We start from the raw sequence: 144179 nt of genomic DNA, 5'->3' as shown, positions 1-144179 counted from the left end.
GTTCAATGTTACAACCTGAGCAGAAATCAAGAATCAGATGCTCAACCAATTGAGCCACGCTGGTGCCCCCTGGCTTCTTTATTTCTGTTAAATATAGTAACTCTTTCACTATATAATAGTATGTATCTTTGAACAGGATGCCGTTGATTCACAGTCTGAGGGGCTGGATCTTTGAGAATACTTTTACCCCTGGACAGGCTGATGACAGGCTCCACTGACTCATTAATCCCTTCTGTTTCCAGTGACGATTGTTTGTCTGCTTTGATATGAGAAATAAACTGAGGTCCTTGGAATTAAACATTTTTATCTTAGTACACTGTACAGGTTCATAAGGGGCAACAGTCAGGACCTTAGATCCAACAGCCTCATATTTTATCCCACTGAACGGACTGATCTAGGCCCCAACCACACTTTCATATTAATGTAGTACCTGACTCTTTTAAATGCCTAAGACCAAAATATCTGTATTCTTGTTGTGTAAATGATTCAACAAATACTTTGCGCAAAAGATACTGGTCTGAGCAACACAGTAGGTCCCGAGCCTCTAGATGGGAAGTCTTTACGACAGGCCTGTTGCTGCCCTGACCCCACACTGTGTAGTCAGAATAACCTTTCCCAGTATTTCTACAATTATCGTAGTCTTTACATCTGGCTTTAGGCATAGGAGAGTATAAATGAAACAGAGGAAATGAGGCTCGACAACGGGGTATTTCAAAGTGCAGTACTTGGACCACCCATCCATATCATCAGTTTTCTCATCTGTAGAATGGAGACCTTAAGAAGAGTACCTACTCTGGGGGTGCCTGGGTGGCTCAGTTGTTAAGCATCTGACTTTGGCTCAGGTCATGATCTCACAGTTTGTGAGTTTGAGCCCCATGTCAGGCTCTGTGCTGACAGCTTGGAGCCTGGAGCCTGCTTGGAATTCTGTGTGTGTGTCTCTCTCTCTGCCCCTCCCTGCTCGCATGCCCTCTCTCTCTCTCTCTCTCTCTCTCTCTCTCTCGCTCTTGCTCTCTCTCTTTCCTTCAAAATAAATAAACATTAAAAAAAAAAAAGAAGAGTATCTACTCTGCACATCTCATAGAAATGCTTTGAATATCAAATGGGATAATATATACAAGAATGCTCTCAGGGTAAAGGGCTCTCTCTAGCCAAGCTAATTGTTTCACAATGGAAAAGGAAGGTCATGGGGGAAAATCACATGTATCCTTCTCCAAATAGAAAAAGTCCTTCGTCAAGGGTTTGGAACATGTGAAGGGACAGCTAGATAATACATGTTAAATGACATATAACAGAGGACTCCCAAAGACATCACCAGAGATTTTCTCCTTTACATTTGAAAGTAAACTGAAAATGAGAAGCCCCTCGCCTCAAGGTCACCCCCTGATACTGGCAAATACACCTGACTGGGGGGAAAAAGGAACACGTGGCCTCTGATCTGTATGTGGCCTTTGATCTACACAGCTTTGTGAGCCCTGGAGAGACCCCCAAGCCCCAGGGCACGGTGAGCTCAGGGAAGGTCTGAGTGTCCCATCTGCTCATCCCAGCCCCATCTTTCCAGGAAAAAGAGCTGAAATCACTTCCTCCCCGGCGCATGCGTTAGAATCCAGGCAGTGTTTTTATTCAGCAATGCAGAGTTCCAGGCCCCATCTGCACATATTAAAAACAGCTATGTGGCCGTTGGCAGTTACTGAACTTTTCTTCTTGACTATCTTCGTCCGAAAAATGAAGGTAACAGTCGGATCTGTTAGGGGTTTACTTAAGGATTAAATGGATTTCTTCTTCTTTGTCTTCTTCAAGTTATTATTTGTATAAAGCTCCTTATGAGCTATTAAATTTTAAAAATGGCTTGAAAATATCTCATTATCATTTATTTTATTTAAATTTTGAAAAGCAGAGACCTTCCTTTTTCATTATCTGCATACATACAACATGGAGACTCTTGGTTTGTCTTTCTCTGTCTAGGATTTTAAATCTTAAGTTACAAATCACAGGACCATCTTAAAAGCTGTTTTAAGACAATTCATAGTCAAGTTGTAGTTCCCTGGAGACTAGCAGCCCTTCTCCCTCAGATGCGCTGTACTTCTCTGGGTAATCACAGGTCAGGCTGTGCAATTTGACCTGTGCAGGGCTGGAATGTATTCCTGAGAAGTAATAGGTAATTTGACCTAATTTGGCTTGAGCCTCTCATGAGTTGAGATGAGATTACCAATTGAGTACAATTATGGAGGGTGATTTGGTGCTTCTGACCTACAGTCAGCTGGAGATTCACGTTGGATCATCTCACCTATGAAATTTCCCTGAGGTCGTCCAGATGATGATTTTAAATGCTAATTACAACATGTAGTCAATGCTCTGATAAAATTGAGAGCGTTTTGATTTATGATGGATATTAAGTAAGAGCAAGAACAAAACCCAGTAGATTTAAAGGGTTTAAACACACTCAGAAGGTTTGGGCCCAAAAAGAAAACTGTAAAGTCCTTTCTTTTCAATTGTATTTATTTCAGCTCAGAAACATTTTCTCCTTAATATTACCAATGATGCTACAGTAGAAATTGACCTAATTCTGTCCAAATCTACAGCCTTTTTTTTTTTTCTAGGAAAAAAAAAATCCATCTTCTTTGACAGACAGAGGCAGGGCTGGCTCCTATACAGAAGCTTTGAGCGTTTAGGGAGGTTCAATGCTGGGCTAAATAGAATTTGAAAGGCAGGGCCAGTCTCTGGATAGCTCTTCCTGGATCTCTGTAGCTGAAAGCACATCAAAGGGGACCCAGGGATAGACACTGAGCATTTCCAGCCTGAGATTCACCCTACCCTAAATCTGACCCTTTAGATCATATATATTCAAGTATCAGAGATGCCGCACATCTCCGTGACATGAACCTGGACACGAGTGTCAAGCCAAATGGAGTTCAGAAAAAGCTCTGACCTTCGTTTGTCCTGTAAATGTGGTCACTCACTTAACCACTGGAACTTTCAGCTTTTGTAAACATGGTGATTAAAGCATTAATTCCTCATGCAACCGTTCTAAGCACCGAGTTAGGTGCACTCCCTCTGTGAGTTCTCCCTGAGTGCAAAGAAAACCTTTCTTCTTTTAATACGATTCAAGAGACCTGGGTTTGAGTTTTGGCTTTGCCATTTTGTACTCTTGAGCAATAACCTTTCAACCTCTAGGCTTCATTTTGCTTGTCTTCAGATGGGATGGGAAAGCTACGTTAGGACTTTTCAAAGGATTTTTAGTTTTAAGGAACTGTCGTATTCCACAAAACTATCTCAAGGGGTGTGACTCAGATTTTTCGTTCAAAATATATTTTTAAAACTGCAATAGAGAAAGATCCATGCAGTCTATGACTCTAAATAATTGGCTTTCATTTTTTTTTCAAAATTAAAAAAGGGTAATGTCTATTTATTTTTGAGGGAGAGAGACAGAGCATGAGCAGAGATGAGGGGCAGAGAGAGGGAGACACAGAATCTGGAGGAGGCTCTAGGCTCTGAGCGGTCAGCACAGAGCCCGATGTGGGGCTCCAAACCACAAACCACAAGATCATGACCTGAGCCGAAGTCCGAGGCTTAACTGACAGAGCCACTCAGGAGCCCCTCAGTAATTGGTTTTCTTCAGTTCAATAAAATAAAAACAAATGCACGTGTTCTTTAGCATTCCTTTGACGTGCTAGGTGGCTTGGTATACCGGAAGACATTTGAAATTTGGCCTCTTCAGCAGCTCTCCCAGATGTAAAACAAATGCTCCGTCGGACTGCTTTGGCTGGTCGTTTCGCTGTTTAGTCGTATGGAATATACGCGACATGGTAAGTAATGCAGCAGCCCCCTCACAATTAGAAAGCTGAGATAAATGTGGATGTTGGATGTTCTTTCTGCATTACTAAAAAAACAATAATCATCGTATGAAGCCCAGGGTTCGATCCTCGTCACCTCCACCAAGAAAATAAAAGTAAAAATAATAAGCTGGTAATGACGGCACCATCACTGTTCCATAGAAACCCCTGTCTGAGCTCCAAAACTGGAATTCGTTTTAAAAAAATCTCTGGCCCAGAGTTTCTGGGTGATAGGGATTATTGTCATGTTCCACATGCATGTGAAGAACAAAGAGTATAGATGGCTACACACTCTGTTTCAGAAACATTTAGTTGTTCCCAGCCAGTTGCTTACCTAGTACAAGAGGAAAAAAGGGGGGCACCTGGGTGGCTCAGTCGGTTAAGCGTCCGACTTCGGCTCAGGTCATGATCTCGCGGACCATGGGTTTGAGCCCCGAGTCGGGCTCTGTGCTGACAGCTCAGAGCCTGGAGCCTGTTTCGGATTCTGTGTCTCCCTCTTTCTCTGACCCTCCCCTGTTCATGCTCTCTCTCTCTCTCTCTCTGTCTCAAAAATAAATAAAATGTTAAAAAAAATTTAAAAAAAAAAAAAGGAAAAAAGGGTTGCCATTGTTTTTTTAGCGGAAATTCTTTAAGAATGAAGTTAGTCTTTCTCTTAGGGACTATCTTCATAAATCAATCTGTGGGTTGAGTCCCTATGGAAAACATTTTTCTTTTATGAACTTTTTTCTGCATCTTTGTGTTTGAAGACAAATGTGATTGATTTTACAAGACCGATTGATCAGATTAGTTTATTGGATTAGTCTTTTAAGATCACTATGATTTATTTCTTTTCCATGAAGTACTTATGTAAGTATCTTATTGTTGCTTATCCTTGTACAATTTTGGAAGATGGTTAGTATACAAGTCAACATTTAATTATGATCTTGGGTGAAGGCCATATAAATTATATGAGAAAGACCCCATTAATTCTTACACTTAATAGAGCACATCGTGGACCTTGTAAAGTAGTGGAGGCTTAACCAGAAACAAGGTGAATTGTGTCATGTATTGGCCTATTCAAAAAACTTAAATGCGTGAGGGGGTATTGAATTCCCCAATTTAAAGGTAATATGCATTTCCCCCCCCATTGCTTAGGTGTACGTTTAAGCCAGCAAAATTCTCCAGTGAACTAAAAGGAAATAATTTGAATAAAAACTCTGGTTCAAAGGTCAAGGAAATCAAATTTAGTTTCAACCAGACACTCGTTAAGATCAAGCTAGTTACAGTGTATGTTATGAAGGAATTGTCCATATTGTGTTCAAAAGGTAAGGGTTAAGAATCTTAAGTTTTGCATTTCTCTGGCAAGAAAGTTCCCTTCCAAGGTTTAAGTTTGGCTTTTTAAAACATTTTGAGGACGCATCGTGTACCGATACAAGGATCGCTGGTCCTAAGCATTAGCTTCAAAGAGGCAGAAACCAAGTCTGTCTTGTTCCCTGCTCTATTTTCTCTGCTGACCCAACCCTTAGGACCCATAACCGCCTGTTGAGTAAAGGGGGAGAGATGGCTGAGCGGAGTGGGAAGGCCGTGCATTTTGGAGAGAGAAGAGCTGTATAAAAACTCTGGCTCTACGAGTAGCGGTTCTTTGACTCGAAGCAAATGGCTTTTGTAAGTTCATGTCATTTATTTGTAAAATGAGGATGATAATCGCTATTTCTGAAGACTGTTGAGCATGGAACCCGATAGCCACAGCAAAGATGCTTGCCAAGGCCTGGCAAGTGCCAGATGCTCAACTGGTGCTAGCTTCACCGTTCCCAGAATGTTCTCCGGGTAATGGAGTTGCCGTCATTTATCATGTTTTCTGGTTTCCTAGCGCCTTTTGTATTTTTAAATTATAAAAATGAACTCGTCACATTTTCCAGGCCAAACAGGTCAAATTCTCTCCCTTCATTTTCAAGTCTGCTGACAATGCATGTCTACTAATGTGATAATACGATAATAATGTATAGTTAAATACCAGGTACTCCTCATTCCACAAGCTTTCACGTTTCCCTAAAATGTGCGGATCATCTGAAAGTTAGGTATTCAAAGCAGTCAATGTTTCCAAAGATATAATGAACACACTCTGTATCAAAATCTAGCAAATCTAGAACGCTCTCATCATGAAGCTTGTGATTTAAGATTGAACAGCTGCGGAGACAACACTCAGCGTTCTCTGCTTCTGTGGATATGGTGAGAGCTGGGAATAGGGAAAAAATGAAGGACAGGCACATTACAAAGCAAAATGAATTAGAATAATTGGTTTTGCCAAAAATGCTACAGGAGAGTGCCATTCTCTCCCCATTTTCTTCTACATGAGACCCTGCCAGGAAGTTTCCTCTATGAGACATCTAAGACCACAAGAGCCTCCGTTGCTGAAAATATTTCCAACAATGGCGAACAGAGCAACTCTACCAGAATCTCCAACTCGAGCTCCATAAAGCCCAGCATGGCCTAATGATGAAAACAACATTGTTTTAAAGACAAATGACTTACTTGAGGTAACCATCTGTCTCAGTTTGCCCAGGACCATCTTGGTGTTAACACTGAATATCCCACATGTTTAGGCAAACCAGACTGTTGGACACTGCCCTCCATGTGTTTCTGCCTAGACCTGCCTTTCAACACGACCTTAGAATATTGGGTCTACCCCTTCCCAACCATGCTTGTCCTGGGACTGATACCTTCACGTACGCATAAATGGATTGGAGCAGATAAATACACACAGGACGGCACGTTCGTGGCGTGAATTTTGATAGCATAATAGAAGAAAGGGATTTATTTGGAATTTTAGAAAATCAGACACTTGCTTATAGGGGAATGGTCTGACCTGGGCCCCATTTTCTTCTCATAGGAAGCATACTTCAGGAACACATTGGAGAACCAAAGATAGATATTTCTGTACATCCGCGTGCCCGTATGACACTTTATCTAAAACGCACTTTTACATCAGAGGTACACAATAAAGACATCATTTTACAAATGTGATATTTAAAGTACATTACTATAAAAGCTTTAAAATGTAATGTCTGATCCTGAGCTCTGGCCACATTTTCTGACTAAACATGTTGCTTATTGCCACTTAAATGATTTAGTGGCAACGCCTTTGTCTTCTTGGATGAAATCTGTGTACAATTTCCTGGCAAAGAGGATAGAATTAGCATGAAGATGGATCTTTGATCAAAAAACATCTGGAGAAATTGCAGAGACTGGTGAGTAAACAAGCAAGGCTATTCTCAGATGTGGAGTCAAGGAACTAACGAATCAGATTTTTTAGTTGCCACGATGATCAGACCTCATCCTGTGAAAGGGTTTAGGTGAATGTTAACAAACAGGGCCCAGTGTTAGTTTCACACTATTCTTTTCTGAAGATTGCCTTTATTCTCATATGCTTGCAATTTTATTTTATGTACTACCACTCAAGAATGTTAACGGACTCTCATTACTGGAACCACATTTTGGAGCTGTGATTTAACATGTAGCACTGGGCTGAAGAAATTTGATTATAAGGTAGCCAAGAATTACTCAATCAATTATGCTTCAACTGTGTGCAGTATGAAGCTCCAAATTACACACAATGCATACCAATCACTTCCAGTAAGCTACTACAAAATATAAATATTAATGATTTTGGTGGAAGGTTACCCACTTTCATATGGTGGGACCCTCTCGAAGAATACACAAATTTATATATGTCATGCTCTTTAGTGGTGTTGTCTTTCTGAAAGAGGAGGATTTATACAAGATGACAGGGCTCTGGGACTTTTCTGACTCAAATGCCAGTGGTATAAAACTCCCATTTGGAAAGAAAATGTTAGCTACCATGCAATATTCATTTTGCACTTTCCAAAATGCTGGAAAATCTGTGCAACATACTAGCAGCACAGGAAGTAATGGGAGGCAAATTTTACAAAGCAGAAAGACCACACATGAAATAGACTATGAGATAATCATTCACTTGTTTATTCATTTCAAAAGCATATAAAGCATCTATTAAGTGTTTGGCACAGTACAACACACTAGGATGACCAGAAAATATTTTTGCTCTAAACAGCTTGTGTTCTAACAGAGGAGATGGATTTTTTTAACAATAAATGATAAAAAAGAAGCAAATTATTTTCTATGAGAGTTCAGATATTAAGAAGAAATTGTTCCTTCCTTCCTCCCAAACTCTCATCTTCCTTCCTTCCTTCCTTCCTTCCTTCCTTCCTTCCTTCCTTCCTTCCTTCCTTCTTTCCTTCTTTTTTTTTTTTTTCTTTTTCACATTCAGGGTTTCAGGGAAGGTTTACTATAAAGAGTTTCAGTTCTATGATGGTAAGACAATGTTATATATAGGTTAAAACATTCAGAATAAAAAAGATATACTATGAAAATAAGTCTGAAGTTTCTTTCCCTAGAAGCACCTCTCTTTGCCAGATTTTTGTGTATCCCATCAGATATTCAATGCATGGGCAAACATTTGCACACATTCCCTCTTTTTCTTTTTATGTATAGAAAACCATCATATATACATGGTTTTGCCCTTGATTTTGAAAAACATAGTATATTTTAAAACTTTAAGTATATTTAATTAATGTAATTTTAGTACAGAGAAATTAGTCTTTTTGCCATATGTGCTGCAAATATTTTCCCAGTTTATCATCTGTCTTTTGACTTTGTTTAGGTATTTTTACAATGCAGAATTTAAAATATTTTACTTGGTTGAACTTATCAATTTTTAAATTGACTTTTGCATTTTTCAGTCTTTTTTGTAAAGCTCTCTCAAATCAAGAGTGAAAAATAGATCCTCCCATGTGCTCTTCAAATGCTTTTATGTTCCACTTTTTTTTTTTCAAGTTAAACATTTCCTCCGTCTAGAATTTATTTGGATGTAAGCCTTCAATTTAATCCAATGGCTAGCCACTGGACCCAATGCCAATTACGGACTGACGTCTCTTCCCCTCCCTGAAATGAAGTGCGAGAATAATAGTTTGGGATTTTCAGAGAAGGAAAGGACAAAACTTCAGGCAGAGAGAATAATGTGACCTGAGGAAGTCTGTATCAGCCTTCTGACTCTTCAGTATACACTATATACACTAGATACCCTGCTCTATCTCAACTTTTTCAAGAGAAACTGCCTCTGGAAATAGCGACCACGACCACCACTCCTGCCACCACAGCTCTGACTCCATTGTCCCTATCTTCCAGACACGGGGCAAACATTTTTCAGGCATTATCACACTCAGTCCTCACATCAGCTCAGTTGCGTAACTGCCTCTAATGTCAAGGTAAGGAACCCAAGAGAATGAAACGTTCAGTAACTTTCCCATGACCACACATCCAGTAGGTACTGTCATGTGAGCCTGAGCTAACCAGGTAGTTTGATACCAGATTCTGTGCTCTTAAACCCGAGAATGTAAACACATTTCTGTGGCCTCACTTGACCGGAAACCCAGGTTTCCCCTGAGAACGTTTGCTTCCAGTATGTCCTTTTAAGTGATGATTGCTCGTTTTCCGAATAACAAATGGAGGAGGATGGGATTCATGACTGGGGGCTGAGAGACCATTTTGAAGGTTGTTTCAGGAGTTAAGAAGGTAACGTTCAATGTCTGAATTAGACTGAAGTAATTGTGAGGAGAGGAGAAGACACATTTCTGAAATATGTAGGATAAAATGGCCAGATTAATGGTTAACTGGAGAACAAAGCTTGGGAAATCACAGTAAATAGGTGTAAGCTGAAATTTGGGAAGTGAGTGAGAGAGAATGAAGTGTGAGAAGAGCAGCAGGACAAAGACTGAACCTTGGTGAACATGAGCATTCAAAACATGAGTGGATCCTTTCAAAATGGACAGAGAGAAAAATAGAAGAAACTGGAGACTCTAGTATCAAGAAAAGTAGAGACCCATGGAAACAAACACAACCAAATTCAACTGTCAAAATGGAAAACAGCCTTTGGGTGCGCTTATGAGGTCATTGATGATTTCGTTAAGAATACTTTCAATAGAGTGGAGCGGAGCACAAATTATAGGCAGGGAGTTGAACTATCTATGAAAAATAATGTTGAGGTGACAGTACGGATTACTCTTTCAAGATGTCTGAGAGACAAACAATTGAATGGTAACTCAAGGAGAATGTGAGATCTGGAGCTTTTCTTAGGGTATGAGAGACTGGAGCGTGGGTTTTGCCTGAAAGGAAGGAGCTTGCATAGAGATAGCTGAAAGAGAGAATCTGCAATCATAGAAGACAGAAGAGAAGAGGCCCAAAAATGCATTTGGTATGGGGAGACTGACTTCCTCCTTTAAGATGGAAGGAAATGATATACTGTTGGGTTCAAGGTAGATGAATTTGCACACAGGGCAATTAGTGACTTGGGGGAGATTGGAGGAAGTCACCCCTAATGGCCTTGATGTTCTGTTTCTCACCACCACATTGTTAATTTGTTGTTGTATTGTGATTCTGTTTTTTAAGTATCCTTCCTCAATGTGGGTTGCTTTAAAACAGAGTTGGGTCACATACCTCTCCCTTTGTAGTTGGCCTGGTGTGGCTGACTTGTTCCTGGTGAGTAGAAAGTGGCGGCAGGTCGTGCTGTACTCTGAGGCCAAGTTGTACATGGAGTTCAGCTTCCACCCGGTTCAGTGTTTCTTTGGACGGTTACTCTCGGAACCCAGCTTTCATGCCCTGCAGAAGCTCAGGCCACATAAAGAGGTGATGTCGAGTGTTCCAGCTGATAGCCTCAGCTGTGGCCCCAATTGTTAGCCAGTGTCAACTCCCAAGCGTGAGTAAGGAAGCCATTTAGTTGACGTTACCTCCGGCCACCACCCGACTGCAACCACATTAGCGACCCTAACTGAGAAGCATCTAGCTGAGCCCAGTCAACCCCATAACTATTATAGAAAATAATAATAAATGATTATTGTTGTTTTACAGCATTGCAGTTTGGGGTGGTTTGTTCTATAGCTATAATCAGACGGCTCAACAATTGCATTAAGCTTCGCAGCTGTATTGTCAATGGTTATTTAGAGGTAGCATATTTTATTGATTTATTTGATTAATCATGTACCCCATGTTACCCTTTCCTTTGTGTTCTTGTTTTCGTTCTGATGAACTACGTACTGAAGTTTTTTTTTCCTCCCAGAATGAACTGTGCATCCCTGCGTACCTGAAAACTACTTGAGAGAAAGGTTTGGCCTTGTATAAAATCCTAGACTCAGAATTATCTTCTCTCTTCTTTTTTTTTTCTAGCATACAGTTTGGCAAATGAGAGTTTTGATTCCTGTGTTATCCTTACTCTGGAGTAGTTGCTGTGTTTCCTTTTTTTTTTTTTTTTTTTTTTAAGGTTTGGTGTTCAGAACCTTCATCAGGACACATACAGATATTCCTTCGGTTTGGCATGCTCTCCTCCCAGATCTTTCCATGGCTAACACTTTCTTACTGTTCAGAATTTATAGTAAATATCACCTCCTCGGAGATACCTATACTGACATCCCGATATAAAGTAGTTTCACCCGGTCATTGTTTATCTCATTAACCATATTTTTTTTAAAAAGCGTGTTTAAAGTTTTTACTCATTTTTGCGACACAGAGAGAGACAGAGTGCTAGCAGGGGAGGGGCAGAGGGAGAAGGAGACACGGAATCTGAAACAGGCCTCAGGTTCCAAGCTGTCAGCACGGAGCCTGACACGGGGCTCGAACCTACAAACCCTGAGATCATGACCTGAGCTAAAGTCAGATGCTCAACCGACTGAGCCACCCAGGTGCCCCACGAATTTGGTGTCTTTTAAATCTCTCTGAATTACTAAAAAAATTTAAGCTCTGTTTTCTGTATATGTCTGTGACTTCAAATTGTCTTTAGCTTTTTCTTTCATATTCTCTTTCTTGGAGGTCTGATGGACTTTGGTTTTTGTATGTGTGTGAGTTAGAAGGTAAAGGAATCTGTTGATTAGTTTAGTTGACTGGACTGTGTTTCCTCCAAAGCTGTGTGACTCGGTCCCCAAAGCAGATCTTTCACTGAGACGAATCCTTGCCACCACCTTGCTCTTTGCACGTGGTGCTTCTGAGGTTTCAGTTGCCGAGAAGCTTTGTTGGGACAAATGGGTTCTACACAGATAGGAGTATTCTATGACCTATTTGTGCCATGGTTTTGTTCTGCCTAATAAATCTAATTCCATCTACTTTACCTCATACCCTCAAATGCCCTTGGTCTGCAAATGACAATGATCTGTATTAGTAGATACAGATACAGAGGTGTACATATAGATACATAGGGAGATGTCCGTTAAAATTTTAAAAACATATTTAAACATATTTTCTATCAACATCAATAATACATTAAACTCGGTGACTTTCTTCCCAAATAAGACAGGGATGTGAGTCTGTTTTAATATTTTTCAGCACTGTGATGAATTCTTTCTCTTATGTATCTTTTCTGTCATTTTGATGGCATGTTGGGAAGGAGGGTAGGGAAAGCATTGCCAAGCCGACCATCCTTATCTGACTACAGCTTCCAGACTTGCACTCATATTCTCGATTTCCTCAGCCTTCATGTTTCCTAAACTTATTTCAATCTGGTTTCTATCTCCAGTGGTCTACTCCCAGCCCCGTGGACCGATTAATCATCAAAATCTGTGTCTATCTGCTATTCTCCAAGTCATGCTTTTCCTACTTTCAAACCCTTCTCTCTCTAGGGTTTTCTGGCACTATTTTCTTTTGATTTTTTTCCCCTGGCCTTTCTTTCTCTATTTTACTGACTCCCCTTGTCCACTACTTAAGTCTTTGATGAAGTTAAGCCATAGAACCAGTCCACATCCCTCTGCCGATGAGTCATGCAACCCACTCACCCTCAACTCTCCTCACTGATCTGCATACAAACCCTGCCCGTTCAGGGTGGTATCTTATAGTCCCCCAAGCCTGTTGTGTGCATTCCAGACTCCACACTGGCTTATATTTTGCATCCTACATGAAATACTTGCCATCTTGACTACCATTCATAATCTTATCTGTCCTTCAAACAGGAGCCCAATTCTCCATCCTCCAGGAAGCAGTTCCTGGCAAACCCAAAGCAGTTTCTTTGAATTCTTTTAGCTTCTCTAGATGAATAGTATTATTATTATTATCATTATTATTATTTACCATAAACACCCATGTATCATTAATTACCTCTAAATTTATATTTCACTTCCTTGGTTAATTTCTTTAAGAACACAGCTTGTGATTTATACAGTATTTAAAATTCTCTTCCCCCATACGCCATCTAATAATTTGAACATAGAACATTGCCATTGAAACAATAAACAAGAAATCAATCGGCCTATAACTAGGACTAATTACTTCTTGGCAAGAACAAAAGAAGTGAAAATTTTAGAGTTTTGAGGATTGGGTCCACCTTTAATACCTGCAGGTGAAAAGTGTTAATAGCATTTTAATAATGACCTAATAGGGAAAGCACATTAGCCTAGTTAACAGGGTTTTAAACAGCATCTGGGTAGTTTTCTGTCTTCTGGCTTTTTTTCTTGTTTTGTTTTTTTTAGGTTCTCACTTTACTATGGGGCATTAGGGTATCAGAAAAACCCTTCTGCTTATTTGACACAGCTGGTTTCAAGAGCAATACCTATGACCCAGACTTAATGAGGATTTCATAGCTTCATAAAATTGTATCGAAAAGGAAAACACCTGTTAGGTCAGCTACCTCAGATAAGGATGTTTCCACGCACACTCTCTAGGAGATAAAGTGCTACGAGAACTCGTTGATTCTGGGCATGATGTGTAAAAGAATCAGGATTTTTTAAATTCCTTTAAAACAAAATTTTGATTTCTCCACTTATAAAACAACGAATCCTTCGCGAGATAGGCTTGTATCTTTAAACTCTCATTTATCTATTTTCTAATATATCTTTCCAGAACTTAAAAATATGAAAATTATGTTTCTATATTATCAGGTTAGATATTAAATGAGGGCAAGTTCATATAATTTCTATGAAATATCTTTGAAAAAAGCGAAATTATATCGTTGTTGAGCTGAACTCTATTTTTCAGGTTTTCTAAGGTTCTATGGTCCGGGCATTAGAAAAGTCTGGTCGGATTTCTGGTTTGCAAGCTGGACACACGTGGCTAAAAGTGCCTATTGGACTTTAGGCAAAAAAATACAAATTTTCAGAGGAAACTGTCACACAAATAGGCATTTTCAAAACAACTTTTTCTACTTAAGAAGTTTTCCGTTTTCATATTGTAGAATTGCTAAAAAACGCCAGTTGTTTTCAGTGGAAGAATATTTGTGTCAGGGTCTTCCTGGAATTTGCGTAATGGTATTTGCTCTTGTTTATGTTCTTGAAATCTACAAACACTCATTGCCAAGAGTAAAAGCTTTAAAGAAGTTATCACAAGTTCTTGGAAGCACTGTGTTATTTTTTTCTACAATTATAACAGCCCAGAAACGACATTCACTCGCAAGATGATATTGTTGTGAGATACAGTGAAATATCACCACGCAAATATTTGTTGCTGCCTCAGTTCTTTGGAATGAGGTGTGTGTAACCTAAGCCCCTTTCAAGCTGAAGTTTAGTTAGCAATATTAATACTGAAACCTCAGTTTCATCTTGTGTTATCAGGGGACAAAGAGTTCCATATATGCTTTAGTTGTCTGAAAAATTCTGGTAAGGCCTTAAGCACCAAAATTGCCTTCAGGAATTTTCACTAAATTCTCTATAAATATTACACATATTCATGGTTTTCACTCATCAGAAAACACTGAACAAAATTTAAATTCATTTTTCATAATCCATCGATGTAAGCAAGAGTTTGGGCAATCAGAATGTTCATCATCTAAAATAGGTGGGCAAATGATGCCCCAGGGCCAAATCTGACCCCTTGTGTGTTTTGGTAAATAAAGTTTTATTGGAACAGAGCCAAGTCCATTCATTTACATGTTGTCTATGACAGTCTGCCCTCTAGCCCAGCAAAGTTAAATAGTTGTGACAGAGATGTATGTCTCCTAAATCCCAAAACATTTACTATCTGGATAGTTATAAAAATGTTTGCAAGCCATGACCTAAAATATTGATTCTCGTCTACTGTTTGCTGGAATATTAGATGGTCCCTGGAAGTCATTTTTGGTAATTTCCTTTCCCATACTCCCAATTATAGTTAAAAAAAAAAACGTTTCTAAATGTCTCTTGTTTCCTTTAAATATTAATTTCTTTCTTCCCAATCCTTAATGTCTTTTTTTGTAGTTTTATTTTTTATTTTTTTAAATTTATATCCAAATTAGTTAGCATTTAGTGCAACAATGATTTCAGGATTCCTTAATGCCCCTTACCCACTTAGCCCACCCCCCCCCACAACCCCTCCAGCAACCCTGTTTGTTCTCCATATTTATGAGTCTCTTCTGTTTTTTCCGCCTCCCTGTTTTTATATTATTTTTGTTTCCCTTCCCTTATGTTCATCTGTTTTTTTAATGTTTATTTTTGAGAGAGACAGAGACAGAGAGACAGAGCTGGAGCAGGGAAGGAGCAGAGAGACAGAAACACGGAATTCCAAACAGGATCCAGGCTCTGAGCTGTGAGCACAGAGCCCGAGGCGGGGTTCGACCTCACGAGCAGTGAGATCATGACCTGAGCTGAAGTGAGATGCTTAACACACTGAGCCACCAGGTGCCCCTACTTTCTAAATATGTGCCTTCTAAGTGCTTTTTGAATTTTTCCACTTCTGTCCATTTCCACTTTGAGCCTTCCGGTACATTCCATCCTCGTCTTCAACTACACTACTGTGGTAGCCGTCTCATTGATTTTCCTTCAGCCAATCCTGCCCCAACTAAATCCAATCTTTACACTGTAAAGTGTAAAGATTTACCAGAGTGATGTGTATAAAATACTAGTTTATCTCACTCCTATACTGAAAACTCTTCAATAGCTTCCTTGTGTTTGTTAAGATAAAAACAGTATTGATAACATCCTGCATCTATTAGTCACATATCCTTCGGTACAATCTAGCACCAGCCTTTTTAGCTCATCTCATTTTACTACTCTACTTACAGTGGACTTCTTTCATTTCTTCAGTCTCCCCCTACCTCAGGGCCTTTGCACAAATTATATCCTCACAAGTTACAAACATCTTTATGACTCTCATCCACACTTCTATCTTCTAAAACTTTAGTTACCTTCTATACGTCCTTCAATCTCAGATGAAATTCTCTTTCCTCACGGAGGCTTTCTAAAAAATGTTTTTAACATTTTCATAAACCCCATAATTTTCTTTCCTCTTATTTATCAAAATGTCAATTGTTTTTCTTTCTTTCTTTTTTTTTTTTTTTTTTTTTTTTTGGCATAGCACTTACATTAGAATATGCTTCCTACCTTAGCCTATAAACTTCAGAATGGCCCATAAACCAGAGCCTGGCACATGGTAGAGAGCCTGATAAATATCTGATGACTTAATTCAGGGTAAGTAGTGCCCTCTGCAGTTGCTTCAGAGCCTTTGCCCCACACAGCAGGCTCTTTTAATTTGCTTGACTCCTTTCCATCAATTGTGTCTTTCTTGCTGAGGCCTGGGGAAACTGGCATTTAAATTTGGTATCTCCAGGAAGAATAAATAGGGAAGGTTAATAATTACCTGAGAGGCACTTCTGTGAGTTAAACCCGTGAACATTAGCGGGTTTATTTGTATCTTCTTTAGGAGTTATTCACAGAACATTTTTACCCGCAGCTTCTCCAGTGATTTCTTTACTGCTGAGTATTCTGGATAAGGAACATCCAGGTAAATCATGTGCTACTTTAATATTATGCCATACATCACCCTTTGCCTCCCTGACCAAAAAGCAAACGTAGAGATTTCTCATGTTTTTTCAAACTATCCATGAAAGAAAGAAGCCCACCCATAGACCAACTTGCAAAGGCATATGCATTTCTGAGATACTACATTGACCTTCACAGTCACACCAGTGCTTCTCTAACAGATGATGGAGTCAAAACATGTGTCTTTGTAGACCCTTGAAAATTAGAAGGGCAAAGAACACAGATTTTCTGTTATGCTCTCATCTTACCATGGAAATAGAAAAACCAGAATGATAAAGCTTAGAAAGAATCAGAAGAGGCCATTTAATGAATCTTTCTACCTTGAGGCATTTGTACTTCAATCCACAGTTCAAAGAGACAGGAAGTGAGGAAGGAAGGAAGGAAGGAAGGGGAAGGGAGGAGAAGGAAGGAAGGGGAAGGAAGGAAGGAAGGAAGGAAGGAAGGAAGGAAGGAAGGGGAAGGAAGAAAGAGAAAGGAAGGAGAAGGAAGGAAGGAAGGAAGGAAGGAAGGAAGGAAGGAAGGAAGGAAGGGGAAGCGAGGAGAAGGAAGGAAGGGGAAGGAAGGCAGGCAGGAAGGAAGGAAGGAAGGAAGGAAGGAAGGAAGGAAGGAAGGGGAAGGAAGAAAGAGGAAGGGGAAAGAAGGAAGGAAGGAAGGGGAAGGAAGAAAGAGAAAGGAAGGGGAAGGAAGGAAGGAAGGGAGGAAGGAAGGAAGGGAGGAGAAGGAAGGAAGGAAGGGGAAGGAAGGAGAATGCTAGAGGATTATCAGGCTGAGGTAAGAGAGTTAAAGAAAATAAAACTGTGCTCTGGGCAAAGAATATATATATCCAAAATGAAAATGCTCTTTTCATTTTACCCATGTTCACTGTATCTCCAGATATGTTTCATAAGCAGAATATCATCTAATAAAAATTCTTAATCAAATATTCATTGTCTACAAAAAAAAAAAAAAAAAAAATGGCCTAACTCTCAGACACATACAAGAGCCTGTCCCATTTTCAAGATTTTTATCCTTCAATAGCCAGGACTTTACAACGTCCCTTGATAATCCATCTTACAGAATATCACCCCCCAAAGCTCCAGCTCTCTCCCTTATGTTCAACATAATCTCTCGGGTTATCATTTAATCCCCTCCCTCTACGGTCAGCAAGGAGGAGAGCAGCTGGCACAACCACACTCCTTCCTGGTAACCATCCACATAATTACAGACCGTCAGTCACCAATCCTTAGCTTTTCTTGTCTACACAAGATCAGCTCATAATGTTTTTTTAAACCTTTCCCTACAGGGCATATGTTCTGTTCTTTGATATTTTTTATAGACCCTGCTTGTCTACGATTTCTATTTTTAGCATAATTTGATATATCTTAATGTTTCTTACTGCTCAATAAGCAATGTTATGGGAAACAAGCCTCCTGTACATTAAAAAAAAATGACTGAAATTTTCAAATAACAGATACTAGATATAAAATTCCTATTCAGGGTTACTGGTTCTAAAAGGCAACTTAATTGCATTGGTAACTAAGGCAGAACCAAAGAGAATGCAGCCTCATTTTGACAAGTGACTGCCGGTTTGTGTAAAAATTTAATTCACCGTGATCGTTACCCAGCACTAATAGTGAAGTCATGTGAAAGAAGGTGGAGAGGATGATTGTAGTCCAGCCTTTTGGGAGATGTGGGGAGAAGAGAGAGATTTGAACCTTGAGAGAGAGAGAGAGAAGGGCGAGGGGATCACTGTAGAGTGAAGAAGCTTGAGCAGAGTTTGTGGGGAAAGAACAGGTAGGAAATAAGAAATAAAGGAGAGAGAAAAAAAGAGTAATAAAGGAGAGAATGCAAGAAAGTGGGGAACTTTCTTGCATGAAATGCAAGATGAAATGAGCTCCTAAAAGAGATAGGGAAGGGTGGAGTGAGGTGCAAAGGTGGAATTTGATGGGTCCAGACTTCTTTTTAATGAGCAAAATTCCGCGGTTGCTCTGTGTAACACTATTCCGTTTCTCATTTTATCCTCTGATGTTCATGTAGAATGAGAATTTCTTAGCAATCTTTGGGAATAAAAACAACTCCTTATTTTTTCTTTTTGAAGTTATGATTGACAACACTCTTCCAACAATGTCTCTTAGGTAATATTTGGACCAGACATAGACTCTTTTCCCTTCTTGAATCCCTTGGATAGCTTAGGCTTTAATTAACCACATTCTATTTTAGTTTAATCTTGGGTATTTTATTTTACTTCTCCCCAGTTTCATTGAGAAATAATTTTCATCCATTGCTGTATAAGGTTAAGACATCCAGCAGTATGGCTTGATTGTGAAGTGATTACCACAATAGGCTTAGCTAGCATCTATCTTCTCACACAGATACAATAAAAAGAAAAGAAAGAGAGGGAAAGAATTTTTTTTCTCTTATGCTCAGAACTCTTAGGATTTGCTTTCTTAACAACTTCCTTCTACATCATACAGCAGTGTTAGCTCTAGTCATCATGTTGTACATTACATCCCTAGTACGTATTTACAACCAAAAGTTTATGCTTCCTGACCACCTTCCTCCAGCTCCCCCACCCATCACCTGCTACCCCTGCTAACCACAAGTCTGATCTCTTTTTCTATGAGTTTGTTTGTTTGTTTTTTCAGATTCTACATATAAGTAAGATCATTTAGTATTTGTCTTTGACGTATTTCCCATAGCATAACGCCTTCAAGATCCATCCATGTTGTCACAGATTAAACCACTTTTATTTTATTTTATTTTATTTTATTTTACTTTGTTTTATTTTTTCTCTAATTTTATGTTTAATGTCTACTAAGCAGGAAGTGGAATTTATTTTAATTTTTTTTTAATGTTTATTGATTTTTGACAGAAAGAGAGACAGAGCATGAGCGGGGGGGGGGGGGGGGCTGGGGGTGGAGGGGGTGGCGGGGGCAGAGAGAGAGAGACACACACACAGAATCCGAAGCAGGCTCCGGGCTTCTAACTGTCAGCCCAGAGCCTGATGCAGGCTCGAACGAACAGAACGCGAGATCATGACCTAAGCTGAAGTCGGACACTCAACCGACTGAGCCACCCAGGTGCGCCAGAAGCGAAACTTATTTAAATGTAAGATGTAACAAAATGAAATTAAATGAGGCCAAAAAAGTCTGTTCCTTTCTGGATATAATAAGTTTATGAGAAACTAGAATATCATCTGTTTCATTAAAAATAAAGAGGCGTCCATCTCTGTGTCCTGTACACTCACCTTGACCTTCTACTCTCTGACCCCTAAGCCAAGGATGTTGGCTTTTTTAATTTTAATTTTTAATTAAAGAATAATTGACATACAATATTATTTTCATTTCAGGTGTACAAAATTGTGATTTGATATTTATATATATTTGAAATGGTCATCACAATAAATCTAGTTACCGTCTGTCACCATACAATATTATTGACTCTATACCCTACGCTGTGCATTTCATGCCGTCTTACTTATTTTATACCTGAAGATTATACCTCTTAATCCTTTTCATCTATTTTGTCCATCCCCCAAGGCCCCTCCCCTCTGATAACCATCAGATTGTTCTCGGCATCTATGAGTCTCTTTCTATTTTGTTTCGTTTGTTCTTTTGTTTTTTAGATTCACTATAAGTGAAACCCTATAGTATTTGTCTTTCTCTATCTGACTTGCTTCGCTTAGCATAATTTTCTCTAGGTCTTTCCATATTGTTGCAAATGTCCAGATTTCGTTCTTTTTTATGGCTGAGAAATATATAAATGTTATATATTATATATACATCTTTATCCATTCATCCATTGATGGCCACTTGCATATCTTGGGTATTGTAACAAATGTTGCAATCAACATAGGAGTACATGCGTCCTTTTGAATCAGTGTTTTTGTTTTCTTCAGACGAATACATACAAATAGAATTGCTGGATTGTATGGTGGTTTTTTTAAATTTTTTGAGGAAACTCCATACTGTTTTCCATAGTGGCTGCACCAGTCTATATTCCCAACACTGCGTGAGGGTGACCTTTCCTCCACATCGCTGCCAATACTTATTATTTCTTTTCTTTTTGAAACTAGCCATTCAGAGGTGTGAGGTGATAATCTCACTGAGGTCTTGATTTGCATTTCCCTGATAATTAGTGATGTTGAACATCTTTTCTTATGCGTCTTGGTCATTTGTATGTCTTCTTTGGAAAAATGTCCTCAGGTCCTCTGTCCATTTTGCAATCAAATCATTTCTATGTTGAACCGAATGAATTCTTTACATATTTTGTGTGTTAACACTTTATTGACTTGCAGGATACCTGGGTAGCTCAGTTGGTTAAGCCTCTGACTTGATTGTGGCTCAGGTCATGATCTCACAATTCGTGAGATAAATCCCCACTTATGCACTGACAGTGTGGAGCCTGCTTGGGATTCTCTCTCTCCCTGTCTCTCTGCTCCTCTCCCATGTGAGCATGTGTGTGCTCTCTCTCTCTCAAAATAAATAAATAAGCATTTTTTTAAATTATAAAGACAATATAACATTTGAAAATATCTTCTCTCATTCAGTAGGTTTCCTTTTTTTGTTGATGATTTCTTTTGTTGTGCAAAAGCTTTTTAGTTTGATATAGTGCCATTTATTTATTTTTGCGTTTATTTCCCTCACCTGAGGAGACAGAACCAAATGAATATTGTGAAGACTGATGTCAAAGAACTTGCTGCCTATGTTGTTTTCAGAGTTTTATGGTTTCAGATCTCATATTTATTTTTTTTTTTTTAAATTTTTTTTTTTCAATGGTTTTTATTTATTTTTGGGACAGAGAGAGACAGAGCATGAACGGGGAAGGGGCAGAGAGAGAGGGAGACACACAGAATTGGAAACAGGCTCCAGGCTCCGAGCCATCAGCCCAGAGCCCGACGCGGGGCTCGAACTCACAGACCGCGAGATCGTGACCTGGCTGAAGTCGGACGCTTAACCGACTGCGCCACCCAGGCGCCCCATCTCATATTTATTTTTTATTATTATTTTTTAATTTTTAAAAGTTTGTTTATTTTGAGAGAGAGAGAGAGAAAGAGAGAGAGAGAGAGAGAGAGAGAGAGAGAGAGAGAGAGAGAGTAGGGGACGGGCAGAGAGAGGGAGAGAGAATCCCAAGCAGGCTCGATGGAGGGCTTGAACTCACGAACTGTGAGATCATGACCTGAGCTGAAACCAAGAGTTCGATGTTCAACCAACTGAGCCACCCAGGTGTGCCAATTTATTATTATTATTTTCTAAAGATTTAATTTTTTTAAGTAATCTCCACACCCAACGTGGAACTTGAACTCACAATCCTGAGATCAAGAGTTGCATGCTGTACTGACTGAGCCAGCCAGGAGCCCCTCAGGTCTTACATTTAAGTCTTTAATTCATTTTGAGTATATTTTTGTGTATGGTGTAAGATAAGTGATCCAGTTTCACTCTTTTGCAGCTGTGTGTCTGGTTTCCCCAATACCCTTTATTGAGGAAACTGTCTTTTCCCCATTATGTATTCTTGGCTCCTTTGTCTTATAAACACACTTTTTGTTTTATTTCTGAGTTTTGTCCGCTCCATGTTTAAATCTTTGAATTACTGTCACTGTATGAGCTCTAAGTTTTAAAATGTAAATGGTTCTAATTAGCTTACAACTGTGACTTTTCCCTTTCTGACATTTACAGTGTTTGTCATGATGTGTCTTTTTATACCTTGCATATCTTTGCCATCCCTGACCTTCTTCATTAAGGCAGCCAGGTACCCCATAAGCCCACCAAAATACCAGGGAACACTCCCCGATTCCTCCCATTTTTAGTTTTCCCAAAATGTAACCAACTTGGCGAACAATGGCTTTCAGTGGCCTATTCCCTCAGGGCTTCTGTTTTACGGGTGTTACCAAAGCAGAGGATGCTATTTGGAGTAGACTAAAAAGAAATCCATTTTCTTAAGCTGGATTTTAATTAGTCAAATGGGACATGTTAATGTTTTTCATGTGAGAGCTGAGGCGAAAGGGACTCAAACATGGAGGCACGTAGCGAGCATAGAATCCAACTGAGATTCTCTCAGACTTCTCTAGAAACGCGGCACGGCGTACCCCTGAATTTCCAATTTAGTTTCAGCAAAACTGCTATAAAAGAAAGAAAAAATTGTGAGAGGCTAAATGTCATCCAGGAATCTGGTAGGATATGTGCCACAAAGTTGCTAAAGGCTCAAGCACCAGGCTTATAGCGTTTCTTTGCAGTACAGTTGCTTATCAATGAAGCGTGCATGCAGTCTAATTAACATAATTGGAACTACTATAATTATGCTATCATTTTGTTTACTTTAGCACATTCTGTTGAGGTATATGGGTAGCAATATTTGCTATTGAAATATTGCCCCCTTGCTGCACGCAGGTTGTTTAATCATCCTGTTTACGCTGCCTTCCTCGTGGTGCCACCCTCACTCAAAGTGGAGGAAAGTGTTAAGTCCTTGTAGCCAGGAAAGTAGCAGAAGAGAAAGCAAGGAACCTAATTAGGAACCCAGAGCCCCAGAGCTCCAAGGGTGGCAAGTTTTGCAAAAGCACTGTGGGAAAAGAGCACTCCCTAGTCCAGAGCATTCAATCTAATAAAATGATGAAGGAAATTGATTTCCAACGCAACGCATTCATCATTCGTGGGGCGGCCCTCTGTTTTCAGCAGTTGAAACAAGTTATATCTCATTTTGGAAAACTCCGAGTAAAGTCATAAAGGCTCGGTGGGATTTGCTCTAAATATCCGTGCCGGTACCAAAAGTTTTTATTTGCTTTGACCTTTTAAATGAGGCTGCAGTTCGGATGGGAAAATGATCATTCTTGCTGCTCAACATTCTTGATCCGACTTCTTGTTTTGAGAGGCACTGAGGAATTTTTTTTTTTTTTTTTTCCTGAGCTTTCAGCAGAACCACACAGGAGATAAGAACTTTACAGGCCAGTAGGACCTTGTACGATCACTCCTCTCCAGCATCTTCAGAGGGAGGCAGGGGGCAGCGGGCTCGATTTTCAGAATCCGTTTGCGTGGCTGTTCTGTGGCATAGAAGAGGTTACACAGGTGTTTCAGGCCTTTGAAGTTTTCCTTTTGCTCACGTTGTTTCCAAAGAGAAGGTGTGGGCTAACGCATTCCCCATGGTTCCTACTGGAGGCGTCAAGCCAAGGCCAGCAGATGTTGGTGTCACATTCACAGCCAATGAGTGTAATATCTGGTTTTTCATAACTACTCTTCCAAAGAGCATAAACAGAACACAGCATAAAGATCAATAAAACAGGAGGAGACTTGCTCCGTGCCCTCTCATCCCGCCGAGTTCTCCAAATGACTCCACATCTTTCTGCCTACCTTTCCTGAGTTCCCTGTTAGACACCACAAGTCACGGCAAACGCTGCTAATGTGCACTCCTCCTTAAAGGTACATCCCGTGTTCTTTGCCAAGGTTCAAGACGTGGCTCTTAGTCATCTACCAGATGTTTTTTGTTTGCTAGCTGTTATTTAAAATAGCTTGTAGGGTTTTCTTATTTCGTTCGGATCTCACTCCATTTGGAGATCTTTAAGCGCACGCAACACATGTGATCCTGAAGTAGAGACACAGAAGCAGTAATCAGGACTGGGAAAGCGTTTTGTGCTAGCCACACAAAACCAGTCGACTGAATGAACATGTTGAATACCGTTTCGTACTCATCTTAAGTAATGAATGAAACAGGAATGTTTTAATGGAGGGTGAGGGCAGTGAATGCTGTCAGCGTCCTCTGGTCAAGAGCCCCTTTTCCTGGCCAGTGTACCTACCCCCAAGCCTCTGTCAGTGGTGGTGGTTAATGGCCTGTAGCTGGTTGTGTCTCCAGAGAATCTCCCCAAGCTTATCAAAACAGAAGCGTTCTCCCTAAAGGTTCCTCTGATGCACAGACACTCACATGCATGCCAGGGCAGTCCACTGCCAATAACTGAATAATATATGCGTATATAGGGCCCATCTGCTTGACCGTGGTGCGATCCATGCCCCAGAGCTCCCTGAGGGATCAGTTTACAGATGGACCCCAACGGGACCCACATTTTTACACAGATCTTTCCCCCCCATCCTGCCTCCCTCCTCGTCCCTCTCTAAAAAGCACTCCTTGATCCTTGATACAGCTTATATTCTAACGGGGAAAGGCAATAAGCAAATGAAAATGAGACTTCCTCAGAAAGTGAGAAGAGCTATGAAATTAGACAGTAACCATCTAGAGGACGTTGTCCAAATAAAGTGGAACCCAGAAAGCAGGAATACCTGAATAATTTTGCACCGGTAGGTGTTACGTAGTATATACTCTGAAGAGAGAACAGAAGTGGCAAAGACGATAAATACACAGAGCTGGAGACACAATCTGACGCTGAGCAGAAATTCTATTTTTTTAATGGATGAATAATAAACAAAAATGAGTTGAAGACTCTCACAGTTAACTTGGGAGGCGCTAATGCTGGTCATTGGGAACCCAGGCTCCTCAGCAGACATTTGGGTTAAATCTGGTTGATTGTATTCTCTGATGGTTTGACCTTAGACAAGTCACTGAACTTTGCTTTTTAGTTTTCACATCCATAAAATGGGGATAATAATAGTACCTATTCATGAAGTTGTTATAAGCATTAAATGAGTTCATGAATGTAAATTTTAGAATAGTACATAATACAAAGTAACTACTCAAAGAAAGTTCCCATTTATCAATATCATACATGTCTGCAGGAACAACACTGTCTTTATCAACAACCATTGTAAGTGTGGGATGTGGGAAATTGCAAAGATTCCAAAATGACAAGGTATACTTATCTGTTCTGAATCTTGGGGAAACTCACTAAGGTTGGATACAATGGGTTCAGAAAGCAGTTCCAGGCTTCACAGAAAAAAGCAGAATTTTGGTCTTTTATTCAACAAACATTATATACCAGGAACTATTCTGGAAACTATAGCAGTGAACTGACCAGATTCCAGCATTAGTATAGCTTGTATTCTAACAATGGACAAAGGCAATAAGCAAATGAAAATAAGACTTCCTCAGATAGTGATAAGAGCTATGAACTTAGACAGTTCTAGAGTGATGTTGGCCAAATAAACTCTCTGGATGATGGAAATGTTCCATATCGGCACTGCCCTCATCACCACTAGCCACATGTAGCCACTGAGCACTTGAAATGTATCTAGTATGACAGGATAACTAAATTTCTAATTTTATTAAATGTAAAATGAAAATCAAATAGCCACAGGTAAATTTGGATTTACAAGAAGGTCCAGAAATAGACCCACACATACATGAACACAGAAATTATCAAAAAATAACTATACTTGGAGGATACTGCAGACTGAAAAAGGAAGGAATTTTTTCAATAAATGGTACTGGGTTTTGGGGGGCTCTAAAAATTAACATGCAAAATTAAACTTGGATCCTACCTCACACCATATAAAGAAATCTCTTCTAGGGATTGCATATCTAAGTATTAAAGGCAGTACAGTAAAGCTTCTGGAAGACAGTCTGGAAAGATATCTTTGCTACTTCAGCACAAAAAATTTCATAAGTGGGACTTACAAATCACTGGACATAAAGGAAAAGATTGATAAACTGGAGTTGATTAAAATTTAAAAACTCTACTCATCAAGATACTTTTATGACATTGTTTTTGAAACAAGCTACAGAGGGGCGCCTGGGTGGCTCAGTCGGTTAAGCATCCGACTTTGGCTCAGGTCATGATCTCACGGTCCATGAGTTCGAGCCCCGCGTCGGGCTCTGTGCTGACTGCTCAGAGCCTGGAGCCTGTTTCAGATTCTGTGTCTCCCTCTCTCTCTCTGACCTTCCCCCACTCATGCTCTGTCTCTCTCTGCCTCAAAAATAAATAAACGTTAAAAAAAATTTTTTTTAAAAAAGAAACAAGCTACAGAGTGTAAGAGGATATTTGCAACACATATATCTGACAAAGCACTTGCATCCAGGATAGAGAGAGAAAATATCAACATATCATAACAAATAGTCATAGGATGTAATAGAAAAAATGGACAAGACTTCAGCAAATCTTCACAAGACTTCACAAAAGGAGATATTCAATAAGCTAATAAACATATGAAAATATGCTCGATCTCACTCATAGTCAAGGAAATAGAAATTTAAAAAAACACCATGAACTACCACTGAACACCCACCAGAATGACTAGAATTAAGAAGGTGGTTGATACCGAGGATGCATGGAGATATGGAGGAAGTGGGACCTTATATAAAGTTGCAGTGATGGTCAAATGGTATAATCAGTTTTGAAAAACATGTGCATAGTGTTTTATTCCAGCAATTTTATTCCTGAAAATATACCTAGTAGACATGTATACAAATGTGCTCCAAAGTATGTATACAATGAACTTCACAGCAATAGCCCAAATAACAATAGTAGCTTCACATAATAATAATAGCTTCACATAATAGCCCAAAACGGAAAACAACACACATGTTCAAGAGCAGAAGAATGGGTAAATATTGGTAGAGTCACATAGTAAGTTATTAGGCAGCAATGCAAAATGAAGAAACCACTGCTATATACAAAAAAAACAGCATGGACGAATCCCACCAATGTCACGTGAAATGATGGAAGCCAGTTGGAAAGCAGTATACGTTGTATTAATAGAAATGCCCTATTTAGAGTTCAAAAGCAGGCAAAACTAATCCATAGTGAGACGTCAGAAGAGTGATGACCTGGGAGAAGAGGGAAGTTCCTGGGAAGATGAGGATACTTTATTTTTGGATGGGTATTGGTAACGTTTAGTTGTTTAGCTTTCTATACTATTCTTCAGTAAAAAGCTTATTTTAAAGAAATGCATAGCCAAATAACCAATCCAATATAGTTTGATCCTCTCCCATTTTGTGAAAATATACGTGTGTGTACCTATTCGGAGGACTGGATTATGTCTGGGTGTTTGGAGGGAGTTACGAGCAATTTGTGTTTGCTTTCCGTATCATATTTCCTAAATCATCTGCAAGAGACATGTATAACTTGGTGATAAGAAACACACTTTTCCCCCTTTATTGCAACAACAACAAGAACAACGAAGCATAAAGTTGAATGGTAGGTAAGGAGAAGACTGAAGATCAAAGGAGGGATTTTCTTTTCGGAGTTAGGAGACACCTGAACATTTTTATGCTCTAAGTGGGAAGAGTTAGGGAGAGGCAGGAGCTGAGAGATTTTCGCTTTGTTTTGTCATCGTGAAAACATAAAGAACCGTTTTATCCATTAATACTATGTAAGGGATGGGTCTAGTCCTTTTATATGCAGTTTGCCAGAATTTGCCTCGGATAGGAGCTACTCTTTTTTATTAGCTTTCTTCTCATTTCCATTACAGTCGGGCACTCCCAAATACCACCTTTGAAACGCAGTTAGTTCTCTGTGAAAAGAACAAAAATAAATAAACAGCCAACAACAACAAACAAAAGTACTTGAAAGCACCGATGTTTTCTCTAGCATATAACAAAATCTTCAGGATTTATTTAGCAGCATGCTCCAGCCTTCATAATGCAGGGCCAACCTTCTTTTCTTGCTCTGTTTTCCACCACTCACATCAGTCCTGCTCTGCTGGAGGCATATCGAGACCCATGCACTCCTCTAGCCATTTCATATTTCTATTATCATCTAGCTCTTCTCCACCTGACAAAATCCTCCTGGTGTTTTCAGGCTCAGCTAATGATCGGTGTTTGAAGAAGTTGTCTGCATTCCCCTAGTTGTAACAGTTATCTCCCTATGTGTTTTCTGAACAATTTGTAATGGTAAGAGCTACTGTTAGGCACCAGGAACTGGGTTTGATATCAGTATTGCTAATCCTCAAGACTACTCTACCAAGTAGATGCGGTTATACCTCTTCATCAGATCAGAAAACTATCCAAACTCACTTAGCCAGTCAGTAGATGAGCCAGGATTTGACCTATATCTGTTGTCTCTAAGCCAGTATTTTTGTATACCTGCCTGGGTCCCCCCGTGCACGGTATGTTTGAGGGCAGAAACCGTGCCCTATTAACCCTATTAACCCTATAAACCCTATTAGGTTTCCCCTACACCTGGCACAGAAACCGGCCAGATGAAGTGGTTAGAAATGCTTGCAGAACTGAACTGAATTGATTTCAATTCAGTAAGCATAACATCGGGTTATGGGCTGAATTATGTGCCCTCTCAAGTTTATATGTGGAAGCCGTAGCCGCCCACGATCTCAGATTGTGACAGTATTCGGAGACAAGGCCTTTCCAACAGGTAATTAAGGTAAAATGAGGACATATTGGTTAAGGGGAGATTAGAACACAGATGACCATATTAAGACACAGGAGGACCATGGCCATCTACAAGCCAAGGAGGGATGTCTCAGGAGAAGTCAACCCTGTTGACCTCTTGACCTCTAGCCTCCAGAACTGTTAGAAAGTAAATTTCTGTTATTTAAGCCACCTAGTCTGTGGCACTTTGTTTTTTATGAAAATGTTTACATACTTTTACATTACGGTTTTGTTTTTCAAAGTTTATTTTATGTATTTATTTTGAGAGAGAGAGAGAGAGTGGGGGAGGGGTACAGAGAGAGGGAGAGAATCCCAAGAAGATTCCGCACAGCCACTGCAGAGCCTGACCCAGGATCAAACCCACGGACTGTGAAAACATGACCTGAGCCGAAATCAAGAGTCGGACGCTTAACTGACTAAGCCACCTAGGCACCCCTAGTCTATGGCACTTTGCTGTGGAAGCCTTAGCAAACCAAGGCTTTGACCATGGCACCCCAGCTTGTGCCCTATCAAAGCTGTGATGAGTTTCTTTCTCTCTACTCCTTAGCGTTGGCTTCTTTCTGCTGAGTCTGCACATCTTTCAATTCCTTACTCTTTTTTACCAGCTATCCCCAGCCCCCCACCACTTTGTTCTACTCTTGGAATATGCAGTATCCTGTTTTACCCCTCTATGGGATTTCTCTATCTTTGCCTTTTTTTTTTTTTTTTTTTTTTTTTACATTGGCCCTGTTTTAGGTTTGTTTACCTGATTGTGACTTGTAGGTTTCTGTTATTCAACGAACTGACTAGAATTGCCAGCTTTAGTAAATAAAAAAATTTTTGTTTATTCCAAATTTGAATTTAACTGGGTGTCCTGTATTTTATCTGGCAGCTCTATGTCTGCTGATTTACCCATCAGCAAAGTCTTCGGTGTCTTTGTTGATGAGGGAGCATGAGGCAGGCACAAGCTAGCCCGCCCCCCTCCCCCCCCCCTCCCCCCCCCCCCCCCCCCCCCCCCCCCCCGCCTCGGGTGGGATCTGTGTGATGTCCCGGATGATGTGTTCCTTGGACACTCCCAGCTACCCAAGAACAAAGGAAAGGGCTGTAAGTGTTTGCCATGGCAATGTGGGAAACTAAGGCAAATGAAAAATTAAATTCCCTTACTGCCTACAGCCCATTGACAAGTCCTTGAAACCGGCAGCGTGACCTCCCTCTAGGAGCTCAGCTGCCTCAATGATGACACTTTGCTGGGGGCAAAAGAGAACCTTAGCTTAACATTATCCCAACCTCAAAGATCCTGTAAGTCAACTTCCTTTATCTCAACTGCCCCAAGATATATGCTGGCAATCATACTGCAAGCTCATGCTCCCCCTTCCCCCATATACATCTAAGGGGTCTCAGGACTGAGGTTTTATTGAATGGTAATAAATCCTGTTTCCCCAGCAACAGCTAGCCCCTCAAGGTCATGGAAACCTTGTTTCCAAAATTCCTTAGAGACTTACTCTATCCCTGACCCCCTCCCAACCTGAAGGTGTATAATAATGAGTTACACATGAAGACCCCAGTGCAGCTCTTCCTGCCCATGGGTCCTGTCCCAATGCTTTAATAAAATCACCTTTTTGCACCAAAGATGTCTTCAAGAATTCTTTCTTGGTCGTCAGCTCTGGACCACCCCACCATCACCCCAAAACTTCATCACTTGTTGTGGCACAATTACTTAAGAAGTGGGGAAAAACATACCTGCAGTTAAAAAAAAAAAAAAAAAAAAAAAAAAAAATATATATATATATATATATATATATATATATGATGAAGGGGTTTTTTTGGAGGGGGGGGTAACAGTGGGGTTCATGAGGTCAAGAGCCGACAACCAAGAAAGAATTCTTGAAGACATCTCTGCTGCAAACAGGTGATTTTATTGAACCACGGGGACAGGACCTGTGGGCAGGAAGAGCTGCCCTGGGACCATAAGGAAAGACTGATTATATACTGGAGTTGAGGGGGAGATAAAGTTCAGAATAAGTTTCCAGTGAGATTTTCATACGCTAAAGAAGACTCACAGAATACTGGAAGCCTAGCTATTGTCAAGTTCAGGTGGTTTTCCCCTCTAGCAAAGCATTAACATTAAGACAGTAAGGAGTTCCTGTAGAAACATTTCACTCTGCCAGCCTCAAGTATTTGCCAATGAGCTTCATGTTATAAGGAAATTTAGTTTGGGGCGACTGGGTGATTCAGTCAGTTGAGTGTCTGACTTTTTAGCTCAGGTCATGATCTCGCAGTTGGTGGGTTCGATCCCAGCGTCAGGCTCTGTGCTGACAGCTAGGAGCCTGGAACCTGCTTCAGATTCTGTGTCTCCCTCTCCCTCTGTCCCTCCCCTACTCAACACTCCGTCTCTTTCTCTCTGTCTCTCTCTCTCAAAAATAAACATTAAAGAAAAATTTATAAGGAAATTTAGTTCTATCTGCCATTTCCTTCTGCCTTTGTTCCCATATCACTACCGAGGGGTGATGGAGACTTAGTTCCTATAGGACTATGATCTTTACCAGTTAACCATTTTTTTCCCTTTCCTTTGTTTTAGGGCAGCCAGGAGTGCCTGTGGACTATCACACATATCCCACCTGGTTGGGGGGGTGGGGGGGTGGGAGGTGGTGTTTGTGGCCTGTCAGCTTGCATTATGCTCCCTCATCATATATATATTAATTAAGGCATTGAATTCAAATTCTAACATTCCCACTAATTTTCCAAGTAGCATGGGACAATTCATTCTATCGTTTAGAATCTTTCATCTGCAAACCATTAGTACATTTCTTGTCAAACCTAGCTGAGAAAGGGAAAACTTGATCCCATTCTATTTATATCTGTCCATCCAGCTCCTCTAAATTGCTGGGCTCTTTATTATTTTTCAAATCCTTCATCAGTCATCATGCTTCCTAACCAGGAACCAAGGCCATGTTTTCAAGCACTATTTAGTTTCATTCCATCCCATCCACGCCCCTCCCACCCCCACCCAATTCTAAGGAGCCTTTTTTTCCATTCATTCCTTTGGTATGAACCATTGGAAACATATCCGCAAGCCATTTACAACCCTTCCCCACAACCCTCTCCCCCACCCCAGCCATGGCGTCTTCGCCACATAATTCTTTGGGAAAAAGAGGCTAAGTTGTTTACTAACTTCATAAAGCTCTTCTGTAAATAAACCAGTTTAAGTTTTGCTTGGGATCTGTTTTTTTTTTATTCAGAGAGCTGAATCAATAGTATGTTTTGTGATTCTGCTTCAAGGGAGACACGGTTAAGGAGCTTAACAGAGACAGTATGGGCCATACAGCAGTCGCCCAGGCTCTGTAGATGTCGATTAACTCCCCAATGTTCCCTTTTAGACAGATGTTCCCTAGGAAACTTGCCAAAACACATGCATGTTCTGTTAGCAGCGAAGAAGTTAAATAGAAAGCCACGTCCTCCTTTTCCTGAATGCATGCTCAAAAATCAGAAACTATAATTAAATGCATATGTGGCATTTTTCACAATATGTTAGGTTGGTGGTTCTAATTATTATCATACGTACCATATTTGATCTGGTAGAACATGTGAAAATGTTTATATACTTCTACATTATGGTTTAACAACACATATAAACATTTAGGTACAAAAGGATTAGGAATTTTGTTAAAGGCATTGAATTACTGTCAAAAAGAGAGAAACTTTAGCAATTATCCTTGTATTTTTTGCAAACCTTTTGTCACAGAACAAACTGTTTCGGAAAGTAAAACTGTAAGGAGAACCCAAATTGAGGAAGTGAGACTGAAATGTGTCAAATAAACAGAATATATTTTCCAGGAGCCATCTTTCAGGGCTCTGCAAGGATCTGAGAATTTGGGGCCAGGGCAGGTCCTGAGCTCATCTATCTCCAGTTCCTCTCCTCTGGGGTGAAGACACAGGAATCGACGGGGTGTGAATCACCCCATGTCCCAGAACAGATGCCTACCTGGGAATCATGGAGAATTTACTAGGTTCCAAGGTCTTTTCATACATGATTCTAATCTCTACAACAAACTGGCTCTCACATTACAAAGGGAAAAACTGGTTCAAAAGTTTTAGGTGGCTTTCCCATTGTTATTAAGCTGATTAGAGGCAGAACCTCCAACATCAGAACCCAGATTCAAGGGTAAACGTTTCCTCTGCCTTCAGGGAAGAGGGTGGGCTTAGTCTGAGCGTCCTTGTCTAAAGTGTTAGGAGTGAGAAATTCATTAAACAAGGGGGCCATTAGACAGAAGTGGCTCTAATGCCTTGACTGCCTGCATAAGCAAACCAAAATCTAAGCTGGTAAATGCCTCAAGGTTGCGAACTCAAAACCGAAGGACAATCAATTGCAAACAGCCAATGAGCCTTTAAACTCCAGCCAATCAATAATTTCCTTGCTTTGCTTCTGCCTCTTCTCTGTAAAAGTTCCTCCCCAACCAGAGCCAATGGCCAAGAAAGAATTCTTGAAGAATTCTTTGGTGCAAAAAGGCAATTTTATTAAAGCACTGGGACAGGGCCTGTGGGCAGAAAGAGTGGCTCATCTTATACTATGAAACTGGGGAGGCCTCAAGAGGAACTTTGATATGGTAAAGAGGACTCCTAAGATACTGGAGGCCTTGCTATTGTCAAGCTAAGGTTGTTTCCCCTCTTGCAAGGCATTAACATTAGGACTGTAGGGGGTTCCAGGAGAAATGTTACACTGGATATTTTGCCTCAAGTATTTGTCAATGGGCTGCAGGTTATAAGGAAATTTAATTTCACCTGCCATTTCCTTCTTGCCTTTGTTCCCCACCTCACTGTGGAGGGGAGAGGGATATTAGGGGCTCTAGGAAACTGAGTCTATAGGTTTCTGGAGATTAGGCTATTGATAAGATTGCTTTTTTCTGTTACTCACTAAGGTATTTGCAAACTGATGGAGACTCTTGTCTGTATCTCTATGACTGTGATCTTTATCAGTTAACCATTTGTTTCCTTTCCTTTCCTTTCCTTTCCTTTCCTTTCCTTTCCTTTCCTTTGTCCTTGGGCAGTCAGGAGTGCCTGAGGAATATCATATACATCCCACCTGGGGGGAGGGAGGTTCTAGCTTGTATTTTGTCCTCAGCCTGCCTCCTTATGCTCCCTCATCAGTACTACTCTGTATTGCTCACTAGAAAAACAACAAAATAGTATGTAAAGTAATGTTTGAGCCAATTTGCATGCCATCAACTCAAAATGTCAAAGCTGAAAAGCCTTAAGAGGGCATCCGGTCCATTGTCTTCATGTTAAAGATGAAGAAAAATCTGAGGTCAACTAGCTGTGTTGGCTTGAGATCAACAGCGACCAGCCAGCGTGTTTTTGAAGCCCGCTCTCTGGCATCCTCGTACCTGTACCTGTGATTCTAAAGCAGGGGGAGGGCTGAGGTAGCTCTGGTTCTGTTAGCAGTCTCTAAATGTTAGGTGATTTGTCTTCTCAGGCAGCCGAGTCAATGGGAATGGTCTGGTGAGCCGCCCATAACTCCTGCAGAGACGAGACGAAGAAATCTCTCCCAGGATGTGTAAGCATATTGATAACCCAGCCAATTAGGGCCGTTTCTCCTAATGTTTTTTTCTTAATGTAGAGGATCAGTTAATCAAACTCAAACTTCTCCGGCTAGTGTCGGCTATTTCCTACCTAATTGACAGGGCTGGAGTGCCCACGAGAGACAGCCTCTGCAATCCCCAGTTGTGGCTGCAAATGAGCTTTGTGGTTGGAGGGAAGTTAAGATGCCCTGAAGTCTAGACACAGAGACTCATCTTTAAAGGTGGAATAAGGAGCCACGGAGAGGGACAGTTATAAAAGTGCAGCTCAGGAGTCTGCTTGACTAATAAGGACTAGAAGCAACTGCCCTCGTGCTCCCTTGTGACTTAAACTATTAGAGGTAACCACTGTGATTTATACAAAGACGCGAGTAGAGATCATCCTTCCTTCCTCCCTCCTGTTCCTCTAATGCATTTTGAAGTTTGGTAATATCGTAAGGGCCACTTTCATTCATTTCTAGCTGTGAAGCAGATCACAGTGGCCCATTATAACTGCAAAGTGACTTTAAGAAATCACATTTTAGAGAGTGTTTTTAACACCAGATGATTGGGTCCTGACCGGTTACAGCACAAAGACAACAGAAAAGTGTGGTGACAGAAGCATTTTCATGAAATCCACCTTGTCCTTCTCCTGTTTCCCATTTCCAAGGCTGTTTGGGACAGGGATCAATGCCCCTGCTCAGGAAAGGACAAAACCGCCGCTGATCGCACGGCGAATGGGGCAGGTGTGCAGAAGAGGTGGTTGGGAGATGGCTCGGGTGGCTTGTTCTTTTCTTTACAGTGCGCTCACGACCAAGAATGTCCCCTTGTTCCTTCTCTTTGGTTTCATGGCTCCTCGAGCTCGCCGCACTCTCACCGGCAATGGCCTTATTTCTTTTATTCCATCCCTATTGAAGTGCACCCATGAGAAAAAAGCTGATTGAAAACAATAGATGAGAAACTACCTGAAAAGGTGATTCGCCAAATCCCAGGGCACTGCAAATTAAGTCTACCATACTGGTCGTTAATGATTGAGAACATACTGAGTGTTGTAAGTGTTGACTGAGAACTGGACAAAATACCAAAGTGTAACGAAGGAAAGGAATAGGTTGTTGCTTGGGATGTGTGGGACTATGACATGCTTTGAAAAAGATTCTTGTAAGAATCTGACTCACTGGGAAACCACACCACTGTTGATTAGAGAGCTTTGCCATGGACTGGCGGTGCCTTGGTTTCTCCCAGAAGCCTCCCAGCATCCCTGCAGAGAAGAAGGTAGTTTCCCTCAATTTATAGATTGGGAAACTGAGCCTCAGAAAAGTTAGATAATTCTCCAAAAGGCAATAGCTAAGAAAGGTAGAAACCAGGTTATCTGACTCCTAAGTTCTCTTTCACAATTTCATTTTTTAAATATATATACCACAGTTCTGGGCTTCTGGGCAAAATGGTGACATGAGTACAGTTGTTTAATTATCCAACAGCGAGAGAAAACTAGAAAGCCCACGGAGGAGAACCAGCAGAACGTGACTGAGAACTCAACTCACAGAGGAGGCAGCCAGAGGTCAGAGCAGACCAAGCACCACACATTGGGAAAATGTGACTCTCGTTGGAGAGGGTGCCATTGGGCTCATTGGCAGTGGCCACAACAAGCACACGATCCTTTAGACCAGGGGCCAAGCCACCTGCAAAGATTGCCCAGCGTTCTGACTCAAGCTCCCTTTCCACTCCCAGCCTACAGAATACTAAAGCTAGTCAAAGAAAATTATGACAAATCTAGTTTTTTACCTTCTTTATTTGAAAATGTAAGTTGGAGAGAGGTCCACATCAGTCTCAATTCCAAATTTATTGTAAGTCAATCCTGGGTAAACATAGGCTGCCTTATGCAAAGGATAAGCAGAGAGAAATCGCCAGGCTTTTGAAATTATATCGCGGTTCAAAAGAAAAAGATAATCCTAAGATCATCATAGGTGTCTTCCTTTGAAATAGATTTCCTTCAAAAAAAAAAAAGAATATATGTTTTTAAATTCAAACTTGAGTTTTCATATGTACACAAGAAGACATTGAATCAAATAAAATGCAGTATTAAGTCATAAAGAGAAAAAGATCTTGGATAAGAAAATGTATACAATGCGAAAGACATGAATTTGTGATTAAAAATTACAGTATAGTCTTTCCATGATATAATGAGTATAATGTAAAACAAATTTAGTAGAGGACAGAATTAATATTTTAATACAGAATTCAGAAGAACAAGGTAAAGACATCAATATTTGATGAGAGGTAAGGAGATCAGATACAGTGGAATATATAGGATATATATGTAAGATTTTCATTTCTGTGGGCAGACACCCAATATTTCAGACTTCCATGGGGCCAGAAAATACAATATTTAAGTACTTCCTGGAAACAACTATTTAAACAGTTTGAGCAATTTGGTGGGAATATAAACTGGTACAGTAACTATGAAGAACAGGATAAAGTTTCCTCAAGAAATTTAAAAAAGAAATACTGTATGATTCAGCAATTCTACTTCTGGGTGTATATCCAAAGGAGACAAAATCATTAACTGGAACAGATAACTGTACTCCCACGTTCATAGAAAATATTATTGCAAACATTATATCATAGCAAATATTACTCATAATAGCCAATGTATAAAAACAACCTAAGTGTCTGTCAGTAGACAATAGATAAAGAAAATGTGGGGTTAAGCGTCCGGCTTCGGCTCAGATCATGATCTCACAGTTCGTGGGTTCCAGCCCCACATCGGGCTCTGTGCTGACAGCTCAGAGCCTGGAGCCTGCATTGGATTCTGTGTGTCCCTCTTTCTCTGCCCCTCCTCGGCTCACACTCTGTCTCTCAAAAAGAAATAAACGTTGAAAAAAAATTAAAAAGAATAAAAGAAAATGTGGTGTGGGGTACACACACACACACACACACACACACACACAGAAATGTTATTCGCATCAACAGGAATGAAACTGCAGGGCCTTATGCCAAGTGAAATAGGCCAGACAGAGAAAGACAATTATTGCACAGTATCGTTCATACATGGAACAACAACAAAAAAGTGAAACTCATAAGGAACAGAGAGGAGAATGGTGGTTACCAAGGCTGGGAGATGAGACAAATAGACAGAGGTTGGTAAAGAGTCCAATCCTTCAGTTACAACATGAACATGGTCTGAGGCTCTAATGTATAAGAGGGTGACTATAGTTGATCACACTTAAAAAAAAAAAAAGAAAAAGGTTAAATATGTGAGGTTAATTAACTCCATGTGGGGAATCTTTTCATAATGTATACATATATTAAATCATCGTATTGTACAATTTAAATATATTACAATTTCGTTTGTCAATTATACCCTAACATCTGGAAAAATAATGAAGGGCAGAAACTTTTGGGCGGGATGAATATGTTTATGGCATAGATTGGGATGATGGTTTCACAGACGTATACGTATTTCCAAACTCATTAAGGTTTGTACATGAAATATGCACAGCTTTTTGTATGTCAACCATACCATAATTAAGTGGATTTAAAAAAAAGAAATTCAAGAAAAGGCAACAAGGGGTCAAAAGCAGGAGTGAACAGTGAGATCAGTTAAACGGTACCTACCTAATTTCCAACATGATTATAAAACTTAATGCAAATGAGAAAATGGTCACTGGAGACTAGATGCATAATATAATTAATAGCAGTAATGTTTAAGTAAAATCTCACTTCTGTGTTCTACATACAGATAGGTGTTTTTAGATATTTATATACTCAAAAATCTGTTTTAGGCAGATCTGGGTTTGAATCCTGGTTTTACCACTTAGTTTTCTGTGACCTTTGGTAATATCCTTACAACATCCACACACATATATAAACACATCTTTGCACATGCATAGCAATAGGAGAACCCAACAAAATGTTCAAAGTAGTAATCTTTACTGAACAGGATTATGTGAAAATGTTCTTATTTCCTGAATGTATTTCTTGCCTTACTCAGGTTAGTAAAGTAAGCATTTATCACCTCCGTATCAGAAAATGTCATTAAGTACAAGAAGAGAGGTATTAAAATTGAAATTATAATTCTGGTTAAGGATCTTTTCTTCTGAAATTTAAACCTTCTGTACACCTAGAAATCAGGGTTGTTTGAGTTGAGCCTGTATTGGTAAGCTTATTAATCACACATGTCATTCCACACATCTCGGGATCTCAAAATCCCATAATTCAGAATTGATTATTGACATCATGGAAAGGCTGTGCAGAATGGCTGCTGAGAATGTGGGCACCAGGATCAAACTGCCTGGGCCTATATCCTGCTCAGTCCTTATTCGTTCACATCATGTTATCATGTTTTGCAGGATAAAATGTGCAATCTCTCTGGGATTTACTTTAATTTAAAAAAAAAATTTTTTTTAATGTTTATTTATTTTTGAGAGACAGAGAGAGGCAGAGCATGAGCACAGGAGGGGCCAAGAGAGAGAGGGAGACACAGAGTCCGAAGCAGGCTCCAGGATCTGAGCTGTCAGCACAGAGCCCAACGTGGGGCTTGAACCCATGAACTGTTAGATCATGACCTGAGCCTAAGTCAGATGCTTAACCAACAGAGCCACCCAGGTGCCCCAGGATTTACTTTTCTAACCTATAAACTAAGAATAATAGGAATGCGTATTTCATAGCTTGACGATGAGAAAAAAAGCCAGAAATGACTGATGAAGAATCTGAAGATTAGGGAAGGTGCAGCGTTAGTTTTAAAAGGTAGAGCTGCCCCATTCCAGAGCTCTGCCTCAGTGCCCTTGGCTCCTCCCTGGTCCTGAAACCCAGTCCTGAGACCAGGGTTGCTTACTTTGATTATTTAAAAAATTTTTTAAAACGTTTATTTCTATTTTAGAAAGAGAAAGAGACAGAGAGCGAGTGGGGGAGGGGCAGAGAGAGAGGGAGACACAGAATCCAAAGCAGGCTCCAGGCTCTGAGCACAGAGCCCGACGTGGGGCTCGAACTCATGAACCGCGAGACATGACCTGAGCCAAAGTCAGACGTTCAACTGACTGAGCCACCCAGGCGCCCCTATTTTTATTATTTTTTTACTCTCCATCCTTCTGTCTGAGCTAAAGCTGTATTTTATGCTTCAGTCTTGCCACTAGAATTCTCCTACTGTCAACAAAACATTTATTCAGGAATTTTTGAGGCTCTACCCTATGGCAATCGTAGCCACCAGATTCTGACCACTTAAAGTTTACGTTAAGCACAACTCATGTGTTAGAAATCAAATAGGAAAAAGTAAACCATGCGATTTCCGTTCTAACTCTGAAAGACCTATATGATACAGACAGCATAGCCAGAGGTGTTGTAGAGCTAAAGCCTCTTAAGCTCCTTCCAAATTCTTACAACAGCACTCTGTGTAGATATGCACTCTGTGTAGATAAATGGATCTGTAGAAAAATGGAAGGTGAGTCACATTCACTGAGCCTACAGGCTTTGGGCTTTGTTTTGCAGTCATTATGCTGAGAATATTCATTCTTCTCTTTCTTCAGTTGGCTGCCCTGCTCTTTTGGTTTCTATCCTTCTTGCCTGAATAGAAGCAAGTCTGAATACTAATGTTTGGCCAATTCCAAGCTATCATTTGGAGGTAATTAATTTGGACAGCAAGCATAAACCTAGCATTTGTGGGGCTGACTTGAGGCTCAGTTAACTCACCAGATGAATTATTTTATATTTAGGTAGCCATTCTTCCAAAGATCCATTAATAAGACAGGTGTTTAACCTCTGGTCCCACATCTGACTCAGTCACAGTGGAACACCAAGTTTCCTGAACATATACATAGAATATTTTGGTGTGTTTTTTTTCATTTAACTGTCACCAAGCCAATTGTTTAATTAATTTATCTTTTTTTTTTTTTTCTTTTTGAGGTCAACAAACCCCCAGGAGCACCCAAACCAGAATAAAATGGGGAAAGACATATTAATTATTCTCACATCAGACCCTGGAAATGCTATGATTGACCTTGCTTATTGAGTAATTATGAAACATATACACCACATTTCAGAAGCGTACATTTTCTATCAGGGGCTTCTTGACCAGTTCCCAAAATGTTCTTCCTCTGGGAAGCATGTAGCCCTTAAAACATTGCTCACAAAATGTGTTTGTGGCATTATATCCATAACTCTGAAAAATGGTGAAATTTGCAACCGGCAACTAAAAAATCTTCAAGGACATCCTCACAAGGAGAACACCATATTTTCAGACCTGAAACAGATGTGCAACTATGTGAGCTCAGTTCCTTAAGGCCCTTTCTGTACCGGGACGTATCACCCAGATGTTGCTACCTGGAAGGCCTTCAATGACTTGCATACTCTGTCTAACATAATAGGACAGTGACCCAGGTCCCCAGTTCAGAGGTGTAGCACAAATGTAGCACAAAATGCAATTGCACAGCATGGCGGCTGGTCGCTGGTCTCTGCTTTCACCTTGGTAATAAACTGAATCGTGTCGTCCGGCCCAGGATCCAATGCTTGTGCTCCATTTATTTCCGTCACGCTCTGCTGACATACAGTTAGTCAAATGGGCAGAAGTTAACCTCAACCTCTCCATCCTCCAGAAACACTTAAGTCTGTTTCATCTGATTTAACATCAGTGCATATGTGCCTTACAAATCTTTGTTAAAGACCACTAACCTTAATGTTCAGAAAAAGGGCACTGCTGAATCTGATGAATTTAAAACACGGAAGGATGAAAACCGAGAATTTCACAAGATTGCTTTCGTTAAAAATGCTTTATTAGTCCAGACTGCCAAATGGGGAATGTATCAAAAGTAAGGCTACTACAAAGAAGAAAAGTGCTTTTCTTCCCCAAACATATGTTTTGCAGCTGAGCCCTGTTCTCAGTTTTGAGTCTTGTTTCATGTGGCGGTCTGATTCTCTTTTTTGGCCTAGAGCCCAAACATCTCTGATGATACTTTCCCTATCTTCCCAGACTTTAGATTCAGACGCTGAAATGTTCAACTGAACACAGAATAAAGTACTAACTAACATGCGGTTGTGTCTCCATGCAATCAAGAGCTAAAATGACATGTTTGTCCAAAGGAAAAAGTAAAACAAAAGTCATTTTTTGCTAGTTGGAAAAACATTTGGGGACAGTTGCATGGTTTTTTTCCCCCCATAAATATTCCTTCCTCTTCATTTGGAAAAGGGAGGTGAGAAAGGAAATGCAAAGAATGGATGAGAGGGAGAATTTTTGAAAATTGGCAGAACAAAATGTGAAGATTCCAACATGGTGATGATGGATAGAGAGGGAATGTCACAGTCAAAGGAAGAGTGGTTAGTGTTAAGACAGTTTTAAGGTGCAAATGCATTAATGCTAATTCCATTGAAAAAGATGTAACTGTTTCTGGAGGATGAAAAGGTTAAGGTTAGCTTCTATACATTCTGCTCACCATATGTCAGTGGTTTATGACTAAGATAATTGCTACAGTGCTTCCTCCATTCAGAATGAGAGAAACTGTAGAGAAAAAGGAGCACATTTGTGGGTGCCGCTCTTTCATGCGGTTTTATGATGCCTTAGCAAGCCTGACCCTATTCTTGATGACTTCAAATCCTATTTTTGTGAGTTTCTTCTCAATGTTCACAACTCTTCTCTGTTATTGAGGAGACCAACCTTGCCTTTCCAAACCCAGATTCTTTTTCAGGCCTCTTTATCCTTAACAAATGGGATCACACAAACGTTTGTACTGACAGTTCATTAATTCACAATCCCTACCTACTTAAAGAGAACTTTGGCTTTTTCAACTTCTCCCCCCGTACTGCCATACCTCCAAGGCTTCGTGAGAGGTCCTATGGGTCATGAGCAAGTCCGTTTGCGTGATGGCCATGACGCCCTCTGAGAATGGGTACTGCTTCATGAGAGACAACGGTCTTTCTGCACTCCTATGGACACTCGAGAGTCCCTGCCCATGAACACCACTGCTCTGCTGGTACCTACAGGCACAAACTTACTTCTCCAGCCCCTGTGGCCACTGTTTCTCCCTCCTTCCCTAGTGCAGAGGAACCATTTTGCCTGAGTCACTCCTGAGTCTTTTTCAGTGGCAGGATGAGAGAAATGGTGTATTTCTCTGTGGGTCACATGCTGTTCGCAGCATTCTTGAAATAGAGTTCTTTGGGCCACGTGGGGTATGATTTTTAGTGAAAGTTCTTTTAGTTTTATTTACTGCATTCTCTAGGATTCAGATGTCCCAGAAAATTGAAGCTAGAAATACATTCATGTGGGAGACAGTGTAATCCAAATCCATACTCTTCTCCAAATACCTCTTCTTTATATTTTTCAAGCTCATGATGCCTGGTTTCTTCTTTCCTTCTAGCAATCCCTCTACTCTCCCTGCAATATTTTCTTGGATCATCCACCAGAGCTTCAGATGAGCCAAGGTATTGCTGCCCTCTATCAGAAAGCAGTCTCTGGGGCGCCTGGGCGGCTCGGTCGATTAAGCGTCTGACTTAGGCTCAGGTCATGATCTCACGGTTCATGGGTTCAAGCCCTGCATCGGGCTCTGTGCCGACAGCCCAGAGCCTGGAGCCTATTTCAGGTTCTGTCTCCCTCTCTCTCTCTGCCCCTCCCTGGCTTGCATTCTGTCAGTCTCTCTCTCTCTCTCTCTCTCTCTCTCTATCTCAAAAATAAATAAACATTTAAAAAAATAAGAAAAAAAAGAAAACAGTCTCCTCTCTAGGTGTCCCACAGCAAAGCTGCATATATATACATATGTGTTATATATATATATATATATATATATATATATATATATATATACATACACACACACACACACACACACACGCATAATGATTCTCTTACAATTTAGGACAGTTTCACCTCAATTTTGAAATTGGGTATTTTAACGGGGCATGAAGATTCAATAGATTTGACATTCCTAAAATAATTACTAGACCAAAAGCATTTACATTTACAAAGGAAAATATCTGAAAATTGGTTTCATGACTTATCTCCTTACCTAGCTTGCAGTTTGAATCAGACTACATGGGGATCAGGAAGGAATTCTAGAAATAAACTCCCTGGAACAAATTAGGGTGTGCTATGAGTTCCACCATTTTGAAGCCTAGTGAGAGGGGCTTCCCAAGGCCTTTCAAAGAACTTGATTTGTGTCTCTTTTATCTGGAACATTTACAGTGGACTCATGTCAGATTTTGCTAGTCAGAGTGTCTGGCTGGCCACTCTGAGGCTAAGAAGGCCAGCAGGGCCATAAATGGCATGTAGCACTATGATTTATTACGTGTTCAAGGCCACATGAGACAAATTCTAGCCAAGAGGAGTACCTAAAAGCCCAAAGGAGCCTCAGCACAGAGTAGCTGAAGTTTGTCCAAACTGGGAACGCTCAAGACCCGTCGAACATAGGACCAGGAAAACAAAAACTTCCTTACACACCTTATCCACCCTGCTTTCATATCACCTTTCACCTCCCTTTCTCCCCTCAAAATCAGTAGCTATCAAGTGGGGAGGAGGTGATCCAAAAAGAGTGAAGAAGCTGACTTACACTCTTTTTTTCAGGGCAGATTGCTCACACGATGTGTCCCTCCTAGTTGTGGGATGAGAAGGCTGGCATGTTCTTCAATGAAGGATCTGAACATTCTAATTTCTAAATTGAGGACTAGAAAAGCCTTCACCAGAAATTTACAAAAATGCCAAAGTTTTGTTCAGAGTCATAGAAACCTAACCCCAGTAATTAAAGACAAAAAGGCAATGAAAGTACAAAATAAAGTTGCTTTATGAAAACACTCCATGAATCCCGCATATTCCATACAACAGGTGGGGTAGCCATGAATCCCAGATGGTAAGTGAAAAGCTCACACTTAACGCTTATATCTAGTTTAATCCCTTTTTCCTTCTTGACCCTTCCAATCTATATGACATTTCATGTTTCTAATTAGAACAACTTCTGTAGTGTTTCCAACATCACTGGTTATACCAGAGTTTTATAATCATATAAATTTTAAAGGTGGAAGTAAACTTAAGAGCATCTAGTTTAGTGGTTCCCAACCTTTAATGTGCAAATGAATCACCTAAGACCTTGTTAAGACTCAGATTCTGATTCGGTATGTCTGAAATGAGGCTTGTGAGTCTGTGTTTCTAACAAACTCCCAGATGATGTCAGTGCTGCTGGTCCACAGGCCATATTTTGCACAACAAGGCTCTGATCCACATCTGTCCCACCCTTATAATATAATAAAGAAACTGAAAACTCTTGGGGACCCCTGGGTGGCCCAGTGGGTTAAGGGTCTGACTAATGATCTCTGTTCAGGTCACGCTCTCATGGTTCGTGGGTTGGAGTCCTGCATCGAGTTCTGTGCTGACAGTGTGGAGCCTTCTTGAGATTCTGTCTGTCTCCCTCTCTCTGCCCGGCCCTTGCTTGCTCTCTATCTCTCTCTTTTAAAATATATAAAAAAATAAACTTAATGGAAAAAAAAGAAAGAAAACTCTTAAAATAAAGAATTGAAAGACCTGGTTTGAGGTAATGACATTAAGAAGGGGTGATCCTAAAATAGAGATCTCTGACATCTGCTTCTTTAGGCCATGCTTCACCGCCATTACTGCCATTACTCTGGCCATGTATTGTGACTAATTCAGGTGCTAAGTGACTTATGAAGCTCTTCATCCACATCCAAACACAGTAAGAGGTGCAATGGCTATACTTCCCAACGTGTTCTATGATGCCGGTATTACTGTAACTAAAGCCAGACAAAGACATCATAAGAAAAGAAAACCAGAGTCTGACATAGATGCAAAAATCCTTAATAAAATATTGGGAAACACAATTCAACATTCTATAAAAAAGATTATACAGCATAACCGGCTAGGACATTTCCTGGTAATGCAAAGTTGCTTTAACATTCAAAACTCAAGGGGCACCTGGGTGGCTCAGTCCATTAAGCATCTGACTTCAGCAGGTCATGATCCCAGGGTCTGTGGGTTTGAGACCTGCATAGTGTTCTGTGCTGATAGCCTGGACCCTACTTCAGATTCTGTGTCTCCCTCTCTTTCTGCGCCACCCCAACTTGTGTTCACACTCTCAAAAATAAATAAACATTATTTAAAAATTAAAAAAAATCAGTTGATATAATATACCATATTCATAAAGGACAAAAACCACATAGTCATCTCAATAATGGAGACGAATTGCTTGGCAAATATCTAATATCCAATTATGTTAAAAAACAAACAAACAACCTCTCAACAGACCAAGAGTATAAGGAATACTTCCTCAATCTAATAAAGAGCATCTACAAAAAATTTTTAAAGAACAGCTAATATTACACTAATGGTGAGAGACTGAAGATGAACCTTTTCCACTTAAGATTGAGAATAAGGCAAAGATGTCTAATCTTTCACTTCTCTTCAACATTGTTTGGAGGGGTCCAACCAGAGAAGAAAAAGGAAAGAAAACAAGACAGAAAAAAATTATTTTAAAAGGCAACCAGGCAGGAACAGAAAAAACAAAACTCCATTTTAGCAGCAACATGTTGCTATTTGTAGAAAATCCGAAGGAATCACAGAAATTACTACCACTGAGTTTAGCCAGGTCATAGGATATAAAATGAAGATTCAAAGATCAATTTTATTTCTATATGCTAGCGATGAACAATCCAAAATGAAATTAAAAAACAATTTCATTCATAATTGGATGAAAAAAGAGACTACCTAGGGAAAAGTTAACAAAAAAGTATAAGACTTATACACTGGAACTGTTAAATATTATTGTGAGAAATGTTCAAAGATATATAAATAAATGAAGTTATATCTTATATTCATGGATTGGAAACCTCAATATTATCAAAATGGCAATTCTCCCCAAATTAATCTTTAAATTCAATGCAATCACTATCAAAAGTCTAACTGACTTTTTAATAGAAATCGACAAGCTAATCCTAGAATGTATACAGTAATGCAAAAGACCTAGAATTGCCTAGAATTTGAAGGACTTATGCTACTAATTTCAGAATGTACTATAAAGCCATAGTAACCAACACAAAATGGTGTTCGTACAAGGAAAAGCATTTAGATCAGTGAGGAATAGAATTAAGAGTCCATAAACAAACTCTTACATCGACTGATTTTCAACAAAGATGCTGAGGCAATTCAAAGGCAGAAGTGATAGACTTTTCAACAAACGGTGTTGGGACAACTGGATACCCACATGTAAAACAAACAAATAAATAGATCTTATGTCAAACAATCGAAAATTAACTCAAAATTGGTCATTGACTTAAATGTAAGAGCAAAAAATATAAAGTTTCTGGAATATTTCATAGGAAAACAACTTTTAACTTTGAGTTAAGCAAAGAATTTTAGATATGGGATCAACAGCATAAGCCATAAAAGAAAAGTTGATAAGTTAGACCTCACTGAAACCAGACCTTCATATTTCCAACAACACAATTATGAAAATGCAAAGACAAACCACAGACTGGGAGAAAATATTTGCAAATCAAACATCTTATAAAGGACTTGTAAACAGAATATTTAAAGAACTCTTACGGCTCAATTAAAAAAACCAAAGAGATCAACTTAAGAATGGCAGAAGATGTAAATAAACATTTCATGTATTAGAATGGCTATAATAAGAAAGACAAGTCAGTAGCAAGTATGGAGAAGATTGTTTTCAAATGGAACAGCCAATCTAGACAGCAGTGTGGGAGTTTCTTCAAAGGTTAACCATAAACCTACCATACAACGTACAAATTGTACTTCTCAGAATCTACCCAAGATAAATGAAAACACATGTCCACACAAAGACGTGTACGTGAATGTTCACAGTGGCGTTATTTATAACAATCTCAAACTGGAAATGGTAAAAATATCCAACAACTGGTTAATGGATAAACAACATCCATACGAATAGAATACTACTTAGCTACATAAAGGAATGAGCTATTGACATGTGCTATTACATAGACGAACCTTGTAAACCATTATTTCTAAATTAATGCTTTCAACAAATATGTCTTTATTTTGTTTTTATTAAGATGTGATTGACATATAACATTATATTAGCTTAAGGTGTATAACACAGTGACTTGATACATGCAGGTGTTGCAAAATGATCACCACAATAAGTTTAGTTAACATCCATGACCACAGATAGTTACAATTTTTTTTTCTTGAGATAAAGGACTTGTATAATCTAGTCTCTTAGCAACTTTTAAATATACAATACAGTATTGTTAACTATAGTCACCAGAAAAACGTTATTTTAAGTGAAAGCAACCAGACACAAAAACCTTACATATTGTATGCCTCCATTTATATGAAATATCTGGAAAAGGCAAATTCATAGCGACAGAAATCAGATCAGTGCGTTCTGAAGGCTGGGAGCTACAGTGTAGAAAAATTGCACACGGATGCAATGGAAAAGTTCTAAAACCCGATTGTGTTGATGTTTGCACCACCAAATTTGCTAAAAATCTTTAACTGGAAAAAAATGTTTAGGGGGAAAATGAGGCTAAATTTTAGAAATAAAATTTTTTTCTTTTATTATTTCAGCGTCTCGCCCTACTTTTGGTTCATATACTAATTAACGCTGACATTAGCTGTCGAATCAGTTCAAGATATTAGTCGTAACATACCCTCTTCATAAAAACGTGTTGTTGCAACAGGCAAACGGTTTGAACGCTGTGCTCGCTCTGAGGGGACCAACTGAGTGCCCCTTCCGTATGGACTCATTTCACAGGATATTTTTTGCGCTGTTTTGCACAAAGTCTGAAGCAGTGGTGCTTCCTGTCCAGCACCTTTATCATGGTTAAGTGATTTCTGGTTCTGCCCTTTTTTTAAAAAAACAAAAGAAAACACAAAATGCCAAAGTGCTGATGTCCCTACGAGTAAGCAGTGGGTTACACTAGGCTGGAGGAGTTTCCGATATGTCATAGAGCACATTGAGCCGAGTGTTTTAATCACCTCCTCGCCATCTTGTCGGTAAGGGAGAGGTTCCCGCCCTCAGGTTAACACGATGGCTCAACACAGGACACCAGACCGATGAAAGCAATCGCAGTTTATTGTGCACAGACAGCCTGGGGGAGGCAGACACGCATGCCACGCAAGACCCCGTGGGCTTTCAAATGGGAACAGAGTGAGCAACCGGGAGCTGGGGGGGGGGGGGGGGGCGCAGGGGGGAAAGGCTTCCTGCTGCCAAGACTGCAGGGCATCCTCAGGTTCCAGGATGTGATTGTCTTGTTTGAATAATTCTGTGGGCCAGCAGAGGACTGAAGCCTGCTGCTCGGGGGGATGGATAAGCAGGAAGTATACCTGGCCCATTTGACAGAGAGGTTGATTGGCCAGGGGACCTTATTCTCAGGAGCAGAGAGGGGAGGCGATCTGCAGGTAGGCCACGTGGGGCCCTCCTGATTTTGCCAAACGTCTAGGAAGTATCCAATAGCCTTAACGCTAGGTCTCACACCATACCAAGTTTAATACGTAAACACCTTGCTTTCTGTTTTTGGTTGTGTACCCAGAAAAGTGAATCAATAGTCCTGTTCAAATTCTCATTTAGTCTCCCCCCACCCCCCCCCCCCCGCCCGCTCCATTTACTGTCACAGTGTCTGTCAATTTCATAGCGGGAGAGAAGAAACGTTAAAAAATTAATAACCAAGAAGTCACCTATAAAACGTTTTATACGCTTAGAAAGAAAAAAACTAAGCGTGATGTTCCGTGTCACAGATGTAAGAGACTGCTTTTAGGCAACAGGCTTGAGCAATGGAAATTTGAACAAGGCACAAGGGCCCACTGAGCACCACCCCTGAGCTGAATGCAAACAGGCGCTTGAAGGGACCCACCTCAAAACAGCCATCGGGCCTAAATGACCAATTACAACCAGGCACAGTTCCTAAGATTACCAAAAAAGGGAAAATTCCATTCGTTCCCCAAAGTCTTCACGCCTCATGGCAGACAGTCTCTCCTTTGCCGTCCTGCCCGCTGGTCCCCTGCAGTGTATTCAATACACTTCTATCTCTTTTCTTCTGCGTGGGGTGAATCCTTTCACCACCTGCACCACCAGCCCCCACCCGATCAGGAAGTGCCACAGTAGACCCCATAACCAATATAGGAGAGAGATGGCCATTAAAAATGGCTTCTTTGCGTCCCCACTGAGCATCTTGTGCTACTCTTATCACTGTATCACACTAGATGGTTGGCTTAAGCTGCTTGAGGATGGGGCTGTGTCATAGCTAGTCATGGTGTCTCCGCTCCATCACTGAGCCAAATGTCTGGCAAAATATAGGAAACGAGACCCAACAGTTAATGAGAATTCACTACAGGCCAGGCAATGTTCTTTTTTTTTTTTTTTAATTTTTTTTAACGTTTATTCATTCTGGAGAGACAGAGTGCAAGCGGGGGTGGGGAAGAGAGAGCCAGAGACAGAATCTGAAGCGGGCTCCAGGGTCTGAGCTATCAGCACAGAGCCCAATGCGTGGCTCAAACTCGTGAGATGATGACCTCAGCCGAAGTCAGAGCTTAAAAGACTGAGTCACGCAGGGGCCCCAGGCCAGTCGATGTTCTAAGCAATAGGTACCTGTTATCTTATTCAATTGTCACAATCACCTTATCAGGTCGATACGATCATTTCTGTTTACTAGATCCCACGCTGGCAAGTATTTCCTGTGAAGGGCCAGACAATGAATATTTTAGGCCTTGTGGGCCATGGGACATCTGCTGAGATACTCCACTGCTACAGTAGCATAAAAGCAGTGGAAGACAAAATGTAAATAAGTGGGCACGGCCAGAACTTTATTTGCAAAAACAGGCAGTGGGCAAATATGGCCCGCAGGCTGTAGTTTGCCAATGCTTGCTTTAGATGATATGCTAATGTCTGGTGTGATTAAGTAATGTGCTCAAGGCACACAGTTCACAAGAGCAGAGCAGGATTTGTCTAATTCTAAAACTTCTCTCCCTAACCACTCTTCTGTGGTACAACTACCTACTGTACTAGTCAAAGGGGCTCTCTTTCTATGTGTTGAATAAATGAGAAGTTCTCTTATTATATTCCTTGTACAAGAGAAAAAAATGAGTTCGGTGACATTAAGTTAGCACAGAGTCAGGGCTTCTGAATCCTATTCTAAACTGAGTTTAAAATACAAGGGAGAATTAATCTGTTTGGAATCAGGACCCCTCTGTGTACTGGTTTAGTGGTATCTCAAGTCTACAACCAATAGGAAAGACCGGTCGTTAACAACAGCCGCTGGACCGTGGGCTCTATTTTCCATTATGTGGATTCTCATCGGCAGTGGCCTCACATTAAATCAGTTCCATTTCCTTCCCGCTCTGACTATGGACTGATGCATTTGACTTTCCAGGGCTGTTCAATCCTAAACCTGTTCACATTCCCATATGCTAAAAGAAATTCAAATACCCCAGCAACTGGCTCTTCTTCTCTCAAATTAGTTTCAAAAGACTAACAATGTTTTTTCACACTGTGTTGAAAAAATCACTTCCCAACTGGGATACTGTCTTCTAACTTTGAACCAAAAATACAGAGGATGAAGAATAAAAAATTGCTGACACATCTTTAACTGACGGTGCCTGGAATAATGAAATTTCTAAGATGGTTCAAATATTATTTTCCATAAACTGGAGGAATGAATAGCTACAGTATTCTTATAATTCAGAGCTAGCTGGTATTAAAAAAAAAAAAAAGAAAGACATGTGACATCCGGAAAATGTAATTAATTTGATGGTATAAGCCTTCATAAATTATCAAGTATTCCCAGTAGCAGCCATGAAAAACTTAGAGAGAACATGAGCTGCCTTTAAATTGCTTAGTTTGCTCGCAACCAGAATTCTTTTAAGGTGGTTGAGCTTCTGTTGGTATTAAAAGATGTTTGAATTATTATTACCATTAATGGCGACTCCACCTTTAAATAAGGTAATAGAGATTTAGAGTCACACACACAAGCCAGCATCAGTGTCTTGAGGCTGTCATTCTTTTCGCTAATGAACTGCAGCTTACAGAAATTAATTATGGGGGAAAGGTTGTTGTTACCCCACCAGGAATGAAGTCTCCAGATTCCCAATCAAGTGTTACCGAGGAGGAAGTGCAAAGACTCCACCTCCCCGAGCTCTGCTCACATTGTGCTCATTCTGCCAGGAACAGGCGACACGCTTGACTGAACAGTGGGAGAAGAATGACTTAGGGAAGGAGTTTTTAATCTTAGCAATAAGTATAAAAGGCAGTCCAGGAAAGACAGAACAGTCTGGTGGCTTGAACAATTCCCAGGGCTGGAGTTGTGGGTTCTGGGCCAACGGCTCTGGGTGATCTTGAATTTACCTTTGAATATCTGCATGGTATTTGCAAAATAAGCAAGGCAATATCTAACCTTTCCAACTTGTCTAGAGACATATACATATATATATATATATAAATATACATATATACGTATAAAATATATATGTATGTAAAAACTAGACACATTTTTAAACTGAAGGCAATGCACAGCATGATTCTATTTTCTGAAATAGTAGTTTAGAAGACATAGTCTGCAAAGTGTTTAGGTGGGGTCTGAAGACAATCTATATCACCCCTTGCTATGTGGTCATGGGAGAAAAACAAACAAACAAGCAAACAAAATGCCAACTTCTCTGCCTTGGGAGAAAGTTAATTGAATTTGTCATCCTGGAGGTATTATGGTCTAAACTGTCTGCTTAATTTTTGTTAGTTTGAATGGGAGGTTCTAATATCTGCTTGAAGTTCGACTACTGGGTAATTTTGATGTCCTTATTCATGTGACACTTTCATTATATAATAAGACATTTGTGAAAAGTTTGGGCAAATAGAGAATTAGGAGCCTGATGGGACATCTGGATGGCTCAGTCATTTGAGTGTCTAACTCTTTTTTTTTTTTTTTAATGTTTTATTTATTTTTGAGACAGAGAGACAGAGCATGAGCAGGGGAGAGGCAGAGAGAGAGGGAGACACAGAATCCGAAGCAGGCTCCAGGCTCTGAGCTGTCAGCACAGAGCCTGACGCGGGGCTGGAACTCACAAACCGTGAGATCACGACCTGAGCCAAAGTCGGACGCTTAACCGACTACTTTGAGTGTCTGACTCTTGATTTCCGCTTGGGGAGTGGTCTTGATGTCATGAGACTGAGCCCTGTGTCAGGCTCCTCACTGAGCGTAGAGTCTGCTTTTCTCTCTTGCTCCCTAAAATTAAAAAAAAAAAAAAAAAAAAAAAATTAGAGGCTTGAATTTCGTAACTTAAGTCAAAAAAATTAAAATCATAAGCGATCATTCCCAGTATTAACCAAAGTATTTTCTGAGTGAGGATAGGAGAAAAAGACCTAGGAATAAAATAGTCTACATTAGAGTAAGAATGTGGAGATTTCAGAAATTGGCCATTTTCCCAGCTGCATAAATGCTTACAGCTGATTTGCAGGCAATTTTACAGAAACATTCCTCATCCTCTCACTTGCAGAAATCAGAGGAAAAGTTATATGGAGTCGTGGATCCCTTGTTTGAGATTGGGCACTAGGAATGAGGAGCACAAATTTTAAGACATCCATCAGGGCACCTGGGTGGCTCAGTCGGTTAAGTGTCCGACTTCAGCTCAAATCATGATCGCTCAGTTTGTGGGTTTGAGCCCTGTATCAGGTTCTGTGCTGACAGCTCAGAGCCTGGATCCTGCTGCAGATCCTGTGTCTCCTTCTCTCTCTGCCCCTTCCCTGCTTGTGCTCTCTCTCTCTCAAAAATAAATAAACATTAAAAAAAAAAAAAGACATTCATTATTAACACACTCCCTATTTACTGACGACTGATAGTTGTAAAGGAGTTGAAAAACTCTCTGAAAATACTGAAGAATGTTTTTATAAAAATGTTGTAACAGGACCTCCTGGGTGGCTCAGTTGGTTAAGCAACCGACTCTTAGTTTTGGGTCAGGTCATGATCTCACAGTTGGTGAGTTCAAGCCCCACATCAGGCTCTGTATTGACAAGGTGGAGTTGCTTGGGATTCTCTGTCTCCCTCTCTCTTTGCCCCTTCTTTGGTTTCTCTAAAAAAAAAACCAGAAAAACAAATGAATAAAAAAAGTAAAATACCAATGTTGTAACTACTGGCTCTTGAATATTCAGTGTGTGAATTTGGGCTCTTCTCTTCATGTATTTATTGATGATAATCATAGGATATGTTAAATTAGATAATGAAAATGATTTCTCTTTTTTCCGGTTTTATTGAGAAATAACTGATATGTATCACCCTGTAAGTTTAAGACCTCCAGCATGGTGATTCAATTGACACATATTGTGAAACGATTACCACAATAGGTCCAGCTAACATCCATCTTCTCATATAGATGTATTAAAAAGAAAAGAGAAAAGGAAAATAAAATCTACTTGAGGTGAGAACTCTTAGGACTTATTTTCTTATCAATTTCTGTGTATATCATAAAGTGGTGTTAGCTCTAATCATCAGGTTGTACGTTGTTGGAAGTTTGTATCTTTTGACCACCTTCCGCCAGTTTCTACTGCCCCCCACCCCTGCACCTTCCACCTTCCACCTCTGATATCTACAAGTCTGATTTCTTTTTCTATCAGTGTATACATATATACATATACATATATATCTCACAACTTCTTTATCTATTCACCTATTGATGGAAACTTAGGTTATTTCCATGTGTTGGCTATCACAGATAATGTTGCTCTGAACATGGGGTTATAGATACCTTTTTGAGTTATTGTTTTCATTTCCTTTGGATATATGCCCAGAAGTAGAATTGCTGCATCGTATGGTAGTCCTACTTTTAATTGTTTGAATATCCTCCATATCGTTTTCCATTGTGACTGTGCCGGTTTACATTCCCACCAATAGTGCGCAAGGGCTCCCTTTTCTCCACATCCTCACCAGCACTTGTCATCGCTTGTCTTTTTGGTGATGGCCTTTCTAAGAGGCACGAGGTGATATCTCATTGTGCTTTTAATTTGCATTTCCCTGATTACTAGCGATGTTGAGCATCTTTTCACGTGCCTGTTGGCCTTTTGTATATCTTCTTTGAGAAGTTCATTTAGGAGTGAGAATGATTTCTTTTTAAGCACACATTGAAATATACAAAGAATAAAAGCGCCCAATTATAGAAATGTGTTTCTTCTGCAAAAAGAAAACAATCTGAGGTCAGAGTAACTGTAGCCTCTACTGTCAGTGATCCAGATTTATTGTCATCAAAGTACAGTGACTATACGTAGGCTCATCTCCTTGTGTCTCAGGGTCTACAAAGCTGATGATGCCTTGCTGGCGTAGCTGCTGAAGATACTCGCAGGAAACAAAACCACTTTCCATCCATCCATCCATCCGTCTGTCCGTCCATCCATCCATCTCCAGCTAGCTACCCAGCTAGCTAGCTATCATCTATGGATGAATGGATCTATCTATTGATCTATATGGATTTATCAAAATCTGTGAAGCCAATCCTCAGGCACAGGTCACTTACCAGTCAACTATTCCTGCCCAACAGTTTAGCAGAAATTCACTCTAGCAGATGCTAGTCAAAGCCCTTCCAGTTTGCTATGGGAAGTTAAGAAAACATACAAGAAAATGACTCAGCTCACTACATTTTGTTTAAATAAAAAAACACACCCCAGATCAAAAAAAAAAAATAACAAAATAACATTTAAAGAATAGAAAACAAATTGTTCCTTCTTGGGTATTGTGAGGAATGAAAGGTAAAAAGGCCATGTGTATTTTCTGTTGAAGGAAGGGGGCACCTGCTAAATCATCTTAAATAATGCCATATTGGCCTTGACAGGTACATATTTCGCTAAAACAAACAAACAAAAAACACCCCCACTAAAAAAGTATGAGAAAAAGATAGATCAACCTACTGAAAAAAAATTCGTGCAAATGGAAAACCAGTTAAAGAGGTTGCCTGTACCACTCAATTTAGTAAAATGTGAAGAATTTCCAAGTATTCTCTCTGCTTCCATAAAGAATAGCTTCATCTTTTTTTTTAGCTCTTCAAAAGAGGGATTTGGGGATTGATGCAGACGGAGGAGAAGGAAAGAATTCATCTCTCAAGCAGGGGCACAGAAAGCATGAGTCAACATCGAGGGTGAGAACCACACACAAGCCCTGGAATTGATTGAGGAAACCCGAGAGCAAGCTCCTCGTTCTAGAGGTGAGGGCACTGATGTTCCAGCAGCAAAAACAATGCTTTCCAAACTTTGACCTTCGTAGAAAGCATCTTGTCAAACTGATCATTCTGATCCAGAAGGTCTGGAGAGGGACCAGGATTTTTCATTGCTAACAAGCACCCAGGTACCATGCTGCCCTGTGGACCACACAGAGTAGTGAAATAGTGACTTTTCCAGTTTAGGGGATGGAATTAAGGAGACCCGGCATTCCCCAGGTGTCCCATTTTATGTTAAATAAAATTATTAATTCTCTTGTCAAATATAATTAGGTAGCAGGTTTTATTTATTATTAATCAGAGGTACCCTTCATTCTCCTAATAGAGAAATAAAATACTCTATGATATACTTTTTGGTGATAAAAACTGGATTCTGTGACAGGTTTTCTGGGTTCAATTCCAATTTTCCCACTTACTACTTATGTGACCTTGAGCAAGTGTCTCAATTTCTTCAACTGTAAAATAGTGATAATAATATCATCTACCATGTAGAAGTTGGGTTTGGGGAGGGGGTTGTTTGTTTGTTTGTTTGTTTTACCACAAGGGAATAAAAGAGCCTGGCATAAGCTAGGACTCAAAAAATGTTAGATATATTATCAAAGAATGGAGTCTGACTGATTTTATAGGTATGGAACCTGAGATTTAGAAGAAGCTCAGAGCAGAATCAGAATTAACATGATTTATTGCTGCTTGAGACATTAGGAGAGAGAAAAGTTCAAAAGGCATTTTATCAACTTGTTCCAGAGCAGAAAGGAAAATTGCATGTGCTGAAAACTGATTTTGCCTCAGATGCCAAGTATTATCACCTTTAATTTTCTTAACAGCACCGTAGGATTGCCTTGTCACCCCCATGTTACAGGTGAAGAAACCAAGGCAAATACTTCCAGTGGCTGCTGAGTGGCCTCATGGCTTACAAACATGGCAGGTCCAAGTTTTGGCCTCAGCTTTGTTGATTCTAAAACCTGCATGAGGCCACTGAGTGCAAGCCCTCTGGTGTGGGAAAGCAGGTGTCTGGGCTGAGCTGAGTAAGGTAAGGCTACCTGCATCTTGCAGGATCACCCTCCTAATTCTCCAACTGATCAGCCATTGTGGATTGGCCAGCTAACATTGTAATGTGTAGGGAAATGGGCTGGTAATTCTCTTACACACCAAAACCAAGTCATTTTCCTCTGACTTGTTGACTCTTTTTTTTTTCCATTTTAGGTGTTATAGGTGAGGGGAAATGAAGGCAAAGGTTTAGTATTACCCTCCTCCCCAAGAACTTCAGGGGTTCTCCTGGTCTCTCTCTCTCTAACCTCTCCATTTTCCATCTTCTTCTCAAGGAATATCACCATCATGTCTCCACACTCCCAAGTTAACCTTCATTCTTACCTGAGCCACTGTGATTACAGAATTTTCTCCTTCTCTCGGTCACCATAAGTAATAGAGCCTCTCAAAAGGATTAGCAGGCAATTTAGAATTTACCGATGATTTCACAGGAGGGATGGAAGAGAAGGTTTACACTGGAAACACCTCAGCAAACTACTTAAAACTATCCTTCCACAATTGTTCTTTTTTCCCACGCTGCAAACAGGGGTCCTCAATCCCCCATTTCTTCATTGTAGCACTCACTTTGCTGCCTCTCCTCTTCCCTCCAATGGCCCTCCAGCTCTCCCACTTTTCTTAAGCAAAGTCACATAGCTTTTTTCTCAAACCGACATGTTTGTATCCACTCCAGAGCAAAGTATGTTTCTTTGAGTACCACGAGCTGCCTTTCTTAGAAGGTACTGAGTTCCTATAGCAGGAAGTTTGCTGGCCAGTTACAAAATGTACAAATAGCATCACTGTGTGCCAGGAAGAAGGAATGCTCAACAAGAGGCCAGGCTCTCTCACACTTACAGTTCGGTGGGAAAATCAGACATTGACTCAATGACTACAGGGCCTGCAGGAGTTATGATAGAAGACCAACCACTGTCTAAAGGAAAAGCCCTTTCAGGAACAGCTTTCAGAGGGAGGAATATATCAACCAAAACCTAAAGACAGAGCAGAAAACTCAGACATAGAGATAGAGGAAGGAGAGTTCCTCTTCCAGGAAGGAGAGATAGAGGAAGGAGAACGGCAACAGATAGCCCAGCGTGTTTTCATTCCTTGCTTCTCCACGGGGAAGACAGTCTCCCTTCTAATAACCCTTGCACACGATCTTGCAGGTGACCAGATGTCACAAATCATTTCAAAACTTATTATTAAGTCCTCAAGGGATACTTGAGTGAAATATTAATAACCCATCTTAATCCAGAGAGTGGTGCCATGGTATCTCTCTAAACATTATTACATATCATCTTTAATGTATTAAAATATTCATGTGTCTACTGTATATATTTAATAGTTTATTCTTAGAGATAATAGTGAGTAAACACTATAAATGCCACCTGCTGAAAAGCTGTATGGATACATGTACATTTTTGGTGATATATATATATATATATATATATATATATATATATACATACACACACACACACATATACATACGGTTTGCATAAATCAACAAAAAGGGCATTTTGTTTTTATTTTAACAATTTCCAACAACAATACTGTACACATGATTGTAGTTCTGAGTAATCAGTGCAATGACCAAACCCATCAGAAGTTGTATTTTGGGCTCTCTTTCCATGACCCCTGTCAAAATTTACAGAAGCTTGAAAATCTGGGATTCTTCAAAATAATTTTCTAAGATTACCCTATTTTTGAGTTCCAGTCCCTATCTTTCTAGTCACTGCATTTGCCTCTTTATCATAAAAAGACAGGAAAGACCAATGATTTCTATCTCATTCAAGGACAAAACCAAACTTCTTATGAGGAACCGTTCACTACTCTTCTCTCCACCCTGTGCCTCTTTCACATACAAGCTTCACGAGGACACAGATTGTTGTGAGTGTTGCTCACCATGGTATCCCTACCTCCTACAACAGTGTCAGTGGATTCTAACTTGAGAAAAAAGTACTTTTTAATAACTCAGAATTACAATCGCCTTGTCGATTGTATCGCCTTGTCGAATCGTAATTCATTGGCCCTTCTTTTCACCTCTTACAGTACCTTGCGATGTTATTAAATAAAAATAACCCAGGACTGTATTCATTTTCACAAGCATATATAAATATGCAAATAATCACACCTATCTTGTCTTGTAATGACTCTATATTGCACTTGTCTTCTCACCTTTTGCTGGATGGTAAACTCCTTGAGAGTAGATGACTATTTCTGATTCAATTCTGATTCCTTCTGCTAACCTAGAACAGAACCTGGAATATCACAGATGATGTTTGTTGAATATGTGCAAGCCAACAAGAGTAAGAGATAGAGTTAACATAACAGATGAACTAGGTCCGCATTTTCTTACTAGACAGGTAACACAATCAGCCATTCTTCCTAACCCTGTATTATTGCAGGCCGTTCTAGATGGAGCACTGCAGGGCCACTAAAGATTTTTGCTCTGATGGCTCAATAGTTCTCACTTATATTCCTAGGCAGAAGGAGGGCAAAACAGGAAAACTGCCCAAGCTTCCTCTCCATTGATTATGCTCTGCAGCAGCATGACTGTTTTCCCCAGGATGGCAGGTGGCACAAACGTTTTGTTACTCAGCAGGAGGTGTTGGCTTGATGCTCCGGACCTCAGTGATGCTGGCGGGTGCGGCAGAAGGGGAGCCGACTTCCTTTACACGGGTTCAACTGATTACGCCACGAGTCCCCACAGTGCCAGTGCCAGAAGGCCCCTGGGAGTGACTGCAGCCAACCTTCTCATTTACAGAGTTCCCTTTCTGTGATGCCTGACATATTTAAGGCTGAGCTGGCAAACAATCTATGATGATAGCCTCCAGAGACAAGCCTCATATTAAGTAACCATAATAGCTTGAGTTTATAGGGAATCTCTCTTAGCACTTAAGTTGTTTCATTTTTATCCTCTCTGTGTTCCTTTCCTGTGAAAAGCATAGAGTGATTCCCACCCCTGTTTTCCAGCTGAAGAAACAGAAGCACGTGGAGACCAAATGCGCCTCTAAGATTAACACCTAGGTGTTCGGATTTTTAGCTGAAGAATGTTTCACTCTTAGGCTCAGAGATAAAATGAAATTTTTTGAAAGCATGATGGTAGCATTTTGGGGAAGAAGTCAAATGTAACTCAAAATGCAAGAAGCCAGGAACCATTCCCACCTTTCTCCAAATTTAAAACCTAAACTTCCTATATCTGATGTGGCTCATTCCTGAATTCTTGTTCTTGCCTATTACATTTTTGTAGAAAAAGCCATGTTAAATGCCAGGTTATAGAAAGTTTGGGGTTGGTTCTAAAGCTATTTGTATTTCTCCCAAAGGAGCTTAAAGGGCGCCTGGGTGGCTCAGTCGGTTAAGCGCCCGACTTTGGCTCAGGTCATGATCTCACAGTTCGTGAGTTCAAGCCCCGCGGCAGGCTCTGTGCTAACAGCTCGGAGCCTTGAGCCTGCTTCTGATTCTGTGTCTCCCTCTCCCTCCTACCCCTCTCCTGCTCGCACTGTATCTCTCTCTCAAAAAATAAATGAAAATTAAAAAAAATTTTTTTTTAAAAAGAAGGAGCTTAACTATTGGCTTGCAGGGGATTTTTTTCCCGTAAGACTAAGAGTCACAGAAAAATCAGAATGACCAAAACCATTCATTTGGAGGGTTTTTTTTTTTTTAATTTAATTACAGTATTTTTTTTTCATTTTTAAAAAGTATTTTCATAGTGCAAAGACAGGGAAAGAGAGGGGAAATATTCTTAGATATACAAGAAAATTGAACAATGTACCACATCTGAAAACAAACAAAACAGTAAACAATAGTGGTATTTCTTTGTATTTTTGTATTTCTTTGTTTTACATAATTAATACTTTATCATTGTTATATAAAGAAAGCACTCAAAATTATGCTCTGATTACAAATTTTCTCTCATTTTCAAGGTAGATTGAGTGGCCAATTTCCAATTTCCACTCACTGCAGAGTATAGACATAGGTACACGTCAAGACCAGATGAAATCAGAAATCCAATGCACATAAAGAATTAGATGCCCACCAAATGCATCTTCCTTTAGTAACAGCTTGGACACCTTCCAGACCAGTCATGTCTTATAGCAGACTTTGCTCATGATGTGGATATTAAGCCTAACCACCGAATAGTCATTAGAAATTTTCAACCAAAAGAAGATCCACACTCCAAATTATGGAAGCATCAAGTAATCTTGTTATCCTAATTCTCTGAAAAATCTTCCCTTTTGTCACTGAGAAGAAATGTCTCTTGAACACGCTGGACTTTTTACTGGTTAGAAACTTACAGGTAACCTATTCTAACCTTCCAGATAGCCAGTACTCCCTTGCTTACTGAAGGTTTCTCTCCATGGTCCTGGGAATCCAGGATAATAGTGAATATTTCCAACCCTTTCAACTGCCACTTGAACTGAGTTTTCAATTGCTATCCTCTGAATACGTGTATCACCCCAGCAACACCAGCCAGTGCCTATGCACCAGAAGCCATTTTTGTTTATATAACTGTTTTTAAAGTAATAATTACTTTGGTTTTATTTTTTAAGTTTATTTATTTTGAGAGAGAGAGAGGGCAGAAGGAGAGAGGGAGATGGAGAATCCCAAGCAGGCTCTGCGCTGTCAGTGCAGAGCCTGATGCAGGGCTCGAACTTGTGAACCGTGAGATGGTGACCTGAGCCGAAATCGAGAGTAGGGCCCTTAACCAGCTGAGACACTCAGGCACCCCAAAGTAATATTGCTTTGAATCATCATCTGTTTTGCATATATCATAACAAGTGGGAACCGTTGTCCGCACTTTACTCCTAAAGAAACTAAAGCTGAAAAATATGGAGGAGACCGTGCAGTCTTATTTTGCTTCCTAGAGCAACCTGAAGTGACTAATTCAGAATTTTCCTTAGAGGCATCACCTGTCCCAACGAGTTGACTTCCCTCCTGGGCACACAGTCACGAAGGGAACTTCTTATATAAGCTTTCTTGAATCTCATAGAAATGTTAAAAACAACTATGGAAAAATATTTATTTAAGAGTTTTTCATTAACTTGAGCATTTGTAAATACGTTCTGGAGAGTGAATCACAGTAATGAATGTATGCCGGGCATCACAAAAAATGTTGGCTTACACAGGACTTCTGTCAAGCATTTAGAGACAGCAGTAACTGCTAGGGAGCTTTTAAAGCAGTTGTGACATCCTCCGTAGCAGTAAATTAAGCCCCACGAAAACTGTTAGTGTTATTTTTAAAATAATAATCAAAAATAACAGAAATACTTATTCCCAGTGACTCATACAAAGCAACAAGAAGAAAAGCCACAATTCCAATCGAGTCAGGCTTCCTAGGAGGCCTCAGGCAATCCTTCACAAATTTTGAAAGATCAATATTTAAGCAGCAGCAAGAAAACAAATATAGAGATTTTTCTTTTCTTCCCTATTTGTGAAACCAGTACAGGACTTCACAGAACAAGGTAGGAAATAAAATGAAAAATCATTTCCCAACATGAAGAGAAAATAAGGCGATGGGTGGGGAATGGAGGGGGGATATTTTTATAGATCAAACCAGTAAGCTTTACTGAGATCCAAGAGCCAATTACTTTCAGTGCTGTTTTCTAAGGGATTTAAAAATACATCTCCTCCTAATATGTTCTAACGCCAGCTCTTGAGATGAGAGATTTGAGCTGCACACAGGTGTTGTGAGCGAGCGGCCCAAAATGAACAAAAGGAGCTCACTGGCTGTGCTGAAGAGGTGAGTCTGCACAGGGAACATTCTGGATGGAACCCCACCCATCCCAGATCTTACCAAGGCAGTGTAGAATAAGAATCCATAAATTATGAGAAAGTCTTTGCTTCAGATGAAAGAACTGAGAGGGGTAGGGACTTCTACCTTTTGATTTTTTTCTCCTCAGTATCTTTTATTTATTCCCTCTGCCCACTAGGTGCTTTGCTGATCTTCCCTGCATTCAAGAGCAGGTTAGACTGCCCCAGTGGGTTGTAGCATGTGTATGTGGAAAAAAAAGATCCCCAAGATGATTTTCATTACAAAGAATTTTTATAGTGTTTTTTAATGTATTTATTTTTAAATTTACATCCAAGTTAGTTAGCATATAGTGCAACAATGATTTCAGGAGTAGATTCCTTAGTGCCCCTTACCCACTTAGCCCATCCTCCCTCCCACAAGCCCTCCAGTAACCCTCTGTTTGTTCTCCATATTTAAGAGTCTCTTATGTTTTGTCCCCCTCCTTGTTCTTATATTGTTTTTGCTTCCCTTGTCTTATGTTCATCTGTTTCATATCTTAAAGTCCTCATACGAGTGAAGTCATATGTTTTTTGTCTTTCTCTGACTGACTAATTTCACTTAGCATAATACCCTCTAGTTCCATCCACGTAGTTGCAAATGGCAAGATTTCATTCTTTTTGATTGGCAAGTAATACTCCTTTGTGTGTGTGTGTGTGTGTGTGTGTGTGTGTGTGTGTGTGTGTGTATACCACATCATCTATATCCATTCATCCATCAATGGACATTTGGGCTCTTTCCATACCTTGACTATTGTCAATAGCACTGCTATAAACATTGGGGTGCATGTGCCCCTTCGAAACAGCACACCTGTATCCCGTGGATAAATGCCTAGTAGTGCAATTGCTGGGTCATAGGGTAGTTCTGTTTTTAATTTTTTGAGGAACCTCCATACTTTTTTCCAGAGTGTCTGCACCAGTTTGTATTCCTACCAATAATGCAAAAGAGATCCTGTTTCTTCACATCCTCGCCAACATCTGTTGTTGCCTGAGTTGTTAATGTTAGCCATTCTGACAGGTGTGAGATGATAGCTCATTGTGGTTTTGATTTGTATTTCCCTGATGATGAGTGATGTTGAGCAGTTTTTCATGTGTCAGTTGGCCATCTGGATGTCTTCTTTGGAAAAGTGTCTATTTCATGTCTTTTGCCCATTTCTTCATGGGATTATTTGGGTTTTGGGGGGTATTGAGTTTGATAAGTTCTTTTTAGATTTTGGATACTAACCCTTTATCTGATACGTGGTTTACAAATATCTTCTCCCATTCTGTTGGTTGCCTTTTAGTTTTGCTGATTGTTTCCTTTGCTTTGCAGAAGCTTTTTATTTTGATGAGGTCCCAGTAGTTCATTTTTGCTTTTGTTTCCCTTGCCTCCAGACACATGTTGAGTAAGAAGTTGTGTGGCTGAGGTCGAAAAGGTTTTTGCCTGCTTTCTCCTCGAGGATTTTGATGGCTTCCTGTCTTACATTGAGGTCTTTCATCCGTTTTGATTTTATTTTTGGGTATGGTGTGAGAAGTGGTCCAGGTTCATTTTTTTGCATGTCGCTGTCCAGTTTTCCCATCACCACTTGCTGAAGAGACTGTCTTTATTCCACTGGATATTCTTTCCTGCTTTGTCAAAGATTAGTTGGCCATACGTTTGTGGGTCCATTTCTGGGTTCTCTATTCTGTTCCATTTTTCTGAGTGTCTGTTTTTGTGCCAGTACCCTACTGTCTTAATGACTACAACTTTGTAATACAGCTTGAAGTCTGGGATTGTGATGCCTCCAGATTTGGTTTTCTTTTTCAAGAATCCTTTGGCTATTCGGAGTCTTTTCTGGTTCCATACAAATTTTAGGATTATTTGTTCTAGCTCTGTGAAGAATTCTGGTGTTATTTTGATAGGGATTGCTAAAAAAATCTTTTTAAATTCATTTTTGAGAGACAGAGAGATAGAGCATGAGTGGGGGAGAGACACAGAGAGAGAGGGAGACACAGAATCAGAAGCAGGCTCCAGGCTCTGAGCTGTCAGCACAGAGCCTGATGCAGAATTCAAACTCATGGACCATGAGATCATGATCTGAGCCAAAGCTGGATGCTTAACCGACTGAGCCACCCAGATGCCCCAAGATGATTTTCATTCTAATTCCTTCATGCTAACCCTTTGAGGGCCGTTCACTCAAATACTGCCTTAAATCCCAGTATTCCTGTTTGTTCCTAGCCCTCTTTCCTTCCGGTATTATAACCTAACTAGACAATTCCATCAATTTCTATGGCTAGACATGTTAATGATTCTCTTATGAGTGTCTCTGACTGAGATGTGAATATTTAACTTCAAATTAGACATTACCTCTTTTTTTTTTCTTAGCTTTTATTTCAAGTCCAGTTCGTTAATAAAAAGTGTAATGTTAGTTTCAGGTGTACAATATAGTGACTCAATACTTCTATACATCACGCAGTGCTCATCACAAGTGCACTCCTTAATCCCCATCACGTAGTTCACCCATGTCCTCACCTCCTCCCCTCTGGTAATCATCAATTTATTCTCTACAGTAAAGAGTTTGTCTCTTGGTTTGCTCCCCCCCTTTTTTTTCCTTTTGCTCATTTGTTTCTTAAATTCCACATAAGAGTGAAATCATACGTATCTCTCTTTCTCTGACTGAATAAAGAAGATGTAGTAAAAAAAAATACAAACGAATATTACTCAGCCACATAAAAGAATGAAATCTTGCCATTTGCAATGACATATATGGAGCTAGAAAGTATTATGCTAAGTGAAATAAGTCAGTCACAGTTAGACATTACCTCTTTGAGAGACACAGAGGTCCATCAAATTCACACTGTGTTTAAAAGTGAAATTTAAAGGGTGCTTGAGGGGCGCCTGGGCGGCTTGGTCAGTTAAGCGTCCGACTTTGGCTCAGGTCATGATCTCATAGTCCATGAGTTTGAGCCCCGCATCGGGCTCTGTGCTGACAGCTCAGAGCCTGGAGCCTGTTTCAGATTCTGTGTCTCCCTCTCTCTCTGCCCTTCCCCTGTTCATGCTCTGTCTCTCTCTGTCTCAAAAATAAATAAATGTTAAAAAAAATTTTTTTTAATTAAAAAAAAATAAAGAGTGCTTGATGGCTCAGTTGGTTAAGCATCCAGCTTTAGCTCAGGTCATGATCTTGCGGTCCGTGAGTTCGAGCCCCATGTCGGGCTCTGTGCTGACAGCTCAGAGCCTGGAGCCTGCTTCAGATTCTGTGTCTCCTTCTCTCTCTGCCCTCCCCCACTCACACTCTGTCTCTCTCTCTCTCTCTCTCTCTCTCTCTCAAAAGTAAATAAACATTTTTTTTTTAAGTGAAATTTAAGACCCTCTGCTAGGAGTCTAATCCTACCGAAATTAATTCCAGGAAGAAGGGGCTTACAACAGGATGCAACAAAAAAAGTACATGGGCTTCCAGGGACAAATGCTGAGGTGAAGTTAGCAGGTGGGGATTGGACCAAAAGGTCAGGAATCAGGCCCATACCTTTGCATTGTTATTCCTGTCTGTCCAGTCTCATAAGCTCTTTTTCTGTTCACACTTGCCTTCTCAGTGTCATGAAAGCTTCATATTGCTCACAGTATCGGTTTTCTATATGTATTTTTAAAGATGATTTGGGCTGTAATAAAAAAAATGAATGACGTACTCAATTTGCCTTATACTTTATGGAAAATTTTGTTATTTTCTGTTAAAGAACAGACAAAGTAGGGTTGGCTGATTCATCAGCTCAATGACCTCACTAAAGCTCAAGTTACTTATCTTTCTGGTACCTTTTCTCAACTCTGCTTCTTCATTGGGATTCTCTGTCCAGAGACCTTACCACCATTCACCCAAATGGCCAAACCATAAAACTGTTCTCTGCTGAGATTCTCTATCCTCTCTAAGGAAACATCATTCTCATTTAATTGGTAACAATTTTTTTTTAGATATACCTCTTTATCACGTCTCATAACTACCTCCTCTTTCCATCTCCAATGCTAATATTTAGGATCAGATCCTCTCTCTTGTAATGCTGTCATATTTGTATGTCTTTTTAATTTCATAAATGGTTATTTAATACCTTACCATGTTGCTGATCTTGCCCGAAGTTTCTACAAATGTTATTTAATCCACCCAACAACCCTATGAGGTAGGCATTATTTTTACTACCAATATCCCTCTTTAAAAGTGAGAGAACTTAGGCACAGCAAGCTTGAAAAATGCCGCTCCACAGTGGTAGAGAGAAGGATTAAGCCCAGGCAGTTGACTTTGGGAGTAAGGGCTCAGCCCCCATGCTGCACTGCCCTAACAGATATTTCTGCCAGTGATTCCATTCCTTGGTCATTTCTGGATATTTGTTTATTAAATAAACATATATGGTCTCTTTTGAGATTTAAAAAAAAAAGTGGGCAGAAGTTAAAATTCTAGTCTTGGAAGAAAGTGTCCAGAGAAGGGGCAGAGTAAAATATTCTTCACTGGATCACAGAGAGATAACTGTTATATTTACTTCTATTTTCTACAATAAGGGTGGGCAAATGATGACCCATGGGCCAAATCCAGCCTGTCACCTATTTTTGTTAATAAAGTTTTATTGGAATACAGAGATACCCATTCATTTCTGTATTATCTATTCTGCTCTCATGCTACTACTGCAGATTTGAGTCATTGTGACAAAGACCATATGTCCTGCAAAGCTGAAAATATTTCATATCTGGTCCTTTACAGAAAAAATGTTTGCAACCCCAGCCCTACAACGTAATGCTAAGTGACTACCTTACATAGGTTATTTGATGATACACCATTTGTCAATCTAGACCTGCTACCACAGGGCAAGTCTAGAGATAAATGTTACCACAGGAAGAGGAAGAAGGATACCAGCATTACTTGAAATCATCATTTATTTAAAAAAATATGTTTTAATGTTTATTTTTGAGAGGGAGGGGAAGGGGCAGAGAGATGGGGACGGATGATCCAAAGCAGGCTCCGTGCTGACAGCAGCAAACCCAATACGGGGCTTGAACTCACAAAGTGTGAGATCATGACCTGAGTCGAAGTTTGATGCTTAACCCACTGAGCCACCCAGATGTCCCTCAAATTCATCATTTCTATAGTGTATGACAGAATTTTTGTCGTTCCTTCCTGGGGCCTAGGACATGGTCATGCCCCTTTGGAGGCTGGCCCAGATAAAACTAGGACACTCATGAAGAGATTGGAATACTTCCCTACATGTGCCTAAGCTGTGTTTGGAGATGGCTTATCTTAATGAGGAAAACCTTTGGTCTTATAGATGCTTCACCCCAATACTGGACCACATAGGGCAACTTTTCTCCACGCTTTCCTTGTAGGTATATGATCTGAAATGAGCTCCCCACCCCATCCATCTGAGCTTCACTAGAGGGGAAACTGAATGGAAGTAAATAACTGAGAGCTCTCTTCAAAGGCCAAAAGAAAGAAGTGGGATAATAAAGGACGCACAGAGAGGTGGGGAGTTTTAAGGAAGGTGGTGGTTGTACAGAAGAGAGATGGGCCCCAGGGAAGGACTCCCCTTACTCTGAAATCAATAAGGATCCATAGGTTTCCTGGGCAAAAAAGTAAATTCTTTCACTTTGTTTTCTGGGATCTTGATGCGGGCTTGGTTATCTTGATGTGGGTTGGATGTGGGCTAATGGACTGTCCCTTCCCACCCTTCCTAACGTCAAGGGCACAGCTCGAGGGCTTAAACTGCATTTTTCATCTCATAGCTCTGTCATTAAAATGGCAGTCAATTTACCCAGGGCATGGAGTCAAAAGAAGACTAGATCTTTTGTTCTGGTCCATGCTACCATTCCTTTGCCATTTCCCCAGGCCCCGGGACAAAGTGGATAAAAAACCAGCTCTAGATTTGGCATCCCAGGAGAGTGTGTTCACTTCCAGCCCTACAGATATTTGTGTGTGCGCAACAACATCTGGCCAGATGTAGGCAATGCTAGCGGGTCTTTACAAAAGCAGATGCTGTGTGAGCCATTTTGCACCACTCACCAGTAAAAGGGGCAGGCGAGCAGAACGGTGCCGTTCTTTCCTGGCATTTGGCAAAAAAGAGAAAACAAGTGCATTTTTGACATCTGTTCCTGCTTTTTTTGAGAGCTTAGCTCTGCCAGCCACGCAGGCCTGATCGGGCATAATTGATAAATTATTAAAGGCAACTTGACAAGGAGGGCAATGAAAACTAATCAGAAGAAAAAGGAGAAATGAGTTGACTCATGTATGTCAGGTGCTTTGAAGGAAAAAAAAAAACCTAAAGGGATAAGAAAGTCTCAAGAAAAATCACAATTGTTTTAGGAAGAGGCCTACAGTGCCATGGTGACTAAAACATAAATAACTTGGTTCTTTGTTTCCTCCCACGAGTTATTGGGAGCAGACTGCAAAGCTAAATTCTTCCTATCACGAAATAATGACAGCTGCAACTTACAGCACGCTCTGTAAGGCACTATGTCATCTTTAAATGCACAGCAGAAATCGTTCCCATTTTAGAGACTGGAAAACGGATGCCCCAAAGACTGTGTCACACAGGTGACCAAATGGCAGTGGCAGGGCATGCAGGATGCCTTCGATGTGCCCTCTCTGCTGACAACTGCTCCCACATACGCGGCTGTTTAGAGAATTATGGCCTGATGGCAAGAGCGGGAAACTTGACATAAGAGAGTTTTGAAGCCTGCTTCTGCTGCATCGTAGCTGGTGGATTTGGTTTAGTCTTTTAACTTCAGAAATCTGTGTCCTTGGCTGGCAATGGACAAAAACATCTACCTCCATGGGCTTTGGTGTGACGTGAGGAAATATTGATCAACTGCTTAGAAGTAGGACATACCCAGTAACAGCTTCTCATCTTCCTTTTCTCGTGGAATCATTCCATCTGTACCCAGCTCAAAATAGCATTCAGAGAAGACAAATAGTGGTACTTAATATATCGCGGTATACTATAAAAAATTGTCCCAAGCTGCTGCACTTGATAGAAGATGTTTCAAATAAAGAGTTTGCTCAGGTTCCATTATCCAATCTTACCACGAGCTATATTACCAGTCGTGTTATATCCTGAAGTGATCAGAATTTTTCAAGCCATCTTTCTAACGAGTGTTGGAAGACAAGATCCAGAGTGATAGAAAGTTGGCTTCTCACTGTCCCATGAGAGACACAGCCAGCACCTGAAAGCCAATCCATCTAGCATCTATACCTTTATTTGGTCATTGAAAAGTTCCATCGTCTGCTTTTTGCCTCTGTCTTACTATCCCATAGGAGTTTTTGATTATACTCTTACTTTTATTACAATTGCATATATCAAATGGATGTTTAATTATTAGTTGACACATAAGAAGAAAAATAAGAATTATAATAGACGACTTTTTAAGAAATAAGTTTTCGAGTGTAAAGCCGATGAGAAATCTGGCAGGGGGGTGAAGGGAGTGCAGGGAGTGTTCTTACCTTTGTATATTCTGACATGGCATTTGCCCTTCGGTCTTCCTTTAAGTCCTCTGGGAAACACTTTCGTAGCTCTCCCCATTCTCCTGTAATAATACCTATGATGATTAGAAAAAGAACAAGGCACAGGTGTAAATGTTCGGCAAGGTTACAATTTGCAAATTGTGCAGTATTAGAAGTCAAATATGAGTGGAATCAGTGTGTATACAGAGACCGCAAGTGAGATGCGAAGTAGTTCCTTTTCTATCCGTATTTCCACTGTTTCTTTCTAATAGCAGCAGAGTTAATTAATCGGGTGTTCAGCATTTATTTTTTTCAACTCAATGATGCCGTAAGTCAAGCAGACATCCTAAGGAATGAGAGCAAAAGAAGATCTAGTCCAGATGAACTTAGGAGCAATATGAACCTTGAAAAGAGAGACTGCTTCATCACCATGATGGTCTGAAAATATTTTCTTTGTTCTCAAAGCCATGGAACCATTTTAACCATGACCTTGTAACTTCCCAGCAGAGATGTAAGTGTAAAGATCTGTAGATGAACCTGAGAGACAGCAATTACTTTTAAGGCCAACTTTCAATTCCATCAAACAGCTATTCAGGAACACTATGTATATATATCACACTATATTTTGTATACACACACACACACACACGGAAAGTGGACAAAACTTGGGGTCAAGCTCTATCGTTCACAAGTTTTGTATCATTAGTCAAATTCCTTATTCACTATGAACTTCAGTGCCTCATCTGGAAAACGGAAACAATACTTGTGCCAGTTACCTATTACTGTGAAACAAATCACCCAATCATGAATTTTGTTCCAAAATCAGCAATTTAGACAGGACAATACCAACAACTTATCTCTGTTTCATGCAGCATCGGCTGGGGTGAGTGGCTGGGGATACCTTGCCAGCTGGGGGCTAGAATCATCTGGAGGCTCACCATTCATCTCTGGTGGGGGCTTGCTGATGGCTAGAACCTCGGATGAAAATGTGGAGTATGCACATTGGGTTTTCTCCACATGGGCCACTTCATATGGCGCCTGAGATGACTCATGGCATGGAGGCTGTGTTCCAAGAGTAAGCTCCTCCATAAAACTGTGCAGAAGCTGTAAGCTCTGTACTCATCTTATGAGCAGCCTTGAAGTTGAGACATCGTAGCTTCTGTCACAGTCAGGAGCCTACTCAGATAGGAGGGGAGGAAAAGTAGACCCACCTCTCCTTGGGGGTTACCTAGAGAGAAGAGCATGTAGCGTTGGAAACATGGTCGTGCTATTTTTGGAATATATAATTTACCACAATAATAAAACCTACCATCTCATGTACATTCCTGTTCCACTTTTTTTCTTTCAACAAACTCTGTACAAGCCTTTGCACACATTTTCACAATTTTTACAAATCTCTCAAAATGACAACAAAAAAAATAAAAACACCGAACTTAATTTCTAACCTTGCATCTTTCTTCTTTAGATAATGGCTTCTTGAGTGAGGATCCGTGGCAGCTTTAGTGACTATAAGTCAGGGAGGGGTGCCACATGTAAAGCACACCCTTTGTTGTCTTGAATTGTGAGAACGTGCTTTGAGTAAACTTTGCTCCTGGGACAAACAGAATCGCACTTTCGTCAAGACTATGTTTGCTTTATGAAAATATCCTTTATAGAGGCACCTGGTGGCTCAGTCAGTTAAGTGTCCGACTTCAGCTCAGGTCATGAGCTCACGGTTTGGGAATTTGAGCCCCGCGTCGGGCTCTGTGCTGACAGCTCAGAGCCTGGAACCTGCTTCAGATTCTGTGTCTCCCTCTCTCTCTCTCTGCCCCTCCCCTGCTCGCACTCTGTCTCTCAAAAATGAATAAATGTCAAAAAAAATTTAAAAAGAAGAAAATATCCTTTATATCTAAGATCCATGTGTTAAACACTTCTTCTTCTTGTGCCCTTTTGTTTTTCGTGAAGTATGAGCATTAGGAAAGGGCTAGGATACCCGATCTCTTGCATAGGTATTGTTGTGAGTGTTACATGCTACAATATATATGAGGGCTTCTAGGCTTCTGACCTTCTAACCACTGGTTGAATAAGCAACTCTTTCAAAACAGGTAAAAACCAAATCTCAAGCAACAATCAAAGGAACCAAGTTTACTGATGGGCAAATTATGATACATTATTAATTCTAAGTCCCAACATCCTCATTCTTATCAAAAGAATTATTTATAAGGCCAGTTGGGAGAAATAAAGAGCAGAATTTTCCCCAAATGTCCCCCAAATGTTTCCCAAATGTTGTAGAGAACCCACAAAGAGAGCTCCTTAAATGTTTGTCTTCCCATCAGAAAGCTGTTATAATACTCAATGCCAGATATTCAAACAAAATAAGCTCCTCCCAAATTATTCGTAATTCGACATTTTCCAAATTCCCAGATATTAAACATCACAAAGATTCAATTAAAATCTGTTTACCTCCAAGTTTTCTTTTGGCATTGATTTATTAAACAAGAAACTGAGAAAGCCATTGAAAACAGTAGCAAAATGAAGTGCATTATTCAACTGTCAGCAAAACTGCCAGTTTTCTCATTTGTGGGGAAAGGGAATAAAAATAATGTAGGAGACAGAGTTTTCATTACTTCCATTAAACTGTTGCTTTTCTTGTTGCCAAATCATACTATCTGGAGGCAGTGCGTGGAAGGCGGAGTAGACAGGAAAGATCCACATCAGCAGCCAATACTCCGCCCCGGATGTTTCTACCCTCTTCTATCCATGGCTGCACGTGCAGTTCCCCTCTTCAGAGTAGTAAGATCAGTGGTGGATTTTCTGTTGCTGTCAACAGGGATAGCCCCGGAGGTTTATGTTGGACCCTGGAAATCAATGTTGGCGTTGAAAAAGATGTCTTTTAGACAACGTAGGGAGAAAAAAAAAAAGTCAGTTGTATCCTACGTGTATGTTGTCCAGTTTAAATAGCAGGGCACATTTTACCAGTGTAAATGCAACCATTGGGTTTCTCTAGTGATGACAAGGTAATTACTTAATCCTTGTGAATATCTTAAATCACTAGACTGAAGATGCCACTTTAATGAAACGACCCTTTATCTGGAAAGAAAGTGACATAACATAAAGTAGCCTTAAGAAGTGCAACATCTACACTTTTATGCAATGTCTTTGTTCTGCGACCTGATGCTTTCAAATCTGTGACTATACTCCTGCCATAAGTTAAAGATATAAGATGACTGTTGCAGTTAACTCTTGGTTATTCTTGAGAATAGGAGGGTATGGATAAATAAAACCCACAGATAACACAAAATGTCTCTCACAGTCCTCCCTCTGGGGAAGAAGCTGATGGATGGATTGTTACAAGGTCTCATTTGGAGCCTGAGCTGAGCTATGCTAATTGGTGAGCCAGGCTGCCAGGATTTGATTGACAAGAGGAAGAGGGATTTGGGAAGTATTCCACTGGGAGGCATTATTTTTATCTATTGCTATATAACAAACTATCACAAATTGAGAGGTTTAAAACAGTACACGTGCACTATCTCACAGTTACCGTGGGTCTGAAATTTGGACACAGCTTCCCGGGTCTTCTGCTTCAGTTTCCACAAACCTGCAATTAAAGTGTCAGCCCAGGGTGAGGTTTCATCTGAAGGCTCAACAGAGGAGAGATGTGTTTGTCGGTTCAGTGGTCGTGGGCAAGATTCCGTTCCTAAAGGGCTGATAGACTGAGGACTTTAGTTCCTCCCTGGCTATTGGCCACAGGTCATCTAATTTCCTGCCATGTAGGCCTCTCCGCATGGCGACTTGTTTCATCAAAGTTGCAAGTCAAGAAAGCAATAAAATCTGCTAGCAAATTGGAGGTCACAACATTTTACAGCCTCAACATGGAAGTGGCATCCCATTACCTGTAAGGTGTTCTATTGGCTAGACATAGACCATTATGTCTAGCCCTCACCCAAAGGGAAGGTATGACATTTGGGCATGAATAACAGGAGGAAGGCCTTACTGGGGCCAATCTTATCTGCCTACCTCAGGATGGTTGAGGACAGAGAGATTGGGATGCGAGGGAAGTTGTGTGTCTACCCCAGATGGTGGCTTCTGGACCTGTATGTCCCCACGTTCTGAGCTGAGGCCCTCAGTAGGCTGGAATTGGAGGGACTGTTTTCACCTAGAAGGATTCAAAGAAACCAGAGAGTTGTGGCTTTTTCTGCTGTGTGACAACATGTGACACTGGATGGATATAAAGAATATGCTCTTCTTTTCTGCATGCACCACAGCATTGCTTTGTCCTTATATAGCCTGTGTTCTCTACAGCAAGAATGCAGGGGGTGGAGCTTTAGTGCCTCAAGACTCTGAATTATGAGAAGTGCTGGGAGATTGTGTCCTTGGGTTTTTATGCAACTGTAAAAGGGAATGTTAAGCATTGCAAGAATGGATGACTCTTGTCTGAGCAGCCTTGTACATACTGGATCTGGATATGTGGGTGAACACTTAATTATTTTCAGGAATATATGTGCCCTGTTTTGTAGTTCTTCCATTTTCTTACCTTCCTTTCTTCCTTTGACTCAGTGATCACACTTTCTGGAGGTTTTAAACATCCTAATTTGTATCTAAAAATAATAAGGAATGGGGCGCCTCGGTGGCTCAGTCCGTTAAACGTCCAACTTCTGCTCAGGTCATGGTCATGACCTTATGGTGCGTGGGTTCGAGCCCCGCATCAGGCTCTGTGCTGACAGCTCAGATTCTGGGACCTGCTTCAGATTCTGTGCCTTCCTCTGTCTCTTCTCTTCCCCCACTCATGCTCTGTCTCTGTCTGTCTCTCAAAAATAAACATTAAAAAAAATGAAAAGAAATAATAAAAATAATAAGGAAAGCCAAATTTTTAATTCTCTAAGTTAATTCTCTAGGTTTCACAGCAGAAGGCTGAGGGAGAAGGCAGGCTGGTGATGGCTGCTACCCTGACCTCTGATCTATATCCAGAGGCATGCTTTCACTTGATATTCCTGTATTATTTTGGATAGGTAAATGGATATGTCAGCATACTAATACTGTATGTTGTGAACCATATCCTGGCCACTAAAATGTATCCATTTATCCACCCACATGCTAGATACACAAAGAGGGTATAAATGTTGACACCTGTCAAGAAATAACAGGCTAAAGCAGAAGGAGAGGAAGAGAAATGTGAAGAGAGTAGGTTTTTTCCTCCGATCGTGTTTATCAGATCTCTTCTGAAAGATACACTCCAAGGGCCACCACAGAATGTTCACGCACTTTGTTTCTCTTGAACAAAGCACCTTCAGACTCCTCCTGGAATGAAGGGAAGGACTACAGGAGGCAGAAATCTCAGATTTGTCTATTGAGATGGCTCTATAATTTATTTTGTAAATAGTTTCATAATGAGTTTATGACGGACTATGTTGTCTGAAATCCTACAGATTTCAGGATGGTGTTTCAGGACCACCTTATGTCTAATATTTATCAAAACAGGAGAGACTAAAGGACTAAAATGTCTAAACGTTATCACACATGTGTGTCTGCGGGCAAGACTATAGAACAGTTGTTCATATTGAAAATGAGATGAAAGATGTTCTAAATTTATCTTATCAGCGCTGTCTTTCAACATAATGATACTTACTTGACACTATCTCATTGCTTTTCAGCCAGTTGCAACCAAGTCTTCAAAAGACACACATTTATTCAGAAGTCATGGCTCAGAAATAGAGAGTGATGCCAAATGAAACAGATAAGTGTTCATTCACCTGGGAACCATATTTTGACTGTGCAAGTTGAAAAAAAAAAAGGAAAAAGCAATGTTCACATCAATTTAAAACTCATACTTAAAAGACCTCAGATGGAAACCATATATTTTTCCAATATCCATATATAAATTAATACGTACCATCTGGGTTACATCTGGCAACATAAAAATGTTGTCTTAAGAACACTAAAGGTGTGAGAACCATCAAGCAGAACCAAGCTGATTTGGCACATTTGTTCACGAAAGGAGGCAGTTCTTTATGCGGCAAGGTTTAACTTAGAATGTAAGTAGAGGTTTAAGAACTCATCCCATCATACACAGTTTTATAAAGAATATAAAGAAATGAATTTCATTAATATTCATTAGATAACCAGATTGCCTTCTACATTAGAAAATTATAGATTTCATTTTTTTAATGTTTATTCATTTTTGAAAGACAGAGAGGGAGAGAGAGAGCACAAGCAGGAGTGGGGCAGAGAGAGAAGGGGACACAGAATCTGAAGCATGCTCCAGGCTCTGAGCTGTCAGCACAGAGCCTGACGCGGGGCTCGAACCCACAAACCACGAGATCATGACCTGAGCCGAAGTCGGACACTCAACCGACTAAGCCACCCAGGTGCCCCTACATTAGAAGATTATAAAAAAAAGAAGAGTGTATTTTGGAAAATAAGTCTGCTTTGGGTTCTTTTTATCAAGGGTGGTTGGCACTCAGTTTAGAAATATAATATTGTATACAGAAATTGTGATTCTCCTAAGAAGGAAAACCAAGATTTAGCCCTCAGTCTGTCTGTCTACAGGTTTGTGCCCTATGCTATATGAAAGGTCAAAGCTTCCCAATATATCGTATATGCTGGCCATCACACTGACAGTCTCAATTTCAACTCTACTCTAGTACGAACATTAAGAAAAGTGTTTAACATGTTGCCTATATTTTACTGTTGTTTGGAAAGGAGCATTTATGAATAGGTTACTAAAATGAAAACAAGATTCTTTCCAAATTAACACATTACTCTCATTTTTTAGGAGATATCCAGGCTAAACACTAATATGCTTAACTAAGAGCCTTTATTCAATATGACTAACAAATAGATAAAATAAGGGAGAAAGAGGTCTATGATTTAATATACAAAGGATGACGCTAAAAGGTGCCTGGGTGGCTCTGTCGGTTAAGTGTCCGACTCTTGATTTCATGCTCAGGTCATGATCTCCTAGTTTGTGAGTTCGAGCCCCACAGCAGGCTCTGTGCTGACAGCATGGAGTCTGCTTGGGATTCTCTCTCTCTCTCTCTCTGTCTCTCTCTCTCTCTCTCTTTCTGCCCCTCCTCTGCTTGTGCTCTCTTTCTCTCAAAATACATAAGCATTAAAAACAAAAATTTTAAAAATTGAGTTAAAAGAAAAGAATGGTGCTAAATAATTATTCCACAGGGGCTGAAATTATGAATGGGAATCTGTTAAATTGCAAATGGGATAATAACTGTGATATTACCTATAACTGGAAGCACTTATTCCATAGAATTGGCAAAGTTGTAAGAAAAGCAACACAATCAAGTAATAGAATATAATATACTCAGCTTTTTCAATCTGAATGAAGTCTAGAAGGAAATCTTCCTGTTGGTCCATGCCTTTGTATCTGCCCTGTGATGTGGCCCTGGGTGACCAGCTGGAATTATACAGCTCTACAGGGTGGAGAGTGGGACAGAGAAAGCAAGAAACAGGGAGGCATCTGGGAAGTGCTGGGAACATAGCTCCTGGGTTTCCCTGAGCCTGTGGATCTGGCTGTATTTCTGGGACCCTCAGCTGTGTGCTCAGGCCAAGCCAGACTATTGGGGAGGGTCACAAATCACCTGCAGGAACTTCCTTTCTTTTTGTCTCCCCAGTATTTTTATGCAGGTTAAATCTGTTCACAGAGCCAAGGGAAACAGGAAAGGAAAAAGAAGTTAAAAAAAAAAAAAAAAGATATCATAGGAGTATCAAAAAGTAACCAATCCCCCTCACCTAGTTTGTGTTCGTTTGTTTCAAGTTTATTTATTTATAATAAAGAGCATGTGAGCGCTCCTGTAAGCGGGGGAGGGGCAGGAAGGGAGGGCGAGAGAACTCTGGCTCCAGGCTCCCTGCTCTCAGCACAGAGCCTCATCGGGGGCTCAAACTCATGAACTGTGAGATCATGACCTGAGCAAACTATTCCCTGGCAACACGAAGTTTCCCAGGTGTCTCACAGGCTGGCAGCGCTGTGTGAAGGTCACCATAATCAAAAGCCTGAGCACCACAGCCATGCAGACTCAGAAACCCAATTTTGGCTACACCTTGAGAAGAACTGTCTTCTGAGGCAGACTCACATTAACTAAATTCATAAGCCTGACGAAGGCAACAGGAACGTCATTCCAGGCATTCAAGAGCCAACAAGAGTCTTTCTGCCTGTCTGCATTCCTCCTTATTACCCTTCTGAGCGAACATCCTTCTACCCTACCCCTTGCACACTGTGCTTGGGCCACTCTGACCCCCATGATCTTCTTCAGATACACCAGACATGTTTTTTCTCCCAGGGCCCTTGTCGTTACTTGTCTTCACAACTGGATCCCTCACCTCTTATGGCCCATTTCACAAATGCCAGGGACTCATGTCCCTGTTTAAAATTCCATGTCTTCCCCACCCCACCCCATTCTCACTGCTTTCCCTTCTCTGCTTTTTTTCCGTAGCACCATCTGATGCAATTTTATACTTTACTTATTCGTTTTGTTTGTTTTTATTTACTAGATATGAATTCTGCTTATTTACTAGAAGGTAAACATGATGGCAGGGGCCTTTGTCTCCTTTATTCATAGCTGTATCCCCAGAATCTAGAACACTGCCTGGAACATAATAGCTATTCTATTACAAGTACATTTAATAAACCTAAAATGGGGACCCTCCCCAAACAAAACTCCCCAAAAGCAGTTCCCCTCCTCGATCTTACCGTAAGAATGGGGGGGGCAGGGAGGTATTGGTAAATTTCAAAGTACTCCTGGTACTCCTATGATAGGACAGGGTTTAGAGCTTTAGTTTTAAAAACAGCTTGGCGAGTGAATATGTTTGTGTGTAAATAAAAGCAAAAAAGGAAAAAATGCATTTAATTATTTAACTCACTTACAGAGAAATATATAACCAAAACTATGTTTATCAGGGTCCCCCAGAGAAACAGAACCAAATGGTAATTTATGTGTGTATGTATATGTATATAGGGAGAGAGACAGACAGAGAGACAGAGAGATTTATTATAATTGGCTCATACAGTTATGGAAGCAGAGGCGTCCCTTGATCTGCCATATGCAAACTGGACAGCAAGAAAAGCTGGTGGTGTTATTGAGTCTAAGTCCAAAAGCCTGAGACTGGGGGATCGGGTAATGGTATGGGTCCAGGTCTGAGTTCGAAGCCTGAGAACCAGAAGCACTGATGTCCAAGGCAGAAGAAGATGAGTGTCCCAGCTAAAGCAGAAAGAGTGAGCTTGCCCTTCCCCTACCTTTTTTTTCTATTCAGACCCTCAAGGATTAATGGATGCACACATCCGTGAGGGTGATTTGTCTACACATTCAAATGTTAATCTGTTCCAGAGACATCGTCACAGACACAGCCAGAAATAACGTCTTACCAGCTAACTGTGCATCCCTTAGTTATTATCCCTTAAAATTACACTGATAATTTTGTCAGGTTGACACGTAAAACTAACCATCACACTATGTAAAAATATAAATATGACAAGTTATGTTACGTGATATATGGCATGATAAATATGGTGCTTTGTTACATACAAAATATAAATAGGATACTCATGTACAGTTTGACTCCCGTGTTTACTCAGTAGACAGTGGAACATGGTAAGAAAATTAAAAATTTGGAATTGTTTGGGGAGTATGCAACTAGGCTAAGACAATTGATTACACACGTAGTAGCAACTAACTCTCAAATCATAATCTTGGGTATGCTCCTCAAAATAAGTAATGTCATTTAATTGCATTTAATTTTTAGCTTGAGTCCCATTCTGTCTGGTAGCAGAATCACTTAATTTCTAACAGTTAAACATACTGGATTCAGGGTAGACTCAGTCAATCCAGAATTGTTCTTCCTCTTTTGTGGATTTCTAAGTCTTGGGAAGTTTACTTAGTGTCAGGGCACTGAGGGCAAGGGCCACCTCGTCTTGGCTCACCGTTTCCTACTTGGCTGGCATCGGCTCAGCCTGCCACATTCCCACGCCCCACCCCCACCTCCACCCCATGTATGCCTCACGGTAGCACTCCGTGGCTTCCCTTCATCCTACTCCGGGGGCCTCTTCACATCTGCCAGCTTTCTTTCTAATACTGTCGTGCTCTTCTGGAAGAGGCTCTGCAGGTACACAAGAAAAGTTCCTGTGCTCTCCCATACCGCTCTGGAGGCACAGCAGACTTCCAAGGAGGGTACCAATGAGGGAGTGCTGGGTAGGGGATGTCTTTGAACTTCTGTGACTACTCAAGCTACATTTCTTCTTGACTGCTCCTTCATCATTTTAGCGTGCAGAATCCCCTCAAATCTTGCCACTTTTCAGAGCCACAGATGGGAAATGGGGTACATGTTGATTTTGTCCTATAGCCCGAACCTACGTGGTAATTAGTGGCGGAAATGGCCAGCTTTCCACCAAAATGGCATGCTTCTCCTTCCATAGTATGGAATAATTGCCGCATCTAGACTGTGTAGCCAGGGGCTGTATTTCCAAGTTTTTGCATCAAGTTGCGGGTATGTAATTCAAATAGTTCTTGCCAACTGAATGAGAGTAGGGGTGAAGTATGCCATTTCTACAGCAGGGTTTATAAAAAGTGGGGGTGGCTTTCTCACCTTCTCTTTTTTTCTTCTGCCTGTTGGATGCTAAGTTTCCAAGGAATTGAGGAAGTCCAAGATGGGAGGAGCTGGAGTACATGAGTCATCAGATGGACAACAGCTGCCTACCGATCAGACCAACCTGCTTGGACACTTGCATTAAAAAAATAAAAAATAAAATACTACTGCGGTAAGCCTTCAAAATTTGGTGATAGCAGCAAGTATTACCTTAACAAATAGAGAGTTCTGTGGTCCTCCAGAACTAGGTCTGGGGATAGAGGGTAGATCCTTTCATAGCACACTCAGGGGGATCTGCCCTGTTTCCTTTCACATATATGCTGATCCTGGCCCATGGGATCTTCATCTCATCTGAATTCACAGGAAGAACTGTTTCTGGGTGATATTTATTCTTCTATGAATATTATTTAGCACAGGGCCAGGCCTGTCTGATGAAACCAAAGTCTCGTCCTTGGGTTTCAAACGTATGCTTAGCAATTTAAAGTTGAGTTTGCTTGAAGCTTAGTCTTTGCATTCTTACTGTTATAATTCTTCTGAGGCCCCGAATGCTTCCGGCTGAATGAAAGTTAGTGAGGTTAGCCTCTAGTTTGGGTAGTCTGAGTAGAGAAGGCGAACTTCAATTAAGATAATATCTTCTTATCTCCTGTATTTATACAACATGACATCAGGATGGACTTTCCATAAGATTGTATAGGAAGTACGTAAGGTCTAAGAATTGAGATTTACTTTTCTCTAGAGAGCACCTTAGATGAGCTCTGCCAACGTTTTCCTTGGTGGCCTTCCTTCATCTACACTTACTTGGCCAATCCTCACTTCTGACCAACGCATGATTTCTTTGGACGGCTCATGCTCGCAGACTGTCTTCACGGCTGATGGTTGGAGTCATTTGAACCTTTCAGGTGACCGCATTTATCCATGTTCTTGCCAATTGCGTATTTCTTTTAAGAAGTGTATGTTGGAGAATGACCAGCTATTCCTTAATTCTAAGATTTGGGGAATGGCATCTGTCTGCCCACTCTCCACATTCTCAAACACCGGGTTTTGGGGGAGGCCTTTCTCCTCTTGCTGTTTGGCAACCAAGTTACACTTTCTGGGAGGCCAACCGAATCCTGTCCCCCTAACCTGACTACCAGGCAAAATCTCTGCAGTTACAGAAGAAGGTCTTCCAAATGTGAATGGGTTGAAGAGTTGTGGATATATAGAATGCATTTTTGGAAAGAAAAGAAGTCGTGGCAGTAGATCCAGGCGGCTGAGATCCCATGCTGAGACCCTTGGCTGTTTCAAAACTACGCTTGCTATCACTCGGCACAAGGGTTCTGTTAGGACAGTGCGAGTTCGACATTCGCAGAATGAAAGATATTTGTAGTTGACTTTTGAGTGCAGATGGTGAAATTTTGGGTAATAAGGATGATCTTTATTTCCACGTTCTTCTTTATAAGGAAAAGGTTCTACTAGATTCTCTCAGTGGGCATTCTACTAGATTCTTCTTGTTATGTCGACCAATGTCTTCCTATTCACTGTGGAGATAAGGCAATAAACTTACTAGCGTATTAGGAATTGTTCAAATGTCTGCATGATTAACAGGAACTTGAACATCATGGACCTTATGGAAATGGATGTATCTTTTCTAGAACTGGGAGGCATCACCTCATGCTTTCCCTGTACTTCTCAGATAATAAACTGAGATTCGGAAAGGTAACACACTTGCCTCAAGTTATCCTTCTTTGTACAGAATGAGATAGAACCGTAAAGAAATGCATGCTAGCCAGGAAAGGATAGGAAACATGGAAACACTGTCGATGACAGGGGATGTGTTTTTAACATAGCAAATAAGACACACACACACACACACACACACACACACACACACACACACATATTTGCTTCATTAGGCAAGAAGCATGGAATACCAGCATATTAAAATCCAAGAAACAGCATACAAATTTTCTCTATTTTTAGAATGGTGTTATTTGTTAGGGATACATGTTCAGAGGCCTGGGCAGCTAAACCACCTTCTAAACTGAAAACAAGTAAATAAATGAGGTGCTCAAATAGGCACACCAAAGCAGTTTGAATATTCGAGGGAAAAGTTGTAGAGATGAACCAGATTATAAGAGCTGCTAATATGCTAAACTCGATGTTCACTGAATTATTGCAACAACCTGATGACTAGTATACGTTTTGCCATTGTAAAGATGCAGAAACTGAGAGGCTCAGTGGGATTAATGGAACTTTCTACACAACAACTAAGCAGCAGGGCAAAATTTGAACACAATTTTGTCTCGCTCCAGACTCTTTCCTCCCACTATAACTCATGCCTTCTTAGCCATCCAAAGAAAAGCAAGTTTAGCTATTTTCTAACTTGCTTTGCCCCTTTCTGTCTGAATCTAACTCTTGCTCCAATGGCGGCTTTACTGCTGCACTTGTCCCAATGTTTGTTAGGACCCGTGTACACATCCAAGGACTCACTGCCCTCTAGTGCACATCAAAGGCGCTCAAATAAATAGGAAATCATTTCCTCTTGTAAATCTTGTAGACTAGAAGTTCAACACACAGACTAAGGGAATTTGCCATTGGGAAAAAAAAAAAACCTTTCAAAATCCAGTGGTTCATAAAAATTAAAAAATTCTGCCTCAACCATCTCTTTACTGGTCCCCAAAGAGCCATAGAGTGAAAAGGTGTGGCCGGCAGTAACACACAGTAACTTGAAAATTATCTTTTGAAATACCGATCGCTGGTGATGCCCTTGCTGCTGCTGCCCCTTCTTTGGTTTCTTAGTGTGATATGCACGGCTTTGTGAGTGGTGCCAAAACTTGAGGTCGGGCTCACAAGTGAAACTCCTGTCTGGGCAGAATGAAGGCTTCCCAACCTTGCTTCCACACGCCCCTCACCCATTTTGAAATCTTCTCAGACAACGCCCCTCGGTCTCAATCAGCATCTTGATTTTTTTTTTTTTTTCTAGAAGGTAAGCGGAGGTGGAAAAAAGACTGGGACCCACACCCTTTTCGTTCAGATAGGCAGCACGTAGTCACAGCGTGCTGGTGAGGTGTCGTACCTCTTGCCCAGTCAAGGAGCACAAGGAAGGATCATGCAAGGCTGTGGACCTCAAGGAGCTTACAGCCCAGTGGTCTTTTATGCTCTTTTTTCGGACTCACATTCCAGTGGTTGAACTGGCATCTCCAAGGTGGGATCAGCATTATGGGCTCGGGTAGATAATTCTGTGAAAGAAATGGCAGCGTGGAAATTCAAAGGCAGACACAGAAGACCGTGAACTCATGCAGATTAAACTTCCTAACTCCAGTGCTTTGGCATCTCAAGAATCACACACTAATAGCCAATAGCACATTTCACATTCAACTGCTTTCTAGACGCTGGTGTCTGCTGGAGGATGGAGTTCAGAGGACAGACTTTTATCATTATGACACATTTGTACAGAGACTCTTCCAGACGAGTAAACATTCCCAGGTTTAATTTGGTCCCTTCACTGACCATCAGCTTTAATTATGTCTCTGGACCATTTGCGTGGTGTGTTTCATGCAAATGCCCTTATTAGAAAACGAGGTATCGCTTCAAGAATCGATCCGATTTCCTTCTCTGTCTGTAGCCTATAGCTTTTGACTTCAGCCCACAAACTCTGTTCTCCACCCACATGTCACCCCCCGCCCCCCCATCACAGGGAAATAGAAGCTCTGAGTGCATGAATGTCAAAACAATGTGCTAATGTGGAATCCGGCCACCAAGTTTGCTCCGAGCACAGCTATTGCGAAATCCAATCTATTTTATCACTCTGTCTTCGTGCTGGATTTAGCAGCTTCATAATTCCACACCTCTGTCAACGAGACCCTCATTATGCAGGCTTCTAAACATTTTACTTGGGGAAAGAATAAACAACATATTTAGTACTAATGAGGTGAGATATTGCTTTTTTATTTGCATTACTGTTTAATGATTGTGATATCTCCAGCACTTTGAGCTCTGGAAGCTTGTTTTGATTGATGCGATTTTTCAGTGAGCATCTCTTGCAGACAACTAGTTACTTGCACAGCACAGTTTGTCACATGTTCTGGATGTGTGGCCTCAGGATTACAGCAAAATGGAGTGCCGTCTTCCACTCACTGTGGTTGCTATACAGGTAATAATGCTACTCATTTTGTTTATGTTTCAGCATAAACATTTAAAATGGAATGTTCACCAACCAGAGAAATTTAATCATAACATTTTTTCCGGTATTTTTCTCCTTCTCCTCTCTGCTGTGCAATGGCTGTGAAATGCCAACAATTTTAAATGTTTTCTCTGATCCTAATTCATCTTGATTCTTCTTATTTTAATGTGTCTTTCAAAGATCATTTACTACAACGAAACGTTCTTTGGTCTATCTTGTAAAATAAAGTTAAATACTCCATACCCGCTCTAAACAAAGCATGACCGATAGCAGCAACTGTTGGTGTCTAAATGGGGAGAGTTTGGGAGCAATTAGAATAATGGCAGAATTAACTTCAGGACAGGCCAAATGCAAAGGCCAGAGGAAAAGAATAGAAGCTTTGTGACCAGGCAGTGCTGGGTTTGAATCCCATCTGGGCTACTTAGCAGCCTGTCCCAGTTACTTAATAGGACACTCAGGTTCTTTATCAATAATGGGGATTTTTAAAAGACCAAGGAAGAGCATCTTTTCTTTCTCTCAGTGTTTAATCCTTGAACTTTGAAAACATAGGCTACTCTCCATTTATACCCAAACTTTAGTATGCCTAGGGGACATTCAAGAATTTCCAAACTATTCCTTTACCAGGAGGGAAAGAATCTATTCTATTATGAGAGGCAGTCCTCAAAAAAAGCAAGAGAGTCGATGCCTTGCAACATGTTCCTAAACCCCAGTGGAAGCCACGTGAGCCTACTAGAGATCTTTATCCAAAGGAAGAAGTAAGAAAGGCCTAGAATTAAGCTGGGAAACTCGTAGCTGGGAACCTCTTCCTTCAACAGATACTTTTTCTGCCTCTCCATGTGGAGTCTGAAGACCTGGATCAAATTCTGATTCTATCACTCGCCAGTCTATAAAAGAAAACTCTATCCTATTGACATCAAGTAAAGTGAGGTAACGTAATGGAGACTGCTTCGCAAATTCTTTTTTTGTATGCTGGGTACTGTGTTCACTAGCTGAGATGGAGAAAACAAGACACTAATTAGAAATACAATTTAAAGTTATTTGTGGTTTTCCTTAATCAGTAAATGTAAGGCTTAGGAGTACTAAATTTGTTTTTTTTTTTTTCCTAAATGCCTGCGGTGAGATGTCAATGTTGACATCATTAGACCAAGAGCCTGGAGAGCAGGCCACACTCAAATATCTGTGGATCTCTTTAGTTACAACATTTATCCAGAACACCTCTGTGGCCCATTGGGTGTCACAATAGAGAAAAGAGGATGCTAGGAATTGAGTTAAAGGAAGGTTTCACAATGGATGAGCAGAGTTTCAGAAATGTTTTAAATCCTACGTGGATAAGACTTGGTGAGTCTGGCCTCAATGGGACATCAGAATTCTTCCTTCAGGAAAAAAAAAATTGATGGTATGAGTGCCTAAAGGAAATGATGCACATTTTTATTTACTGCCCAGAATCATTCTATTCCTCTTTATTTCTGCCATGTAATGTCACGAGACAAAATATACTCATCGATATAGTTAGCATAGAGCTAAAACATGATCATCAATTTTTTTTACTTGCTCGACCATTCTACATCACATCTTCTCCTCACATTTGCCTATAAACACGTGAATCACAGAAATGTCTCAAGAAGCACAGTCTAATTCATTTTAAAATTAGCAATAGAAACCATTATCTGGAGTGCAACAAAAAGTTCTTACCAAAAAAAACAAACAAACCAAAAAAAAAAAAAAAACCCCAAAAAAAGCTTCTTGATTTAGGCCCGGTTTTGAGAAATCCCCAAATATAATTTAGACTCTTTCTCTGATTCGAATGGTATATTTATTTATTTATTCCCACGTGTTCAGTGAATCCCTTCTGTGTTCCAGGCACGTGCTAGGGCCTGGGGTAATGACATGATGTGAGTCAGACATGATGCCTGCTTCTGCACACAGGCTGGGCTGCTGGACCCAGGGCATGGGGAGCCTTGTCAGAACCCCCACACATGGCGCGGAGGGGAAGCAGAAGCATGGAGATTTGAGAAAAGAGTGGGGGGGGGCATGTATTAGGAAGACTGACTTAGAGAAGAAATGGCAGAGGTTTGAGGCCTCCCCAAACTCTCGCTGAAAAAGAATTTCAGATGTCATTGACTTTCCATAAATAACTGTTTATAGGTGAGTTTTAAGTTTTTATAGCTCCAAGGAGATGCCAAGTTTAATGTTTCATATTATAGAATACACAGTGAATTGCTGCATTAAAATAAGGATTGGCTAGAGATTCGAAGTTGTGAGGGCCCGTTTTTATGTCTTTATAATAACGTTTTGGTACACAGCAATCAAGCTCTGCAGTGAAAACAGGCTAAAGCACACCTTTTATAAAGGGAGAATTAAATAAAAATTTTGGTACTCAGAACTATAATTACAAAGGATTAGGTAGGTGTTTGAACTTGGACACTATGGAGAATTATTTTCACATATGCTTGCTTAAATACACGCAACGCTGCCGTAATTTATTGTGATTACAACCAACCTGGTTGGCATTCCATAAGCTAGAAATATGGGTTGAGGCACCACTTGACTTAAATCTTTTCCAAGTCAGTGGCAATGAGTTGCCACTTCTAACTCAGAGAAAAGACAGGAATTAGTTCAAAGAGATTACTCACAATCCATCTGAATGTTATTGCGTTAAAAACACATACTGGGAATTTACTCATTTTATGGAATTCATTTCTTTCCCTATAACATTAAACAGTAACAGAGAATCTGGGTTCCTTTAGTAAAATATCACGTGTGTATCTATAAAGGCACGGAGAAGGCATGGAAATCAACTTTTCTGAGAATTAATTCCTTTCAACCCCTCCAGCTTCCATGCATTGTCCTTTTATGAGCCATCTTTCTGCCCCTGCCTGAGGCAGGGTCATAGGGAGATAGTGACACTCTCATGCCGAGAATAGCTGTACTGCTGTTAGCAGAACATTTTTCATCTCACACGTGAATCTTGACAAATATAGCTACTTACTGGTCTAGCGTCTCTTGATTCTCAACCCGCTCTCCATTTCTTTTGATGTCTACATACATCGAACCTTTCTTCTTTTTACCAGCGGTGCCCACTGGGGCTCACTTAAATATGCCCACATTTGAACCCAAGCCTGAGATGCAAGTTTCCATTCAGCCCCTCTTCTCTGTGATTCTCTGGATACCTGGGCAGGAATGATTACATGTTGCCTTTTGGAGGAAATAAACTAACGGTAAAAGGCTTGTACAGAAATTACAGGCTCCCACAGAAGTTAATACTTCTGTTAAGCCTGTTTTCTGCAGACAAATAGAGCTGCATACTATAAGTGGTGAGGAAAGTACCAGATCTGATGAGGATCATTAGCAATCTTTTAAATACACTAAATGCACCATGAATGCATTTCACACAAGTCAGTGTGATGTATTATAATTAAACGGGCAGAGCACTGCACACTTTGGGTTTAAAAAAAAAAAAATCAATTTGCCCAGGGACGACTCATCGCATGTAAACTATGAGAGAAGAGGAAAGAGGGGAGAAATGGAGAGGAAAGCCCCTTTTTGGTCCTAGCTCAGTAGAAGTAACTACTAACTCTTTACAGTGGACATTCATTTCTTGCTGACTTTTGGGGTTTAGGATAGGTATCTACACAGAAAATGCGTCTAAAAGCTGAATGTGACTTTCTGTCTGGTTTTAATTTATTAATGTGCATCAGTAGACTCACCTGTAGTTTGAATGTTAAGACCGTACACTGAGCTCAGCAGGTAATAATTATCCATCATTCTATGCTGTTTCCTTCTTTCCACTGGCCCGGTGCACCTCTCATGTGTGTGTGAGGATAGGTGGGCAGGAAGGTTGCCAGCCATGGGTCTATACTCACACCTGGCTGGAAGTGGGGCTGAAGTTGGAATAGAGTATTCCTACTCCAGACAACATCACGTGCTAACAGTCAGTCACTGACAAGATCCACTGAGAATTGTCAACATCTGAATATTAACACGACAAAGTCTAAATGCTAGCAGACACGGGGATCAGAGTAAAAATCTAGTCTATTATTACTGAACCAAGAGTTCATCCTGGGTGAAGAAGGCTCACATCACAAGTAGAACATGAGTAAATACAGAAGGTTCCGAAGCAATTGACCCTAACACATGTGACTATGAATAGTTCACCTTTAGGTTTCCAGAGGTGAGTTCTGGAGAGATAGAAAGTTAATAACACAGAGTGAATACACAGATGAAGCATGTACTGATCCTCCTAGAATCTCTTAACGGCTTAAACTGTAGCTGTTATTCCCCTTAAATTGATCACGTGTTTTTCATACCCATAAACAACACAGGAGTCAGAATTAGACAAGTTCTTGGGATGATCTAGTCTAGATCAGATTGGGATAAAGCCAAGCGACAAAAAAAAGTTGATTAGTTTTAAGTACATATACATGAAAGTCTAATTCCCTCGCTGTACATTAGATTCACCTGGAGAGCTTAGTTTTTGCTGTTGTTACGTTTGTTTGTTTGTTTTAGTTTAATTTGGTTTGGCTTTTAAAGTCCCTAATTCCTGGGTTCCATTCAAACCAATTTAATGGAATATCTGGAGGCTGGTCTCAGGCGTCAATATTCATTTAGAAACTCTCTAGGTGATTCAAATTCACAGGCAAAATTGAGAGCCACTAACCTAATGCTCTGCATCCTGAAAGTCAACTTCAGTCTTTTAGGGAAAATTGAGAAAAGTCATTGACTGGACATTCAAGTATAATATGAAATGAGGGAAGAATAATTACTATTTATAGTTACTATACATATCCTTCATTATGTTAATGAACTCATCCAATAAGCATTTATTAAGTGGCTACTCTGTGCCAAGCACAGGTACTAAGGGTAAGTGCAAACAGCAAACTCACAAGCAGAGACTAGTTCTCTGTCTTTTAAGGAAGCCTGAAACACATGACTCCTCTCTACCCAGGGGCCAGTAAAAGGAATCAGAGACAGTTCAAGGTCATTTCAGGAATTTCCCCGGACCTCTTTGCTTGCATCCTGGTGTTTCACAGATTTCATCTGCTTGGCTTGAGATCTTCTGCTCAGTGACTCCGATTCTGCCTGTGGAACTGTGACCCTGGTATTTACATATGATCTCTCCATTTCACTTTTAGATTCCTCTAGTACCTTTGATCTTCACATTGGTGTCTGACTCTTCCTACTCCAGGCTGCCTTAGATAGGTTTTTGCTCTTCAAAGAATAATCTTTTTTATAGTTCTAGTTCACAAGTAAAACGGGAGAATTCTGATTTATGCATATTTACTCCTATATCCCAAGAAATAACAAGTTACGGTGAAACTATTTTTTAAAAAAACAGCATTTTCTATGTTCCCAGTGTAAGAGACAACTCAATGTCAAGCATACCCAAATCCTAACTGATCAATTAAGTATACATTAAGTGCCACAAAGTTTCGGTCTCTTAAGAAGTGATTCTCAAATTTGGCTCTTGGTCAGGATCAACTAGCATTGAGTGTGTGGGCGGGCGGTTGAAAACAGCATTCTTAGGTACCGCTCAGAGTAACTGAATCAGAAGCTTGGGGGAAGGATGATGGAGGACGGACCCCTTGCTTTTTAAAAGTTTGCCAGGTAACATTGAGGCATGATGAGGGTTAAGAACCGCAGCTCTAAAAGAACGTATGACAGTGGAAAGAAACCCATCTCCAGCAGCTTTTGTTAACTCACCGGGAACCCCAATAAAGTATGTGCCTTTCTTGTCTTCAGAGCCTACAGGAAGCTAATAAAATTAATTCCACTGACCTTTCATAGGGAAGAGGAAGAAAAGGAAACTCAACGAAAGTGCACTGATTTTGCCAGGGGGCCATGGCTTAGATTACTACCTCAAAGTTTCTGTTTGGCAGGTACTTTGCCCAGGCATTTTCATCTTTTAATGACATACTCTTGGTTGAATTATTTTAAAGACACTTTATTCTCCAAGACCATAACCATAAGCCCTCCCTTCAAAAACCATTATTCTCCCCTTTCCCCTGCCAAAAAAACAAAAAACAAAAAAAAAACAAAAAAAAAAACCCATTATTCTCCCCAAACTTACATGGCTTTTGAAAAGAAAAAGAAAACAAGGTAATATCAAAAACAGATCAAGCAAGAGTCAATAATGGATCAGCACTTTTAGTCTGAAAAGAAAAATCAGTGTCATCCACTTCTAAAGATTAACAGGTACCCTTTAATTTATCTTGAAAACCTGGCGACTAGTTGTATAACTCCATCACATCTCCCTAAAAGTATTTGTGTTCTCTGTGGACACAGTATGGGGTTTCTCAATCTTTCCAACATCTCTCTTTAATTACACAGCAGGCCATTGTGTGCTTCACTCTCATACACAGACTCTCCAGCTAGTGGTACCATTGTGCTGAACACAGTATGGGGCCTTTCCATTTCTGCAAAATAGCTTTCTCATAGAAATTTCATCTGTAGACTAATGGTTTCACTACAGATTGTCTTTCCCCAAGTGGAAATACCACATTTTTGCTGTTAGACTTTTTCTTCTTCCCTTTACCTCAGTCACAAATCCCTTCCTCTGCGGGGAAGTTTTTGAAAGAAACAAGTGCATTAGGGAACCAATATCCTCTTTTTGTAAGAACAGACTTAAGAAATGTTAATCCATTATGTATCAGAAATTCCAAACCATTTTTCTTATCCTGACATAAAAATTTCATATTTCATTCCTTTAAAATTCTTTTTTTTTTTTTAATTTAAAAACTAGGAAGTCTTCTAGGATTTTCCTAACTTGCACATGGCTTTAAATTTAGACGTATTCATGTTTGGAATCCAGTCTGAGTCAGTATTTTTATCCTGAAATTATAGAAGGGAAACACTTTTTTGAAAAAGCCATGAACAGGCTGGCTTGTCTAAAAACTCATCTTCACATTTTTACTCAAATCACCAGTGCACATGGCCTCAATTTATTAGCAGGAAAGGTATGGTTGCATCAGAATGTATGCTAGTACCGTTGTGTTTTTCAGCCATTCTTTTCTTTGTTAATCAACTACTGTTACAAGGCATTTTGCTACAATTGCTTATAGACAATACAAACATGAGTAGCACAGGACTGTCTGGGTGGCTCAGTCCATTGAGCGTCCCGATTTTGGCTCAGATCATGATCCCACAGTGGTGGGATCAAGCCTTATATCTGGCTCTGCACTGAGCATGGAGCCTGATTGGAATTCTCTCTCTCTCCCTCTGCCCCTCTCCCCTGTTCACACACCCACACACACACACACACACACACACTCTCCCTCTCTCTCTCTCTCTCAAAAATTTATTTTAAAGGAGTAGCACATTGTTTCTGTCCTCAGAAATCTTGAAGTTTAAGTGGTGTGAAAGGGATGGAATTATTGAATCCAATAATGTTGTCAGAATCTGATAAACGTCACAAGAGACATACAAAGTGCTCCGCAGGTTCTGATAAGGGAGACTAAACACTCGATTAGGGTACAGGGAAGTCTCTGTTTTTCCACTCATTGAAGATTGTCGACTCCACCATCTTTCGTGAATATAGTGAACAGAATATCTTTAAGCTGCAGACGTATTCCTCGGGTGCAATCCATGCCTGCTTTACAAAAGTAAATGACCTTTTCCCACAAAAGAACCGGGCGCACGTACACATGGCTGGCTCTATTCTCTGCTCAGGTCCCCGAAGGTGGGGCATGGATGGCTGAGGACAGCCAGTCCTGCTGGCACAGATATGCTGCTTTTAGTTTGCACCACGACTGTCACTTCGCATCCTGCCAGCTATCTTCACAGACAGGGAGGGACAGGCCAAATTATTCTTATCCAAATTGAATCTTAGACTTATTAAAAAGTAGGCCAATTTATCTTCAGAATTTCAGACTGTGCTTTCTGGATCTTCTTTGCTCCTATTTCATACACTCATTTGCACCAACTTGCCTCAGAAATCCTGGGATACAGCCTATTAAAATATACCTGTAGGTCGCTCCAAAGCACAGGAAGACATGAACGACTGATAGTGTGCAAACAGATGCTATCAGCAATTAAAAGAAATCACCAATGACAGTAAGAATCACTCATCGCTTTCGCGCGGGGGGCTATCGTTTGCGATACCCTTTTGCCTTTCTTTTCTCATTTGCTCCTCGCAGCCGCTCCATGAAGTAATCATGCAGGTATTATTGTCTGTATTTTACAGGCGGAGAAAACGAAGCTAAAAGAGATTGTGTGGTTGTTCAGAGCCACACAGTGATCCAGTGCCATTGCCCTCACTCAAACAGCAGCACTGTGAGTCTAAATCCATTGCTATGCACACAGGTAATAGAAGTTCAGGCACCCACTTTGTTCTGAGGGAAATAGAAGCTTTACCAGTTTCTGAGACAGTAGACCAGAAAGACGGCTGCTTATTCTGCCTTCGTATTTGACCGCCCCTGGCTATATTACCCGGGACAGTAAGCTTTCTGATAATTTTCATTTTTTCCATTAAGTTACATCTACTGTTTGTCATTCAGAATGCATTAAATCAGAAGAAGAAAAAAAAAACCTCATAGGAAATCAACATTTCAAACATTAAAATTCAAGACTGGAGCATGATTTGGACAAACTGAGGATGCCACGTGATTTCTGCTGATACCATAGCTGTCACTCAATAGCTTTCTCAGGATTCTCCTCCAGCAGCAAAAAACAAAGTGTCTAAGCTCAGCCAAAGGAGGACCAATGATGATATGAAATGACAGAGCTTTCACTGCACGGGAGACAGCTTAGCTAGCTCTTGCATTGGACTCCTAAAAGATGCATATGGAACACTCAGTCTATGAAGGAAGCATGTGTGATCTTCAGGGAGAGCCGGCCAAAGTGCCAACGTGCATGGATTTTAGATAAGTCAGTGTGAACATGTGGCGCTGTGTGAATAAAATGTGATTGAGCCTGTATCATATTCTTACTTGACACATGAAGCAAAGCTTTTAGTTCTGGGCGTACTGGTGATGGAATTTTGTTCACAATTGTCTCATGAGAGCTTGTTCAGGGATTTTAAAACCGAAATCTCTTTATCTTCCCCCTCAGGAAAGACCTTAAAGGGAGCACCATACACTTAATAGTGGACTCTGTCCCTCCAGGGTTGAGAACCCATTTTTTTTTCTCATCGTCAACCTAAAGAGCTCAGCCTGTTGAATACTCTGGCCAGTGTTACGCTTCACGTAGAGAACCTTTTCTTTCCACGGCCCAATCAAAAACACGGGACCAGGAATTACGTATTTCAGTGGCGACGCCACATTCTTGAATTACAATTCTCTGGTCAGATGTAATAAGGGGGATAATCGCGTGCACGTGTCTACTCCTCCACTATGTTTGTTCATATCTACTGAGCTAAACAGATGGAGGGAGTGCCTATGTTTTTGTTTATTTGTTTCTATCTTACTTTGAAATCTCTAATGTTGTTGACCGATATAATTCTTCACCGTACCATTCATGGGTCATCTTAGGGTCAGGGTGTCTTAGACTGGGTTCCCCAGAAATCAGGACCTAAAACCAAGTGGGAGTGCTTTATTGGGAAATACGATCCAAGAAGAAGAAATGAGAGATGGGGGAGTGAAGAAGGGAAGAAGGGAGAACCAATTCAAAGACGCCTCCCCGAGTTGGCCGTTGCTATGGTGGTTCAATCCCATACGGCCTCCTGAAGAGCTTTAGAAAGCACATTTCAGGACTCCTATTAGAGTAGGACAGCAGGAAGCTCCTATCCATGCACTCCTGTCTCCCACCAGTCAAAGCAGCTCCAGATTACACTTGAGTGTTCCGAGGGTTTCCTTACTCCATGGCTGTACCACATGGTGGGCTTGCAGTGCTGGGAGGGTTTACCTGGACACGACTAGCTCGAGCCAAAGCAGAACCGGTTGTTCCTGTGGCTGCAATAAGAGAGAATCTGTGGTGGTGCCTAAGAGGGGTCTGATACATGAGGGCTCCATGATGGATGGAGAAACCACCTTCCCAAAGTTTATTTGTAAGTCTGCCCTGTGACTGTTTTCTTCCTCACACTGTTTAAATCTCTACACCCTTCTCTTTCTATAGACATATATAAAGACATCCTCAGGGTAATCCATAGAAACCCGTTTAACCCATAGAGATAAACATATTCACTTTTTTTTCCCCCAAATGAAAAATTGTGCCGAGCAATACTGCTATAACTCTATAGCACATTGTTTTAGCAAAACAATGCCCTTAGACATCTAGTAGCTCGTGGAAAATGGCTAATGGTCTCAGCCGAACCAGACTGACTTCAGAAATTCATTCTCACTAGAGTAATAGTGAATGATATCAGATCAGTATGACTGGTGGGGAAAAAAAGAAAAAGGAAAAAAAAAAAAAACACGAGAGTGAAGTAGTGAGCAAGAAAATTGGCAAAGGTGAAATTTTCCTAAATTGCTTTGAACAGACTGCTTCCCAACTTCCTTTCCTCTCACAGCTTTGCATCACATACATTGTTTCTATATTGCTCCTGCTCTGACCACAACTTTCCAGTCTGGGTCTGCAAGGCAATTCAAAAGAACATGGTGTAAATCAACAGTCTTTTATTTTTCATTCATTAATTGTTATGCCATTATTTGAATGGATAGAGAAGGAAAAATGGGAGAGAGTACTGAGCCATTTTGTACTTTTATTATGTTTGCAGATCAAGCCATTAAAATTGGGGGATACATCTATTTTTTATTGCGACCAAACTTTATTCCTGAATTCTAATGTCTTTCTTGTTTTTCTTTGCAGAATGGAAAAAAGTCTGAAAAGCAATCTGGTTTATTATTTTGAGGTACTTCTCAAAAATTCTTTTAAGAAGAGGTGATTTTTCTTAGGAATCTATCCACAATTATCCCAAGAGGAGAGACCATCTCTTTGACGTTTCGACTCCATGCTTAATCATTTGATTATGAACAAGCAACGAAAGCCGTAAAAAAACGTATTGAAGAGTGAGTGATGTCAATGCAAACAGTGGAGTAAGGAACTCCAAAAGTCCATGCCTCCAAAAAAGCAATGAGAGATGAGAAATCTGGCAAAAATGGCCAGAATCAACTTTTTTTTTTTTTTGAACTCTAGAAACCAGTCAAAAGCCTTTCATAACCAAGGTAAAACTGTATCAAGAAAAACAAAGTAAATCTTACTAAGAAAAGCGAGAGTTGTGACATTTAAATTTCCCATGCCCCATCTCTCACTCCCCCAGGGAAGCGGGGATCTTAGACAGAATAGCCTGCATTTCTGGTACACAGAAGGAGCAGAATGAACCACATTTACCAAGAACTGTGGTTGTTTGTTTTGACTTGTCTTGTGGCTCCATGGGAAGGCCAGCTCAAAAGCGTTTACTTTATCATACCTAATTCAGGACTCCACAGTGCTGAGGGGGCATTTGTCAAAACATTTGTAGGCAAATGTATTAGCTGTTGCTAAATATAGCAATGGATAACAGTTGGGGCAAACGATAGACTAACCAAACCTGGGGAGGACAGTCTCAGGGATTAGGTGCTTTCAGGAAGAAGGCTCTGAAAAGCTCTGATGTATTCCTGGAAATCTAGAAGTTCCCGCACATGCCCAGGCTGAGTATATGCACGGGGGGAAAAAAAGCAACAACAACAACAACAAAATACACACAAAAAAACAAGAAAGCCCTATGTTGTCACTTCTGGTTGACCTTCAAGCTTTGTGCGATTCAGAAATGAAGTCTAAAGCAGAGTTGTAAATGGCCTATTTGTGTGTTGAAGATGTGTTGCAACACACACACAGAGCCTACCGGCCAAAACTGAAAGATATTTTTGTTTCCAGGTGTTTGAGGTAGTATCTGTCCAAACACTGGCTAACCCCAAAGCTAACAAAATAGAGACTTCAGTCATTCCCCACCACCAAGAATGTCGACTTTAAAAAACAGGTCCAGTAGACAAATCTAGAACCACCACCAAGGCAAGGTCAAAAATAAACCCTAGGGGAATAAAATAAAATAAAATAAAGGAAATAAAAGTTTAAGAAAGTAAACCCTGGGTAGGAGGTAAAATCTGTTTCCCAGAGTTGGCACATTATAATATTCAAAATGTCCAGCTTTCAACAAAAATATATGAGGCATGCAAACAAATAAGAGAGCGCGACCCACGTATAAGGGGGTAAAAAGCAAGTAATAGGAGTTTTCTCTGAGGATGCCCAGACCCTGGATTTACTAGACAATGACTTTAGAGCACATATTTTAAGTATGTTCCAAGGGCTAAAGGAAACCATGACCAAAGAGCAAAAGCAAACTATGAGAACCATGTGTCATCAAATAGATAATGTTACTAAAGAGGTAGAAACTAGATTATTGCTGTCCAGAGTCTGGGAAGAGAGGGGACTGGAGAGTGATTATTAGGTCCAGGGTTTCTGCGGGTGTGATGAAATGTTCTAGGATTAGTTGGTGGTGATGCCTGTGCAAAATTGCCAATATACAAAAAAAAAAAAAAAAAAAATCACTGAATTGTATACTTTAAAATGATTAAAATGGTGAATGTGAATTATGTATTTTGTCTCTTTAAAAATCTAAATTTATTACAGAAATATGTCAAATATATTTTTTGCACTCTTAATTAACAGAATTACAATGCTATATTAAGTTATAATACATCCAATAAGCATATTTCAATTTCCATGAGTAAAGTAAATAACACAGTTCTTAATTCTGCCACACCTAGGATATTTTTTCTCAGTAAATATAAAGAAATGGATGCTAGGGTTGTTTAAAAATCCCTCCTAGGCAGCTGCCTGAAGAGAAAGAAAAAGTAGGCTTTTCTGTTTAGTATGAGAACCGGGCTATTTCTTTGAATTAAACAAATGTAAACATTTTTATCTCAAATCATTGGATTCCCAGGAATAATGGACTTTAACTATAGCTTCCAGTTATATTCATTTAAATTCAAATTTGGGACTAAAATCAAAACTCTTTCAAGTAAATTAAATAGACACACAAATTTATGTCTATGTCTCTAGCACTGGAGGTAGAGCTCCTTGATGTAATTAAATCCTTCATCATTTGGAGCCATTCTAAGAGTGCACTAATTGTACGCACTGAAACTTTCAGGCAATAAATCAGGAGCGAGGGCTCTCTTCCCCCAGTATGATTACAGCAATGCTTCAGCAGGAGTGCGCTTTCTCTCAGGGCTCGCTAATGCCTTCAGTTGTATCAAATTCCTTCTGAGCCAAATGGTAGTGGAATGTATGGTGCATCCTTCAAGATGCATTTGTTTGGGGGCACCTGGGAGGCTCATTCGGTTAAGCATCAGGCTTCCGCTCTGGAAGCATCAGGTCATGATCTCGGGATCCGTGGGTTCGAGCCCCGTGTCGCGTCGGGCTCTGTGCTGAGGGCTCAGGGCCTGGAACCTGCTTCAGACGCTGTGTCTCCCTCTTTGCCCTTCCCCTGCTCACACTCTGTTTCCCTCTCTCTCAAAAATAAATATTAAAACAATTTTTTTAATGCATTTGTTTCAAGGAGAGGCTGGATAAAACAACGTCGATAAAATGAACACTAAAACTTATAGTGTCTGATATTAACCATTTTTCATTACTATTTGTTCACCTGATGGGCACTTATTTAGCAGTCATTCATTCGTTAGCTAAGCGCTGCTCTTGACAAGGAATTGAAGTTTCACATTCACTGCTTTGGAGGAGGCCGCAGTATCTTGGGTGATCTAGAGACAAAACTACAAATAATGATAATTCAATGTTGGCAGGTCCAATGACAGAAACATGCCAGAGCGAGAACCCAGAAGAAGACCACACAGCATAACCTGGATGATGAGGGAAGGCTTCCTAGGGGAGTAAAGTCTGTTTCTCTGGGCAACACAGATGACTGGAGAAAGAGGAAAAAGGGAAAGGAATTCTGGGCACGAGATAATAATTCACGAAGATGCACAGGAAAGAAACAATGTGAAGTGTAAGTCAAGTGCAAGATGTTTTGCCTAGAAACGGTCAGATCAAGAAAGGCTTTGGATACCACATGAAGGAGCTTAGATCTGACCATATTGGTAGCAAAAAGCTGCTACAGAAGCAAAGTACAAGATGATTTGTATCTTGCACAGTACACTTTTGAGGGAATATGCAATTTTAGGGGACATACTAGAAAATGTTAGAGTGAATCATCTGTAGGACACGTACTCTATGCATCGTAATAAAAATTTACAATTTCATGATATATCTTTACTGGAGAATAAAGAGGACTTTTTGGCACATATGGGTATAGGTTTAGAAACTGAGTAAGAATGACACTTGTAAATCTAAGTACTATTTCCTCAAAAAAGAATTTCTCCTGAGTCAAGAGCAGATATCAAGAAAGGGGTTAGAGTTTAAGCCTAGGATCAGGGTTTGGGTTCGACCAGTGCTATCGTGAAAGTCCCAGTCTTTTGCAAGACCTGAAAAGCAAGGAATCCTAACCCTCACATATTAGGTCCCCGATACTTGCCTTCAGTCTTATCTAGAGATTCCTCAGTTCCAAAACAATGTCCAAACCAACAAATGACATTTGACTGAACATTTTTCAGTAAACTTGAAAAGTTAAATAAAAAAGTGAAACAGAACAATCAATCAGATCACCGCAAAATCCAATCAGCACAGAACTTTTTGTTTTGCTTCGTTTCTAGACAAGTTTTTAGGGACTGTCTAGATTGACCGTCAATCTGATGATTGTAAAGACCACAATGCGTGGTAAAGACCCCAGTGCACAACCGTTCAGCAATGCCATCAATTACTCTGCAGTAAATTGTGAATATGGATATGGCCAGAGGACAAAGCAGAAAAGAGTTGAGACAAATCCCAGATAAAGCATAAAAGCTGAGACTCCTCTTTTTTTCCTCCCTCTCTCTCTGAAAACTTTCATCTCGTACATTGAAACAGTGTCTTATTGTCCTGAACAAAATCCCTCCTTTCTCAGAGGAAAAACACCATGAAAATTAACGTCCACTAACATCAATGTTTGTTTGAAGTAAAGAGTCTATTATAACTCCATTAGAAGAGAATTGCTTGTGGCACCAAATTACTGTGGGAAACCAGTTCATGCTCCGCCTTCCCATACACACATTGCTAAGACCCCGTAGAGAATCCATTAGTGGGACCCAGAGTTACACTAGCCTATAATTTTTCTTTGCCTTGGGAAAACAGTAGCCTGTAATTTTTCTTTGCCTGAGGTTTTAAAAAGGCCGTCCCTGGCTGTCTCATGCATGCTGTCAGAGTCCCCAGTCCAACTCATATCCAAGTTACCGTCTGGACACCTTCTCAAGAAAAGAAGACTCGATGGAAACAGTTTTTCTTGTCTTACGGTTTGTCTAGTGAGCAAAGAATCCCTTTTAGCCCAGTTCTCTTTCTTGATTTTCCATTGCAAATTTGATTTTGATTTTGATTTTATAAAATAAAGTTCGCAAATATTTGGTTTTAGTTTAATATTAGATCAAGTCTGTCATCAAAAGTTTGCGTTTGATTTTGTAAGCTTTATACTGATACGAAAATCTACACTGTGCTAAAACAGATTCTTGGTCATTATGGAAGGCCATATTTTTATGACCATAGTGTAATGCTGAAATATATTATACCAAAGTATCTCAGCCTGACGTTACTTTAACAGATGGCATTTATCTCGTTATGGACACAAAAAGTTAAAATAATTGTGAGAGTAGGTCAAACATGGATTATGTTTACTCAAAGATACAATAATTTCTTAATTGTTCAGGTTAATGGAGAAAAAACAGACATAAAGCTTAGATAAGGACAGTCTCTATATTAAAAGGCATAATTTTAATTCAGTAATTTTATAAAAACCTCCCCCCAAATCTGAGTAGAATTATTTGCATCTTCTCTAGGTTAGTTCTTCTAAGAACTTGGACTAATGATAAAGCAGCAATGTCTTCCCCAGAGGGAAGTTTTAGATACTTTAATATTATACAATGTTGCTCTTTTCACCTATAATGATTTTTACATAGTGGGGGCGGGGATAGGAGGAAATATCACCAGACACATTGCTTTGGCTGTGGGAGTATTACCGCCTATATAAGATTGCATCTCCCATGACCATTGAACCTTGCATAGCTTCTCCTTTTGAGCAATATGGTCTTGTTATTCAGGATGCAGGTACTGATTTTATAGTAAATAGACTATGATTGTAAAACCAACAATGGAAAGGAAAATTCTAGAGAATTTACATATTATCATGTATTCAGCCAATGAATAGTTAATATCAGAAGCGTTTGGCATAGCGCATCACTCCATTCTTCTGGAACTACATCCTTCTCTTGACTCTTTAGGTTCTCTTCCTACCTGATTGCTCACTTACTCTCCTCTTTCTCTCTCGTCTCCAACTTAGCTTTCCAAACTGTGAACAATGGAATGTCTTAGGACTCAATCTTGGTATCACTTTTTAAATCTACATACCGAGAAACTCTTGGCGGCCTCGTCTTGTCCCATGGTTTTAAATACCACCTTTATGCTAAAAACCCTCAGGTTCACAAACCCACTCTGATCTCTCCTTGAAATGTATCCATTGGTTCATATCTAATTCTCTTCTTGACACAAATTCTTAAGTGTATGAAAGGCATCTCAAAATCAACTCTTCTAAAACTTTCTCCCTGTAAACTTACTTTACCTTCATTTGCCCTGTATCAATAAATAGCAATCCCATTCTTGCAACTGTTCAAACCAAAAGTGTTTTTGTCCTCCTTATTCCCTCTCCTTTCACAGCCCAGATCTGAGCCGTTAATACTATCGGTTTTACTTCAAAATATTTCCGGAATCCAACCTTTCCTTACCAATACCATTCTTAGCCCCTAGTTCAAGCCACCATTATTTTTTTTTTGCCTGGATATCACAGTCGTCTGCAATTATCATTACTGCTTACTCTGCTATTATTTATTTCTTACAAAGCAACCAGAACTGATCTCTTTACCAACAAGCTCAGATTCTTATTCTTCAGCTCAAATTTTCCTGTGTCATTTCATCTTATTCAGAATAAATCCCCAAGTCTGACTGTCACTTACAAGTGCCTACATGAGGGGCGCCTGGGTGGCTCAGTCGGTTGAGCGTCCGACTTCGGCTCAGGTCATGATCTCACAGTCTGTGGGTTCGAGCCCCGCGTCAGGCTCTGTGCTGACAGCTCAGAGCCTGGAGCCTGTTTCCAATCCTGTGTCTCCCTCTCTCTCTGCCCCTCCCCCAGTCTCACTTTGTCTCACTCTATCTCTCAAAAATAAATAAATATTTTAAAAAAATTAAAAAAAAAAAAAAAAACAAAAACAAGTGCCTACATGATCCGGCCCTGTTCATTTCTCTGGCCTCATTCCTACTAACTGATTGCTCTCTCTGCCCTGCTACTTCACTATGTTGTCTTTCTGGCTGCTCCTGGAATGTTCCAAGCCCATTCTCACCTCATGGCCTTTGCCGTGGCTGTTGTTTCTGTCTGGAGAATTACCTGTATCTATGTATTCATGGATTAATAAATATCACTGCATCACTTCATACAAGTTTTTATTCAAATGTTACCTCAAAAGGAGAGACCCTCCCTGACCACTCTGAGTGGAGGGGCACCCTCATCCATTCTCTGTCCATATTTGTTTCACTTGTTTATTTTACCTAACAGTACTTCAGAGCACTGACATTATATGGGTTCCTTTATTTATTGTCTACTGCCCCTTACCTGGAAGTGCATTTCTTGAAGGCAGAGATAGTTTTATTCTCTAAAGAATCTTCATCGACTTGGGCAGTATGTAGTAAGTCCTTCGACAATATCTGAGAGTCAACGAATTTGTTATGCCTTCTACTAGGGAACATGTTTTCCTGACTTCATGTTAAAAGTAATTTTAAAAGTTTTCCCTGTTTTGGAGAAAGAAGTGTCAGCTTCCCAAGCTGTCTTTCAATTTCTCAAAAACCTGCTTAAAATATAAATGATTACATAAGCTTTAAAAACAAGCCTGCTACTTTGGCAAAGAAACAGCCATGGAATCTCTTGCCATTTATTTGCTAGTGCTGAATTTCTCTTCTTCAAACTATTAACTCACTTTGCTGGTAAAAATATTCTGATAGAATCCCTCTCAGTCTTCAAACATTTGTTCAGTCTTCTGGTCTGTGACTGCGGCCATGTGTACATCTTAGCATTTGCTCTTGAAAGCTATTTAAAACAAAAATTAAAAAAATAGAATAAAAGAAAGCTTCTCTGATTTGGGGGAAATATCTTATTTATGTGGGCACTAAGACTGAGCAGAGACGAGTTCTCATCCAGCGTATGGTCCTTGGATTAAAGGTTTCAACACATTATGAATTTCACTTAAGGTCAATTTTATTACTTATTGCAACCAAACAAGGCAAATACATAGACATCTCCTTGTGAGATACACATTCTACAAGAATTCGACTTGAAAGAATTTCCCAAATCCATCCAGAAGGTAAAAGGGATAAAAATATGTGCAAGAGTTTTACATTATCACACACACAAAAAAGATTCTGTAAAGCATTTGGGATTTTCTCATAAGGAAGTTGAAGGCAACGCTCCTAGAATTCTCTGTCCCTTGGATATTCTTAGTTACAGATACTCTTACTTGTTGATGGCACCTCCCTGGCATTCATCACACTGTTAGAACTCTATTCTCCCCACTTTTGTTAAGTGTGGGAAAAAGCAAACTTTGACTTCCTTTCCAGGGTTCAAATATTATGTACTGTTTATCAAATAGCCGGCTTCAGCACATATTTTCCCCCAGGTATGTTTCAGTCAAACCTAATATATCTGCTTACTGTTATCCATCACAACAACAATATACTTGGGTTTTTTCCCATATATACATTTCAGAATCAAACATAATTTGGATTTGGCAGATGGTGAGTGGTATGTGGTCCAGATTTTTTAGAGTGCGTTCTTCTGGTGGTGGAGGAACTAAAACATCCTTCTTATTGAATGTTTCCCAATAATAATACCTTTTCCGATATGCCCATGTAGGGACATGCTTTTCTGGCATAGTTTCTTTGGCATGCTATGAATTCATGTGTAATATATGGCAGCAGTACACAGCAATATGTTTTTCTGCCTTCCTGATCTTTGCCCATTTTGGTCAATAATTTTACTTCTATATGTATTATGTATTCCCACTATACGTTGTTACTCTTTTTGCTTTCCTCAGTCAAATATATCACAACGACGTTTTGAGACAAGAAGTAACCTTTTGTGTTTACCCACAATTTTACTATTCCAGGCTATTCCTTTCTTTGGGCAGATATGAGTTTCTATCTGAAATCTTTTTCCTTTAGGCTGAAGAATGTTTTTAAGTTCTTTTAATGAAGGCCTCCTTGTAACAGATTCTCTCAGACTTTGTTATTCTGAAAAGGTCCTATTTTACTTTCGTTCTTGGAGGTTATTTTTGCTGGATATAGAATTCTAGGTCAATTTTTTTTAATCTTTCAACTCATTAAAAATATCATCCCACTTTCTTTCTGGCATGCATTATGAGTAATGAGAAGTCAGTTCAATTCCTTATCTTTGCTCCCTTATATGTAATGTATCATTTTCCTCTAAAAGCTTTCTTGTCATTATTGGTTTTTAATAGTTAGATTATGATATGTCTATGCGTGGTTTTATTCATATGCATCCAGTCTTGGTTTCATTGAGCTTCTTGAATTTGTAAATTTGTTTTATATCAAATTTAGGAAATTTTCAGCCAGATTCATTCAAAATTAGTTTATGCTTTTTCTTCTTCTCCATCAAAAACTTCAAATACATGTGTGCCAGAGAACTTATTAAGTAGGCCACTGAGTCTCTGTTTACTTTTTCTGTTTATTATTTTTCCTCTCTGTACTTAAGTTTTGAAAAGTTCTCATGCACTGATTCATTGTACGAAACATTTTCTTTTGTGGTATCTAACATGGAGTTACATCAGCCAATGACTTTTTTTCTCAGATCTCTATTTTTCATCCCAAGAAGTTTCATTTGCTTATTTTGCAAATAGGCTTCACTTTTTCTCCGAATTATGTTTATATTTTCTTATAAAGTTTTGAGCATATTAAGCCTATTTTAATTTTGTTCTCATTCCATCACTCTATATGAAGGTTCAGATATTTTAGCCCATGGGACTGTTTTATAAGGTCCATGAGCTAAGAATAGTTTATATATTTATAAATAATTATAAAAATGCACACATAAATACACAATACAACATAACAAAGAAAAACATGTTACAGAAACTATATGAAGACTTCAAAGCCCAAAATGTTTATTTTCTTGTCCTTTACAGGAAAACATTGTTGTCTCAACCTACATCATTTCTGAATACATTTCTTTTTTTTTTTTTTTAAAGGTTTAATTAGTTTTGAGAGAGAGAGACAGAGAGACAGAGAATGAGCAGGGAAGGAGGAGAGAGAGAGAGAGAGAGAGAGAGAGACAGAATCTGAAGTGGGCTCCAGGCTCCAAGCTGATAGCACAGAGCCCGACACAGGGCTCGGGCTCACAAACTGAGAGATCATGACCTGAGCTGAAGTCAGACGCTTAACCGATGGAGCCACCCAGGTGCCCCTGAGTACATTTCTGCTGATTGACTTATCTTCTGGCTATGGGCATCATTACTTCTTCAATGTATAGTAATCTTTGATTGCATGCTGGGTATTACATTACTTTGCTGGTTGCCTGGATTTTGAAGTCTTTAATTTAATTTAACTTAATTTAATTTAATTTAATTTAATTTTAATGTTTATTTATTTTTGAGAGAGAGAGACAGAGACAGAGTGTGAGCAGGGGAAAGGCAGAGAGAGAAGGAGACACAGAGTCCAGAAGCAGGCTCCAGGCTCTGAGCTGTCAACACAGAGCCCGATGTGGGGCTCGAACTCATGAACTGTGAGATCCTGTCTTGAGCAGAAGTCAGACACTTAACCTACTGAGCCAACTAGGCACTCTTGAAGTCTTTTCAAAAGAATATTGAGTTTTATTCTGAAAAGTAGTATTTTTATTGGCCAACCATTTGATCATTTTGAGAATTATTTTACAGCTTGTTAGGGCAGGTTTAGAGTAACCTTTATCTTTTTTTTTTTTTTTAATTTTTTTTTTAACGTTTATTTATTTTTGAGACAGAGAGAGACAGAGCATGAACGGGGGAGGGTCACAGAGAGAAGGAGACACAGAATCTGAAACAGGCTCCAGGCTCTGAGCTGTCAGCACTGAGCCCGATGCGGGGCTCGAACCCACGGACCGTGAGATCGTGACCTGAGCCGAAGTCGGACGCTTAACCGACTGAGCCACCCAAGCGCCCCGAGTAACCTTTATCTTAAAAGTAGTTTAGCTCTACTCGTAAGGTATGGCCTTCTGAAGTCTCTCCTGAATACCCCAATTAGTCAATAAGTTCTCTCCATTCTGGAGAGTCAAATTTTGAATGTCTTCCAACTCATTGTGATCTCCAGTAAGTTTTTTTTTAATATCTTATTCTCTATATGGTGTTCTTTACTCAGTCTGATTAATACCAACATAATCTTTAGTCAAAGACTTTGACTAACTTAAGCACACCAACTTAGTATTTAGCTGAAGTCAAGAGACTTTATTGATTTCTGCGGCTCTTTGTTGACATAGCTTTCTCTTAACTCAGAGTCTGCAATAAACCCATCTCATGTTAATATGAATAATGCATTTCTATGAAAATATCTGAATTGTCCAAAACAAATTTCTTTAAAAAACTCATATTTATAACCTTAAACTACTATCTTAGATAATTCTAGAAAAACACAAGAATATGCAAATACACATTCCATTAACCATCATTACAAAGATGTAACCACATATACTATAATCTCTACATTTTTGAGAGAATGAAGGTCAAAATTACATAGAGTACTGGGGCACCTGGTTGGCTCAGCCAGTTGTGTCTGACTTTTGACTTTGACTCAGGTCATGATCTTGGAGTTCATGCGTTCCAGCCCTGGGTTGGACTCTACATTGACAGTGCAAAGCCTGCCTGGGATTCTGTCACCCTCTCTCTCTGCCCCTCCCCTACTCACTTTCTCTGTCTCTCAAAACAAATAAAGTTTATATTTAAAAAAACCTACATAGAGCACTAATTTTTTTTTCATTTTACTGAGATTTAATTCACGTACCATACAGTTTATTCATTTAAAATATATAATACAGTGGTTTTTAGTACATTCACAGAGTATCTATCACACAGTATATCTATCACCACAATTAATCTTACATTATTTTCATTACTCTAAAAAGAAATTCCACACTCCTTAGCCACCACACCCCAAGCTCCAATCCCCTGCATTCCTAAGCAGCCACTAATCGACTTCCTGCCTGTATAGATTTGGCTACTAGGGGCATTTCATCAAAAAGTAATCATATATATACATATATATATGATACACACATATATATATATATATATATATATATATATATATACACACACAGAGAGAGAGAGTTCTTTGTGACTGGCTCCTTTCACATGATGTTTTTAACTTTTATCCATGTTGTAACACTTATAAATATTTCATTCCTTTTTATCGCCAAATACCACATTTGTATGGCTAGACCACATTTCATTTTTTTCATTAATCTGGACATTTGGGCTATTTTTACTTGTCAATTATGAATAATGTTGATATAAACACCTTTATATAAGTTTTTTGTATACATATGTTTCCATTTCTCTTGGGTATATACCTAGGAGTGGAATTGCTGGGTTATATGGTAACGTTATGTTTAACCATTTCAGGAACTACCAGGCTGTTTTCATACTGGTCACACAAATCTACATTTCTGTTAGCAATGTATGAGGGTTTTAACTTCTCTATATCTTTTACAGCCCTGACATTATCTTTCTTTTTTATTATAGCTATGCTATTGTGTGTAAAGTGGAATCACACGTTTTTTTGATTTGTATCTCCCTTATGGTTAATGATGTTGAACATCTTTTCTTGTGCCTACTGGTCACTTGTGTATCTTTTTTGAATAACCATTCAGATCTCTTATTCATTTGTTAATTGGGTTGTTTGTCATTTTATTATTAAATTTTTATAGCTGTCTGTATATTCTATGTACCAATCCCTTATGAAATATAAGATTTGCAAAAGTTTTCTCCCATGATGTGAGTTGTCTTTTCACTTTCTTCATGGGGTCCTCTGAGGCACAAAAGTTTGTAATTTTGATGATGTCCAGTATATCTATTTGCATACTGTGTATGTGGTTTTAGTGCCATATTTAAGAAACCATTCATTAACTCATCACAGGTCATGAAAATTTACATCAGTATTTTTCTCTATGAATTTTACAGTTTTAACCCTTACATTTAGGAGAATTGATTTTGCATATGGCATGAGGTAGGGGCCCAACTTCATTATTTTGCATGTGGATATCCAGTTGCCTTATCACCATTTGTTAAGAAAACGATTCTTTCCTCCATTGAGTTTTCTTGGTATCCAAAAATTGTTATTTTTTTTATTTTGGATCCCCCAAATTATCTCAATAACCTGTGACTTTCCAGAAAACACTGAGAACCGCTATAATGAATAGACACATATATTTTTATTTGATATACAATTCTCCCAGAAGCCATTTTAAAAAGTAAGCTCTCACTGTGTCCTAAACCCTTCTCCACCTGAGTGAAATGGTTATGTAGGGTAGCACAGTTAATAACATATAATTGAACAAAATGTGCTTGCTAGCCAAATGAACAGTCATTGGTTTTTTAAAAAATATTTAAACACATCTTCATCACCCATTGCCTATCTCAAGCAGGATAAGACTGAATATGGCCTTAAAGAACCCAAATATCCTTTCATACAATTTGGGTTTCACTCACCCACAAAAGATAAACTTAAAGCTTTACCGTAGCCCCCCCCCGCCCCGCTTATCTGTGGTTCCACTTTCTACAGTTTTAGTTACCAGCAGTCAACAATCTTTTGAAAGCAGACGATCCTCCTTCTGATGAATTGTCAGAACGTCATCAGTAGCCTAACGCTACATCACAGTGCCTGTATCATTCACCTCACTTCATCTCATCACGTAGGCATTTTGTCATCTCCTATCACGAGAAGAATAAGGGTGAATACAGTGCAATAAGACATTTGAGAGACCATGTTGACGTAATTTTTGTTACAGCGTATCTGAATAATTTTCTATTTCATTATTAGTGTTGTTAACGTCTTACTGGGCCTACTTTGTAAATTAAACTTTTTCCTAGGCATGCATGTATAGGAAAAAAACAAAGTATGTACAGGATTCAGTACTATTTACGATTTCAAGCATCCGGCGGGGGTCTGGGAATGTATCCCCTGTGGATAAGGGAGGACTACTCTAGTATAAAATCCTGAAAGCCGTGAGTTGAGGTTCTCAAGATAGACCTCTGCAGTTGAATTTTGTCCCACAACTTACGGTGTGCCGTCGGCTTATTTCTAAAACTCTTTAAGCTTCAATATAAATGAAGACAATAATCTATCATCTATAAAATGAAGATGATAATAAAGCTTCATTGTATCGGTGTAAGCACTTGGCACAGATTTGGACTTACAGTCAAGTCTCAATGCATGTTCGTTATGATTAATAAAGAGTCACCGATTACGCAAGGCACTATTAAGCACTGGAAATAATAACTTAATCAAGACCCAGTCCTTGGTTCCAAAGCAAGGACTGACATACGTTGTCTTTACCAGCCTCTTATATATTTGCTTCCTTCCTGGGAATGTTTTTACACTTAGAGTTATCCTCTTTGACCGTCACGTACTCAATGGTTTCTTTGTTTTAATCTGCTGCTCCAAAGTACAACCCCAGAATGAAACACAAGGTAATCAAATATCATCATCTACGTTTTAGCTAAAACTCATTTACACCAAAGTGTGTATTAAGGTTCATGCAATCATTTATTTCCTCATTTATTCATCAATGAAACCATCAAAAGTCATTGAGCACTTACTAATGCTAAGCACTGAGCAAGATAATGGCAAAATAAATAAGACATGATTCCTAAACCAAAAGGAAGAACATAGGTTATGAATATTAATGAGAATATAAGAAATATAGTTACTTAATAATAATTATAATAAATGCTATAAATGTTCAAAGAAAGATATGGCAAATATGTTTGAAGGGATGATGTCAACAATCTACATGATAGTTGTCATGAACACACATGTCTGTGTTTCACTGAAGAGGTCATTTTACAAGATTAAAAAAAAATAGAAGAAAAATTACCACTAATTCACAGTTGAGACTATATTACAAACGAACTATTTTGCTTAATGGATCGGGCTTTCTTTTTTAATTACTTTTTTAACGTTTTCATTTTATTTTTTGAGAGACAGAGACAGAGCACGAGTTGGGCAGGGGCGGGGAGAGAGGGAGACACGGAATGTGAAGCAGGCTCCAGGCTCTGAGCTGTCAGCACAGAGACTGATGTGGGGCTCAAACCCACAAACTGTGAGATCATGACCTGAGCGGAAGTCCAAAGCTTAACCGACTGAGCCACCCAGGCACCCCTGTTTTTATCTTTAATTTCTTTCAGTTGAATAGACTGTTACTCTTGTTTAACAGTCGTGTTTTTGAATCATTATAATCATTTGAAAACAATTAAAGACTCATGTCATATAGACTAACTCTGAATTAGTTTCTGTTGATTGCCAGTAGGTTAATGATCTCTCCAGCTTATTGATCAGGTTCTCACCAGATTACCTGCAATTTTATGCATTAACTTCTTATGAAAAGCACCTGTGTTTAGTGTAATATCTTCTTTAGCAATGCCGTTCTCACAGTTATTCATTCTTTGAGTATAAGTTGAGTAAGACCAAGTTGTTTCCTAAAACCAGAACCGATTCCACTTTGTCCAACAAGAATAAAAAAAAATTTCAGAATATAAATAGTTTAAAGATACTTTTTTCTACTGTAAATGGCACACAGATGGTGCTTAACTGTTCTCTGAATCAATTCCAAAAATGTGCAACATCCTTAATAGAACTGAAGATGGTTGAGGTTCTATGAAAATCTTTAGAACTTATAATGTTTTTCTAGATTTTAGATTGAAATTTTATTACTGGTAAAAAGTTGTTTGGAGGAAAATCCACTTTTATAGTGAATGACTTTGAATGACATTTAACAATGTTTGTCTAATAAAATATTTTAATTTTCCTTGTACATCATTGCATGGATAGTTAAGACTCTAAAAACCCAAATACTTCCGTCTTCACCCCCACCCCCTGGCTAGCTTGTGTGCTCACAGATGGAGCTTTTAACAATTTTATTTGGATTTCACTCTTCCTTGAAAGATGTATCATTCTGTTTCCAGAACTCTCTCTCTACATGTTTTATTTTCTTGCATTTAATTATTCTCTCTTCTCTTTCATATTCTTCTATTTCATGCCTTTTCTTTCTTCTTATCCTTATAATGGGAAATGATAAAAGCAAAGTAAATGAGGGAAAAAAGAGTAAAAGGAGGAAGGACAGGATCTGTAAATCACAGGATTCCTACAGAAAGCCTGACATATCCCCAGGGGCTCTCTTACGCAAGCGCATATCCACATCTATAAAACAACCTATATGATATGTCATCTTCCCGTTACAGAGTCAATGAGGACTTGAAAACAGTCCTGGAAAGTCTTGGGCTCAAGGAAACACAGAAACACATATCATTCAAATAGAATAGTACATCGTTAGAGAGTGTCGCCATTTCTCAAATGAACGTGGAAAGCCCGAGTGCCCACAATCCAATAGCCGACTCCTGCTTGGAACATTAAGAACATTCGCAGACCAGCAGAGCTGAAGGTGGTGCTTGTACTTGAATCGCCTCTCTGAGGTCCCTGAAAGAATGTTTAGCCACTGAGGATGTTTCTGTTCAATACTACTGTGTGCCAGTCACTTGACCTGGTCCTACCTTGCGGAGACAAATGACAAATGGTCCCTGATTACAAAAACATATAGAATGGAGGCAATTGCATACACAGTAACAAAGAATCTATAGGGTCCAATAAACAAAGAGGTATTTATTCTGCCTGTGGGCTGAGATGGAAATGGGCAAGAGCAGTTTGAGAGACTCAGAATATCTGAAAAGGGCGTAAAGATTGAAGAATGCCCCACTACTAACAATTACTATGGATAATAATCACAGTGAATTGGTTTGACTTGGGGATGATTGCTTACATACTGTAAGGACCAACCCAAGCCTGAGTATTAACTTTTTCTTCTGGCAAGACAGAAATGTACAACCTTAAGCTATGCCTGAAGATGCTCTGATGGAATCTTTCAAAGAAAAAGAAAATATAATTAACAAGCTGGATGTTTTACTCCATAATTTTACTTGTGGCAGGGTTGGCACATTCAAATTCCCATAAGGGCCAAACAGAAAGTGTAAATGAGTGAGTGGAACAGGGTAGAGATTAAACACATATGAATAGAGTTCATTTCCATAAAGAAAAACACAAAGCCATTTCAGCCTTTCATTTTTTTTTTCAACTCTTGATAAATACACAGGTTCAGAGAAATAATTCTCTGACATTTGCTCTCAATTTGGGAGAACACTAGGAATTATTGGGAACTGGGGCAAACTGGAGAGCCCTTGAACTGCCCCATGAGGGTAGTTGCTACTTAACTTCAGCCAGTTTTTGCCATTCCAGAATGTGGAACAAATATCAACAGATATTTGAGTTATTGAGAACTGGAAATATTAATTGTATGTGAATTATCCTAATTTTTATAAAGCATAATTTACTTAAAATGTAAGTCACTCTTGTGCAAGTCAGGGAGCATTGGCTACTTTATGTGGACATGTTCCCAACACCATGGTCAAGATACAGAGCATTTCCTTTTTGCCAGAGTGTTCTCTGATGCAGCTTTTCCATCTACCCTCTCCCACCATACCTGGCCCTTGACATTTATCCACATGTCTTCTATCCTTATAGTTTTTCCTTTAAAAATTTTTCATAGAAAAGGAATCCGTATGAAGTCTTGTGTGACTTGCTTCTTTCACTTAAAATGATGATTGCTATTATTTTACCCATGATGTTTCATGTTTAAGTACGTACATTTATTTTTATTTCCTAGTGGTATTCCATTGTAAGGTTATACCATAACTTGCTTACCATTCACCAGTTGCTGGATATCTGAGTCGTTTTTTTTTGTTTGTTTTTGTTTTTTTTTTTTTAATTTTTTTTTCAACGTTTTTAATTTATTTTTTGGGACAGAGAGAGACAGAGCATGAACGGGGGAAGGGCAGAGAGAGAGGGAGACACAGAATCGGAAACAGGCTCCAGGCTCCGAGCCATCAGCCCAGAGCCTGACGCGGGGCTCGAACTCACGGACCGCGAGATCGTGACCTGGCTGAAGTCGGACGCTTAACCGACTGCGCCACCCAGGCGCCCCCTGAGTCGTTTTCAACATTTGGCTATTATGAATAAAGCTGTTAAGAACATTTTTCTACAGGTCTTTGTGTGCATTCATTTACATTTATATTTCAAAGTGGAACTGCTGGATTTTATGTGTGTGTTTCATAGGAAACTGTTTTCTAAAGGGGCTGTGACATTTTTCATTCTCACCAGAAATGTTTAGGAGTTCCAGCTGCTCTAGAACCTTTCCAACCCTTGATATATTTATTCTTTTTTGTCTTAAATTTTAATTATTCTCATGTATTTGTGTTGGTGTACGATTATGATTTTATTTTTTACATTTTGAAATGTTTATTTATTTATTTTGAGAGAGAGAGAGCAAGGAAGGGACAGGAAGAGAGAGGGAGAGAAAGAGAATCCCACGCAGGCTCTGTACTGTTAGCACAGAGCCAGATGAGGGGCTCAAACCCACAAACCCTGAGATTATAACCTGAGATGAAATCAAGAGTCAGACACTTAATGGACTGAGCCACCCAGGCACCCCAGTCTGCATTTCATAATATGCATCTTTAACTTATCATAGTTCTCCTTCAAATAATAGTGTACCGCTTTCTGCACACTGGAAGAACCTCCTAATAGTATGCTTCCTTTTCCTCCCTCCCACCCTTCGCACTATTTTTGTCATATATTTCTTTTACATGTGATATAAAAACCATAATATTTTTGCTATTCCTTTTCTTATAGAATGTCAATGACATGTGAAAAAGATAAAAAATAAGTGAAAAAAGTCTTCTCTGTTTATTCACATTTTTATCATTTCTGGGGATAATTCATTCTTTTGTGTAGAAACAGACTTCCAACTGGCTCATATTCGTTATGCCTATAAAACTTATTTTAACATGTCTTTAGTACAGGTGTGGGGATAAATTTTTTCAGTTTTGGTTTTTAATCTGGAAAATTATTTTACCTTTATTTTTTAAAGGGATTTCTGTGAGGTACAACATTCTCAGTTGACAAGTTTTGTTTCTTTACCAGTCCAGATGTCACGTTCATGACTTTTGGCTTATTTACTTTCTAATAAGCAGCCTACTGTCATTATTAGCTTTGTTCTCTATATGTTTCTTTCTTCTTCTTTTTTTTTTTTTCCTGATTGCTTCACAGTTTTTTTCTTTCCTTTTGTTTTTCAGCGGTTTGACTATGATGTGCCTAGGTGTATTTAGTGTACTTAGTGTTCTTTGAGATTTTTTGAAATATTGATTAATTGGTGAAGGGTAGCATAAAATATATAGCACTCTGAAATATACCACTGGATATATTATTTTACTCTGTAAACACTTGAAAACCAGCAAATTCAAGGAGAGGCTTTCTCTCAGATCCCCCAAAAGGAACTCAGTTGTCATAGATTCCCTTCCCTGAAAGTTTCATCAACTAGGGAGGACCGACTCACCGCAGGAGAGGAGATTAGAAGTCCACACCACACCCAGACAAACTTCATCACAAACTATCATACTTACTATCTATTCTTCTAGGAGCCATTCATGTTTCCCCAAATCATTTAGTCTCCCCTAAGAGCCCTACATTCCCTTCCCTATTAAGATGTCATTTCATCTTAATTCTAAAGCCACCTCTTGAGTGACTCATTTTTTCTGGGTATTTCCCACATATATATGAATTATACATGTTAATAAACTTCTGCATGTTTTTCTCTTGTCTTTTATTACAGGAGTCTCAGCTACAAACTCAGAAGGGTAGAGGAAAAATTATTTTTCCTCCCCTACATTGGCTTCAGTCAATTTTGGAGAATTCTTGGCCCGGATCTCTACCTATATTGTCGTAGTCCACTCATCCCTCTTCATTCTGGAATACCATCCAGGTATTTTTTTTTTTTTTTTAATTTTTTTTTTTTCAACGTTTTTTATTTATTTTTTGGGGACAGAGAGAGACAGAGCATGAACGGGGGAGGGGCAGAGAGAGAGGGAGACACAGAATCGGAAACAGGCTCCAGGCTCCGAGCCATCAGAGCCCCAGAGCCTGACGCGGGGCTCGAACTCACGGACCGTGAGATCGTGACCTGGCTGAAGTCGGACGCTTAACCGACTGCGCCATCCAGGCGCCCCTACCATCCAGGTATTTAAAGAGTTTGATAATGTCCTACATATGCACGAATGCCCTGATAGACATTTTATAGAAATAAAATAGATTTCTTTAGTGAAAATATGCTCTATGTCCAGAAATTACTCTGCTAAATATTTTAATTTATTAAGTTTACCAATATGCACTTCCATGGTAAAACGATAATTCAGCTATTATTAAATTTAAGTCTAGGGGAAAAACAGAATTTCACATTTGTTTTATTCAGGGGGCTGAAATCATTACCTTTTGTATTTTCTGTGAGGGAGAATATGATCGTTTGAGATTTGTACAAATTTCCTGATTACAGACAGTGGCACAAGGAATAATCCAGACTGGACTTCAGCCAAATACATGGAAATCTAAGGCAAGGTTTTCTGACCCAAATGACTCTAATTTGCTTTTAGACATTTGGTGTTTTAATAAACAAAACATCCATTAATTTAGGCCATCTGGGAAGTACTTCTGTGCTTGGGCCATGAAGTCAGGAATCTTTCTGCCCTGCTATCTTTAACCAGATTATTTGTGGCACTGAGGTTCAGACACTCAGCATTAGGCAAGATAGTCCCAATATATGACACCAATCTTTTTGATAGCGCCCATTCCAAATGATCTTTTAGATACATGCTAGTTTACATTAAATCTCATTCTCTCCTTCCTTCTTTCCTTCCTCTTCATTTTTCCATTTGTTGTCCACTCTAAATTCTTGCCATACAAGTATTCTTACATCCCTACACAGGAGAGCGCTGTTTTTAAACTTCAGTAAGTTTAAATTTAAGTAATTTTTTTACTTAGACTTATCTTATGCAATTATAGTCATCAAATCAGTAGTTCTCACACATCAGTACACCCTGGAATCACCTGAAGAGCTTGCTTGTTGAACCAGATTGCTGGGCCTCGCTCTGAGGTCTCTGATTCAGTAGGTCTAGGGGTGGGGCTTGATAATTTGCATTTCTTGCAAGTTCCCAGGTGATGCTGATGCTGTTTGTTTGGGAATCCCATATCAAATTGTGGTTTTGCTGAGCTAATTATGTGTAAACACGAACCCATATGTTTTCTAATATAATAATGGATGTTCAGTATGTAACTATGAAAACCAATGTTTGCTTTGTGAACCACCAAGAAATTTTCTCACCTATCCCACCTTTTCTGGAAGAATTTTCTAGCAGATCTCACTGGATTCCCCTGATGAATTACCCTCTGTCTGGTTATTCTTACTTCTCCATTTTCTTTTACTTGTACTGTAAATTCAGAATGCCTATACTGTTAGCCGACGACATATAAAATATCACTTGGCATACCCTATACTTCCAGCATAGATATAAAGGGGTTATCAGATACCCATTAGTTTTGGCGGGGAGGAAGGTTTGTCTCAAGGAATCAAGGGAAAAGTGCCCACACAACATTCATTAGCACAGAAAGCCTGGTATTCACAGTATAACTTCGGACAGCTCCCGACCCTCCCTTTTCCTGATCTTTGCCCCTAAATCTGGCTGAATGACATTTTTCTGAATCCCAGAAAGCCATGTTCTCTTCATCATATTACTTGCAAACCAGTATTTAGTAAGTAATGGGTTTGGAGAACCGCATTTAAGGATGGATGTTTATTGATATACATTGACACCGATGAATATAAGTGCAGATTCGATACATAATATGACAAGGAGATTACTGAGATATCATCATTATTTTTTCTGTTATTGTCTAATGATCATTACTGTCACTAATGCTCTTAACAAGTCGACAATGACAAGGTCAGCAAAATCAGAAAGGAGATGAAAATTCAAGACATTGTCTAAAACCGCCTCTCAGCTCTTTAGGTTAAGACGCTCGTACTATATTTTCACAAACAAAATGAAAATGCACACCTTGCTTCCTTTCACCCTTAGGAATTCCCTTACAATGCTGTTCTCATCTGGAATGTCTTCCTTTCTCACCTCTATCAATTCAAACTTGACCTTTGCTTTAAGGCGCAGCTGGAACACCACCCCTCTAACAGAGCCTTCATCAATCTTTCATTCCTGGGAACACCTAAAGCAATTATGGAATGTACAGTTTAGCACTTATATTCTGTCATGTATTTTTCAACATTGTTTAATAAAATTTTCCCCTCAACTGAAAAGAGTGTCCCTTCCAGACCCAATAACTGTACTATTTTCCCATTGGTTCATCTTTGATTGTATTTATATGTTCTAATAACTCCTAAAGAAACATCTAATTATATTGCTTTTCTTGTTACTTAAATCCATTTCTTATCTTACTCATAGTTGAAAATCGTCGGAGTCAAAATTTTGCTATTAATTCATTGTGCGATCGTAAATTTTATATATGTGTGTATCTTACCTCTTGCCTTCTTCATAATTTTCGTTTAATTTACTATGGCCAATACAATGTAATTTTACAGAGAATTGGTCATTTTAACTCAAAGATTCGAACACGGAGTCCTAGTTTTAGATTAGTTGCCTAAACAAATAAATAGGCTCTTAATAATCCTGACTTCAAAAGTCAAGAAAAAAGCACCCCTAATTTTATATCCATAAGAAAGAAATTATAAAGCATGATATAATTTTCCTGCTTCGGGGAAAAAAAATACATAATAGCTAGCATCAGGAAAGTTAAAGTTGTGGCTACAAAACATCATGTAACTAGTTTATTTGCATTTTTCTTTTGTCAACAGCCATTTGGCATCTTGTAGACAATGCTAATGTCTATACGATGCCAAAATATTTACCGTAACAGTCAACTGACATGTGAGGGGAAATCAACATGATTTCTTTCATACCCTTGGTGCTAAATCACTGGCTCAACTTATTTTTTTTAATGGAAACAGCCATATTAACTGGAAGTTTATATCCTAGTCTCTCCAATTTAGGCTAAGAGTGAGGAAAACATGGATATTTCTTTTGTCTCTGCCAGGAGGCCCTTTGCCGCTCTGTAAAACCTACAGAGGAGTCCTGGCTAAGGGAGACAGGTCGGGTCTAGGGGCAGCCTGCCGAGGAGGAAGGGGAAATGCATTATCGATCACAGAGATTGTCTCAAGAAGCTTCTACCCACACAAATAAAAGCTCAGCTGAAAACTGTGGTGATACTGAAAGCATGGTAAATTGATTCAGAGGAGGGGACAAACCACTTTTTGATCAGAAAAGGCCACCATTCAGCATTTTCCCTTTCCTTAAAGGTACAGAAAATAGTATTAAACTAAGCAGTAATAAGTTATGTCCTGCCATATTCTAATTACACCATAGTTGTTTTTCCCCCCTTGCATTTGACGATAATTCCAATTCGGACAGTTTCCACTGAGGTGTAAGAACATTCCATTGTAACCTGTAAAACTTATTTTCCAGAAAAGTTCTGAGGTAAAACAAGTACCTGATACAAAAGGGAAATAAACCTTGGATCCAAGCCTCCTTCCTTATTAACCGGTTCTGTTTTACCATTACCTAGTTATGTCAGCTTGGCCCGGCTGCTTTCATTGCCTGAACTTAATTCTCTCATCTGTAAGATATAATTACCAATAACCATTTTACCACTCTGTGGTGAGAGTAAATGAAATAACACATAGACATATTCTTTGTCAACTAGAAAAAGCCAAAAAAATAAAATAAAATAAAACAAAAAAGTAAAATAAAATAAAATATAAAATAAAATAAAAAATAAAATAAAATAAAATATAAAATAAAATAAAATATAAAATAAAATATAAAATAAAATATAAAATAAAATAAAATATAAAATAAAATAAAATATAATATAAAATAAAATACAAAATAAAATAAAATATAAAATAAAATAAAATATAAAATAAAATAGCAGCAGCCCAGATCACTGACTTCTTTGTTGTTATTCATACCATCAAAGAAGAAAGGGCTATAGAGCTGTCACACCTTGTCATGTACTTTTCATAGCTGCACCAAGCTTTATCAGTGTCCCTAAAAATATGGGTGCTTCAAGTTCCCACCCTCTTATGAATATTTAGTGGCAACTTGAATAAAGCAGCTGCATGATTAATTTAATTTTTCTTTTCTTTTGAAAGTTGGTGATGTGTGGGCAGAATGCATTTGGCCAGTGAAAAGTTTTTTAAAAAGTGCACAAGACGTAGAGTGCCAAACAAAGGTGGCAACCACATAAAAAACTAAACCAACTGACTCCAGTGTAATTCAACCTGCAGTGGTGGACGACATTGTCAGATCCATAGAATCTGGAAAGCTGGAAGAAAGAAATCGAGTTCTCCTCCTCTTCCCTCATGAGATAATCCCCTCTACAGTTGCATGACCAGCTAGATGCTCTTCATTACATCCTAGTCAGGAATTTTCTTCTCCCCTCTATAGCTAATGTGTCAGCTGATCTCACTGTCATCCCTTAAATGCACGACAATTTTTCTAGATTCCTTCTGAAATTTTTTTCTAGGTATCACAAATTATGATATCCACCCCTGGCATGAGATATCAGAGAATCTTCTAGGGAGAAGGAGCAAGGGGCATGACTTTCAAAGTACTAAATATTTTCAAAAGTTCGTTCAGCCAAATGGAGATTTACACAATCCTAAATACATATCATTTGTTTATGAATGTTTCCAGGTCTCCATACAATTTTTTTTTTTACCAAATGGTCATTTTTTTAGCAGATATTCTGATACTCTTACCATACTAGTAATTTTTAAACTGTATCTTTTTATTAAGGTTGTGATATTGTAAACACAGCTTGGCTTATTTTACACATAAAATTAATGCATATGTAACCCATTAACTTAGATTCAGAAATTAATTTATAAAAATAATGTATTTTCAATTTTAAGTTCTTACCATTCTTTAAGTGCTCTAACATCACTGCTCTTCTTGTTCTACAGCCTTTTTGTCAAATGTAATCAGGGACTTTACCTGAAATATAAAGCCATAAGTTTTTCCACCCACAGGTGGAAAATTGAAGACATTTGTTTTATCAGGAGCTGGATAAAGAACAAGAAAAATTGAAAAGAGAAAAAGGAAAATTGAAAATGTTTTAACTCGTATTCTCCAGGCTGCAGAAGACTGTGACTTCAAAATAAAGTACTTCCTTTTTTTACTGATTTATTTTGGTACAGGCACTCATCCTGTTTGACTCAGGAATGCTAGGCTTTTATTAGATTTCCCACTCCCAGGTACCTCTGGGAATGCTGAGAGCCGTTGTTATATGTTCTCAAAATCTTTCCTGGTACTCAGCAGTCACTTGGAAAAACCAACATCTTAACTCTGGACCCTGTTCCCTGGCTCTGAGTTGAGTTTCACTTCATGTGTGTTTCAGGGTGAGGGCGTTTCTCCCTCTTCTTTAGCCTCACCCCAAGTACAATGACAACCTCAAACTTCAAGTCCCTAAAGAACAATGGGACTATATGATGCTTAAGAAGACTATTCCTAGAAGCAACCAGAGAAAGGAATTATAATACAGAAGACTTAGAATCGGTTGTAGTTATTTTCAGAATCTATAGTCAAGGGTCTCTTGGCACCATTTTTCCCCCTTAGATCTTACCCTGCCTCACTGCAGTAAAAGCTCAACATCCCTGTCATACTTCTCCTCTTCTACTTCATAGAGTCCTGCTTAAGTCTTGGTGGATAGGCAAGGTGAACTTTCTAAATACACCTCTTCTCCTGTAGTCTATATGCCAACTCAATGAGGCCAGAGAGAAAAGATATGACTTTTCCATCCCTCTGACTCCCCCAGGAATCCTCAATTTCAGCCCTGACTGACCTCTCCTTAGCCTGATCCATGGGGAACATGCATTCTCTTTGGGAAGAACGCTATCCCCCACCCACAGGTGTTGGTGTTCCAGGCTTCCCTGAAGATAATTCCACAATTTAAAGAATTCTCTGTGTATTTCCAAAAGTGCGAAATGCTAAGAATTGAAAAATGTCAATGGAGTCAAGGAAGTTGAGATTAAGCCATAAAGCTCTAGTTTCTGTTTCTAGCATTTTGTGAGTAAATGCTTGCACAGGAAAACTCACAAACACATACATCCCCTAAGAACAAGTGAAGAAAAAATAATAGCCAATCTAAGTCAGAATCATATTATCAAAGAGAACATTTGCTATCCCAGTCTTAAGTATCATCATATGGGTTTTTCTGATTTCAGGATTTTCTCAAAAAGATAGGTAACTTTCTGTCTGAATAACTTTAAAAATCCCACAAAACTGCTCAGAGTAGACAAAAGGATCATAACAAGAGGATAAGGAGAAAAACAAAAAACACCTCTACCCTAGAAGGTAGAAATTAAGTTCTAGTAACTTGTTTAAGACAATTTTTTTAGAACAATTCTAGATTCATGGCAAAATTGAGAGGAAGGCACAGACATTTTTCCTACACCTACTGCCTCCACACATGCATAATCTCCCCCTTTATCAAATCCCCCAGCAGAGTGGTACATTTGTTATAACTGATGACTCTCCACTGACACAATATAATCACCCCAAATCCACGATTTACATCAGGGTTCACGCTTGCTGTTGTCTATTCTATGGGTTTGGACAAATGTATAATGACATATATCCATCATAATAGTATCGTACAGTTTTCCCACTGCCCTAAAAATCCTCTGCCTAGTCATCTCTCTCCTCCTCACAATCCTTGGCAACCACTGATCTGTTTACTCTCTCCATAGTTTTACCTTTTCCAGAATGTCATATAGTTAGAATCAAGTATGCAGCCTTTTCATATTGGCTTCTTTCACTTAGTAATATGCATTTAATGTTCTTCCATGGATTGTTAATTATAACTTAGTGAACATTCTATCTTATAATTTTCCTAAAGTGTGTGAACAAGTTTCTATATGGATATGCGTATATGTTGTGTTATACTTACTCCAGATCCATAGGGCAGTTTAATATTTATTTTACCACTTGCTTAAAGTTTACTAATTTCTTTATAGCACTTCCTAAATCCAAACCTTTAAAATCACTGAAAATATGTTATACTAAACTTCCAAGCAGTCACCAGCTCCATTTTCGAATAATGTCATGTACCAGGCTTTTAAAGTGTAAACATATTTTCAATATCTTTGGCCCTTTGTGGTCGATAGAATCCTATGATAACATCAAATGAGTAACACTCTAGTATAGCAAGTGTGGGCAGGACCTAGAACTGGCTTCTGACCAACGGGATATGGAAAATGCAATGGGATAGTCATGGCCCTGGTTAGGTTACATTTTATAGCAAGCCTGGATGGACATTTCAGATGTAATTAGGGCCTACAATTAGTTGGCTGTAAATTAATAAAGAGAAAGATTTTATTGGGTGGGCCTGACCTAATCCATTGATGATTTTGAAAGAGGGTTTAGAAGTCAAAAACTCTCTTTCCGGGGCGCCTGGGTGGCTCAGTCGGTTAAGCGTCCGACTTCAGCTCAGGTCACGATCTCGCGGTCCGTGGGTTCGAGACCCGTGTCGGGCTCTGGGCTGATGGCTCGGAGCCTGGAGCCTGCTTCCGATTCTGTGTCTCCCTCTCTCTCTGCCCCTCCCCCATTCATGCTCTGTCTCTCTCTGTCTCAAAAATAAAGGTTAAAAAAAAAAATAAAAAAAAAAAAAAAACCTCTCTTTCCTGCTAACCTCGAACAAGCAAACTACCGTGAGTTTTACTGTTGCAAGAAAACGAATTGTGGCTAGGGCCACATAAGTTTGTGAAGAGGACACTGGGCCTCAGATGAAACTCCATCCAAGGGAAGCCCTCACTTAAGCCCCTGTGAGATCGTGAGCAGATAGTCTAGCTATAGTGGCCATTCCCAGATTTCTGACTCATGGAAACTGTGAGCTCCTAAGTGTGTGTTGCTTAAGCTACCGAGTTTGTACTAATTTGTTACACAACGATAGAAAACCAATACTTCTTTAATCAGAAAACATTTATTAAGCACTTACTATGTGCCAGGAACTACTCTAGCATTGGGGGTACAACCCTCAAAAAGACAGGAAAAGTCCTTCCCCTCAAGAAAATTCTATTATGCGCTGAAGGAGTGGGTCACTGCTGTACTCCATTTAATACAACCAGCCTTTTCTCTTTTTATCTGAGTCATGTCAGTTAGTTGGATGTTTTCTGTTTCATTAGGATAACACTAGCTGCTACAACAGAGAAATCTCCATACGTCGGTGTTTTAATAGAATACAAATGTATATGTATATATATATATATATATATATATATTTTTTTTTTTTTTTTTTTTTCCTTGCACAACAATTCTGTGAGAATGTTCGGCATATAGCATTCCACATGATTCAGGACAAAGAATCTTTCCATACTCTGACACCACCATCCCCTCCAGGTCTCATGGTATTTTGCTTACAGATTAAGCAAACACACTTCTCTTTCCCATGGAGAAAAGAAAAGTGAAAGTAGAGAAGGCACATTTGTTTCTTTATCAGTTCGGCTTGAAGTGGTGTACCTTCACTCGTATTCCATTTAGAAGAGTTCATCTCATGTAGTCAGCTGCACAACGGCTTCTTAGCAAATAATCTCCATTATGGAAGGGGAACATGGATATTTGCTAGACAGCTGGATGTGCCTGCCAGAAATCTTAATAGCTTGATATTTGGCCTCAGGTAGACCAAACTATATTATGGTCATTGAATGGATGAATGAATGTGCTTAGGTATACATTTGGGAATGATGTAGTATGCGAATTGAGCCCATAGGGTATCATGAACATCTTGTTTTGGTTTGTGCTATCTTCCTTCTCACTTCTGGTAACACATTCTTTGTGCTTTGTCTAGAGCCATAAAACCCACTGCCAACCACTGACAGGGGAACACACTGGCCAGGCCTTGTCATTCCAAGTGGACTGAACCAATCTGGGCCAGTCAGGTTCTCCATGGGGTTTAATAGTTGGAAGGATGCAGATATAGGGCTACCAGCAGTTGTCATGCCCTTCATAAGAAGAGCGTTCATGAGAAAGAAAACCTGAGAGACCACTAGTGAAGCCCCAGCCCAATGTTATTTTATTTTCTCATTTTCATTTATCATACATCGTTTGTACTTATATTTTACCTGATCTGGTTCCTAAAGAATGAGCAGCAGGGAGAGACAGGAATTAATTAACAATGAAGACAAGTGTGTGAATAATGCAAGGGAACATGTATAGAAGATGGTGGCCTGACTGGATGACAGAGAGGACAGAGGCTTAAAGGAAGGTGCAGTTGCTCAGTAAGATGGGGCCATCCCAGAAAACATCTTTAAAGCTGGAAAATTAGTGTGAGGTTTCTTCTGTGGGTGGTAGGTAGACATTAAAAATTTTGAAAAAAAAAAAACCAGTTATATTGGATCATAAAACTAAATTAAGAATCCATAAAACTTCAGAGTTGGAAAGACGTAGAGATCATTGTATCAAACACTTCTATTCTCTCTATAATTAAGTTCAAGGTCAAAGTTGAAAGTTGGATGATTGGAAATTTACCTTGTGGGAAAATGAAAAATGGAATAGTGCAGGGTGATGTCACAGTAAGCTTGAGTTAGGAAGGCGGTCCTGAAAAAGCAAGGATGATTGTTAAAAGCATTCCATAGACAGAAACAAAGTAAGGAAAAGTTACACGCATGGAGACTTTAATTAAGGAAATGGAGAAAGATGCTACCGCTGACCAAAACGAGGAAGTTGAGTGAGAATGCCAGTTCAAGGGAAATACCACCAATTCTCTTTTAGATGCACACGTTTGGAGTATGTTGAGTTTCTGAATATAGCATATCACTCGGGAAAACTTTCCAGTAGAACTAGTTATAGAGCACATATTATGGGCTGAGTACTGTGATAAATGATTTATAGATATTATCAAATTCGATCCTCACCACACTTCCTGGGGGTGTTTAACAAGATGGTTTAGCAGCTTTCCCCAAAGTTCCCCAACTACTAAGGGTCAGGGCTGGGAGTTTCGCCAAGACTCAGCTGTTTTCCAGGCTCATATTCTTGACAGTGATGTCTCCCATTATTCTGCCTTCCTGAAGTTAACCAACATGACTCCGTGACTACCTACATACAGGATCTGAAGAAGGTGAAAGGGATAGATACTCCCAAAGCATAGGTGTACATATAGATGCTTAAATTATTCATATAGACGTAACGTGGTGGCTTTGAAAAAGACACGAGTCACTTCTCAAGTTGTGATAATAAAATGAGAAAAGCATACAGAATAAAGGCACAGTCTTAAACACCCACATCCACAAGAAAGTCCTCACCAGCAAACAAGAGCTAATACCAGGGCAGAAAAAGCAATCTCAGAAAACAGAAGATTTAGAAATGGCAGGTTTTAAAGTCTGTAATACCTTAGAAACCAAGGAAGAGGTTAAAGAAGATGGATTTGATTACTTTGGTCAAAAGCAATAAAAAAAAAAAATCAAGCCAAAATTGTGAAAAATAGATTTGGCTATTACCGTACGTAGTGATCTTAGAGGGTATAGTCCCCTATTAATGCAGAACTAGTTTGGGGTGGTTAAATAGAGAATTCGAGGTACGGAAGTAAGAACACTAGGTCTAATCCTGTTTCCACGTGGATTTTTGTCTTCATCTGTCTCTATTTCATATAATCCTAACCTCATGTAATCTATATTTCTACATGCGATACTGTATCAGCATACCTATTTCATTCGGACTTTGATCCTTTGCTATTTGGTCCCCTCAACGATTCTCAGACCAGCCATTAGTTCACAGGCATCTACATGTTCTAAAAAGAACATATATTGCTGTCTGTGTTCTAAATCACAGTGACTTAGAACAGGCAGAAATCCATTACAGGGGAAACCAGTGGGAAAGAGCTGTGTCGTGATAAAGGAAAGCGGACAGCCTTGATAAAGCTTTTTAAAGGAATTCTTTCCTTTCCCCACTGTTACCTGTCTGGCCGCAAATCACTCACAGCCAGACGCAGCGAGGCTTGCAAAAGCTGACTTACTGGCAGAGACCAAACTGTGTCACTTCTCAAAGTGGGAGTAGCCAGACCTGCTGCAGAAGCAGCCTTCCTTCTAGATTTCAACATGGAATTTTTATGTGGTTGTGCGTGCTCCTCTTCGGTGTTATAAAACAGTCAAGCAAGATGAATATGGCTGGTAATTTATACTGGAAACTTGCATTGAATTGTACTTGGATGACTTATTAAATGAAGGATATTATCAATATTACATCTGTCATAAATGAAAAACTCCACGTTTGAATGGATCTAATCCATTCATTGTTTTATGAGCACGCTGGCCTCCAGAGAGAGTCACAAATCCAAATGATGTTCCTGAGTGATGGATTTTATGTTCTCTTCTCAGGCATGGCTGAAAAATGTGCGAAATCCTTATGTAGAATGAGGGTTCCCCTCTGGCCAAGCATCGAAAGAGTCTTTTATAGAAAAATTTCATGCGACTATCAGAAAATGTTTCTGTCCAGCTTCAAAGATTAGGAAAGGCAAGGTGGTGAGTGGCAGATGGGTATCTCGGCATCAGATAAACAGAACTGCATAAAACCTCTTATTTACTTAGTAGTCCCCATAAAATCATTTGATACAAGAGCCTGGATTTGGAAGTCTAGGCTTCCTCCACTCAGTGATCATTGTTTAATTCACCCATTGTGTTTTGCAACAAAGCTCAGGAAATTAAAAACTGCAACAGTTTCCTCATTTCCTTAAGCAAATTCCCTATTATATATGATATTTTGCTTTGATTTGTCATGCTTAATCTCTCTTTGGTGAACTGTAATATCTTCCATGAAAGGCAGGATCCATTTTGTGTAAACTCAAGTCTAAAATAAAAATGGCTGGCTGGCAATGTTCTTTAGAAGCTTTACACATCCTCTCTTATTTAATCCTATAAGGCCTCTATAAGATAGGTTATATTATTATACTAATTTTCAGGTAAGAAAACTGAGGAATAGACAGTGTTGTCTGTTTCTCTCAAAATAAATACATAAACTTCAAAAACATAAAAAAATAAAGTAAAAATTGCCTAATGTTAAACACTGGGCTTCAGAACTCTGGAACTCTCACTCTTAATCATTGACTATAAGTCCTCATAAAGGCACTTTAGAAGAAAATCTCCCAGTGTGAATATACATTATTCTACTGATTGAAAAGTGTCTAGTGCAACAGATGAAAAAGGGATCTCAACAAAGCATATCTTTTTGAAATTTCATAGTAGGAATGAGGAGTAGTAACTAAAAGCTTCAGAAAGAATAAACATCACCTACTCAGAAATGGAGAATCACATGACGTAAGGCATTTTAAACTAAGTTTCATTACTAGAAAGAAGATCACAGAGAACATTCTCAAATTTGGAAGAAGTAAATTTTAGCCTAGAATTTTATGCCCAGTCTTTTAAGCAGTAGACGATAGAATGAAGACATTTACAAACAAGTATGATCTGTGAGAACTTACCTGCTATGAATTCTTTTTTAGGGAGCTCCTTCCGAGTGAACTGCAGCAAAAGCAAATGAGAAAACCAAGAGAGAAGACACTGGATTTGGGAAACCATGACTGAGATACAAGACAGCGATAATACCAGAATCATGTCCAGGCCCTACATCCTGAGGAATCCCGAGATCTCTGAGCCAAGACTGAAGCCAAATAAGGAAAAGCTTCAGGGGAACGTCATTAAGGAAAAAGGTAATTCATTAAAATTTTTAAATGGTGTCGTGTTTGTAAAGAAAAAAAGAAAGATGAATCTTTTAAGTCACTGACATGGAGAATGGTAGAGAAGGGATATTTCAGAGAGAGGAATTAATAGTTTGATGATGAATATACTGGGGAAAGAATTAACAATGGGCAGAAGAAAGAAAAAAGAGATTTTGAAACAGATGAGAGAATGGATGCCGTGTTTCTAAGATGACGACGTTAGAAATTCATTTTATCTTTCTGACTAGGCCACCTCCAAAGTGTCTTTTTTCGACTCTCCATTATCTGACTGGGAAGATACCTTTTTTTGTGGGTGATGAAGAGGAGGAGGGATACTCAAAGGGCTTTCTTCCCCCATCCCACCTCCACCTTTAGGGAGTCACCACGGGAAGTCAACCAGATGAGAAAGAGACTAGATTTGTAAGCAGAATTGGCCAACCTGACCAAGATCCAGAGAAACTTTTTATGCAAGTTTCCAAGTCTACGCTGGTATTGCAGGGGTCAACTGGGGAAGGAGGTGAGGAGAGACACCTTTAGCAAAGGAATCAACATTGAAGCCTGGAGGAGTTAGTCAAGCCAAAGTGAGCAGTAGGGAAAACTTTCCAGGCTGAGGGAACAGCTTGGCAAGAAGTGAGAAGACCATATCACATTCTGGAAACTGATAAGAAGTTGTTCCATGTGACTAGATTGTGAAAGATCTCAATTCATGTTTGAAAAAGCACACCAAAAAGGAGGAGAGCAGTTCAGAAAATCCTTGCTGGAGGGAAGGACCTTCCAAACCTGAGCCAGTCAATGTGAAACGGTTCCGAATCCATGTCCAAACACGAGGAACTGATGTCCCAATATATCTAAAAAATAAGAAAACAGAACAAACGCATGTGAGTAGAGAGGTAAAATTTTATATATAAATCCACAAAGTGAGAAAAATAGTGGAAAGCAAATGTGATCACACTGAGTAAAGAGAATTTCCATTGTGCTCAGACATGACGAAGAATCAGCTATAGGTCTGGAAGCCTGAAGTAACAGGAAGAGCGTTTGTAAACTACTTTCTCGTTATGAAAGTCATGAACATTGGATGTTCCTATTCCAGATGGTAACGCTGGTTGCCCCCAGGGTGCGCTGGGGCTATGGCTCCAGGTGATGCCTGGGGGAAGAGTGTGTACAGGATGGAGTCAGGAAGTGAATGCCCCTTGCACAGTCTCTGTTCATATCAACGTAGCTGGGCCAGTAAACAGGGACCTGAGGTGAGGCTCGCTAACCTAGAGGAGACCATTTGAAGTCTAGTCAAAATAGCAATCGCTCAAAGACAACCACTGCCCTCTGAAATTTGAACAGTGACAGGAATCAAAATTAATTGCGGACATTTAGGACGTTTTCTGATCCACACCAGTATCACATCAAAAGCGTTGTGTTTCTTACTCTAGGGGTACACGAGCATGTGTGTTTTTCACACAAAGGTTGTATTTGCTGCTTATGCTTTTCTTACTAACCATGTTCCACATATTTTGGCTGCCTCTGTATTCTGCTACCATTCCATAACCATGAGATGAGAGAATAGAAGAAATTATTCAGGAAGTGAGTCAGCCGTCATTTTGACAAAGTATACTTAAACGTCTTATGGGAGCTCCTTCACCCTCCAGAAGGAGACACAGACTGTGGACTTCTGATAGCAAAGTCACAGTTGTGGGGAATATAGCTTTTAGCAAGAGGAAAAGGCTGAGGCCTAGAGAAAAGAAGGCCAGGAGGAAGCAACGTGGGGTTTTTAGGAGAACAGGAAGTGTTTGAGAAGCACATGTGGGCAATGGATTTCGCTGGATTAGAAGTTCGGGGACAAACGTTCATATGAAAAATAACATGCACATTTATCTGTAATACAATCTCTGCATATATCCCCTGAAAATCCAAGTGGTTGAGGATTCTGTGGCGTGAGGCCTCAGTCATTTCTCTTTCCCTTAGGGACATAATTAATACTCATTACCACTAAAATAAAATAACTAATAAATACTTTTAAAGTACTCACTAGATATCTATATACAATGGCTTCAAGATAGAATATATCTCTTTGAAAGCACAGAATTCTTTTGTAAAAGGAGAATAATGAGGTTATTTTTCAAAAATTAAAAAAAGGGAAGATACATGCAAACTGTACTACATTTTTCTCTTATTACAAGTAGATTATGAATTCCTTTTATAAAATGTAGAAAGTACAGATTAACAAAACTACACCCAGGTTTTCCTACAAAACAAATTTGAATCACATCCTAAGCATACCATGAATATACTTACTTATCACTAACTGGTCTCCACAAAATCATTTTTTTTTCCAGTATATGAAATTTATTGTCAAATTGGTTTCCATACAACACCCAGTGATCATCCCAACAGGTGCCCTCCTCAATACCCATCACCCACCCTCCCCTCCCTCCCACCCCCCATCAGCCCTCAGTTTGTTCTCAGTTTTTAAGAGTCTCTTATGCTTTGGCTCTCTCCCACTCTAACCTCTTTTTTTTTTTTCCTTCCCCTCCCCCATGGGTTTCTGTTAAGTTTCTCAGGATCCACATAAGAGTGAAACCATACGGTATCTGTCTTTCTCTGTATGGCTTATTTCACTTAGCATCACACTCTCCAGTTCCATCCATGTTGCTACAAAGGGCCATATTTCATTCTTTCTCATTGCCACGTAGTATTCCATTGTGTATATAAACCACAATTTCTTTACCCATTCATCAGTTGATGGACATTTAGGCTCTTTCCATAATTTGGCTATTGTTGAGAGTGCTGCTATAAACATTGGGGTACAAGTGCCCCTATGCATCAGTTCTCCTGTATCCCTTGGGTAAATTCCTAGCAGTGCTATTGCTGGGTCATAGGGTAGGTCTATTTTTAATTTTCTGAGGAACCTCCACACTGCTTTCCACAAAATCATTTTTAATGATGGTTTACCATTCCATTTTATGAATATTCTATAATTTATATTATCAGTTATCAATGGTTGGATATTTGGCTTCCTTTTGCTCCCTCCTCTTCTTCATTTATTGCTTTTAGAACAAATAAGGCTGGTTTTTGATATTTCATTTTAAAAATTTTTCAAAGCTTCAAAGGAAAAACAAGGGAAAACACTATATCTCTATATACGTGGGTACATGATCTGTATGCATTAACAATGAAAAAATAAAATAAAAACTGCCCTTTAAAAAATTGCCATTGCCTTGGCCAAGAATTAAAACACTTAAAATGGGAATGCCTGAGTGGCACAGTCGGTCGAGCCTCTGACTTCAGCTCAGGTTATGATCTCGCAGTCCATGAATTCGAGCCCTGTGTCGGGCTCTGTGCTGAGAGTTCAGAGCCTGGAGCCTGTTTCAGATTCTGTGTCTCCCTCTCTCTCTCTGCCCCTCCCTGCTTGCTTGCTTTCCCTCTCAAAAAATAAATATTAAAAAATAATTTAAAAATACTTAAAATGATTACAAGAAGAAACGTAACCATTTCTTTTGGTTAAAATGCTAAAATCAATGTACGCAATTATCTAGTGGGGATGAAAGTTGCGTGTGACAAGAAATATCTGGTCTATGTGAAGATCTATCAAACATCTACAAAGGGAAAGAAGACTTGATTGACATCCTCAATTGACATCCCACATTCAGATTTATGTTATTAAGATAATAGATTACTTAGGGTAGAGAAGGAAGTGTCATGTTTTTTTCCAAATTCAGTCTGACAGGGAGGTGTTAGGCCTAAGAGCTTATAGGAAACCTTTAAAAATTAAACTTATTTTCATTTCTGCTTGAACAAAACATTATTTTGAAATACATCTCTTAGATGTTCAATTGTACAATGTACCTGCCTTCCACTAGTTTTTAAGTTTTATTTTATTTATTTTTGGGGGGAAGGGGCAAAGAAACAGAAGTGCAAGCAAGAATCATCCGCGCTGTCAGTACAGAGCCCCATGAGGGGCTCAGTCTCACGAACCGTAAAATCGTGACCTGAGCAGAAATCAAGAGTCAGACACTTAACCAGCTGAACTACCCAGGTGCCCCTGCCTTAAAATTATTTATTGACTTAGGGTATATCCCAAACTTGGTAGTTTCTTCATGGTCTAATGTTAATGAACTTTCATAAGTAAAATTTCTGACTCAGTAGGAAGCTGGGCTTCTAGAATATGAATTCAAACACTCTCTTTTTACTCGTCAGCCTATGGTGTTTACACATATGGGTACATCTGCTATTGCCCTAAGAGTGCATTACACCCTCCTACTTATCCTGCTCTCTCATTAGACAGGAAACTTCTTGAGGACTGGGACTTATCTTTCATGTCTTCGGGTCTTCATTTTGTTAAGTAAATTAATCGTCAAATTGCCTCTTTGTTGAGTTGGCAGGCGTACATCTTCAAATACATTTGGTAGAAAGGACACTGGCTTCTGGAAGAATATAAAACTATTCTAGGGGCACCTGGGTGGCTCAGTCGTTAAGTACACAAGCTGAAGCGTGTGACTTCAGCTCAGGTCATGATCTCGAGGTCTGTGAGTTCGAGCCTTGCGTCGGGCTCTGGGCTGATGGCTCAGAACCTGGAGCCTGCTTCTGATTCTGTGTCTCCCTCTCTCTCTGCCCCTCCCCGTTCATGCTCTGTTTCTCTGTCCCAAAAATAAATAAACGTTAAAAAAAATAAAAAAAAAAATAAAACTATTCTAAATGTTCTGTTTTGTACTTTATCACCACTTATTTATCTGTTCTCAAGTACTCATGGCTAAGGCATTTTAGGCAAGAAAATAAAACATGACGTGACAATGAAAACAGCTTGAGATTAAACTGACCCTCACACTTATCCCATGAAAAATAAAACTGAGCTGTCCGTATTTGATCTAGTTATTGAAATGGATGACAGATAATCCCACAGTAAGATGATACTAACAAATAAATTTTAGGCTTCCATGTTGAGGTGGGAAGATTTTCTATATTTCTCTCAATCTCCTTTCTGGTGTTTTTAGAACTCATCTTCTATATTTGGGTCCATAAAGTTGGGAAGTTCAATGACCCTGAAGAATAAATGAGCAAATAATAAAGTGAATGTGAGACTTGGTAGACTATAATTGAAACCCTTTTTTCTTCTAAACATAAGAATTACTTTTACTCACATTTTCCTTTAGACACAAGCAGACTATTAAACTGTACTTGAACTCCTTGTTTTAAAACATATATCACTACTATCCACATCAGGCTCTTTGCTAAGAAGTCTGTACTGTGCCAATAGCAAAGATGATACGCAGGACAGGGTTGAATATCAAAATGTGTCTCTTTGTTGACAACATTTTGTGCAGGTTGAGTCACTCATACAAAAGGAAATTATTTACTTCATTTCTATTTATTTACAATATCTTAGAAATGATTTGATGGCAAGCCATTGTCACTAAAAGAGAAAGAGTGACATCTGGTGGAATAACTTAAATTTATCCCAAAGTCCTGTCCTTAACATTTCTACTCTCTCGAAAAAAGTGTTTAAAATACACGTTCTCTTCCTGGAGAACAAATGTGTCTCTATGATGGGAACTGGCACCTGCTCTGTATCTTGATATGATTTTATGGTACCAATACCAGTAACAAATTCCCTTCTGAAAATAAAAATATGGTGATTCCTCAGTAGCTGTCCATAACAATAAATCTTTAAAAAAAAAAAAAGAAGAAAGAAAAAAAAAACTGATTATAAGAATTTGAATCCTCTACCCTTCTAGCTATTTGAACAATGCAACCTGAAAGCAGCAAGCTATAAGCTATGTACAAAAGTATATAAACATGCTCATATATATGTATGTATATTATATTTTTATATACAGATCTTCCTTAATGATGAGGTTTTGTCCCAATAAACTCACGGTAAGTTGACAAAGCACTTAATACACCTAACCTATTGAACATTACAGCTTAGCCTAGCTTCGGGTTTAGATGCTCAGAACATTTACATTAGCCTAGAGTCAGACAAAATCATCCAACACAAAGCCTGTTTTATAATAAAGTGCTGAATGTCTCATGTAATTTACTGAATACTACACTGAAAGTATAAAACAGAATGGGTCATATGGGTACAGAATGTAAGTACATTGCAAGTATTTACATTGTAAGTACATTGTTGTTTATCCTTGTGATCACACATATGACTGGGAACTGCAGCTAGCCTCTGTCCTGCATCACAGAAGAGTATTGTACCACATTTTGGTAGCCCAGGAAAAGATCCAAATTTGAAACTTGAAGCATGATTTGTACTGAATGCATATTTCTTTCTCACTATCGTAAAGTTGAAAATTTATAAGTCAAACCATTGTAAGGCAGGGACCATCTATATGATATATTTAGTATAATTATATATGTGTAATATATAAACATAATTGTGAGTAAAGGCAATATGGAGGAAAGTGCAATATGATTTTATAATGTTCAAGAGGGGTTGACCCAGACCATCATAAATTTATAGGTCTTTACATGCCTGTGGAGCATATAATTTTTTAATTAAATAATAAATGAATGTGAATAGTGAACCACAAAATAGCCATAAATCACAATGTCCAACACCATACAGCAGCCACAAAGGGTTAATGTTTCCATGATTATTAATTGTACTAGATGTCCTGGAATGTGAGTTGTTTGCAGGCATTGTGTACTACAAATTAAAGCCAATGGTCTCTGTAGGTTACATGGAGTGCAATCTTGAGAGATAGTCACAGTCTTAGACTTCGATTCCCACAGACCTGGGTTAAAATCCTGGTTCCACTAGCTGTATAAATTGAACAAGTTACATAATTTCTCTGTATCTTATGATCTCAACCAGAAAAATGGGGACAAATATCAATGGAGTTGTGGGTATTAATTGAAAAATATACGTAATACATTTCAGCAGGGTGACTAGAAAACAGTACTTATTTGTCATTGGTATGGTTAGTCTATTAACCCCTTTGTGTTTCACATATTTAACTGTAATATACTGTGTGACATAATATGTTATATTACAAATTTATTGTTGTGTAAAAGTTTCTTGGAGGGTACTGTTTTATGTTAATAAGAAATGTCAGAACTACACAGTATTTGAGAGCTTGGAGTCGAGAAAAGGGAACTTGGAGCAGACAGATAATGCAGAGGATATTAATAGTAAATTATTCTCAAACAGATAAGATACCTCATTCATAAAATAAAAAACAGAATGCTATAAGAACAGAATTTTTAAAGAATGAGGAATAGCTCTTTGGAATTCAAAATACAGTAATGGAAATAAACATTTTGATAGACTAACTGAATGATAAAATTGTGGAACATTCCAGAATATAGAAAAAAATTCAAAGAAACGAACAATAAAAAAGACAACATAAGAAAAATAGAAGATGCAGGTACAACATTTGACTAATAAAAGTTCTAGAAAGGAAATGAAAAAACAGACATCCAAAATTTGTTTTCAAAAAACTAATGAAGAACATAAAAATTTCCCAGGATTAAAGGCCAGTTGAAGTTGCTAAAGTCTCCCATACAATGAATTTAAAAATTTGCACATTAATGTATATCATTGAGAAATTTCAGACTAATAAGAATAGAGAGAATTTATTGAAAAATTATCAGAAGGAAAACCAACAAACAAATTTAGAATATACACAGACTTCTTAACAATAGTTGTTGAAATTAGAAAACAATAGTGTAATACATGCCTTGTTATGTACAAGGAAACCAACCCCCTAAGGCAATCAGCAGATTTCTCAGAAGAAACTTTGCAAACAAGGCTAGAGTACCATGACATATTCAAAGTGCTGAAAAGAAAAAAGCTTACAATCAAGAATACTCTATCCAGCAAGGTTATCATTCATATTTGAAAGAGAAATAAAAAGTTTCCAAGACAAGCAAAAGCTAAAAGAGTTCATCACTATGAAACTGCCCTTAGAAACAATAGTGAAGGGATTTTGTTAAGCTAAAAAAAAATGGCACTCATTAATAATAAGAAAGCACACAAAAGTAAAAAAAAATCTCACTGGAAAGGTAAATATATAGTAAAGGTTGTGGATTAATTACTTATAAAGGTACTAAGAAAGTCAAAAGACATAAGTAGTAAAACCGACTAAAACTACAATAACTAGTGAAGAGATACATAAAATAAAAAGACATAGAAAGTGACATCAGAAAAATAAAATATGAGCAGGTGAGTAAAAATATAGAGGTATGGAATATATATAAACTTAAGTTTCTATCAACTTAAAATAGACTATTGTAAACATAGAATGAAAAATGTGAACTTCACCATAACCACAAAGAAAAAATTTATAGTAAATACACAAAAGAAAATGTGAAAGTAATCTAAACATAACACAAAAAAATCATCAAACCACAAAGGAAGAGAGAAAGAGAAAAATAAAGGAACACAGAGAAACTATAAAAACAACCAGAAAACAATTAACAAAATGACGGTCAATACATATCTATTAATAATTACTCTAAAAATAGAGTAAATTCTCCAATCAAAAGACATAGAGTGGCTGAATAGCTTCAAAAAAATGGGACACATCTATATACTCTCTACAACACACTCACTTCAGGAGCAAGGATACAAACAGACTAAAAGTGAAGGGATGGAAAAAAATATTTCATGCAATGGAAATGAAAAGAAAGCTGGTGTAGCTGTATTCATATCAGACAAAGTAGACTTTAAAACAAAGACTGTAATAAGAGACAAAGAGGGACAGTGCATAACGATAAAGGGATCAATCCAGCAAGAAGATATAGCATTTACAAATATATATGCCCCCAACATAGAGCACCAAAATATATAAAGCAAATATTAACAGACCTAGTGGGAGAAATTGACAGCAATTCAAACATTTGTTTTGCCACAGTGGTATAAAACTAGATATAAATAAGAAGAAGAAAAGTGGAAAAAGTACAAATACATGAAGATTAAACAACCTGTTCCTGAACAACTACTGGGTCATAAAATAAATCAAGGGAGAAATAAAAAAATTACCTAAGACAGATGAAAAGAGAAATGCAACGTATCAAAATCCATGAGATGCAGCAAAAGCTGTTATAAAAGAGAAGTTCATAGCAATACAAACCTACTCAAGAAATGAGAGAAATCTCAAATAACTTCACATTGGAACTGAAAAAAGAGAATAAGAAAGTCCAACTTTAGTAGAAGGAAGAAAAGAATAAAGATCAAAACAAAAATAAATAAAATAGAGACAAAAAACAGAATAGAAATGATCAATGAGACTAAGAGCTGTTTCTTCGAGAAGATAAAGTTTGACAAACATCTACCGAGAAAAAAGAGAGTTCCAATAAATGAAATCAGAAATGAGATAGCAGTTACAATTCATACCACAGAAATATAAATGATCATGAGACTACTAGGAATATGCCAACAAATTGAACAATCTAAAAGATGTGAACAGATTTGTAGAAATTTAAATCTTCTCAGAGTAAATCATGAGGAGATAGAAAATCTGAATAAACAAATTACTCATAAGGAGATTGGATCAGTAATCAAACATGTCCCAACAAACAAAATCCAGGATCAGATGGCTTCTCACTGGTAAGTTCTACCAAACATTCCAGGACGATTTAATATAGCTACCCTTCTCAAACTCTTCCAAAACATTGAAGAGGAGAGAAGTATCCAAACTCATTTTATAAGGCCAGCCTTACCCTGGTACCAGAAATAGACAAGGACCAAGGACAAGCTGAAAGCTTTTGTTTGAAATCAGGAACAAGACAAGGATGCCCATTATTCCCATTTTCATTCAACTTAACATTGGATGTCCCAGCCACAGCAATTAGGCAGGAAAAAGAAATAAAAGGCATACAAATTGGAAATAAAGAAGTAAAACTGTCACTATTTGCAGATAAAATAATACTATATACATAAAACCCAAACTTTGCCAAAAATCTGTTAGAACTCATAGATAAAATCAGTAAATTTGCAGGATACAAAGTTAGTAACAAAAATCTGTTGCATTTGGGGGCGCCTGGGTGGCGCAGTCGGTTAAGCGTCCGACTTCAGCCAGGTCACGATCTCGCGGTCCGTGAGTTCGAGCCCCGCGTCGGGCTCTGGGCTGATGGCTCGGAGCCTGGAGCCTGTTTCCGATTCTGTGTCTCCCTCTCTCTCTGCCCCTCCCCCGTTCATGCTCTGTCTCTCTCTGTCCCAAAAATAAAAAAAAAAAATAAAATAAAAAAATCTGTTGCATTTCTAGAAGTAAAAACAAACTACTAGAAAGAGAAACCAAGAAAACAATTCTATTTCAATTGTATCCAAAAAAGTAAAATACCTAGGAATTAAATTTAACTAAGGAGATAAAAGATCTATACACTGAAAACTGTAAGACATTGATGAAAAAAATTGGAGACACAAATGGAAAGATATTCCATACTTATGAATTTGAAGAATTAATATTGTTAAAATGTCTCTACTATCTGGGGCACCTGTGTGGCTCAGTTGGTTAAGTGTCTGACTTCAGCTCAGGTCATGATCTCATGGTTTGTGGGTTCGAACCCTGCATTGGGCTCTGTGCTGAACACTCACTCAGAGCCTGGAGCCTGCTTTGGATTCTGTGTCTCCTTCTCTCTCTGCCCCTCCCCACCTCGTGCTCCGTTTATCAAAAGTAAATAAATTTTTTAAAAATGTCCATACTATCCAAAACAATCTACAGATTCAATATAATCTGTGTCAAAAATCCAATCGCATTTTTCACAGAACTAGAACAGATAACTTTGTAAGGAACCACAAAAGACCCTGAATTGTCTAAACCGTCCTCAGAAGGAGGATCTCAGATGTATCACTCTCTTCGATTTCAAATTATACTATGAAGGTGTAGTAATCAAAACAGTATGGCATAAAAACAGACACAGAGCTGCTCTATTCCACAGAGCAGTGGAACAGAATAAAGAGGCCAGAAATAAATGCACATACATACGGCCAGCTGATTCACTACAAAAGATGCAAAGATATACAATGGTGACAGGATAGTCTTTTCAGTATATGGTGCTGGGTAAACTGGACAGCTACATGCAAAAAGAAGAAAGCAGGCTGGAAGGACAGAAGAAATTGGACCACTATTTTACACCATATACATAAATTAGGACTCAAAATGGATTAAAGATTTGAATGTAAGATCTCAAATCATAAAATCCCAGGAAGAAAATATAGGTGATAAACTCCTTAACATTGATCTTAGCAATTGTTTTTGGACCTGACTCCAAAGGCAAGGAAAACAAAAGCAAAGCTAAGCTATTGGGAGTTTATCAAACTAAAAACCTTCTGTACAGCGAAGGAAACAGTCAACAAAATGAAAGGGCAACCTGATCAATGGGAGAAGATATTTGTCAATCATATACCCAAGAAGGGGTTAATATCCAAACTATATAAAAAACTCACACAAGAAAATCCAATTAAAGAATGGGCAGAAGAGGGGCACCTGGGTGGCTCAGCTGGTTAAGCATCAGACTCCTGGTTTCAGCTTAGGTCATCATCTCATGGTTCATGAGTTCGAGGCCCAAGAGGGTCTCTGTGCTGTCAGTGAGGAGCCTGCTTAGCATTCCCTCCTGCATTCTTTCTCCACCCCTGCCCCGCTCACTCACACTCTCATTCTTTCTCAAAATAAATAAATAAACATTAAAAAATAAAAGAATGGGCAGGGGATCTAAATACACATTTTCCAAAGTAAACATACAGATGGCCAACAGGCACATGAAAAGATGTTCAACATCACTAAGTATCAGGGAAATTCAAATACAAACCACAAGGAGATATTATCTTACCTCTCAGAATGGCTACTACAAAATAGACAAAAGATAACGGTGAGAATGCTAAGAAACAGGAATCCTTGTGCACTATTGGTGGGAATACAAACTGGTGCAGTCACTATGAAAAACAGTATGGAGTTTCCTTAAACAATTAAAAATAGAGATACTATATAATTCAGTAATTTCACTACTGGGTACCTATCTGAAGAAAATGAAAACACTAATTTGGAAATATATGTACATCCCTATGTTCATTGTAGCATTTTTTACAATAGCCATGATATGGAAGCAACCTACGTGTACAATAGATGAATGGATAAAGAATATGTGCTGTGTGTGTGTGTGTGTGTGTGTGTGTATAATGTGGTGTGTGTGTGTATATGTGTATGTGAGTGTGTGTGTATATATATATAAATATATATATACTATATACTATATACTATATACTATATACTATATACTATGATGGAAGACTACTCAGTCATAAAAAGAACAAAATCTTGCCATTTGTGACAATACTTTCTGGGTCTTTTTTTTTATGTTTATTCATTTATTTTGAAAAAGTGAGAGCATGTGCAGGCAAGGGATGGGGAGAAAGAGAATCCCAAGCAGGTTCTATGCTATCATCACAGAACCTGCTGCAGGGCTCGATCTCACGAACCTCGAGATCATGACCTAAGCCAAAACCAAGAGTCTGATGCTTAGCCAACTAAGCCACCCAGACACGCTGAGGGTGTTTCTTTTAAAAAGCAGAGTATGCATGATATTTTGAAATGGAGAGGCATACCAGAAGAATAAATGAAAATAGTCCTAAGAGGCTTACTTCTAGTGAGCAAGTATTAATGTGGGGTGTGGGAAGATAACTGTAGCTTGTTTGTAATTATGTGCTTTATAGTATATTTTTCTCTGTACACTGTGTGTGTGTGCATGTGTGTGTATTACTGTGATAACTATTTTGTTTTAATTTTTATTTTATTTTTTTTCAATTCTTTTTTTTATTACTTTTTATTTATTTAATTTACATCCAAATTAGTTAGCATATATTGCAACAATGATTTCAGGAGCAGATTTCTTATTTCCTCTTACCCATTTAGCCCATCCCCCCTCCCACAACCCCTCCAGGAACCCTCTGTTTGTTCTCCATGTTTAAGAGTCTCTTCTGTTTTGTCCCCCTCCCTGTTTTTATATGATTTTTGCTTCCTTTGCCTTATGTTCATCTGTTCTGTGTCTTAAAGTCCTCATATGTGTGAAGTCATATATTTGTCTTTCTCTGACTAATTTCACTTAGCATAATACCTTCTAGTTCCATCCACGTACTTGCAAATGGCGAGATTTCATTCTGTTTGATTGCCAAATAGTACTCCATTGTGTATATATACCACATCTTTATCCATTCATCCATCAATGGACATTTGGGCTCTTTCCACACTTTGATTATTGTCGATAGTGCTGCTATAAACATGGGGGTGCATGTGTCCCTTTGAAACAGCATACCTGTATCCCTTGGATAAATACCTAGTAGTGCAATTGCTGGGTCGGAGGGTAGTTCTATTTTTAATTTTGTGAGGAAACTCCATACTGTTTTCCAGAGTGGCTGTACCAGCTTGCATTCCCACCAACAATGCAAAAGAGATCCTCTTTCTCCGCATCCTCACCAACATCTTTTGTTGCCTGAGTTGTTAATGTTAGCCATTCTGACAGGTGTGAGGTGGTATCTCATTGTGGTTTTGATTTGTATTTCCCTGATGATAAGTGATGTTGAGCATTTTTTCATGTGTCAGTTGGCCATCTGGATGTCTTCTTTGGAAAAGTGTTTATTCATGTCTTTACCCATTTCTTCACTGGATTATTTGTTTTTTGGGTGTTGAGTTTGCAGAGTTCTTTGTAGATGTTGGATACTAGCCCTTTATCTGATATGTCATTTGCAAATATCTTCTCCCATTCTGTCGGTTGCCTTTTAGTTTTGCTGATTGTTTCCTTCACTGTGCAGAAGCTTTTTATTTTGATGAGGTCCCAGTAGTTAATTTTTGCTTTTGTTTCCCTTGCCTCCAGAGATGTGCTGAGTAAGAAGTTGCTGCGGCCAAGATCAAAGAGGTTTTTGCCTGCTTTCTCCTTGAGGATTTTGATGGATAACTATTTATTTTTAAACAAAATTTCTTTCTTGGGGCACCTAGGTGGCTCAGTCATTTAAGCGTCTGACTCTTGGTTTCAGCTCAGGTCATGATCTCACAGTGGTTAGATCGAGCAGAGTCGGGCTCTGTGCTTGGGATTCTCTCTCCCTCTCTCTCTGCCACTCCCCTGCTCAGGCGTGCTTTCTCTGTCTCTGTGTGTGTGTGTGTGTCTCTCTCTGTCTCTCTCTCTCAAATAAATAAATGAACTTTAAAAAACAAAAAGAACATTTATTTCTCATGCTGACCTGACATCTGCCTTCTTACCTTCTGGTCCTAATTACAGTCTCCAGAAGAAAATAATAATAATAATAATAATAATAATAATAGTCTCTCTTCACCGTGACTATCTTTCAAGTACTTTAAACCAGAGCTCGTGTTCTTCCTACAGTTTTTTTATAAGATAAGGGTAAAATTGCTCAGGTCATTCAACCACACCTCACATGAAATCATTCCTTTCCCTCATCTGATTGTTTTCCTCTGTACTCAAGAGAGTGGTGTCCAGAACCAAGGCTGATACTCTGGATATAGTCTAGCTAATTTACAGCAACGCTATCACTACTTTCATTCTGTATATTTTGATCCATTAAGGCAACAAAGATCACATTAACTTTCTTAGAAGTTAAACTGCATTAATGCTTCATATTGAAATCTTAGAGCCTTTTCCACACGTGTGATTTTTAAGTCACCTGTCCTATATTTGCATCTGTGTGGTTTTCATTTTCGTGGAGGACCTTACATTTCTATCTATTAACGTGTGACTTATTAAAGTCCCCGTATTGTCCAACTGAAAAGAAAATATATTTGGCTTTTCATTTACTCACAGAAAATATTAGCTATTTCTTCCAAATCTGTGCCCTCATATATTTGATAACTGTTCTTTCATTCAGGTCTTGAGTAAAACTGACGAACCCCAGCCAAGCTCAGAAGACCAAGCCCTTCAGCCACCAGAACGTGCGTTTCAGGTTAACAGCCATCTATTAATCAGCCTTACATTACAAGTTGTCTGCCCATTGGAAGTTCATCAGATCTAACCAAGCACCAGATACTTCAAGTACACGACAGTCCTCTCTATCTTAGCCATTTATTAGCCAGGTCATTAAAAAGATAAATTAATACAATTAAATCTATTATTCCTTTTTCTGAACGTGCATTATTATGAGATAGGTAAAAGCGGCTATGATCCTTCCTACTTCAGCAGGTATTCAGAACAGAGACATCATTTGACTTATCTAAGATTTCATAGTGACAGACCTGGGCCCGGATTTTGATTGGGGCTCCTGACGTATAGCCCTATTCTCTGGAAGTTGGCCAGTGCCTTGGGATATAGTATGATGGTGGTCGCTGTTATCTTAGCATCAGGTTTTAAGCCTAAAATTTAGCTTTACTTTTCTAGCCTGAAATCGCACCCAGATACGAAATAGTTCAGTCCTGGAGGTCATGCCATCGATATTCAAATTATAATGGGCCGGCCCTGCCCCCAACAGACCCAGCTCTTCCTGACAAGTGACTGAGGATACAGCTTTAAGCCTTTAAATATTCCTAGGCAAAGAGTCTGTGCTTTGACATTTGCATTTGTCTCATTATGTTTGATTGGCATATTGAGATCCATAAGCTTGTGGTTAATATATTGCCAAGGATTCTTAATTAAGCTGGTTGTGCAAAAAAGGCATCAGAGTCTCCTGAGAAATGTATAATCTTTGCCAGTCATTCACTCTGAATTTGCCTCACTGCCCCGGTGGCGTAGCAGTAGCACCACAGGGAGAATTGGAGCCTTGACATAACAACCGCGGGCTTTCATAACCTGGTGCTGCCATTTGAGTTGGGAGGAAAGGGAGGCTGTTACCACAGAGACTGGGGGGCAAGCAGGATCTCTAAGTCTGTGGTCCCAGTAGAGGCATGAAGCAGCACAAAATCTGGGACAGGCAAACTGCCAGTCGTCACACTCCAAGGAATTATTAAACATTAATGTGTGCACTTTCTCCTTACTTTTTCTTCCCGGTCTTTTCATGAAATTGATCGTTTGGGAAGCCAAAGCAGGAAAACAAACCTCTCCTGAACCAAAACCACCTGTAAACACCTCCCAGCCCCCCTACCCCCTGTGTGCTGTGAGGTAGTGGGTCTCAAAGTCTGTCGCCAGACCAACAGGATCTGTATATCCTGACAACCTAGAAATGCAGATTCTCAGGTCTCAAACAGTCCTGTTTAATCAGAAGCTTTGACAAGCAAAATGGGATCCAAAGGTACAAATTTACAGTTATAAAATACACAAATCATGGGGATGTCATGTACAGCATGATGACTATAGTTGATAACACTGTATTGCATATTTGAAAGCTGCTATGAGGCGATCTTAAATATCCTCATTAGAAGAAAAAAATTGTAACTATGAACGGTGACAGATGTTAACTAAACATGGTGGCGATCATTTCACAATAAATATAAATCCTACCATTACGTAGTATACCTGAAGCTACTACATTATGTATCAACTATATTCAGTAAAAAACAAAACAAACAACAACAACAAAAAAAAACAAGCAAACAAACAAAACAAGCCATCCACATTATTCTGATGTGCTTCAGTTTGAGAACCGCTGCTATAAAGGAACCACTCGGATTTTCGAAGGTCGGAACCTTTCAAACGAGATGATTCTGAGCAAAGCAAGGACAACTCTTGGGGAATCCCAGTCTGAGGCTACTCCCTGGCTCACTTTTTCCCATTATGCCTGCTTGGATGTCAC

The 144179-nt window shown here is 39.3% G+C and overlaps 1 long non-coding RNA gene across 2 annotated transcripts; it reads right to left on the bottom strand.

Moving 5' to 3' along the window:
- Positions 1 to 79758: 79758 nt before the first annotated feature.
- LOC131494288 (uncharacterized) lies at positions 79759 to 125653 on the bottom strand. Of its 2 annotated transcripts, none has more exons than XR_009253292.1 (4): positions 125502 to 125653; positions 124330 to 124398; positions 83396 to 83558; positions 79759 to 81857 (listed from the first exon to the last, which is right to left on the bottom strand). It is a non-coding gene; the product is annotated as an uncharacterized LOC131494288 (long non-coding RNA). The 2 variants fall into 2 exon arrangements; XR_009253293.1 differs by lacking the exons at positions 79759 to 81857; positions 83396 to 83558 and adding exons at positions 118316 to 118417; positions 119725 to 119799.
- Positions 125654 to 144179: the final 18526 nt, after the last annotated feature.

This window comes from Neofelis nebulosa, chromosome 14, assembly GCF_028018385.1.
Source record: "Neofelis nebulosa isolate mNeoNeb1 chromosome 14, mNeoNeb1.pri, whole genome shotgun sequence".
Lineage (NCBI taxonomy): Eukaryota > Metazoa > Chordata > Mammalia > Carnivora > Felidae > Neofelis > Neofelis nebulosa.
This window is presented reverse-complemented; position numbering and strand designations above follow the sequence as displayed.